This window comes from Watersipora subatra, chromosome 7, assembly GCF_963576615.1.
Source record: "Watersipora subatra chromosome 7, tzWatSuba1.1, whole genome shotgun sequence".
Lineage (NCBI taxonomy): Eukaryota > Metazoa > Bryozoa > Gymnolaemata > Cheilostomatida > Watersiporidae > Watersipora > Watersipora subatra.
In genome coordinates, this window is record NC_088714.1 from 19,781,674 (window position 1) to 19,918,143 (window position 136,470).

The 136,470-nt window shown below is 34.1% G+C and overlaps 4 protein-coding genes and 1 long non-coding RNA gene across 7 annotated transcripts; 4 read left to right on the forward strand and 1 right to left on the reverse strand.

Moving 5' to 3' along the window:
- The first annotated feature begins 989 nt into the window (after window positions 1–989).
- On the forward strand, window positions 990–3,750 carry LOC137399271 (uncharacterized). Its single transcript, XR_010979138.1, has 3 exons — window positions 990–1,090; window positions 3,095–3,193; window positions 3,619–3,750. It is a non-coding gene; the product is annotated as an uncharacterized lncRNA (long non-coding RNA).
- Window positions 3,751–5,350: 1,600 nt separating this feature from the next.
- On the forward strand, window positions 5,351–25,708 carry LOC137400521 (uncharacterized). Its single transcript, XM_068086847.1, has 17 exons — window positions 5,351–5,434; window positions 6,250–6,386; window positions 7,981–8,135; window positions 8,830–9,011; window positions 10,348–10,525; window positions 11,326–11,445; window positions 13,428–13,605; window positions 14,088–14,248; window positions 16,100–16,536; window positions 17,585–17,709; window positions 18,062–18,199; window positions 18,574–18,775; window positions 19,138–19,348; window positions 19,915–20,096; window positions 22,202–22,316; window positions 23,448–23,561; window positions 25,226–25,708. The coding sequence occupies exons 1-17, from the start codon at window positions 5,351–5,353 to the stop codon at window positions 25,411–25,413; spliced, it is 2,907 nt and encodes a 968-aa protein (XP_067942948.1). The 3' UTR covers window positions 25,414–25,708.
- A 20,712-nt stretch (window positions 25,709–46,420) lies between these two features.
- Window positions 46,421–70,920, forward strand: LOC137400522 (uncharacterized). The gene is made up of 25 exons (XM_068086848.1): window positions 46,421–46,526; window positions 47,528–47,608; window positions 48,180–48,300; window positions 48,482–48,696; window positions 49,895–50,020; window positions 51,351–51,464; window positions 54,056–54,211; window positions 54,365–54,528; window positions 54,844–54,977; window positions 55,184–55,344; window positions 56,083–56,282; window positions 56,790–56,796; window positions 58,202–58,375; window positions 59,190–59,306; window positions 59,829–60,003; window positions 60,957–61,168; window positions 61,524–61,951; window positions 62,431–62,555; window positions 62,982–63,116; window positions 64,381–64,582; window positions 65,768–65,987; window positions 66,566–66,747; window positions 69,137–69,251; window positions 70,219–70,344; window positions 70,592–70,920. Exons 1-25 carry the CDS (start codon window positions 46,421–46,423, stop codon window positions 70,822–70,824), a joined length of 4,029 nt encoding a protein of 1,342 aa, XP_067942949.1. The 3' UTR covers window positions 70,825–70,920.
- Window positions 70,921–72,544: 1,624 nt separating this feature from the next.
- Window positions 72,545–95,361, reverse strand: LOC137400047 (DNA repair protein XRCC3-like). 2 transcript variants are annotated; one of them, XM_068086357.1, is made up of 8 exons: window positions 95,186–95,361; window positions 87,821–87,958; window positions 84,390–84,461; window positions 82,666–82,785; window positions 80,340–80,479; window positions 77,617–77,829; window positions 75,637–75,726; window positions 72,545–73,014 (listed from the first exon to the last, which is right to left on the reverse strand). In XM_068086357.1, exons 1-8 carry the CDS (start codon window positions 95,247–95,249, stop codon window positions 72,895–72,897), a joined length of 957 nt encoding a protein of 318 aa, XP_067942458.1. In that variant the 5' UTR covers window positions 95,250–95,361; the 3' UTR covers window positions 72,545–72,894. The 2 variants fall into 2 exon arrangements, with proteins under 2 accessions (XP_067942458.1, XP_067942459.1); XM_068086358.1 differs by lacking the exon at window positions 82,666–82,785.
- A 305-nt stretch (window positions 95,362–95,666) lies between these two features.
- LOC137399350 (sorting nexin-6-like) lies at window positions 95,667–109,888 on the forward strand. 2 transcript variants are annotated; one of them, XM_068085428.1, is made up of 14 exons: window positions 95,667–95,678; window positions 96,306–96,362; window positions 97,225–97,338; window positions 97,568–97,678; window positions 99,691–99,812; window positions 102,606–102,729; window positions 103,317–103,415; window positions 104,055–104,160; window positions 105,674–105,749; window positions 106,016–106,055; window positions 106,398–106,538; window positions 106,626–106,731; window positions 107,750–107,835; window positions 109,529–109,888. In XM_068085428.1, the coding sequence occupies exons 1-14, from the start codon at window positions 95,673–95,675 to the stop codon at window positions 109,583–109,585; spliced, it is 1,245 nt and encodes a 414-aa protein (XP_067941529.1). In that variant the 5' UTR covers window positions 95,667–95,672; the 3' UTR covers window positions 109,586–109,888. The 2 variants fall into 2 exon arrangements, with proteins under 2 accessions (XP_067941529.1, XP_067941530.1); XM_068085429.1 differs by lacking the exon at window positions 95,667–95,678 and adding an exon at window positions 95,757–95,777.
- The last annotated feature ends 26,582 nt before the right edge of the window (window positions 109,889–136,470 follow it).

Genomic DNA, 136,470 nt, shown 5'->3' on the forward strand with positions numbered 1-136,470 from the left:
AGTCTGTATGTAAAGTTAATGACGCGAAGTCGTGTTTGGTGAGATTAGCTAGAATCAGTAAAGTGAGCTATCACTGGTTTCACCTTAGCAGCGTGACCACGGATCACCTTAGCAGCGTGACCACTTGGTATTATGGTCTGTTAGCTCAACACATTTAGGCAAAGTTGAATCACAAGTTCATTTCTTAACATCCTCATTTTACTATAATGCTGTAGTATGATTCATCAAAGTAAATATTACACTTTGCTAGTTAAAATGTAGTCTAACCAAAAATGAATCTAACATTTTCATCTTTCAATTTACAATAAAGCTAGTTAATAAAGCATTAATGAGATGTGCCCCGAATGGTTCATGGTGTTACTAACTTTTCATTTCTAGGCTTTTAAAACCTTTCTTCATATTTTGGTTTATTGATGTGAGAAGAAACTGTTAATGCAAATAGCATTTAGCTACTTTTCTAAAGGAGTGTTTTCTAAAAGTATTGATGACCGCAGCTTAACCTTAACCCTCAGCCAAGTCTGGTAGTAACTAATCTATTAAGTTGTTTATCGGTGTAAATATGCTGGAGTTATCTTATCTTGGTTCTAGGTAACTAATAACATTTTTTAGCAGTGATTCCTTTGAAACATATCCATATTATGTGTTTTATGCTTGCTAGTTACAAAGGTCACAGCCTTCTGTGACCCAGACCCATGTAGAAATGGAGCGACTTGTCACTCTCAGTGGGATGACTACTGGTGTGAGTGTCCTAGGGGATATACAGGCAAGAATTGTGAGACGCCATGTAAGTTATATTACATGATTTCATCTATGCGATGTTATTTCAAAACGTATAATAAAAATTAACTTCACGAAACTGTTTTACATTATAAATAAATTCATTATAATTAGTTTGTGATCCGCTTGTAAGACTTTCTAGTTTGGATGAATAGCATTACTTCTAAGAAAATCTCTGCATTTCTCTACTTGCTTTTAGTTTGCTCCCCAAACCCATGCCTAAACGGCGGAACTTGTACTCTAGACGATGTTAATTACTATTGTACCTGTACTTCATGCTTTGAAGGACCTTGCTGCGCAACACCTATACCAGGTACTTGTAGTGTTGCTCATAGTATATTACTTGCTGTGCAACCCCTATACCATGTACTTGTAGTGTTGCTCATAGTAGATTACTTGCTGCACAACCCCTATACCAGGTACTTGTAGTGTTGCTCATAGTATATTACTTGCTGTGCAACCCCTATACCAGGTACTTGTAGTGTTGCTCATAGTATATTACTTGCTGCGCAACCCCTATACCAGGTACTTGTAGTGTTGCTCATAGTATATTACTTGCTGTCCAACCCCTATACCAGGTACTTGTAGTGTTGCTCATAGTATATTACTTGCTGCACAACCCCTATACCAGGTACTTGTAGTGTTGCTCATAGTATATTACTTGCTGCGCAACCCCTATACCAGGTACTTGTAGTGTTGCTCATAGTATATTACTTGCTGTCCAACCCCTATACCAGGTACTTGTAGTGTTGCTCATAGTATATTACTTGCTGCACAACCCCTATACCAGGTACTTGTAGTGTTGCTCATAGTATATTACTTGCTGTCCAACCCCTATACCAGGTACTTGTAGTGTTGCTCATAGTATATTACTTGCTGCACAACCCCTATACCAGGTACTTGTAGTGTTGCTCATAGTATATTACTTGCTGCACAACCCCTATACCAGGTACTTGTAGTGTTGCTCATAGTATATTACTTGCTGCACAACCCCTATACCAGGTACTTGTAGTGTTGCTCATAGTATATTACTTGCTGTGCAACCTCTTTACCAGGTACTTGTAGTGTTGCTCATAGTATATTACTTGCTGCGCAACCCCTATACCAGGTACTTGTAGTGTTGCTCATAGTATATTACTTGCTGTCCAACCCCTATACCAGGTACTTGTAGTGTTGCTCATAGTATATTACTTGCTGCACAACCCCTATACCAGGTACTTGTAGTGTTGCTCATAGTATATTACTTGCTGTCCAACCCCTATACCAGGTACTTGTAGTGTTGCTCATAGTATATTACTTGCTGCACAACCCCTATACCAGGTACTTGTAGTGTTGCTCATAGTATATTACTTGCTGTCCAACCCCTATACCAGGTACTTGTAGTGTTGCTCATAGTATATTACTTGCTGCACAACCCCTATACCAGGTACTTGTAGTGTTGCTCATAGTATATTACTTGCTGTGCAACCCCTATACCAGGTACTTGTAGTGTTGCTCATAGTATATTACTTGCTGTGCAACCCCTATACCAGGTACTTGTAGTGTTGCTCACAGTATATTACTTGCTGCGCAACCCCTATACCAGGTACTTGTAGTGTTGCTCATAGTATATTACTTGCTGTGCAACCCCTATACCAGGTACTTGTAGTGTTGCTCACAGTATATTACTTGCTGCGCAACCCCTATACCAGGTACTTGTAGTGTTGCTCATAGTATATTACTTGCTGTGCAACCTCTATACCAGGTACTTGTAGTGTTGCTCATAGAATATTACTTGCTGTGTATCCCCTATACCAGGTACTTGTAGTGTTGCTCATAGTATATTACTTGCTGTGCAACCCCTATACCAGGTACTTGTAGTGTTGCTCATAGTATATTACTTGCTGTGCAACTCCTATACCAGGTACTTGTAGTGTTGCTCATAGTAGATTACTTGCTGTGCAACCCCTATACCAGGTACTTGTAGTGTTGCTCATAGTATATTACTTGCTGCACAACCCCTATACCAGGTACTTGTAGGGTTGCTCGTAGTATATACTTGCTGTGCAACCCCTATACCAGGTACTTGTAGTGTTGCTCATAGTATATTACTGCATTCATCAATGCTTTCCGATGAATACCAAAGTTGATAAAAAGATATGTCTGTGCTCACATCTGTTCATACATTCAGCTGATTTGGTAGACACACAGACTTTAAACAATAGCTTTTTAGTCTTCAACTGAATATTTTTGCAATCGACCTTTGGTTTTTGCACTAAATTGGAGTTAAACCTGAAAGTCTCCATTTGTATCACTATTATCGATATGTACTTGCCAGGATGCTCTGGTGTTGTACCTTTAAATACCACAACCTCAACAACCACAACACCCATAACACCCACCTGCTCCCCCTGTCAGTTTGGCAGCAGCTGTCAATGTAAGTATGTTTGTGTGCACTTATATTTTATAATAACATCGTTTAGTAAAATTCGGTATCTTTTCAGCCTGCTTTGAAATATAACATTTCGTGTTAAATATTGCAACATATAATCGATGATCACGCAGGTATTATCATAAAGAAATGTTGGGCTTAAGATACGAGGCTCAGATTAGACTAGTTATAGCATAATCTTATAATGAATGATGTTTAACGGCGCAAAACTTTTGCTGCAAAGGCTTTAAAATAAATTCATTTTAAACTAACAATGTGTGGCTTTTGTCTCATAATGCTGAAAGACAAAAGACGAATGTTGATTTCACATTTTGACATCCATAAACCCTCAAACATTTTTTACAGTTAGCATTCAGTGTGTTGTTATAATAGTTGACACGAGGCACTTTGTGACTACTCATCAATTTTAGTTAACCGAGATGAGCTCTGCTCCTGTAATCCTTGCGATAGCGCTGGACAGCTTTGCTATGACAGAGTTTCTCCAAACAGTCGTGAATGTCTCGGAAAGCCAGGCACTCAAGGCAGTGAATACACATTGACTTTTTCTCAGGACTCCGGTAGTGGTGCTGGCTTCAAGGTAACTGGAATGCATTTTTTTGGTAACTGTTCACTAAATGCTTTATAAATGTGATTGCTACTATAAAAAGTAAACTTACACAAAATTTTAGTAGATTTTATCAGAAAGTACCAGTATTTTTCTATCATTTTTAATTGTTTTTTTATGTTTGTAGTGATCTGACTGCCAATATGTTGCAAAGCTAAAACCTACAAAACTCGGTCATAATTAAATGATGTCAGAAGTTACGCTGCTGCCCGTCTCTCCCTTCGTTATTATTGGCTATTACAGTCAAGTTGCAACATTATGCATCTCTATTTTGTCGGTCCTTTTGCTGAAGTAAAACTGCGGATGTCATAATCACCCATTCACTTGAATCTGAGCATTTTATCATCGATCAAGCTTGGTTGATTTTAGTCTAAAGACACGTTGGCGGTCCGATCACCTCAAACATAAAAAATAATCACAAATAATAAAAAAAATCATACATTCTGATAAAATTTACTAAACTTTTGTGCCAGTTCATCTTTGAAAGGAGTGAGTTTCTTTAATCATTATAACCATTCACTTAAGGTACAGCTTTATGAAACTGCCATCGATGCCAGAAATATTTTAAACATACTCTAATGATAGTAGAAGTAAGATCAGGTTTGTTCATTCAGTGTATCTGTTTCACCTTTATTCTAATATTTATCCAAATATTCCTGTTTTTCAATACAAAAGCTTGTAAAATTTATGTGATTTTCTGATTGGCCAACATTGGTAGTTTTTGCTGAGAAACTAAATAAAGTTGTTTTATATTTAAATAAAGCTAATAATGCACTATAAAATTTGAAGATCTATCAAGGTTCAAAAACTCTATAATGGTTTTGTTTAATCATTATTATATTATGTAGTTTTTTAAGTAAATTTGACTGTCAATTTATTAGGTAATGTTCATATGAGTTTAACTAGCTAGTGTTCATTCGTTAAAAATTCTATCAACTGGCTTTGAGCAACCAGTAATGTAGAAAATTTGATGTAGTAAAAGCAACTTTGAGGTTAATAGTTGTTTTACTAAAATTTTATCCATTTACTCTATCTCTAATAACCAAAAGTGTAAAAAGGTCAGTGCAAAGATATCTTGTCATCAAGCATAAGGCAAACATGGAGATAATTTTGTGAAGCTGGTAATTTTTCAATACCTCTGCAGCAAGGTGGCACTGGTTGTTAGTGAGCTGGCTACATCTGTTTTCTATTTAAAAAAAACAATTGTTTGTTATATTTAGAAGTACTGTTTATATTTGTCAAACACCATAATGTTTGTAGAGTTAGGTGAAAACAAACATTTTAAAGTCACTTTTCACATTACTGTGTACCTTTATTGAAGATTACTATTTGTTTTTTTTGTTTGTTTTTTTCGTATTTGTTTTTTATCGAATTTTGTTCCTATCTTTTTGTCATACACGCTACGTTATTTTATACAACTTTAGTGTGCTAGTTTTCTATCTGCTATGCAACTATATACACATTTATTAATCTATTTATATATATTTATATATATATTTTTTTTATATCTATATATTTCTCAAAGTATGTAGGTGTATATGTCTGTCATTCCGACTATAGCGATAGCTATAGCGCAAGCTGATTATTTTACCAATGCGGCCACGCGTTACAATGCCCCCTTAGTAAGATATTTTTTTCGTAAGGTTCAATTACTATATCTGGGGTCAAGGCCAATTCTTCTTGTGCGGACAATTATATTGTCTCCATAGAAAAGACCTCGACATTTTCTTTCTGTTCGGTCAGACAAAAACAGTACGATATCTCATTTTGTACTTTTGTACCGTTATCGAGAGGTATCAGTATTGTTGTATTCAATGTTTTGATGGATAGCTTCTGCTTCTGTTGGAACAGAAACCTTTTTTATACCCACACACATCTATGCAAGAATTTTGTATTATTAATTCAACATATTCAGGAAATTTATTTGGTTTTCTCAGTTTGTATTAATTGCATTATTACCGAATCATATTTTGTTGTAATCGTAGCTAAACAGATTTAATTTAGCCATTACTTGCTAATTATTTCACATTTACATCTAAACATTTTTATAGCCATTTTATTTTTTTAATTTATTTGACATGCATGAAACATTTTCCTACTGGTATGAAGTTTAAAAGTTATTTGACAAAGTTTGAGAACCTTTACAGTTGCTTTTATTTTCTCTCTCAATTTATTTCAATTACACAAAACACTTTTTTCGTGATATGTAGTTTAAAAGTTAGAATGGCAAATGTTGTTATATATTAAATACAAATCAATTTTCTGACCAGAGACTTTTTTATTACGCGGGCAAGTTTGGGTAGCACAGCTAGTGTTTAATAAAGCAACATACAAACACAATCTCAAAATTTCAAACGTTCCAGGATTTTCTAAGCTCACTATTTAAGATAGTTGAACATTTCTTGTAAATCTTTATTTGCTATAATTTTTCATTCAGAGAGTCTATGTGCATGGTGCGGGTTCTGATCCTGATGGTGGCACAAGATTGGTACGCATATACACCCCGACGATACAGCCAGGAGATCCATGCTATGTAGATGTAACCGTAACTATCACCCTCAACGAGCCAGCATAGTAAGTTGCATCCCAAATCTTCTCTTACACACCCTAGACCATCTTCATAGCCTCCTTCTGGTGAAAAATCTCAGTGGTTACTGGAGCCAATGAAACTTTAGACAACAGGTCTGGCATTTACCAAGTTATTATGTTACTTTATTATTATATATTTATATAATACTTATTATATAATATATAATATGATAATAACATTATCATATAATATATAATAATTATTATAATCTATATAATAAATAATTATTATATATTATTATTATTTTGACGGCCGTTATTGACGAAGTCATTAGCCAATCATATCTCGCAATGTTAATAGCGTCAAAGATGGAATAGAAATCAAGATCATATTTTATTGGCTATAAAGGTGACCCACTTTGCATAATCAGAGTATGAATTGTTCTGGTGTAGTCTTCACAAAAACACATTTCAAATCTTAAACAGTGTAGAAGACCTTTTAATATCAACTTTTTCAAGAGAATACAACTCCGACAAATCATCCTGCTGTAAGCGCATCATTAATAAGTAAAACCCTAGGCTAAAATGCAATACGAGTTTTCGTTATGGTCATTTTGGGTGAGCCATTATTTCAGTTAATAAAATTCATAAAATGAATCACTGCCTTTGATAGTGTGATTTTTAGTGTTATTCATGCAATGATTAATTATTCATATTATTTGTTTTATATATTTTTTTAATATTAATAATGAATTCTAACTCATTTTAATATAATAATTTATTTAAACTTTCAGCAGTGTTTTAATAATTTTAGCGAGGTGTATTTAATATTATCAGATTGCAAGAGCTAGTTAATAACTAATCCCATCACTCAGCTCACTCAGTCGTCAGTTACCATGACAATTTGGCTTAGCAGAAAGCAACATGGTTGCCCTGCACCAATTATCTAAAATATCATTTTGATTCTCATTTAGTGATTTAGGAGTGCCTTTAAACAATTACTCACACCCGTAAAAAGGGTTAAAAATAGCAAAATAAGGTGCTCGAATAATGAGTTTTGCAAAGCAAACAGATCAATTATATTCAGTAGTTTCTAGTCAGCCTGTCAAACTAGTACACAGACACTCAAAAGATGCTAGCGATTTGCAAAGTTTTTCAAACGATGGTAAACGTAATACAATAGCAACTATACCATGTTAAAGATATATTTTGCTAAATTAAAAAAGCATAAACTAATGCTAGATCAAAACACTAAAATAGATTCTTTTCCTCTAAACAAAACTTTTAACTCATTAGTGTAATGACTATAAAAAAATTGATCAGACAACTCTAGTAGTAAAAGTCATCAAATAGTCGGCATTATGGATAAAACATTGTACCCGATTTTGAAAGTCCAAAAAAGCCTTTTAAAATATAAATCCTCAAAACAACATTTCCTTATTTACTACAGAATAAATAAACAAGCCACCTTAAGATACGTTTGTTTTAGCTAAGGACTTTTTAAAAAATTCTAATAGTTACTGATTCGAGCTAAAGAACACTAGTTTCAGTTTCTAATTTTAGTGTGTGCCAAATTACTTTTTATGTTACTATTGTCTGCTCTCTACAGCAACTTTTATAACAGAATTTGGTATTGCAGCTACGATGTTCCAGCAGAATGCCTTAACACAGAAAGCGGGGAAGTGGAAAATGGCAAAGTCCTTCGAGTTGTAGACTTGAATGGACTCGAGATAATTGTCACAGTATCAAATATGGATGGAGACGGTTATTTGGCTATCCCAGATTCTAATGCTGGTAACACTTCAGAATTCATATCTGAATAATCACCTCCTCATCATGACTTTACTTTGACCTTGTCTTGGCAGTTGATACATTGACTATATTTGTCCATGCTGTTTAGATATTGGCATCAAGTGTGAGATTAAAAGCCTTTGTAAAAACTTTTGCATAAATCTAATCCAAGGTGTAAAAACATCGTAAATGTAGAATGTGCTAAAATATGTTTCTAAGAAAGACAATTCTATTTCAATAAAATTAGTTTTAAATTTATAATCATTATTCTTGAGTTTGTATTATAAAGTCATAGTCTAGTCTCTTGGCTAAACTGTTTTAATGTCATTTTAAATAGAAACTTTCAAAATGGATTTTTTGTTTTAAATTTATATTACCTTATTTAACCCATGCACCAATGTTTCTTAATCTGTCGGTATATAGTTTACTTCAACACTAAAATGGGATTGCAAGCAAAACAAAATGTTGATTGGTAAATTTTTTTAAATAAATTATTAAACACGCTACTAAGTTTTCACATCAAAGTTACAATTCTATCAAATTTACCAAAATTTCACTTTTGTGATTAGCATAACAGAAATAACACTTTTGTCTTACCTGAAAAGTTTGAGATGTTACATTCCAAGTAAGAAATTATTATGCTAGGTGTGTTTTTACTTTTGTCTGGTATTAAGTATTGTGGCTTCCGGTATTTTAGGCCAATATTTTGTGACTCACTCATATACTCAGTCAGGAGATGAGCAGTATATAACAGTAGTTGCTCTCGCTGACAACACCGAGCTGACTATTCAGAGACCAGATGAAGAGGCATTGGGAGGAAGAATCCCGCCTCCAACAATTGTGACATTTCAGTTGAATGAACTAGAATCAGTTCGATACGTAAGTTTTTTAATCTAATTGATGATGTTTTCACATTTGAACAAATAAAGTTTATACTTAGAAAATTTGACATTTTGTAAAAGAAAGTATAAACAAACGGCAAGAAATAGTTTTTAATTTTCTGAGATGCTCAGTTTTGGGCATTTGTTAGCAAAGATTTTTTTGAAAAGGATATAACAATAAGTATAGTACAAGCATTCTGGCAAGTTTGGTAGAATGTTACAAGTTAGTACATCTGGTAGAAAATTTGAATTGCAATAAATGCAAAAGTGTAAGTGAATGCATAAATTCTATGCATAAAATTCTAAGCAATAGAGAGAAGGAGAGTAACAGGATGAGTAATTTGAAAAATCTCCTAGCAGACTTATGAAGTACAGATCTTTTGACTAACATGTTCTAATGTCATTTTTAAATAAAAACTTTTAAAATTAAATTTTTGTTTCAAACGTATAATGCTTCATTTAAACCCATGCACCAATGTTTTTTTTAATTTGACAGTATATAATTTACTTCAACACTAAATTGAAGCAAATTACAATCTGCTGATCAGCAAATTGATTTACTGATCAGCCCAAAAGTTACTCAAACATTTTTTAAGCTGAGATCTAATATAATTTAGAGTTACAAACTGAGATTCATCCTCGTTTAGTATAAAAACATGATTACTAATTGTTTGTTTTTGCGTTGCATGTTAGTTCTTGGCATTCTACAGTATCATATAGTAATATAAAAATTACTTTGATGTTGAGCAGTTACTATGCAGTACTTTATAAGTAATATTTATACTAAGTTTGTGTAACAGTTAAAATGAAGTCGGTGAACTCTTACAGTAGTTTAAATTTTGCATCAGTTTTTACTTTCTACAAATAATGTAAAAGCGAAAGAATTTAAGCCCAAAAGTTGACTGCTATTCTTTATCAGCTGTCATCAATTGGCTGTCTAATCTTAAGCTATTTAAATAGCACTAAAAACTCAAATTTGCCTTTTAACAATATTGCTTGGTTGTTAGACAAACATATTTAAGTTTGCAGTTGACCTTTTTTAATGGTAACTAGCTGCATAAACCTAAAATGAACTAATATGCCTTACTATGTTTTGTTGTAAGTTTTATGCAAACAGTGTTCTGCAATTTGCTTTTCAAATTATCAAAAATGTAGATTTCAGTTATCAAAATTAAAACAATCAAAATTAAAAATTAAATTGTTGCCGCAACAATAACTGTCCTCTCCTAAAAATTAGTTTTAGTAGCATATATTCACTTTTTTGAACTGTTTTGGTTTTTACTTCTATCAACAAAGTAATCAAACTATATGTAATCCTCAAAGCTCTTTTGCAGATGTACGCTGACCTCGATGGTTCTGTTATCATATCAAACCAAGACATTCATGTCTGGTCAGGAAATATGGATGATGCATCTCAGAAAACCATAGAGCAATTGCAAACTGTGAACACTTGGGGAGCTCCTTCCAGCAGCTATACCTACATCGTTGTTGGTGTCTCTAATGATCTAACAGGTAGGAGAGAGCTTAAGGTGATATTTTGTTAAGCTTTCCTACTTTGTCAGATGCATTTAGAATTTGAACCTGTATTCACTGTAACAGATGTTTTTATATTGATAAAGCTACCATTTACAAGTTCGAGCAGCAAAATATAACCTAAGACATTTCAGCAGCTTTCTACCTTATCTGAAGTAGAAAGTTTTCCGACAGCTAAAAGTTTAACAGTGTTAACAGTTTTCTTGACTTAACCTCAATAGTGTCCGAATGACTATTATTTTTACTCCATTTCTGTCTTTCCTTCATCTTCTCTTTCTTTGTTGCGTTATTTATGCTTTTTAGTTGACTTTGTGTATATATGTTCATTCAACGCTCAATCATTTTTTGTTCATTTACTTTTACATCAAAACATAGTTGCTGTGAGGGTTTTTTAAACGATACTAACCTTGCTTTAGTATTAGCTAGCGGTAAGCTCAGCAATGCCCAGAATTTATTTCATGTTCAATTAGATAGCCTGTAGGTGGGTGTTTAAGATGCTGGTTCTCAGGAACCTGATGGAGTTTTAGGACCAAATATTTTTTGAAAATTTCGCAAAATTCGCAGAGCATATGCATGTAAAGTTTGGACAAGGTTGGCTGAAAATGTCAAAATACAGTGTTTATGCAGACTAACAGACAGACAAAATGACAAAGTTGGATTTATTAATAAATATTTTTTGACTGTAAACATATAGAGGCTTTTTTAAAGTTGTAGTGAATGAAGATTCTGTTGGAAGTTCTGGCTCCCTTTTTTTAACCTAATGCATACTTCACTTGCAGATACAGCTGATGTCGTGCATATTCAGACAGCTTTGGAAACGAGCTACTCGTTGTATAGGGTATTGCCTACTGGAGAACAGGAGACGGTGACGACAACTGGCAGAGTAGAAGAAACTCAAGGTAACTTCAATATTTGCTTAATATACGTCTGGCTATTTGTGGAAGTCAGCTGCAACAAATAAGGCATAACATGATTAAAGCTCATGCCACAAGAGCCTGTAGCAACATGCCACAAGAGCTTGTAGCAACATGCCACAAGAGACTGTAGCGACATGCTACAAGAGCCTGTAGCGACATGCCACAAGAGCCTGTAGCAACATGCCACAAGAGCTTGTAGCAACATGCCACAAGAGACTGTAGCGACATGCCACAAGAGCCTGTAGCGACATGCCACAAGAGCCTGTAGCGACATGCCACAAGAGCCTGTAGCAACATGCCATAAGAGCTTGTAGCAACATGCCACAAGAGACTGTAGCAACATGCCACAAGAGCTTGTAGCAACATGCCACAAGAGACTGTAGCAACATGCCACAAGAGCCTGTAGCGACATGCCACAAGAGCCTGTAGCAACATACCATAACATTGTAGTTCAGCATTCGAGCTCTTCATATCTTCATGTTTCTGAAAAGCGAGTAAATTTTAACAACGGATATACGTAATGTTCTGGTTGATAAATATGAACAAGAAAGATTAACAGAATATATTAATACAAATATAGTGCTTAGCGTAAACCATGTGTAACATATAAGCAAAAAATAAGCATTTAGCAAAATCTTTTCGGTTTATGAAATTACTTTGAATGTTTGACAGCTAATTAATATGGTTTCATTTCAGCTAGAGATTTGAAGTAAGAGCAAAAATATCAAAATGGAGAGGGGTTTCCTTTGCCAGTATACAAGTAAAGGCTAGGCTTCACATAATTTAAAAATAAAATTAAGTTTTTTTCTTAAATTTTTTATGCCGGCAAATAGGTCTAGTATTTTTTGTAGGAATGCCAAAATCAATTTAAGTTATATGGGTAGCAATGGTTCACTTTAATATCAGAATACATTTATGCAAAGCTCCCTCTCCCCTTATCTTACGGGACATACATAGCTAGCTCTAGTAAAGGGGATTTGAAGCTAATCTTCCAGTCTATGATACTCAAGTGACACAAGCATAGCTAACATTGTGATATGTGAGGGAGTTACTTGTAGGCATCTCATCAGACTATTATTTTAATAAAGGCAGTCATTAGTAATATTTTATCTTCAATGGATAATTCAACTTTGCAATAGTAAACAAATTACATTGGCCTATATACATGTATATATATATATACCTATATTTTTTTTCAAATTTTATTTTATTTTTTCAAACTTTATATATACATATAAAATTTGAAAATTGTTTTTTTTTTCTAGCTAACCCAAGTGTGGTACTGTCCACTTAAACTCAAGTCTTTTACTAAAGACCTGAAGGTTTGAGCGCTCGTCTCTAAACCACAGCCATTTCCTATAATACTATTTTCTGTAGTTCACTTGTGTTGATTGTTGACAGTATTTGGGCAAACAATTAATTTATTGGCAATAATTTCATTTCAAATAAATTTTTTTAGGTTATGCCAAATAAGAACTATAAAATAAAAAGGGCAACAGTTAGTCAACCAAATAAAATAAATGATCTGACATGTGGGGTTCAAAACTTTCCCTTCAAAAAGAATGTGTCTTGGGTGGAACACTGTTAAAGGAGGTAGCAATAATATTTTCGAAATAATTGTTGGTTGAGTGCTATTTTCTCATAACACATAAGCTGAAATGAGTTAAAAACCTGTAATGGTCATGTGAAAGAATAAAAAATGAGGATGAAAAACCAGGAAAGATTTTTAAACCTACATGTATTATCGGTATAAAACAAACATTTAACATTTAACATCAGCAGAGTAAAAGTTTGAAATTATGTAGAAAGATCGTTCATAAGAACAAGATATGATAAAGTATGATGCAGGTTTGCAATAAGTCGAAAAGCTCATTTTGTCGTCAAAAATGAGCATTAGTCTTAGTCAAAAATTATGACTAGTTTTAGCAGTTTATATCTTAATTGATGTTGATTATTTGTTATAGAATACTACCTGGGCTCATTGGGTTCTGGAGAGTCATTTGTGCTGATCACGGACCAGCCCGTGCAGGTGACTCATAGTATTAGAGCTGAGGCTTCTAATGGTGAGAACTACTACTCTGCTTATACCATTATCCCTCAGGTAGATCTTTATGCCGGCAGCTACAGCTTCCAAACTCACGGGTAAGTTTGATCTCTTGCTTGTTTCTTTAATTTCTACTCAGTCCACTCTTAATGCTCCATAAGAACTGCTAAAATTACTATTAAAGACCATAATTAAATTGAACGAGGCATGATTTGAAATTTGCTAGTTTTGCTGTTCAAAAGTCTGATTTTGCTCTAATCCAGGTCAACTTTAAGAAGAATCAGTTCACTTTTAATATCTAATAGCAATTGCTAAAATTATTAATAAAGACTATAATTAAATTGAACGAGGCAATATTTGAAATTTGCATGTTTTGTTGCACAAAAGTTTAATTTTGCTCATCTCGTTGACCACGAAGAACATCTTTGAATAAATTTCCATGACTGTTGATTTTTTAATAAGATTAAATACTATGCCATCAAATAAACTATGAGCTTAGGTTTTTACTTGGTCTATGGTACAGTGTTCTATACCACTTTTCTTTGTAATCTAGTTTTGTTTTTCAATTTTATAATTTTAGGGAGCGCAGTGATGTCGGCAGCGACTACGTGCGTCATTACTTGACGTTGGTGGCTCCTAGAAATACAATTGCCGATGCACCTGATTACTTCAACGATATTCTTATTTATTCCTACAACTTTGCAACAGGAGCAAATAGTACCTTCAGTACTGAGGATCTCGGTATGTATTGTTATCATTAATGTTATTGTTGTTCTCTGATAGAGTCTATGAAGTTACCATTATCTACAATCCTTTGTAATCAAAAGAATCATAAAGTTTGTTTAGAATATATTTATTCATCTATATATATAAACCTCAAAGTTTCTCCAGCTATAGCTGATTAGTATTTAGAAATGAAAAACCCGTATCGCAGAAGATTTGATTTCCAAACCTCTTGTTCACCTGGCGATAAATTAAGCCATTGAGCCACGCGAGATACTACGGATTCATCGGATGATATGAGTCATTATCTAGGTTAAAATCCGCATAGCACTCTGCGTTATGGCGCAACATCACTAAAGCTTGCTCTCATGGCTCGTGTTACTAAGTTTAGCAATAGTGATACTAGCTTACTCAAATTAGTCATTGGCAATGTGCTAGGCAAATGGCAAGTGGCAGGCAACTACATTAACTGCCACTGTTTATAAGCTGCTTTCTAATATCCGTGCAAAGCAGGGCATTTGGCTAGTCTTCCTTTATAAACATGAATTTAATACATGTTATAGAGTATAGAGTTATAGAATATAAAGTTATAGAGTATAGAGTTATAGAATATAGAGTTATAGAGTATAGAGTTATAGAATATGGAGTTATAGAGTATAGAGTTATAGAGTATAGAGTTATAGAATATAGAGTTATAGAGTATAGAGTTATAGAATATAGAGTTATAGAGTATAGAGTTATAGAATATAGAGTTATAGAGTATAGAGTTATAGAATATAGAGTTATAGAATATAGAGTTATAGAATATAGAGTTCTAGTCTTATCTTTTTCTTGTAGGTTTATTTTAAAGTAACATATTATTCTAGATCCCTCTCAAATTGAGCTGCTGCAGTTATTAAAAATTTAAAATGGTTAAGTGAAGTTTTTTTTTATTCAGTAGAAGTTATAGTAAAAATTACATCACTAGCTGATTATAAATTTAGCTAGTGTTATTTTTTACTCAGCTAACAAGGGCTTGTTGCAGTTTTTTGGCAGACTCGGATTAAATATTAATTATTAAATACTCAATATTAAATATTGATCATAAAATATTGATTATTCTAAACTTGCTAGAGCTCTTTAAGCAGTTTTATTAGTTGTTTACATTGTTCCTAGTTAGAGGATGCTGCTATATATTAAAAAAACTTATTAACTTATTTGTATGCATAACTGCATAGCTGTACAGCTGTATGACTGTACAACAGTACTACTGTACAACTGTATGACTGCGCAACTGTATGACCAGACTGTGCAATTGTATAACTGTATGAGTGTATGATTGTACGACTGTACTACTGCACAACTGTATGACTGCACAACTGTATGACCGGACTGTGCAATTGTATAACTGTATGACTGTACAATTGTACAATTGTACAACTGTACAATTTGCTTTTGCTACTGTACTTTCTTAATTCGTTAAAACCTATACGTGTAACACTGTTATTGCATGTATTTTATAATTAAAGCTTAAATGGCACAATAATATCGTGATCAATGTGTTGCCATACCAAAATTGTAAAAGGTAAGAGAAAATTCAAGATATAAGCTAAGCAGAGCTGTCTCCTCACAAGTTACCTGGCTTATATTTTGTTAGAGAAACACACTGTTTCATCTAAAATGTTGTTTATGTGATACTCATTATAGTTTCATTTATCAGTTTCTCAGTTTTAGTGCTTATTGTATTGTTTTAACTACATGTATGTAGTAACTGTTCTGTTAGGCGGTAATGCATTGTATATCAAATCGAAGCTGCTAAAATCATGGAACTCTGCTAACAATGTTTTAATCAGTTCATAAAAAAGTTTTGCACATATTTCTGTGTTGCAGGAGTTAACTGGGTTCCTCTAACTGATGCATTCTGGGGTGCAGTAATAGAACTACCCTACGCTGGCGTCTACTATTTGAGCAACCCATCTGTGTCTGAGTGGAATTTCGGCGCAATATATTACGCAGTTTCATCAAGTTCAGGCTCTTCCGTGTCTCGCTTGCCCAACGCTGCATTCCCTCTGGGCTACGACATGACAAAAACTAACAACATTGCTAAACCTATTCTATGCAGCAGATGCATGAAAGGTCCAAACTGTGACATACCCATCATCAACTCATGCGTCTGTAATCCTTGTGAAAACTTTGATGATGAGTGTGAAGATGGGCCTGATCCAGATACAGAAAGGATTTGTGAAGATATCCCAGATATTACTGGTGTTCCTTTCACTCTCATGTTCATGCAAAACCGACCAGATAACACAGACAAAAGAGAGCTGGTTTGTATTAGACCTTGTTCAAATTTTTGAGCACCAGCTTTTAAAAATGGTGAATGGTTTGAATAGTTTGTTTGTGCAAAAAATCATCAAAAAATTTAGCATCCAGCAAAACTGAACTCAGGTTGAAAAATAAGTTTCAGCTCAGAATTCTGTTCCCTATAAAATTTGAGTTTTGGAAAGTACGTATTTTGAATTTAACTTTTAAGTTTTAGCGTTGAGACTAAAAGGTGAACATGCATTAGAAATTGCAGTAAACAGCTGTGGAATCAAAAAATTCATTTACACCTAAAGTCTTGCAGGATAAACAACCTACTTGCCAGCTCAGAGCAGAAATGCTTTACCTGGCTCAACTATAGAAATCAGAGATACTTTGTATCCTTCGTTTTTTTGTGACATCATTTTATCCGTTGTTGGCCATCTCTATAGACAATTTTATCGTTAAAAACATGAAGCTTTTGCAATGAATTTTTGAAAACGATGCTTTTGTTTGCTTTTTTTATTATAGTATCAAAACAACACCTAAAAGTACTAGTAAATAAAAGAAAGACGATCGTTTTCTACAAATATGGCAGCTTTTTCGTGAACGAGCGCATGTGCAAACGACTCGATGGCGTCAAAAGAAATGATGGATGCATAGGTTTTAGGGTATGAAGAAAAAGAAATTATTTTAAATTTAGCGATGAACTCATCAGGATGAAGCCGAACAAATCAAAAAGTTTGGTTTGGCTTAGGTAATTAGAGCCACAAGAATATCTATGCAACTTTTAAACCTCTTTATCTCAATACTGAATTTTGCTGAAATAAACAATTTGTGCGTTGTGTAACCAAAATGACTAAGTTCAAGATTACTCATGCCTAAAATTATTTTGTTTAAAGAATCGTCTTGATATAAAAATTAGGTTAGCTGTACTCTCATTCATAAATAGAAAGCAATTCTTAACCAAATTGGTTTATCATGTATTGCTACCAAAAACAAATGCTCATTGCATTGAACTGTGTTTTTGCTTTTTGTCACATATATTACTTTCTATTTTTTGTTATGTTCTAGGAAATATATGTAACGGCTGCAGGCTCACTCACCAGAGATGTAACTATTTATACTCCAACTCTCAATCCATCTGATCCTTGTTATTTCAGTTTATCCGGAAGTGTTCCTGGATTCACCGTTTCACGGTTAGTCTTGCCACTATTTTTTCATCAATTTCTTTATATTTATTTTTATTCACTAACTATGCTATTTCAAATTTAAAGATAATTTCTCCCAATGACTAAACTGAAATGAACTCATAATTTGAAATAACTATTTTTATGTATAAATTCTTTTCTTTATATATAGAGAAACATTTTTTATTTTAAACAGTCACTAGTGTGGAGTGAATGTTATCTACTGCTATCCGCTATTATAAAGCTTATAGGTAAATATTACTTTTAGATGCAACTTAATTTTAATAATTTTGAGATTCTAGTTTCTGCTATTATTTTAGCCAAAAATCAATTGACTTTGTAAGTATTTTGTTAATTCAAGGTTCACCATACCAGACGCAGAGTGCATGGAGACAGTGGGTTCTGGAATATTTCCTGCTAAATCTATTAGGGTGGACGCAGCCAGTGGTTTAGACCTGTTGGTGTATGCTGTAAACAGGGATCAATTTTCTGCTGATGGGTAAGAAGACCTCTTCACATGCAATCATTCTTTCTCTTATTTACGGGTGTATTGTTCAACAATCTATTTTATGTATGTATGGAAATCGTTTAAATACAATATATAATTAGTCTTTATATCTGCAGCTTAGAAAAATTATGTTGACTATTACCAAAAGCTTTCAATGTTTTTATTTAGTTAACACTATTGTCATCTTTCAGCATTTCAAACCTCATCATTATAACAAGCTAAGCATTTAATATAATATTTACGTTTTCATACATAATGATTTGTTGTAAGTCTTAATATACCATGTTTTAGTAGCAATTTAGTTTCTTTGATGAAGGTTTATGTCATTTAGCAGTTTTTTCATGTTTTTCAACATGTGACTACAGGTGGACTGCTTACCCAGATCAATACGGTGGCAGAGATCACTATGTTGTTGCCCATGGCCCTCCAGTCTATGGCACCCAGTTTGCGGTTATAAACACTCAGTCAACAAGCACGAATATAGACATTACTTATACCGGTCTAGCTGAACCCGATCTCGCTGGCACTAGTTTCCGACTTAGTCCTGGCCATGTTTTACAGATTCAAGTGAGTCAATTTAGTATCAGACTATCATCTTTTGTAACTGCCTTTTTAACTTATACTAAAGAAAATATATTTAAAATTTTTATATTACACAAAACAACACTACTAAAATTGTATGTTTCAGTTAATGAAATTTCTGTTACTACATCCTGTAGTTCACTATCTTGACTCCTCCAGAATATTATTATATTGCTGACTTGTAAAACACATTTGTTCAACTAATTCAATAATTTCTGATTTCTGTCTTTTCATTTTTTTATTTCAATGTGTAACGAAGAACATGATTTGGTTGATGGTTACCAGTGCCAATTAAAAGTTACACATAAATGCATTTACTATCATAGAAGCTTTCTTATGTTTATTAGAGTGCAGGTGACTTGACTGGTACCCGAATTCAGTCAGATCGGCCTATCAATGTCTACAGTGGAAACATACGAGGTCTTGTGGACGAAGTCGAAGATCCAGCTATTGGAGATATCGACACTGGCTCTCGTGATCATATGGTTGAACAGCTAATGTCTGTTGACAAATGGGGCAAAACCTTCCATATTGAACCTATTCCAGACCGAGTGTTCGGTAAAATATTTTTTATTTGTGTATCGCTTAAAAAATTGAGCATTTTGTGAAAATGCTGTTTCAACTTTTGAAAAATTAGGTGTGTAATCATAAATCTATTGCAAGAGTGCATTTAACCACACCACTGAGTAATTACTATTTATTTCACAGACAGGTAGTTTAAAAATTTAGTAACTATTAAGATGCATTATTTATAATTGCAATGTGCTGATGTGAGATGTCTTCAGTATAATGGTTTTGATTCACACACACACAATGTATGTGAATTGAACCAATAACTGATAAGAAAGAATATAATTGATTGAACCATTGGTAAATGCCTATTTCTTTAGTATTAAAGGTAGCTCTCACGGTCTATTAAGACAAACAAAGATAACACAAAAGTATTGCAAACTAGGAGAGCTAGATTATAAATTGTAAACAAGCTAGATTATTGTAGTGTAATAACAAAGCTGTTCATAAAAAAAATACACCGAAGCATAATTTTATGATGGATTGGTATATATATTGCACAGTTTTTATTCAAGGTATAGAAGTTAATTTCTATTTTAATGTTTTATTAATAGGAGACCAGCTCAAAGTAGTAGCAAGAGCATCTGGAACAGACTGCACACTTTACAGAAGGTTACCAGATGGCGTGATCACTACAGAATCATTTGAAATTGGCCAAGGCGAATTCTTCACCCGAGATGTGATCAGTAATAGTACCTACAAGCTGACTTGCACAGATAGAGTTTTTGCAACACAGGTATGAGTTTTGCAACACAGGTATGAGTTTTGTAACACAGATATGAGTTTTGCAACACAGGTATGAGTTTTTGTAACACAGGTATGAGTTTTGTAACACAGGTATGAGTTTTGTAACACAGGTATGAGTTTTGTAACACGGGTATGAGTTTTGTAACACAGGTATGAGTTTTGTAACACAGGTATGAGTTTTGTAACACAGGTATGAGTTTTCTAACACAGGTATGAGTTTTGTAACACAGGTATGAGTTTTGTAACACAGGTATGAGTTTTGCAACATAGGTATGAGTTTTGTAACACAGGTATGAGTTTTGTTACACAGGTATGAGTTTGGTAGCACAGGTATGAGTTTTGTAATACAGGAATGAGTTTTGTAACACAGGTATGAGTTTTGTAATACAGGTATGAGTTTTGTAACATAGGTATGAGTTTTACAACATAGGTATGAGTTTTGTAACACAGGTATAAGTTTTGTAACACAAGTATGAGTTTTGCAACACAGGTATGAGTTTTGTAACATAGGTATGAGTTTTTGTAACACAGACATGAGTTTTGTAACACAGGTATGAGTAGCAGGCATTGGCTCTTTCAAATTATTAATGCATATTAATTTTAGTCAGCTTTATAAAAATTTATTCAATTTGTTTTTTCAACTTTTATTGCCTTTCTAGTTACAGATGATCAACCGTATGATAAAAAGTTGCAAGCACATATTTAACCGTTGTTCCCCATTTTTACATAGCAGCTCTACACCGTTCATTAGAAATAAAATAATATAAGAATAAAAGAACAAAAATTAAATGTAAAGTGCCTTCAACTTGATTAAACTGGCTAGATATACATGTATATAGATAGATGTATAGAAAGATGAAATATTTAGATAGAAATAGATAAATAGTTAGATACAGTAGATAATTAGATAAGTAGATAGATAGATGGTTAGACGGATAGATGGATAGATGGATAGATGGATAGATGGATAGATGGATAGATGGATAGATGGATAGATGGATAGATGGATAGATGGATAGATGGATGGATAGATATATAGATAGATAGTTAAATAGAGAGATAGATAGATAGTTAGACATAGGCTAGATAGACACATAGATAAATATTTAGATAGATGAGATATTTAGATAGATGAGATATTTAGATAGAGATAGATAGTTAGGCAGATAAATAGATAGTTAGACATATAGATATTTAAATAGATAGATAGTTAGATAGATAGATAGTTAAATAGATAAATATTTAAATAGATAGATAGATAATTAGACAGGTAGATAGTTAATTAGATAGGTAGTTAGATAAATAGTTAGATAGATCAATATAATCCTTTTTTACTCCACTCAATGTTGTTTAGAGCAAGTGTTTCCTCGTTAATAAATGAGACGGTTTGCAGTGCCAATGTATATATATATATTACTTTATTGGCTATAGATAATGATTTTAATATATTGTGTGATGACTCATGTATTAAGTAAGGATGCTTTGCTGCTGTGGCTGATGCATATACATAGATCTGAAATTTCTTTTACTTTCGGAATGTTTACTTGAAGCTGGCTTTTTAGAAGACTATTATAAAAAAGAATCAGGATGAAGTATATTGAGTAGTTCTTCTGTCAACGCTCTTTTACGGTGCAAAGACTTTGTCGATATTTGAAAGCCAAGTAAAGAAATGGTGACCAAAAGCTGTCTTGTGGTTTTAAAATGGATACAAACAGCAATCTTAGAGCTTAGGGATTAGAATGCATTTCAAGAAACTGTATTCTTTAACTAAATAGTTAATCAAGGCTTGGGTAATTTCAATATTCTGTAAGTTTTTTTCTAGCAACGTTTGTGTTGTTACTTACTGCGGTGGTTACTTACTACTTAAGGGGCGATTTATGCTTGTCTACAAAAATTCCTTCCTTCAAGTTTCTTATTTGATTAAATTTACATTTTATTCTACAGCTTCTAGAGTAAAATATGAATTTATTTTATGTTTTAATAGAAGGCTTTGCTATGACGCTGTTTGGCAAATATGTTGCACCAGGGCATGTGTACTCTTACAAACTTGCACCCTTTTTAGATAGTTGTCTATCCTGTAAATTTCTTTTGTAGATTACTAAGAGTCAAGAAAGGGGCTCTCACCTCCATGACCCGTCCCTAATTACAATTCCTCCCTTGGAACAGTATGCTAATAGGTTCATTTTCAGTGTTCCTTTGTTTAGTGGAGGTAAGATTATAGTTACATGTATCTTTTCTCAAGCTCGCAAATTTTTTGCTACAGAATATTTACTACCATACAAAAATTATAAAAGCTATAGTTCTGTTATGTTAATAGGTCATAGATACATGAAACCGTAAATTTTACCTTTTTATTCATTTTGAAAGTTGTATGTTAGTGAAGTAAAAATAGATTTGATAAGCTTATTCTGTTGCAACAGTTAACCAGGTGTATGCTTAGCGGCCTTCCAAGGTGGTTTTAAATGGTAAAAACTGGTTTCAATTTGTTAATTTTGCTTGGCTTTAGAATGTACACTTTAGCCTTGTGTTTCTAAAAACAAAAGGTTTTTTTTGACATTAATAGCTTGTCTTTTATGTACTGCGGTACTGAAATTACATGCGTATTTGGTGAAAATTGTTATGTAACGCTTTTATTAGATCTCAGTTTGTTAACTGATATTTAATACATATCTAATATCTGATAACTGATATCTAATAAATATCAGATTAGATTAGATAGCTGATATCTAATAAATATCTGATTTCTCTGGTATAAGTTTGTTAACTGATATCTAATAGGTATCAGTTAACAAACTTATATCAGAAAAAATATCAGAGTGAACAGAGAAAATCTTGTCAATACTCTCAATCGAAGTAGACAGCTCAATATACTGTATTGACTGCTGGATTGTGATTTTCTTCATGTTAATTTTAAGACCACTCGAACTGTCACTTATTCACATGTACATTGGAGGTACTTTATCAGGTCTTCTTGTGGGTCATTTATTTTTAACTCAATATTAAAATAGGTTGTTTTTTTTCACTTCTCCTTTGGCAGATTTTTGCTTCTTCAATTATGCTCATTTTTACAAGTTCAGAATTAATCACAGCATGTAGTTGATGGTAAAAGTTTAAAATTTGTAACTTTTCAATTTTTCTCACTCCATCTATTTTATAAAGCGTATATAATGCATATATAGTTAATGCATCCATGCAGTTTTGAACAGTAGTAGTTTTGAATTAGTCTCCTATTATAAGGATCGGTATACGGCAATTTAAAGCATTTACAAAGTAAGCTATAGTATCTGTAAGCAACTTTATTGATAATGATGGCATTACAAATAATGGTGTACAATTGTAGGTGGTGATGATGTTCAACGGCCATATGAATTTAGAATTATCTTAGTATCTGCCAGAGATGAAGACAGAGCTGGTATACTTGTAGCTCGTGACGGTGTACCAACCCCAGTGTCTAGTAAGCTAAAAACTCATATAATTATAATTTTATGAAATTTATCGTACTTTCCAACAGAAGTTTAAAAGTACAAGAAAATGATTGAGAGTTGACTCGCATATGCTTGGACTCAAAATATTACTTTTAGCAAAAAGATAATAGTCCATTGTAAAAACATCAATACGCAATGACTAGTAAGTCCTCCATACTGTATGTATTCATCAAGTGTGATGGTCATCCCAATGAGTAGTAGAATACAACTCAACTTTAGAAAATTATATTTACTCTCCTGTGGATGTGAATTTCACCAATTGAGTAATATTTACGTCTGTGATTAAACATATCATATTTAGCTGTATGTACATCCACTGATACACACAGATAGTTTGTAGGCCACAGATCCAGTAGCCACTAATGAATCTCTATGTCGAAGCATGTCGTGTTTAGCTACTTCTAGCTATCAAGCCCAATGATTATTCTGTAATTAGCAGCTTTTCTTGTTGATACATAACAAGAACTCACAATATTTAATGGATTTTCTGAGTAAATATTTATTTAAACATACATTGTTGTTCTCTAATATTCTTATTGGTATGATTTAGCGAGTAGCCATATTTTTTTAATTCATACTCTGTAAACATGTTTGTTTTTTTAGCTTAACCGTTGACATCTATATATCTATATATAGATATATATTTCTCAAAGTTTGTCGTCTGTACTTCTATATATTCAGCTGTAGCTATTAAAATCTTGGAATTAAAATAATCACATTTTGATGGATTTGAACTCATGGAGATTGCAACTGCAAGTTTCAATTCCTCACACTCTACCACTGAGCCATATAAGAAACTGAACAGAAATGTTATCATATACTGTATAGCGTTTGCACATGCTAAATGATGTGTTATTTAAAACTAGGAATTTTATTAACTATGAAACGCGCTGCTTTGTTGTGTTTTCTTAAACTTCTATTTTCAGTTTTTTGTAAGGTTTAATTGCTATATTGCGGTCAAGGCCAATTCTTTTCAATCGGACAATTGTATCATCTCGGAAGAGCCTCTACAGTCTCTCTCCATTTGGTCAGACAAAGACGTTACGATATTTCAATTTTACATTTGTACTAGTATCGAGAGGTACCAGTATCCGTCATATTCAAAGTTTTGATGGATAGCTTTTGGTGGAACGGTAGCCTTTTTTTATACCCACACTCACTTCTATGCAAAAATGGTTATTATTAATTCAGCATATTCAAGATTTTTATTTTGTTTTCTTAGTTCATAGTAATCGTATTATTACTGAATCATTTTTTATTGTAATCGTAGCAAGAGAGACTTAATTTAGCTAATTACTTGCTAATTATTTCACATTTAAGTAGTTTTATAGTTGCTTTATTTTTTTTTTACCTGCATAAAATATCTTCCTCATGACATAAAGTTTGAAAGCTAAAATCATTTAACAAAGTTTGAAAACCTTTACACCTGTTTTTATTTTTACTCTCAACTTATTCTAACTACACAAAACACTTTCCTTATGATATGTAGTTTGAAAGATAGTAGGGCAAATTTTGTTATATGTTCAATACAAATAAATTTTATGTTCAAAGACTTTTTTATTACCTGGGAAATGCTGGGTCATACAACTAGCATAAATACATGTTTGTATGTAACTCATTGTATTTTTTGCAGCACTGGGTACGTGGAAGCCTGTGCCAGAATCAAACTACTTCAACATCGCCTTTTCGGTTGAGTCAGGAACTAATGTGATCGTTCATCCAACACACACAGTTCAATTCATGTGCATCTTTTATGGATCTGATGACAGAGAGTCTCTTGGATTCCCTATTGGACTGCGACTTACTCAAATTTCTGACTAATATTCTTTTCTCGTAGACTTTTTCAATCATATTTAAACCAGACAACTTACTAATCATATGTATGGCTAATAAACGGATGATTTGAAACTGCTATAATTCTGATTCAATAATATATTGATTTTATTAGATGCTTGTGGCTAAGCAAGGCAAGTGTATATAATCTAGTTTTGTTTTTTATTCCAAATTTATGAAGAGGTTTTGAGTTTTCCAAGTAATCATTTTTTACAGAACATATCAAGCTTGTACTAAATTTCATCAAAACATATGGTTCAATATAAACCAAGCAATTCTCAAAGTCTTATCTCTGAGCAACAATCTCAAGGCGCTTTTTGAACTCGTTTAAAAACATGTAAATGTAATTCAACTTGTAAAATTTTCAGGAGATTACAAACTCATTGTATGATCAATGCCTTGATTTAATATTGAACTAGACACCATGACTAATCGGAAATATATGGCAAATCTGTTTTGATAGTTGTTTCTAATGTTACTAAAATTCTAAAAACAATTTCTATGAAAGACTTGCTATGAAATACATAGCTTAAAGCTGTGTTTTCTATTCACTCTTATACAGCAAGGCGAGTGGAAATAGATTATTATAAAAAATAATGATTTAGCTTGCTGCATATATGAAACTGCCAATTTATCATTGCCAAAAATCTAAATTGCAATTTGAAGCTGTTAAGGCAGTCCTGATCTTTTGCTTGAAGTAAGCCAATGAAATAATATCTAGTGTTATACCTAATAAGTTTGCAATATGTAAATACATAGCTCTTGGATGATAAAGAAATGATAAAGACATATACAGTATAGACGCTCCTATAACAAAAACCTCATTTCAGGTAAATCTGCTAAACGCTACAAATTTATGTACAGTTTTTTGCATGTTATTATGTAAAAAATTTCGTATAACGCAAAGAGCCAAACTGGTGCATGTTGTCAAATTCAATTGCCATACTTGTGAGATAAAACAAAGTGTAGGTGTATCTGGGGTAGAAAGATTTTTTTGATTTTAGTTTAGTGTATCATATTTTTTCTTTGGTTCTCAGACCTTGCTGTGGACAAAATAAAAAAATTAATTAAAGTTGACATTGAAATTGTGCACTTCTCTTAACATAACATAAACTTGCAATAATCATGGAACCTAAATGTAAGGGATAAACAAGCAAATTTAAGGGATAAATTAAAGGGAAAAATTGTTGATACAAACTAATAATACCCCAGTTACTGTACTGTCATTAAATTGAAAAGTTAAGTTTAAGCTTTTTCATTTTTAATGTCAAAAAGGGTGAATTTAAGAAAATCTTAGAACAGATTAGGCTATTTACATACATTTTACGCTCCCTTTAATGTAAAATCCATACAAAGTAAACATTCTCAGAGTAGATTATTTACACTTTAGAGGCTTCAACTGTACATTACTTTAGGGGCATCTACAGTACATTACTTTAGGGGCATCTACTGTACATTATTGTTATTTGTTGGTTCAGCACAACAACGGAATAAAATTTCCATTTTGGTGCTTTTCCTTTTTTATGTATATTGCATAGAGTATAGAGAAGTATCAGTTTTTTTAAATACTTTGCAGGTTGTTAATATACACAAGTACAATTGTGTAACTGACCAAGAAGCTGCATCAAGCCAGACTGAATAAAATGCTAATCGTGTAAATGCAACAGAAAGTTTATTAAGAGCTAATGTCATTTTTTGAGTTAGTGAGATATATAACTTCTGGGTTGGTAAGATATATAACCAACAGTAGAAAAAGAACTAAAAAATATTAAGTTTTGAAATATTCTCATGGCCTTGCAATAAATTTGAAAGATGCATGTATTAGTTTTATATGACTTAGCTTAGGAGGAAAAAGCGGTTTGAGTAGAAAAAATATTTAAGAATTGTAAATAAATGGGTTCTCATTACCCGAGAATAAAAAATTACTGTCAGATGTTCTGGTCATTTTTATATTGCTATCTTAGCTTTTGAAACTAAGGAATTGACTCTCATGAAGCGTTTGAAGGTCTAAAACACATAAGGTAAATACTCAGTGTTTTTGAGAGATCATACTAGAAAGATGAATTTGCAAAACATGTTTTTTGTACATAAATATTTTCTACAATTTATATAAAAAACTATTTTTTATATTTCTCAACATCTCAACATACCAAACTATTCTACAGACAAAACAGAGTTAAAAGAAAAAGATTATTTGCTGACAATATACTTTGTTTTGCCTTCTCGTTGGGGTCAAAGCAAATCAGCTTTTGCTTCAGTCAACTCAAAAAAGTCAACATAAAAGTTTTTATACAAAGTGCACAATTCCTATGAGCAGAGAGCTCTGTTACTTGTAATGGTTGTCCTTGCAACTTATTAAATTGAGGTGAATATGGGAATTGCTATCTCTTGAATTAAAAAAATGTTACTGTAGGGCATATGGTGAAACATACGCTTTAGGTAAAGAAAAAATATTTTTGTGTATTATACCTAACAACTTTAGTTGCTTCTGCAGTATGTGCAAGACCTTATTGGTTACTGATTTTTGTCTTATTACAAAGCTTTTGTGCATTTATGCTTCAAAACATTAAGAATAGGAGCTTTTGCTGTTCATGCTAGTAAGTAGGGAAGCACTATTAGTAACTTGGAAAAGTCTACAAATGTTTTTAGGTTATTGAGCTACGTACATTGCACCATACACAATGGCTTTACAGATAACTAAATCAATAAGTTCCTCATGTTCTTATAAACAGAAGTTGCTCCCTCTTGCAATAAAGCACTGCCTGATCATATTAGATTTATATTGTGACTCTGGAATAAACCAATAGTTTGGCAAAAATAAAAAGATAACCACTGTTAAGGAGCACATTCGCAATTCTTTTTTCTGTTGTACAGGCATTACCGTTGCAGTAAGGCATTCAAACAATTGTAGACAATCACTTGGTTTTAGATATCTACATACATGTACTACTGAATGTCCGGAGTTACCCAGGCAATAAAAAGGTTTTGCACAAAAGATCCATTGTTATTTAACGTATAACAACAGTTACCATTCTAACTTTCAAACTTCATATCATGAAAAAAGTGTTTTGTGCAGTTCAAATAAATTTGGAGAGAAAATAAAAAACACTGGACAAGTTATCAAAGTTTTTCAAACAACTGTAACTTTTAAATTTTATATTATGAAAGAAGTGTTTTGTTGAAATAAATTAAGAAAAAAACCAGCTGTAAAGATGTTTAAATGTAAATGGGAATTAATTAGAAATGGCTAAATAAAGTCGGTTTTGCTACGAATGCAATGGAAAATTATTTGGTAAACAACTATATGATTTTAATTCATTTCAGGGTTGGCATCTTAAAGCAAAAATATTGAATAGAGTGGTATAGAAACCTATAGTAATTATCTAACGCAAACACCCACCCTGATAAAAATTATCATAATTTTATATATGTACTGTACATATTAAAAATTACTAACAAAACAATATTTCAACCTTAGTAACTATAGTTACTTTCAGTAACTTTATGGTATTTAGTGGTTATGATGTGCAACCAAAATGTAACATTATAATGTAAAGTACTACAGGCAGTACATGCTGTGGGTATTACTTACCTTCAAGACAGACTTATAACACAAACATTGAATTTAACTTAAATGAATTTAGCTTACTAAACACATACTTAAAGCTAAGTTTTAGTATGTATTTTACTAAAGTAATTTTCAATTTTGGCATAGGCTAAAATTTTATCGCTTAAATGTTTCCAAATTCATTTCTGCTATAACTTATAACAAATAATGCTGAACTGAGATAGTGATCATCGTATATCTCATTCAAGCGCTGTGGGAGGGATTTCAGCGCATAAGACATATCGTTATTTTTGTTATTTCGTTGTAATCAGTACATCGACTGTCAAATTCTAATTTATGAGAACCTTGTGTTGATATCGTATAGCAGAAAAAGTCAAAAAAAATGATTCATTTTTATATAGGAAGGCAGAAACGTATCGTGTTCCATACAGTAAGGCAAAAAATAGAAGGTGCACTGTACCAATTAATAATTCAGCAAGTAGAATCGGGCAATAATAAAAGCAATGGGAAAGAACAATATAAGAATGACTATTAACCTTGTGGTTAGGTGCACACGTTTACAAACGTTCCTTTGCAATCTCTGCGAGTTCAAATGTACTACGAAGGCATTTTGCGTTTCTAGGTTTTAGTGGCTGTAGCTGGACAGACGAAAGGCAAACTTTGATATATATATATATGTATATGTATATGTATATATATATATATATATATATATATATATATATATATATATATATATATATATATATATATATATATATATATATATATATATATATATATATATTGAGATATATATAGATATATATATATCATATATTGAGATATATTATATATATAGGTGGCATTTAAAACATCCAGTAAAAACAAATGTACAAGTATTGATACAAGTATTGTTACTCTTGAGCCAATTGAGTTTTTAGTTTTACTAAAACATTTTCTGGTGGATCAATAGTTTACATGCCCATTTTACCTAATACTTTCAGTTAGTTTAAAATTCAATACAACATAAACAGGTAGCCTACACCCACTCAGACATACATAGTTACCTTTTTATATGTATTGATTTAGCGCGTGAGCAAGTATTAAGGTTTAACTGCTATTGCTTGCGTGTCTACTTTATGGTTTGGTTCTTTGTCTATAATCTCTCTCTCAGTCAATCGAGGCAACTAAAACTGCTTATGGTTGTGGCTTGTGTGTGACATCTGCCATCTTCTTCACAAGCTATCTTCTGTCATAAGTTTGTATTAATCTACATGTACCTTCATTTTTAATTCCTCTTAGCTACACATTCATGGATTAGTCTAGGCCTTCCTTGATTTTGTTTACCATAGTTGCGAATATAGTAGTTGACGCGGGAGCTGGTTTTGCTCCATTCTGCATGCATGACCCAAACATCTCAGACTTTTTCAAAAATCTGTCATCTGTTGATGGCGGGTCTGCCCTTTTTGAGCTTGTTCTGCCACTTAAGGTTTATGATGTCCCTCAGGTGTCTCATCACACTAGCACATAGTTTCTTTATTTGGCTTTAAAATATTGTCAGTTTCTGCACCATAAAAGAGCGTTGAAAAAAGAACTACTCAATATACTTCACCCTGGTTCTTTTTTATAATAGTCTTCTAAAAAGCCAGCTTCAAGTAAACATTTCAAAAGCAAAAAATAATGATAGATCTATGTGTATGCATCAACCACAGCTGAAAGCATGCTTACTTAATACAAGAGTCATCACGCCATATATCAAAATCATTATCTATTGTTAGTAAAATAATATATATATATAAATATATATATCTATATATAAATGCTCTATTTTAATATTGAGCACTCTCTTCTAGTGAACTACAGCCTTCTTCTTCATCGTTATATATATATATACAATGTGTATATATATATACAATGTGTATATATATATATACAATGTGTATATATATATATATATACAATGTGTATATATATATATATATATATATATATATATATATGCGCTGCAAATTGTTTTTATTTAATTATGAGCAAACTCAATGTTACGCAGTAAAATCAAACAGTGAGCAAAGATTTTGCACTTAGCCACAAGGGTACAAAAGTTGTGCTTATATATTGCGAACTATCAAAATGTGCTTCATCCACATCTTTTTCTGATCGCAAAATGGCAAATACTCATGATAGATTTAAACTATGTATCATAGTGATTTTATAGCTGCTGATTAGAAAAAAATATAGCATTAAACATTCTAGAAATATATCGTAAAACCTGTATTTGAACTCCACCCTTATTTGAACGCCACTTCTATTTGAACGTCACTATGGTAGAAAGGGGAAAAAGTTCAGCGTCACTCCTTAATTGAATGCCACTTCTATTTTACCAATACTATTTGATATTCGTAATCTCCACGAACCCATAATAGCAAGTGATCAGAAGAAAAGTGTCTATTAAACCGTACTGATAATGACTCGATTACATCAATAGCAATTAATTCGTTCATTGTTTCTGTTCGTATCAAAGTCCATTTTCCAACTACAAGTTTTTAAGTTTTTTGATAGAAACTTTGATTGCAACACAATAGAAATAATTAATAACTGTATCAGGCTGATAGTAGTTCATTTTTAACATGGTCTTGGTACCTCGATGTATATAAGACAAAGCTTTCGCATTTATGGTGGAAAATTCGCTACTGCACGTTTAGTGTTGAAAATGGCAATGTAACCTTTTTATGACCACAGATCATTTTTGCCCCATACTTGAATGAAGAGCCCCATACTTGGTGAGCTAGTTATTGTATAGTTATAGTTATTGTGTATCTAGCCACCACACCTGTATTTCTAATTTACCTTGTATGCCTTTCTGTTTTGCACTCATTATGCACTCATTGCCCGCCTCGTCTGCGGGGGACCATGGCAGTCAGATGCTGTGAGGGTTTTGACAAGTCAAGGTGGGCTTCTTAATAAAAGATATCTATGGGTATTAATTTTGTAAACCATAGTTTAAAAGTTTTGGTTAACATTTTGAGGCTATTTTGATAACACACAGTTTTTCTTTATTTGCGCTAGAGGTTTCTACTCAAAACGGCATCACGTAAAAGGCATCACATTATAGCTATAGCATACTATTTGATAGCATTATTGCGATTATATAAACTCGGCTTACAATGAATGGGCGCTGGTAACTTCTGTTCTATCGCATATAAAAAGCCTGTTTTGGCTGAGAACTGTAGCAAACATAACGATGAGTGCAATGAGCTTTTATGCAATCTTTTTAAATATACAGTAGTTATAAAATAGAAATATATTTTCAAATTTGAATGAAAAAAAAATCTTGAAAGCTCAAGCAAATTACAACGCAGGCTATAAGATCATTAGTCAATTACAAGCGATAGTATCAACTATTGATACAGGTATCAGCTTCCTCGTGTATATTTATTTACAAAATCTACAATTTGGAGGTAAGTTAGCAAATTTCTTTCCTTCAAAAGGGTTAATGTCGCACCACCAGAAGAAGAGTGCAAAATATAGGCGACACTCGATTTGCCTGTGAAAGGGTTAAATTTATTTTCTCAACATCCTGATAGGGTGTTTGAAAAATACAACTCCACCCTATATTTGAACGTCATCTCAAATAAAGCACTACTCTAAGGGAAGGGTTGAACAAGATAGTGTCATGGCATTCAAATAAAGGCTGTATTTTAAGTAAGACTTATCACTTTCAGAATTTTTACTGGCAACACTATGTTAAAGGTTTATAAAAAAAGTCAATTCCTAGCAGTAACAAATATTTAAATAAAGGGTCGAAGTCTCGCTTCACAAATCAGCCCCATTTGTGCATATGGGAGGATCCAACTGATTTGGACAGCTTTTAGCAAAGATTAACAATAATCCGTGAATGAGTAGCTTACTTGAAGTGTTACGTACAGTCTAGTATAAAGGTCACCTTTGTGTCAGTTATTTATGGCAGTTCAGCCTTACAAATATGTTTTTAGATTTATCATTTATATAATAGTTCAAAAAATATTAGCTGTATAGCGCTTAGCAACAAATCATCTTATAATACTACGCCTTGCAGTTATCAAGGTGAGGGAAAAAATGTGAACAGAATCTGCTTTGTTCAAGATTTCTGCACTGTTTTACATTCAACACACATCGTTTTACTCATAGTCCTATTAACTATACTTAATAGTTTAGTAATAGTGACTTAATAGTATATTTAATAGGTTTATGGTTGTACTAGTTCAAAAGCAAATGGTGCACTTTGCAGTTCTTGGAAGTAGACAACATTTAAAAAGCAACTTCCTATTGTTAGTTCAGCCAAAAAGCCTTCAGATCACTAAACATGGATCATTTTCATATAAAATTGCTGATATTTTTATCTCAGCAATAGACACCCTTGATAGCACTAAATACACTTTTCACTAATTTATGTATATGTTTACATAAAACATGGAATTAATGTACGTCAAGTCATAAGGGTGAAATTTATGATGTTTTACTTAATGCTGCAGCTAATCGTAAGATCACAGTAGTTGTACTTGATATACTTAGTGTTCCAGCTAATTTATTGTTATATAGTAGTTATGAAATAAAAATATGAACGCTAAAAAACAATATAATATGATAAAATTTATGTAATTTTTGCAAAAATGACAAACACACAGTTACAGTCGAAATGGCAAATATTCAACTTATAGATTGAAAATATAGAGCAATCCTATTAATAAGTGTATTTTTAATTTTTCCTAGCTTCTAAGACCACTAGTAGTTGCAATATTCTGTCATTAATATTAAGTGCAAATACATGTATATTGTTGTTTATCAAAAAATCAGCATAGTGCCACAGTGATGACAAGAAAATACAACACAGACTAAACAGTGAAAACAGCATACAAGACAAGTAAAAGCGTGGAACAATGTTTTTCTTAGCATGAGTTCCTTCTAATATTTTGCATGTATATAAGGTATCGAACAAATTCTATAATGGCTGATGATAGGCTAAACCAACAGGGAACAGAAAAACCATCAATGGGTGTTTTTCTTATAAAAACTCACTTATGTGAATCAAAGCCTTCCAGTGGTTTTAAATAGACTTGTACAATTGTGTGTGACATAGTGAGTTGTCAGCACATTTTTGCTGTAGTTATAGTCTTTGTAACGCTATGGAAACATTTTAATTGTTAAAGTTTGCTCAAGTTCACTTTAATAGTTGCAAACTGTAGTTTTTGCTTAGCCATTTTAAGTGCTTCATTTTGTTTCTCTTTTGGTTTTTTCTTTTTCACGCAGTCATTCTATTTCTGTTATTTCATATTGTTTTCAGATTTTAGGTTTAGTTTTTTTATAACTCATAGTAAACTATACATTGCATGATTTGTTGGCAATAAAGTTATAATGTTTGACAAACATAGGAAAGTTTTAAAGTTTTTATCAAATGCCAAGACCAAAGTCAAACAAACTGACATCCACACTGAGTTTGGGCTGTTTTAGAACTCTCTACCTTGTGAAGCACAATTGGATATCTTTTGGTGATTTATCATTAATGGGATGTTTTGACTCTATTCATGACAAAAGGAATAATCAAGATAGCTAAGAATTAACATGGTTGTCAATAAAAGGAAAATTTTAGCCAATAAAAATGAGTATTGTTTTGATGATTTTAATTTACATGCCTGAAGTGAACGCTGTATTTCTGCAAGAATCTTGCTCAAACCAGCAAATTGCACCTAACTTTTTGACCCGTCATGTGCAGCTAAATTCCATTGTGTTAATGAGCCATTCTCTTATATTTTTCAAAGAAATTTAAGATTTAAGCAACCAATAGTTTTTTTAAAGGGTTAGCCAAGTTTTAAGCAGAATTTAATGTCAATATATGCTTGTTTAATTTATAAAAAAGTAAAATTCATTAACGCTTCGCACTTGGGTATATTTTAGACAGCCAAATTTTTAATAAAAAATGTGCAATAAAAAAGATATTTATCTAAATGGTCATTTTAACTCAATCATACGTCCTAAAAATAGATCATTACTTAGCATTATGTCATGTTTTGGCTAGCTTAACACAAAATTACTCTTATCGCATATTTTGGTTGTTCTTAGAAACTAGATGACCAGAGAAGCCTATAGGTCTATCATTTGCAGATGATACTAATCTTGTGAAATGATATCATAGCGGTGTAATAGCAGACCCTGCTTTAGCACTTCTTGTATGGTTTTTGATCCATTTGTTGGTTCAAAAGGCTATGTTTGTAGAACATGGTTTATGAAGCAAAGTTTATTTGCCAAATTGGCTATTCTAATGGTAAACATGTATATAAAAGGTTCACTATCAGAAGTTACATGTAGCTATGCAAAGGTTTTATCGGTATTTGGATAAGACATGCCTGTGCGCAATTCCATCTTAATCCTACATCATGATGATCAATATGGAGCAAATACAAAAGATCGTTCAAACAGCCATTATCATCATATCTTCAAGTCATTAATTGGATGATTAGGCGGAACTAACTCACAGAAAATTTCTAGTTTATCTTCTGGCAGCATCTTATTCTCATTACTTGTACCTCAGCTCAATTGTGAGAGTTGTTCTGCAGGAGCTGTTAAAGTTTTAAGCATCAATAACAGCAAGAGTAACGGCCATATTTAAAATAGATACTGACATTTTTCAACTAATAGTTCATCCTGCACTGAAGGCCAGCCGTAAGACCGATGTTCAAGCGATTGTGACAGCGATCATTTATTTTATTCGTCAGTTTTAGGTTCACTTACACTCTTCTGACTTTTGTGAAAGTTCATGTGAAAACAAATATTTAAACATCTCAAGGATGAGCTTGTACAAAATTTAGTAGATTTTACCAAAAAACATCGGTGTTTTTTTATTATTTGCAGTTGGTTTGGATGTTTGAGGTGAGAACGTTTTAAGATTAAATTTAGTTGAAAACATGAATTTAACTTGCTGGTAAAATGCTCAGATTAATCAAAAGTGTGATCATTATGTCTATAGTTGCAAAGACAATAATAAAATAGAGACACGTCGGGCTTCAATTTGAATGGAAAACACGAGTTAAGAGTTGCCTGTTCTCAATCATGCGTTTGCTACTCTGTTGCTAGTAAAATTAAGCAGATTTTATCAGAAAGTATCGGTATTTTTCTATCATTTTGGGATTGTTTTTATTCTTGAAGCGATCTGACTGCCAGGATGTTTCAAGACTAAAATTGACAAAACTTGATCCCGGTTAAAGCACACAGAAGAAAAATAAGTGTGAAATGATGTCACTAGTTGCTATTGCTGCTATAGTTGATATCAGCTATCGAGCTCAAGTTGTAGCGTTGCACGCCTCTATTTTGTTGGTTCTTGATCTGAGCATTTTAACTACGATCAAGTCTTTCATCAGATTTTATCAGAAAGTATCAGTATTTTTCTATCATTTAAGAAAGTATTTGATGCTTGAGCTGATGTGACTGCCAGGATGTTTCAAGATTAAAATTAACAAGCAAAATGATGTCACTAGTTCTTATCGTTGCTATAGTTGATATCGGCTATTCCGTTCAAGTTGATGCCCTGTGTCTCTATTTTAGTGTTGTCTTTGACACTGTAGATGTCATAATCATACTTTTACTTAATCTGAGCATTTTAACAGAAAGTTAAATTTGTGTTTTACCACTTTTAAACTTGAAACGTTCTCACCTTAAATATCACAAACCAACTGCAAATGATAGAAAAATACGGATAATTTTTGATAAAGTTCTGTGCAAGCTCATCGTTAAGGTAGTTGATTTGAAGCACGAGTTTCATGGGCACTGTTGCAACCAGTAGCTTGTGAACCTCTCCCTTACATGTACCACACTTTGAATTGCTTATCAGTGGTTCAAAGGGAACCACAGAGCTTTTGAACAGAGTTTTTACATTCATTTTTCATGAGTTTTTTTGTTCCATTTTTTTACCATTTAAATAAATACTTTGCATAAAAACTGAGGTTAATCAACTTACTGCGTGGTTTTGTGCAAGTTTCCTAGAGGATAAAAGTTGCAATGCTAGTTTATTGCAAAATATTGCGCATAGTTTTTAATTTGTACTCAGAAAGCCAATAAGCCAATTGTTTTCTCACTAGTTTAAAATACCTGGGATGTTAAGCGTGACTCACTAGTCATTGTGTATTGATGGTTTTTACAATAGACTTTCTTTTTTTTCAAACGGTAATTGTATTGTTTTTGCTATATGCCCAGTCATAGTTAATCCAGAAGGCTTTTTTTTAACTTTTAACTAATAAAGAAATTCAATGATGTAAGATTCATAGCAAAAAGTTTATTTCAATCATCAAGTTCTTAAAATAGTAAATTAGGTATATTTCTAGAACTACATGTATTTATAATAAGCATATTGCAGTTATAATTTTACAACTCTTTTTAGTTGGTTTCTTTCCTTTAGTTTTTGTACTCCGCGTATAATTTTTTGTTTTACATTCACTTCTGACAACCACTTTTCATAAAATACTTGATTAGGGAGCCGCTTTCTTCTGTATACCTGATTGGGGCAACCACTTTCCATTAAATACTTGATTAGGGAGCCGCTTTCTTCTGTATACCTGATTGGGACAACCACTTTTCATTAAATACTTGATTGGGGACCTGCTTTCTGTTGTATACCTGATTGGGACAACCACTTTCTGTTAAATACTTGATTGGGGACCTGCTTTCTGTTGTATACCTGATTGGGACAACCACTTTCTGTTATATACTTGATTGGGGACCTGCTTTCTTCTGTATACCTGATTGGGACAACCACTTTCTGTTAAATACTTGATTGGGGACCTGCTTTCTTCTGTATACCTGATTGGGACAACCACTTTCTGTTAAATACTTGATTGGGGACCTGCTTTCTGTTGTATACCTGATTGGGACAACCACTTTCTATTAAATACTTGATTGGGGACCTGCTTTCTGTTGTATACCTGATTGGGACAACCACTTTCTGTTATATACTTGATTGGGGACCTGCTTTCTTCTGTATACCTGATTGGAACAACCATTTTCTATTAAATACTTGATTAGGGAGCCGCTTTCTGTTGTATACCAGACTACAAACAAAAAATTTAAAAAAAATTGAGTTCTGCTTGACTGGGTATTGTTGAGCATAACGACACTTTTCTTTATGAATTGAAAATAATAGTTGTCAGTTACCGCACTAGCTCAATCAATTACAAACAAAACATTTTGTATATTCACTTTACTAATACTATCGCTGCATGTTTGCAATTTGTGTACTTGTACAAAAAAAATTAATGATCAAATCTATTGCAAACTTATTATCATCAAATAATATGTTTTGATGGTATTGAGCTGATGAGCTTTAACCTAAGTAGAAGTTTGCTACTGCAGACAAAAATTCAATCTATTAGCAGGTTCTATGCTTTGTACAAGTAGAAAACTTATGTATGTACAAAATAGTTTAAAGGTTTTATTGTAGTAAAAAGTGTGAAACAAGATAACTCGGTTAAATGTTGAGACTTTAAACTTGTTGGATGTAATAAATGCTCAGTATTATAGCCACAATTTGTGTTCACTTTTGGGATGATTATTAACTGAATGGGCTAAAAAAAATATTCGCCAAGTTATAACTATTTAATGACTCACATCAATCAAACTAGGCCCTTTATTTAAGCTTTTGATTTTATGAGAGTGTTCATCCTACATTCAGGCATTAAACAGGCGACGGCTCCCTTAATCGGTCTTTATCTGTAGATCTGAGTTGGCTGGTTCTGACCTTCTGCTCACATGTTCATATCATTTTTCATACTGTATATTTCTATGAAATTTTTTACTGTATGGATGACTGGTTATAAAAATTGGGTGTCAACTAATATACAGATTGTACAATTTATTTCATGCCAAATGGCAAGCGAGGCTGTTCTTGGTGATCATATCACATTATCATAAATTCCGTGGTAGATAAATGGAGTGGGAATGATGCCCACAAATGTGTTGATTAGCAGAACTTTTGCAGTGTAAAAAACAGGGTTTTTTAGTTCAGTATTTAAAATTACAGAAACTCCAGATCTTTAATAACATTAACCCAAATAAAAAATAAAATTGTTGTTTTTTTTTAAGTTTTGAGCAACTACACTTTACTACTAAAAAGAATTTGGTCTGCTTACTTTACCTTTATAAGTACAATTTATTTTACCTGTAAGTACGACTTACGTTACCTTTAAGTACAACTTTACCTTCAAGTACAGCTTGATTAAGCTTTAAGTTCAACTTATTTTACCTTTAAGTACAAGCTACTTTATTTTTAAGTACAACTTACTTATCTTTTGCCTTTTACTTTTAGCTTATTTCATAAGACTTGCTATATACAGGCAAAGGGAGTTTTAACAGAAATAAATGTTGAAGTCATTAAAGTTTACTTTGACTAACCTGTATTAAAAATTAGCTTTTATTGCAGCATCAATACTATGATATTCTCACCAAAGTAACTGTTTCATGAACTAGCTGAAAGATTATATAAAAAGAACTAAGCAATAAAGTAGACATACAAGCAATAGCAGTTAAACCTTGTTACTTACTCGCCCCTGTAAATCAGTGTATATAAAATGGGATTTGTGTGTGTGTCTTAGTGAGTGTATGCTAGCCGTTTATAATGTATAGACTTTTAAATTACCTGAAAGTATTGCTTAAAAATAAGCGTGTAAACTACTGATCCACCTAGAAATGTTTTGGTTAAACAAAGAAACTCAATTGGCTCAAGAGTAACAATACCTGAATCTATTTATCCACATTTGTTTTACTGGCTGTTTTAAATGCTAACTATAAGCTAAAACCAGAAGTGCTTTCAAAACTTTAAGTAGGTTGTTCGATGACAAGGACTAAAAGGCACAAAGTAATAAAACACTTAGCTTCACGGAAAAAGATTAGCTTCCCAATATTGGCTTCTTAGAACGGCTAATCATGAATGAATGGGCTTTATGATCTGCAACTTACTGGTTCATGGAAACTGAATGGTTGCCAGCATTAAAGCATGAGCAATGGCGCAGTCTTGTTAATTGTTCATCTACGAGCTATTTCCCAAGGGGGGCAACTAGGACAATTCTCAGAAAGTAATGTTGCAGTTCAGGTGACGTTCAGCAAATGTACTTTTGCAATTAAAACTTCAAATGATCTGTGTTTAAAGAACTAATACAAAAGTTTAATAGATTTTATTAGAAAGTCTGGAAGTTTTTATAATTTGTGATGTTTGAGCTGATCTTACCGTTGGGATGTTTTATGATTAAACTTGACAAAACTTGATAGCGATTTAACACTGTAGAAAAATACGTGCAATATACATAGTTACGTACTCCATATATGTTTACATATATGGAGTACGTATATATAAATACTATGTAAATATATGTAAACGTATATTTACATAGTATATATATGTTTACATATATATACTATGTAAATATGTTTCCATATTTACATAGTACATATACGTATTTATGTAGTACGTACTAGTTGCTATCGTTGCTATAGTTGTGTTGAAGTTGCATTATTACGCTTCTCTATTCTGTCAATATTTTTGCAACTCTAGACGCCATGATCCCACTTTTGCTTGATCTGAGCATTTTAATCATGATGAATGTTTGTCGAGTTTAATCTTGAAACATCCTGGCAATCAAATCACCTCAAACACTAACAACAATTGTAAAAGATAGAAAATACTGACACTTTCTGTTAAAGTCTACTAAAATTTTGCACAAGTTCATCTTTAATTGGTTTTGTTAGTATAAATAGAAAATTTAGTTATAAAATATAATGTGGAGACAAAAGAACAATTATAACTTTATGTTATATTACATTTCCACCTTGAAAGAAGCTAAAATGGATTCTCCACTTATACTAAATACACTTTCATTGAAGCTTTGAAAAAAACACTAAATAAAAAGAATCGGTTTGAGATGTGTGATTGTTAAGTCCCTTCATGTAAGAGATAATAAAATATAGACAGTCTTGGTTGAGATTAGGCTCAGCACTACTTGTCTCTTCTCTCTGTTTAAAGTTATTGCTTGGGATTTTTTAAGTTGTTTGAAACGTGATTTGAGTTTCAGCTCCCAACTACAAAGATCGTTCCGTGGTAGGCTCACTCGCCTCTCCCAAAGTTTAAGGGCCAAATTTTCTTATATCAGGATTTGCTGCCTAGGTAGAATAGCTTTGCCAATACATTGCGAACTATCTTGCGAGACTGAAATAAAAGCTGACAATCTCCAAGCTGTGAAAGTTTTATGATTTAGAGGAAGTTTTACAGCGAATTTGGTACAAGATGTATATCTTGTATTTTTTATAATGAGAGCCATGTTCATTCATTCATATGTTTTAAACCCCTGTGTATGCTGAGAAAAGAGATTGAATCACGCGGGGTTCAAACCGGCAACAATGGGCTTCTCTGCTCAGCACGCTACCACTTGCACCATTAATTCACCAACATGCGTAAATGATGGGACATCACAAAATGTCTCATCATTTACACAAGTTGCACTTCCTAGCTCCGGAACTACTATTTTGAAAGCAGTAAATTTTATATTATCTGAAAGCCAAGAGAATACTGCATCAATTAATTTAAAGTATTTTATAATGGGAGCAAATATGCATGTTGAGTTGCATCAAATAACTCTAAATGTCAAATTATTATTTATGGACACGCCCATATATAAAGCTCAAAGTTTGTTCTCTGTTTGGAGGTCCGCCTGTCCAGCTATAGTTATTAAAATATTAGAATGAAAAATCCGTATCGCAGTAGATTTGTTTCGGAACCTCCCATTCCTCAGACGATATGCTAAACTGTTGAGCTACACGATATATGTCGCTATGTGGGTGAAAATACGCATACCGCATTGCGTTACGGCGCAAAGTCATTTTATGCTTGCTCTTACGGCTTTTATTCATAGGTTTAGCTACACTGGCCTACTCAAATTAGCTATTGGCAATGTGCCAAGCTAATGGCAAGTGGCAAGCAACTACATTACCTGCAACTGTTTATAAGCTGTTTTTAATATCGATGCAACGCCGGATATTCAGCTCGTCTCTACTATAATAGTTGTGCATATACTTATGCTCTGAGCTTTGTTGGCACACTTGACAATCTCTCACAGCACACTAGACTGGCAAATTACTACTATTACTAAAAATAGTACCTCAGCAACTACATTTGATCATGTCAGCAGTTTGTATCTTTCAACCTACCACAATGTTTGCAGACTATACGCTAGCTATTATATAATGTAACATGAAGTTAGCCTAAAAACTCAAAAGGTTGACCTCAATAGTGTGTCTTTCCAATTCTCTGATTTGGCCTTATCTTCGACTGATATTACTCAATAATTCTTGGCTCATTAGCTATAAAACTCATAAAAGAAGATTAGAGACTAGCTTCATGTGAATCAATCTATTGCCACATCAAAGCTGGCATTCAAACAGATCTGATCAGCTCTCTCCTTCTATTGTACAACCATGTAACGTCTGAGAGCTTAATGTTGGCTAATACGCAACATACACTGGGTTACCAAGTACTCAAAGCGAATTCTCTCATACATATACAGGCGTAAATATTACTCATAGCAATATTGATAATAAAAAGAATAATTCCAACATAGTGAACAAATTTGGAATTATCTAACTGCTAAATTTGGCAAGGTTTTTATATAAAGTGTTATCCGCCTCGACTTAGTTGAACTTGATCTATAGTATGAACGCATACCAGCTGATGTCTTTAATTATATAAAGAATAACTCGGTTTTATATCTATCAGCTGTTGTTTTTTTGCTGAACCGGGTAAGCGTTGTGCTATCACTATTAAGGCTCTTCTACTCCACTGTTGCATGGAGGATGGTACTTGCATTATAATTTTAGTAATGCTATAAGTATTATTATGGTGGTTGTCTTATTGTTGCTATTTTTTTCATTACTGTTTTTATTCGTAAGATTCTACTTATTGTTGTGTCAAATATTCTACTTTTAGCTCTGTTTTAGTTAGTTGATAACTGACTAACTACTTACTATTAAGTTAGATACCAATATAAGCAGTAGAAAGAATAATAAAATGTAAAACTTGGCTTTACCAATACAATTTGTTTTGTACGACTGAGGTTTTTAGACGGTAGCATAAATACACACATACTCTTTTACACAAAGGGGTTGAGCATTCTCATGAATTTTACCCATGTTCTGTTGCCTCTTACTCTGTCTCTTTCCCCTTTCTCTTTCCTCTCTCTCTCTCTCTCTCTCTCTCTCTCTCTCTCGCCTCTCTCTCTCGCCTCTCTCTCTTTTCTCTCTTTTCTCTCTCTCTCTCTCTCTCTCTCTCTCTCTCTCTCTCTCTCTCTCTCTCTCTTTTCTCTCCCTCTCTCTCTTTCTCTCGCCTCTCTCTCTCAACCCTTTCTCTTCCGTTATTTTTCCCTTTTTTCTTTCACTCAGCTGTGTGTATATATATGAAACTTTAAACATATATATCTACATGTTTTTGTATTTTCTTAAATAAATTTAACTATTAATATACACACATTCCATTAAATTAAAATGTTAATGAGATGGTACTATTTAGCTATATGGTATGCTTTTTATCTGTAAAACAAGCTATCTAACTTCATAGCAGTATTTTGTCATAGGGCTACTTGAAGCTCTGCGGTTGATAGTGGATAAAGACCATCAAATGACTAGCCAAAGGTGAAATCTCAAGCTATCTATTTATCTTAGTTGGATACTTTTATGGCTTGCATCATTTTTAGCACTTGGGTGAGGGCACCGTTTGTCAGCTTGTGTTCTCTGAATTGTTGATAGCCTCCTCTCCTTTAAACCTTGGAGCACAAGTTATTTAGTATTTACTGGGTTTCCATGCTTAAATAGATTTGTTATTGAACTTTTCCGACGAACTCGGGCCCTCACGTTTCAACGATTCGGAGTTGCAGTTCATCATTTTTTCCAAAACAAGCTATGTACTCCTCAAAACAGAAAAGTAGACTGGCTTTCAGGTCACAGTCATTTCACAATTCGCTTTTCGTGCATTTGTTGCACTAACTCAGACAGGATACCTGATCAGAATTTTGCTATTATTGATAATATTAGTATCTCTCTAATTACATTGTATAGCAACATAATTTACTATTTGCTATCCTGGTATTACTTCAAAGGTCGCATGAATGACAATCGCTTTTATTAAAAAAACCTTTTCTACGCTACATGTTGAAGAGTCAAGTCTAAGAAGAGGTCGGCACCAGTGAAGAGGGAATCTGTGCAATTCATAGGTTCAGTTATTTTATGAATAAAGTAATAAAATAAATAAAAAGGTAATTATTTCAAGATTGTTGTATGAGCAACCTATCCTTGGCAATAGTAGGTAGAATATACCCACATGGTAGTGTGATGAATTGTGCTGACTTTCTTTACCTCCACAGGGAAGAGCTTAGCCAGTTATTATCAATTCGAATTCATCGGCAGTGAGTGTGTCTATGATGTTGAATTGTAGTCTCACTGTGAATGCCTTCACACAAATTTTGCGAAGTGAAATGCCGTTGAACCCGTTCGGATTTTACTGTTTCATTGATTCAGAGTGGAAGAAACTTCAATCTATTCGAAGCATGGAAACACAGTCACTGTGGCAATTTTCATGTCCACAGCAAAGTGACTTTTTTATATAGGCTGTCTGAAGATTAACTGCATTATGTATAAGCAAAACTCAAAGTGTGCTAGAATAACCACAAAATCCATGGCGTTGTTTGCAAATTCAAATAACTTTTTCCGTCTCTTGTATGTAATTTGATCCAAGGCTATTCTATAGCTGTTCTGTCTAATGGGTTTAATTTTTCAATTTTAGCTATATCGACTGAATTTCGCAAAAATCTGCAACTTTGATAAATCCAATTAATTAGTTTTAAAGTTAATGATGTTAATAAAAACTTTTCACAACTATGAGAAACTAGTACTCACGTTGAATATGTCAATTGCGCAGCTGCGTTTCTGCGCTTCAGCACTTCTGCGTGTTCCATAAAAGTTCAAAGGTCATTTTGACAATGCAAAATTAACAGACTGCACAAAGACACACCATCTGTGAGCTAGTTTGTAGTATTAGAACTGTTAATTGTAATGAAAAATAAAGAATAAGCAAGAATGAGTGAAGGCCAACCTAGTTTATTTCTATACAAACCCAAAGCTATCTAAAACACCGAAATTGTTAAATATGCATTGGTTTTTCTGTTTAAATTGAGAAAAAGTTTGTGAGAGCTTCATATGGGCTACTAAAAATATAAACAAATGGTTGGTGTGAACATTTCATCAATATATAGTCTAAATAGTACTTGTTATTATTGACAATATCCTGTTCATACTCTTCATCCTTATTGTTGGTCTTGCTGCTGCCGCCATTCTAGAAACAGGTTGACTACTTTTTCAAAGAGTTAACTAATTCTTTCACCAGTAAGTTTTGAAACTCTAACGTTTTTTTAGGCAGTGTTTTTACAAGAGAAGAGCCAATAATTTTGACTAACATTACCATAAACAGATGTTATAAATAATAAATGTCATTATTATGTATTAATAATGTGATGCAGTATCAAGCAGCTGGGTGTAAAAATAAAGCAAATGTTCACAAGAATAAAGAGCGCCAAACAACATATTTAAAATGTTTTTAAACTGTCATAAATGATAGTTTGTTTAAGGCGCATTAGAAAACTCTAACAAACGTTTTAATTGACATGCAATCCCTGCCAAGAGTTTATTTGCAAAGCTCTCACTTTTTTATTGAAAAGGCTATTGATCTACATTTTTGTTGTCACACCCTATTAGGTATCATTGCCAGCCACTAGTAAACAAAAAATTTATACTAATTTTGCTCAACTCCTGAAATCGTCTCCAATATTTATGCACTATATATATACAGTATATATAGAGACCGGGGAGTTTGAGCACTCGCCTCAAGATCTCTACCATTTCAAATAGCGCACTTTTTTGCAACTGACTTCCATGAATGTTGATTGTTGCAGGTATTTGGACAATCCAAATCTGATGTGCAGGCGTTATTGCACCCATTGCTCCAATGGCTACTGAAGTTACAGTTATTTTGGTATGCCAGTATTTATCAACTTCCTCTCTATGTAGGAGATATTTCTCAACTTTCTTTTGGTCTCACCAAAAGAAAGTTGAGAACTGCTTTATTTTTGTCTGTGGGGTGAACAGGGAGAGCAAGAGGACTACTATAATAGATAGGTATTTCAGTACGCGGCGACTACAACATAGCCAGTAAAAAAAGGAAAGAGTGAAGAAATATCTCCCACTTGAAAAGAAGATTTAAAAGTGCTTATAAGATCAACTGTAATTCAGGTAGTCATTGGAGCATAGGGTACAATAAAACCTACGCATCAAATGTGGCTTGCCGAAGAAACCTGTAACGATCAACACAAGTCAGTTGCAGAAAAATGCGTTATGGAGAATGGTCAAGAGCTTGAGGTGAATTATCAAACTCTCAAGTCTTTGTTAAAAGACATGAGCTTATCTAGACCTTACCACGCACTCTTGTTAGCCAGGGCGAGTAAATAGACTGTATATACATGTATGTTAGGCTAAGAAATCTCTGAATTTTATTGCCTGAACTTGAGTTAGATGAGAGTTTTGATAAATGTCATTAAAAACCTAATAGCTAGAATTAGCTTTCAGCATCTTGGTATATCCTATTTGTGGGTAGACACTCTGTTGCTTTCTAACCAGTACCCAGCTTTCAAATGACGATAACAGATTAGCTTAATTCCTTTATAATGCCAATGATATTGGCTGATAATCTGTTTAAACTGTGCCCCTGTCATAGGATTAAAAGCTTATGCTGTGTTCTACATCACCAGCTGTTTCCATGGTACCCGATCTTCGTATGCATGTTCGTGTATATATACAGCTTACCCCTTGAATCATATCATAGGGAGCGTTTTTCATTGGATTTGCTCCAACATCAGGTCTGTAATAACTGTTTCTCTACTGTCTAAGCTTGTGTTGAAACTTAAATATTTAACAGCCTGTAACTTTTTATCCTGAACAAAATGTTAGCATTTGTTTTGATGTACATTAGCTTGAAAACCTTAGCTTCTAGTAGCAGCCTATTTAATAAATCTATTTTTCAATTTTTAATTTTCATACGCATGTACTAGATTTCACAATACTTTTACAAGTCGTGTTTAAAAATACTTACAAACAATTTAGTTAATTTTTCAATATATTATTGATTTTATACAAAGTTAATTTTTTAAGTCATCGAAAATGTCTTTTTTTAATTAGGTCCTGCATACACCAAAATTTCTGAAACAAAAAGTAAAAACACAAGAATAACTAAAAACTTTATTATCTTGGATGTGCATGTTTCATTTTTTATTGGTTGCATACAAAAGTCTTGGGAGTTTAGCCCTTTTTAATGTTTTTTAGAAAATTGTTTTTTCTATTTTTATATAAATACTAATTAGTTTTTGCTGATCTTTTTAATGTTTGTAAAAAAAATTTGTTTACAAACTGTTAGTTGATAATAGTATTGTATCAATTCTTTTACAGTTCCTGCCATGGATAGAATAGTGTTGAGAGCACTAGTAGCTCTGCTGGCGATTGCCGCAGCCAGCGCTCAGGAAAGAGTCAGTAAGTATCTTTTGATCCATTTTAATGTAAATAAATACTATAATATTATAAAAATCAATCAAAAAAATTGTTTGATTACATCTATGCAGTAGGTGACAATGATACTAAAGTAGCCTACCAACCTCTTCTAACTATTTTTTACACACGGCTATGGTTATGTCACAGCTCTCAGTAGCATTGTTCCATACCTTTTGATATGCCATGTCAAGCACTTGTGTAAGATTGCCTCAATATTTTCAATAATTCTATGCCATATCTAATTCATATCATTGAGTAAAGCTACCACAAACACTTTGACCTCACTATACCATACTTTCCATGAACTCAGTATTGCCATACCCATTTTTTATGTAAGTGGAGTTTATGCTTGTATATTCTAGTGCACAAACCTATCTCTGTCATAAGCTCTCTAATCACCCATATTAACTTTCATAGTTGTGTTTACAAAAATTGAAGATGCTCTATCATATTGACAAATATATTGAGTTGTATTTCTGCAATCCTGCCACTTTAATATGTGTTAATACTTCTATGAATGACTGGTAACATTGGTTTACTCTATCACTTTTAGGATGTACAGGAGGAGTAAGTTTTATCGCAGACCCAGAAGATTTGTGTAGATACCATTGGTGCATAGGCATCGATGATCCAGTAGAAATGAGATGTGCTCCAGGTTCAAGAGTACCAACTTGGTAAGTGGCTGATGAGTCGTATCGTACGTAGAATTCTGTTTTTATTTTTATACTGTAGTGTTGATGTTTAGCTACTGTATGAAAGTTTAGCTGCACAGAACTGCAAATTCATAGAAATTTTTGTAGAAAAATTCCTAACAAGAATTTCTGAGCAAATATTTTGCATGAACGGATGTTACAGGTTTGAATCAACAAGCAATACTAGAGATACACCATGCAGCATGTCCCACATGGATGAGTTATCATGTTTGAGATGTGACTATGGTCCCGACCCTCTTCTAGTTGATGCTGATAATTGCTTACCCAATCCTTGTCCCGCAGGATGTGAATGTCAAAATCAATGGCAATCTCATTTCTGTTTGTGTGCGGGCAATGTCGTGCCAACGTTTGAGACAGGTGAGCTTGTTACAATCAGTCAAACTGGTGATCAATTCTGGCAATAAAACTTTGTCTTTGTATGACCCTGATTTTTGCCGACGCCGTACCACAACAGATTTTTCATAGAATTACCATAATTTGCAGATTATCTTATTAATAACCTTGATGCATGAGTTAAGAGATTTTACATAAATGTATCAATTGTATCAAATTATCTTTTTAGTTGAATGGCGACAAATTAAAACTTTGTTTAAGGTAATTGAGTCCTTAGGACTGACAATCAAAAACGGTTTCAAATATTTGTTGTTTATTTTAAAATGTCTGCTTTTAAAAAGACTCCATACTATGATAAACTAGTTTTTTTTAAATACAAACATAAATTTTGCCACATTGTCAAAAGTTTTAATGCAAATTTCAAAGTCTTAAAGTATTGTATATAAAAAATCGCTAAGCGAATTCTTTTTAAACCGTTTTAGTATATTAACGTGTAATTGTACTGTTCGAAGGGTTTTTTCTACAATGCTGTTCAATTGGAAAAATACTACCGTATAAATTTAATCATCAAAAAGCTAATCATGCAGGCTGCATAGTTAAACTTTCATGAATGTCCAAGATTTGAATCGGTTACCATGTTTGGTAACTTTAAAGTGTCTTGTTTCGTTCTTTTCTTCAAGTAGCACAAATTCATCCTTTTATTGTAGCCCCAGGTGCACTTGAATTGCAGATTTAACTATTGTAAACTTATTAGCTAAAGCTTGGTTTATTACTGTTATAATCCTTTCAAAACCATAAAGTGGCAGGAAGCCGCAAATCCTGCTTATATTCAGTGTCCAAGAAAAATCATAATTTATTACACTATTATTAGTGACCATATGATTTAACCAGTGTTGCCCTTAATTTACAGCCACCGGGAAAGCTTAATCTTTTGGGGTTTAACAAACTTGTCATTTAACTTGAAGGGTCATGCCACCCGGTCAATCACTCAACAGTATCATGGTAAATTCTAGTGAAATAGATGCAATTATATTATCATGTACTAAGGGTTGTTGACAAGTTTTAACATGTTAATAAGTAAGTGTACTACTACGGCTAGTAACAACCACGAGCTCTAAAAACCATCAGGCTTTTAATTATGATAGAATTCAGATGTTCACCGTTTCACAGCTTTTTTTCTAAGCTTTGATTCAGTCAAACATATTTAATTTCTGTTAACCAGTTGTTAAAGTCACGGATTTCTGTCGACCAAATCCATGTAGAAATGGAGCGCCTTGTCACTCTCAGTGGGATGACTACTGGTGTGAGTGTCCTAGGGGATATACTGGCAAGAATTGTGAGACGCCATGTAAGTTATACTACATTATTTCTAGTATGTGTTTTGATGCATTGCAAAGAAGCAAGATAATAACCGAATAAAGAACAGCTAAAAAAATATGATCACGAAGATTAAGCTGAAAAATAATGATAATTTTAGTTCTAGCAAAAGTAAAATGAAATTGCTCCAACCAGCTAGTCAAATAACTGACCAACTCGATTTGCAGGTCTACATACGTATTGCACACTCATAGCTAAAGTTTGATTTACCAATATTGTGACTATTTGAACAGTATTAACGTAAAGCCACAAATTCCATTTATATTTACCATAGTTATATGCAGAAATTCTGTTATAATTATTACAATCCTGAAACCGAGTGCTCAATTTACTAAAGAAGCCTAAACTGTCCTGGAGTATAGGTGAAATTCAAATGGCTATTATTGGTAGATTGTATTACTTAAGGTGAATTAGGACGCATTGTGAACCCTTTACCCCTGATTAATCCAGTTCATCCACTTAACTTAAGGTTTAGATGGTAAGCTTTATTATTCATTAACTTGTATAAGATTGTCAATCATATGCTATTATCCAGTTTTATAGAGTTTTTAGTTGTACTTACAGCGTTAAGCTTATAAACACAATTTATGAGCGATGTTTGTAAGAGAAATCGTTATAAACCAAACGTTATTATATATTTAGCTACAAATGTTAAACCACACAGGGTAGTACATAAATATTGAGACTTATTGTGATACGCATATGACTAGTTTTTTCTAATAAAAGCAGTCTGTGAGTAATCCTTCGTAGATAGAGCATGACGTCTGCATAGCTTGCTGACGCAAGGGCTGTCCATATTTTTAAAAGCCTTGTTGCTCAAACAGTGCTTTTGATCTTGACTGGACAGCTCTGAGTCCAGCAGGAAGGAAATGTCAACGTCTGAGGCGTGCAGAGAAAAAGTTACAGTTCGATGTGATTACTTGCTGCATTACTATACTATACAGTTCGATGTGATTACTTGCTGCAATACCTGACCTGTTATTTGCAGGTCAGGTATTGTAGACCACTAGACCCTAACTGCTCTCTTATTAAGTATTAATATTTACAAGCTATCCAAGCAAAGTGATCTGATTTTAAAAAATACGATGCGCATATCTTTCTGAGAACAATTTCACTTAGATTTGTAGACTTTTATGTTTAGAATTTTTAACACAATCCATGTAAATAACTGCGTTGTGTGGTAAAACAAAATAATTAATTTTTAACGCTCAATTATTTAAACTAATAATAACTAAAATTAACGAAAATTAGCATGGCTGGCCAAGATCTACTATGTCAGTTTCGTACGTTGCTTCTTACAGTTTGTGGTCCGGACACTTGTTTGAACGGGGGAACGTGCACAGTTGATGAGATCAACTACCACTGTGAATGTACTCGCTGCTTCTCTGGACCGTGCTGTGAGAACCAAATTGGAAGTAAGTAAGAAATAATCTTCAGGATTGTGCATGTTTTCACCTGCAACACTGAGTTGAACAAAATCAAGCAAAGCAATACGAAAACCATAAATTTGCTGCTGTGGCAGCACTGGACCGTTCAACCACAAGTGATAACTAGACATTCTACTTTTTGCTGTATTTGCATAGATGGTTCACTAGTTCAGAAGTTACAAAGCGTAGCGCTTTCATTGAAGCACAAGCCATTTTGTTTAAAGCCATTTTCACCACATTTTCAGTGCATCTTTCCTAATTCTTGTACAGCCAATATTCACTTGTTTACTGTACTATATGAAAGCAAAAGTTTTGAAAGTTGGCTTGTTTACTGTTCATTCAAGTAAGCCGCTTGTCGTAATCTGTACCAGCATTAAAATTGAAATAAAAACAATTATTAGCCAATTAACAGCATTTAACTTTCTTTGTCGACAGGATAAAACTTAATGACGAGTGAATTCATTTGCTTTGTTTTGTAACTGAGATAAACAGAATGTAGTGGATGCAAAACATATATATTAGTAAATCCCACTTTGTCATTGTGTGTCTGTCTGTTAGTACACATTGTGTGTGTCTGTTAGTCCACATTGTGTGTCTGTCTGTTAGTCCACATTGTGTGTCTGTCTGTTAGTCCACATTGTGTGTCTGTTTGTTAGTCCACATTGTGTGTTGGTCTGTTAGTACACATTGTGTGTCTATCTGTTAGTCCGCATTGTGTTCTGTCTGTTAGTCCACATTGTGTGTCTGTTCTGTTAGTCCACATTGTGTGTCTGTCTGTTAGTCCAAATTGTGTGTCTGTCTGTTAGTCCACATTGTGTGTCTGTCCTGTTAGTCCACATTGTGTGTCTGTCTGTTAGTCCACATTGTGTGTCTGTCTGTTAGTCCACATGAACGCTATTCGTTTCCATATTTTTGGCCAATTTTATCCCAACTTCACACACATATGATCCATGCTTACTGTGCATATGCTTTATGCATTCCGCTATGTGGCTCAAAATATTTAGTTTCAAAATTTTGTTTGGTTTCTGAAAATTAATTTTTTAAACACCCATCTGCCGACTATCTGACTGAAAATGAAAAAACCTTAGGCGCGGCCAGGCTCACTGCCATTAGTAAATATAAGTGCTATGTCATGTAAATAAATTGTCTATAAGCGTCAAAGCAATTGATTGCTAAACTACATCTTTACTAGCATGTCTGACCTTTCAACTTTAAAGTTACCGTAACTAGCAAAACAACTTTAAACTGTACCACAAAATTAATTACCAAGAAAAAAGTAAAATCAATGCATTTAACAAAAATAAACTTTGCATGTACTGAAGAATTATGCTAGATTAACTTGTAGCCTGAGAAAGAACAGAGTTCTCTACAAGTTATCCTCTCAACTTTGTAGCACTTCTGCTCTGGGGGAGAACAGAATGTTAAGATTAAAACTATTTTACTGCTTGGCCATTGGTGATACTCTAACATATCAGTGAAAGATTTCCCCATTCATTGAGAGGTTATGCAAAGTTGCTGTGTTATGTTGCTGTGCAAAGGTTATGCTGCTTAAAGGAATTTGCATGAAGATTAGCGCATGGTCCACCATTGCTGGTTCCGCCCTAAGCTTGATTTATAGGCTTGTTTTAGATGTCTATGAATTGTCAATGTAACCGATATAAGATGGCAGTGATATCATTTTGATATCATTCCATGAAAATCCGTATTTCAACCTACGTGCGCTTGTCAGTTGCGAAATTGGCTCTTATAGAAGCAAGGATGTGTATTGAATATCCAATTGTTCCAGTTGCAGTGTGCGTAATTGAGAAGCAATGATTTTTCAACATCATTGAGTAGTCAGAATCCTTAACACAAATTAGAGAAAGCGTCAGAACAACATGAACTACTGAGTCATATGTATTCCTTTAATAGATTGATCCTTTGTATTTGCACCTCTTGCTTGCTTGTGTGTTTTATTCAATAACTTGTGAGATTAATCTCCTTTTTACAGCATATTCATGAACGCTGAAATTTTAGCGTTTGCTAAACCCTAATCACGATATTGCTGATTCCATCTATTTGTTTTGTTTGTCCGTCTGTCCATTCGTCTGTCCATCCATCTGTTTGTTTGTTTGTCCGAAGCCACGATTGGATGATGAAAAAAAGATTTCATCACACAGAATTCAAACTCGCGACGATCGCTTGATAAACTGATGCGGGAACCACTGCCCATTCATTCACCTCACATTTTTAGAATTGTTGTACATATTCTGTGTGCTTTGTTGGTACAACTGGCAGTCTCTAACGGTACACTAAACTGCCAGGGTATACATGATTTCTTACCAACAAAGACTTCAAGTATCTGTATTTCTATAAAAGCAATTGTAATCGGCTATCTATTTCTGTTACACCTTTAGGGGGTTGTTTGGAATATTACATGGTTGATTTGTCTTATTTTACCATTATTTATTATTATTCAACCAAATCTTGTAGCCTGATACTTTAAATGCATTATTATCAGCAATTGAAAAATCTAACAGATAGAATCATTGGGCTCTGCTGTCTCGCAATATAAATGATGAGCCAATGTATTGCTGCAGATGGACGAGATTGCACACCGATAGGACCACCTGGAGTTGTCAATCCTTCCCCAACTCCTAGTACCAGGCCACCAACTCCACCAATAGCTCCACCAGCAACCACAACACCGGGACCTATCAGTTGCAATGGATGTCAATTTGGACCAAGATGTGAATGTAGGTTTTTAGTAGCTTTTACCTTTTTTGGCAAAATATTGAAAATTTGGAAATATCTTTCAGGGATTAAGGAACATTTAAGAACAAAAGCCATTCCTTTGATTAATCTACCTGATTTAGCATATTGTACGTTAATGTTTTTGAATGTAACAGATACAAAGCAATGGCTATGCGAGTGTAACCCATGCCGTGGTGGACAAGTTTGTCAAGATCAGTTAGACCCTAGAGAAAGAATTTGCTTAGGAAAGCCTGGACCTTACGGCAGTCAGTATACTCTTACGTTCTCCAACGATGCCGTCACTGGAGGTCGATACAAGGTAATGCCATTGGCAAGGTTTTCACTGCTACAAGGGTTCATCTAATCTTTATTATGATAAGAGTCTTGTCTGTTCAGAGCCAGGCTTAGAGGTTAGAGGTTGAAGGTTAAAATTTTTAGCTTTTTAATATCTGCCAATGCCACCAAAGCACTAGCCTTAAACATTGTTCAGTATGTTTGATAGATAAAACCTGTTTTGTTTAAGAGTTTACCCTTACATACTACACTAACTCAACAGACATAGAAGCTGCTTTCTCCTGGTTCCTATAATCTGATGATACACCTATTAAGATATTCATAATCGTTTGTATTGCAGAGGGTGTATGTCAATGTTGGCGGAGCGACGATTAGTGGCTCACACGAAGTTCGACTTTACACACCAAATATCCGACAGGGAGAGCCATGCTATGTGGATATAACTGTCACCATTTCTCTTAACAACCCAGCATTGTAAGCAGTTATGAAATAACATAAAATGTCATTCTGCACAACTTCTACATCCTTTCTCTAGTAATTCGCGGCCTTGAACTAGTCATTATTCTTAATATTATTATAATTTTTATTTGTTTTCATTATAACTTTGCCTATAACAAATTATTCAAAATGCATATGTACTTATTTGTTAAAAGTTATAAAAACATACAGTAGTAAAATTTTTGCAGCTATGATGTGCCAGCTGAGTGTCTGAACACAGAGAGAGATGATGTAGAAAGTCAAAAAGTTCTTCGCGTGCTCCACCTTCAAGGGCAAGAGATTGTTGTGACAGTCTCTAATATGGATGGAGACGGTTATCTAGCTATTCCAGACTCTATGGCTGGTAAGGCACTACATGCAGATGCTTTTATAACATTCTGCTAAATCAAGCCAAACTGAAATACTGATGCTACAATGTTATTAGAAAGGATAGTATTTGACTAGCTTGCAGGATTGTGTCATACAGTACCGAGTTGACCTTTCAAATTAAATCATCTCTGTAGGAGGAGTGGTGTTCATCCGTCTGTCTGTCTGTCTACTTTCATAGAGTATTTACCTGTATTTATTACATTGAGCCTATAAACACAATTTATGAGCAAATTTTAATAAACCAAGCTGCCGTAAACCCAATGCTATTTTAAGTTTAGCTGCAAATTTTAAACCAGACATAGTAGTACAGAAATATTGAGACTTCCTTTTTGTACATAAACCACGAACCCCAAAGATTGCTTTACACTGGTTTTAAATTCATGACATTTGGCCTAGTGACCTGACACTTTAACACCTGAGTTAATCATCTGCCACCCAGCTTTTTAGAATAGTTTTGCACATATCTATTCTCTGGGCTTTATCCGCACACCTGACCATATCTCACAGCACACTGTACTTTCCGGGTACTATCGCATACATATAATACATGTTTTATCAACTTGGCAGCTATTTCTAACATAAATATATAAGATATATTATAAATATATAACAATGTATATTGCTATAAAATATATTTGTTAGTTGCATTAACGCCTTGTGATACCTTTACTTAGAATTTACTAAAATCATAAAATGCGACTTTTCATTGCAGGTGTGCATTTTGTGAGTCATACTTATGACAAGTCTGGTTATATTCAATACATAACGGTGGTAGCACTAGAGGACAACACACAGGTCCTTATACAACAACCAGACCGGGAAGTCTTCAATTTTGGAGGTGTTGATTCAGCTGCTGAAGAGTCGTCCAGTGTTATTGCATACACTATGAATGCCCTTGACTCCGTCAGATATGTATATGTAAGTTTTTAATGGTGTTGTAAAAATTCTGAAGCAAATAATAAAATTTTAACTAATCTACTTTTGGAATTGAAGTATTGTTATAAAGACTTAATTAAAAGTGCAAAAAATATGCTAAATATTAGGTAGTTTAGGTTACATTTCCTTCTTTAAGTTTTGCATGCATATCGCATTTCCTCATGTACTAACATGGTACAGTACTATTATACAAGCACTTGCTACTTGTTTGGTTAGTAGACTAAGTAATATTTAGTAGACTAAGTAAGCACTACTTCTGTGATTTCAATGTGAAAACTCACAAACCAATTTTTGGAAATGTTAGAATAATCAAATAGTACATGTATGTACTCCAATTCTATTTATAATTTTCCACCGTTGCCTGTAGAGAAAAATTAAAGCTGCAAAGTTCATTTAGTAATGCCCAGCAGGCAGCAAACATGTTACATGACATCTCTGTATAAACAGCCAGAATATACTTGTATATATATATAGTATATAGAGACATATAGTACGTCTGTAGTATATAGTATATACATACTATATACTACAGAATAAGTGTTTACATAATATATACTACAGTATATAATATGTATATATTTTTTGTATAATGTATATAAGCATTGCTATAGTATTTTATGTGAGAAGAAACATCTTAACTCTATGTCCTATGTCAGAGTTTCTTTTCTCAAACTAGACATACAAAACTTGTTCATTGTTATCACGATGATAATGACATTTATTAGAATTTGAATGAGCCAATAGCAAGAGTTTTCTCTGTTCGAAGACATAATAAGTTTCGATTTACTCTTTTACATGTTACTATAACAAATTTATCAAATGACAGTTTCTGTAACTTTATTTTTCTTATTTGAAGCCTGAGGTAAGGATGCTTGTTCACCCATATCCTGCTGATATATGCTAAACATCTACCCGCTAACAATACACCTGTCTGCACTTGTCATGCGCCAGTCACATAACCATTATGTACCCCACTTGTTATTTGCGTCATAACACTTGTCCCATCGCTAATTTAGACCAGCTCTAGTACGGTCAAAATTAAGCGAATCATAAATTGTATAATTTAAAAAACTTAAATTATAACGCAAGCTATCGATAGGCTCATAAGCGTAAAACCAAATTACTGCATTGTTTTGTTATCTATAGGTTGTATTTGTATACGGATTACTTATAACAGCACTATGTTCACTTAACTATAGCACACATACTGCTACCTCTTTTGGTGGGATAAAATACAGTTTGGTAAATACACAGATTTCAGAAATAGCACTTTGAACTCTAAGACCTCATAGATCTGTTTTTGCATCCACTCACACTGGGGCCATTAATTGCTCTTTTAACTAGTCTATGTTGGCTGCTCACAGAATTCGAAAGATTATCCATCAGATTTACATAATCCTGAAAACTGTTCCCTTGACATTACGGTTTATTCCATGAGCGGTCTTTGGCCTCATAGTATTATCATAATCCTTTGTAGCAGGCGTCACTTTCTGATTCATCTTTTTTCATTGGTGCATATCCTGTTACCACATGTTCTTATTGGTTCATATTTCATTAGTAGGCACTTTCAAGGAAGCGTTTGACTTACATGCCCTTGTTTACGTCAGTGTTTGGAGTTAAATCCAATTTATGTAATACCCTTACAGTTCATGTTTCCTATATGCTACTCTACGTTCAATACAGTTTAGAGATCTGCAGTAAAATATATTTTGTAGGCTAAAAGCTTTTACATCAAGTGTTCTGCTAAAGTCAAAAGCTTTTTTGTTAATATTTCAATCTTAGATTTGGTTAGCACAGCTTCGCTATTCTTAGCTAAACTGCTTGAGCCATGAAATTTATAACAATCTAAATAAGTTGGCTATTGAAAGGAATAACTGGTTTGTTGCAGAGTGAAGGTGACCTCTACGGAATTCTGATTGTATCCAGCAAAAATATTCACGTATGGACAGGCAACTATGGTAGAGTCACTCAAAAGAGTCAAGAACAGCTGGCTACAGTCAACAGATGGGGACCACGTGGTTCTAATGAATATGTCTACATTATTGTTGGCATCGCAGACAGCATCAGAAGTATGTAATGTACACTTACTTATACATTTCTTTTTATACAGTGTTTTGGAAATCTCTAACAAAGCTCATTAATGTGAGATATTGAAAAAACATTTTTGGTACTGCATATTAGTATTTAAATTTTAGTAGGCGAAAGGAAACTGTTTCTGCCTGGAAGTCCTCATGTTTTTACTTCAGTAAAAAATGACAAGAGATCAAATCCTCCTGTTCATTGTTTCTTATAGACTTTTGAGCTAAAATGTTTACATATTAATAGTCTGCGTTTATTTATATTACAATGTTCTACATACACTAATACAGAAAACTAGCTAGAGCTGACAACATTTAGCACTGTCAAACAAATGTGTTGCCTGCCTAGAAGCATCATCTCATTTTCTGCCAAAAATAATTATAACTACAAAGAAATCTGATCATTTTCAATATGTTTTTCATTACGACAAAAAGTGCCTATAACATTTATTAAAGTAAATTTTTTGTAGTAGTTCAAAACTTGTGTACACTGAAAATGACAGTTTTATACTTGAGAGTTGCTTTCTCTTAGTTTAATGGGTTAACAACTTCAAAAGAAAAACCTGCAATAAGAAACTAGTGCATTAAATAATTTCATCTAACTTTAAATTGCCTTAATAACTCCAGCTGTTTGCAAAGTCTAGATTTGAACTGTTATATCATGTTATACTGTGGTACAGAAATAAAAATTATTAATTATTAATTAAAAAGTAATAAAAAGAGGTGTTAATTCAGAATTATTGGTTTATTGACAGTCGTTGGTAACATTCTGGTAAGTCTAATTCAGTACCTATTATATGTTTAGATACGGGAGATGAAGTACACATGGAAACAGCAGTTTTTACTGACTACACTTTGAAGAGAGTGAATACCAATGGAGAAAAAGAAGATGTGTCCCGAGGCTCAGTGCCAGCACAGTCGGGTGAGTATAGCAGATTACAGTTGGCACCTTTCTAACATAAAGCTGACAAGTTATAAAAATGATTAGAAAAAACCTAGAAGTTAAGTAATTTGCAGTTTTGTTGCAGTTGTAAGGCTGTCAGTAGATACATGGTACAGGTAGGAGCATGTCAGTAGGTACATAACACTTACTAAAGTTATAAATGATAATCAATATTGAGTGTAGCCGAAGAAATTTTCAAAACTAGCGAATCAGTCAAATTGGAAAAATTCGTATTAAGTCACTTGAACACCTTGAAGTACACGTAAACCTTTTGTAAACTAATGCTGCAGTTTTTTTTCTAGTTGCAGCTTTTTGTATTTGTCAATGTTTTAGAGCCAATGATAAGTTTACAGAATCTCAATTTATAGCTTATCGATTCAAACAGCTTTGCGTTTGTTCTTCTTGTCTATAATGGGGTTGGAGACACTGTTGATTATTTTCCTGACATTCAAAAGATAGTAGTTCACTTTTGTAAAATCTGTTTAATGTATTTGATTTCAGCAACAGTTCTGGGTCAACTCCGAGAGGGAGAGATATTTGAGTTAGTCACAAGCAAACCAGTGCAAGTGACTCACAACATAGTGGGTGAAGTAGATGGCTCATCCTTCTACTCCTCCTACGCTTTAATACCTAGCATTCAGCAATATGCTCAGAGCTACAGCTTTCAGACTCACGGGTATGTCAGGGATTTCATTGCAACTTTTTGGTTGAATAGAAATGTGATGTAGGTGAAAGTTGTCAATAAACAGCTGCCTTTTAGTAGTTCACTATTAAGAATTTTTATTGTCTGTCATACAGAGTTGTTACTGTAGCAAGTTTACCAAGCTTCAGCATCTGCGGTGGCAACTTGAAACATTCAGACCTATAATTTTTGCGTCTAATTTGTTTCAACCAAAATCACTTTCTTAATATTGGTAAAAACCCACAATATTTACTCTTAGTAACAGGATGAGGAGTATTACTTGGTGCCATCAAAATCAAAGACTATTTTATCGATAAAAGGACAAAAGCGTATGTATTCATATATTTGCAGCAAATTAAACAATCATCATGGAGCAACAACTCCAAGAGTTCAAAAGAAAAACTTTAATGTTTAGCTAAATAGCAAACGGGTGATACAATTGACCCAAGTTACTCATATTATAATTAGTTTGTAATTCTCAAGACTTTGTTACCTCTTTTTTGTTTCACTTCCACAGTTGCGCCATAAATACAGACATTTCCAACTCTCATATTTTGATTTGTATGCTGCATGTTCAAGCTACATATTTTTGCGTGCTAAAAATCAAAATAACTGTTTGATAAGGTATCATCTAATGTGCCTTATTTTCTTTTTTATAAAACGAAAAGTTTAGTGCAAAAAATATGGAAATTTTTTGTCATTAGCGGTTACATAGCTATTTTTATATCATTGAAAATAGCTTAGCCTAGATAGCCGCGAACAAGCTAGAATATCATGCAAAATTATGTCATGGAAAAAGGGCAGAATTCTTCTAGATTTGTTTTTATAAATCATAGCTTTTACATAACAGGCTTAGTCTGTTTTCATTACTATTTTGTTTTTGCACATGTATCTAATTAGTTATCTCAAGTTTCTTCCTGAAGAACAAACACTTGGCATCTTTGCAGGTGGAATAAATTTGTTGCTGACAACACTCCAAAGACCCTCTCTATGATCACTAATGATGCTCTCAACAGGGATGACACCATGACACACTATCTCACCTTGGTGGCCCCAAGAGGCATTATTGCGGATGCCCCAAGATACCTTGAGGAGATTGTCATATACAAATACAATGTGTTTGATGGAGTATCTGAAACATTCTCACCTTCAGATTTAGGTTAGCACTTACTTCCACTCTTCACATTGTACATCTGCATTATAACTTAAATGATATAAGTAAATTTTAAAATTTTAGCAAAATTTTTTTATTTTTACTCACTGTATAATAAATAGTTGCATTCAACATAATATTTATCAAGAAATTTTGTTACAAAGCAAAATTCTGTGACACCTGCTTCAGATAGTAAATATGTTTTATTGATTAAGTTTTGATAGGTGGTGAAGATCTCAAAAATGCTTTCTGTTAAGTGTTATAAAACCTCTTTGCAAAATTTTGTTGAATTCACCTTTAGAAATGCATACTGCTACCTTTACGCACTTAATTCATTTGCCACTTTTGATATGTTTTGCAGGTGCTCGGTGGGTGCTTGTTAGAGGTTTCTACTATGGAGTCAGAGTCATTCTACCTGGACCTGGTGTCTATTATGTCAGTAACCCATCAACAGAGGACTACGCCTTTTGTGCAATCTACTACGGTGTGTCTGGAAGACAAGTCTCTGAACAGCCAAACACAGCATTCCCTGTTGGCTTCAGAATGGATGAAGAAAATGACATAAGACCACCAGTGATCTGTAATAGATGCATGACTGGGCCCAACTGTCAGACACCTGTAGTGAAAACTTGCGCTTGCAATCCTTGTGAATATTTCGACGACATTTGTGAAGATGCTGTCGTTGCTGGAGGAGTCAGAGTCTGTAAATCAGTGGTTGATACAACTGGCAACCCTTTCACTCTCATGTTTATGCAGAATCGGCCAGATAACACGGACAAGAGAGAGCTTGTGAGTAGATTTAGGCTATCTTATGTAACCAATACAATTACTCTATAGTGTGAACTTGAGTTGATTAATTTTTAAGGGAATTGTTGAGATGAACCTTACTAAATAAAAAAAGTTATTAACATAAAACTTGCACAAACTGTGTGTTCTTTAGAACATACCTTAAATTTTAAAACCTAAACTTGTACAATTCAATAAACAATTTAAAAGTTTTAAGAAAATTCTTTACTTATCAAGTTAAAAAAACTTTATATTAAAAGACATTTTACAAGCTAAGCACTAAGAGTAAGTCTGTAAATAAACACAAAAACATTTTGCATTTTGGCAAAATGAGCAACACATTTTCGTTAAAAGTTGTGCAATCACTTGCCATCACTTGCCATCACTTGACTGGTCATAAGAATCAATAGAATGAAGTATTGGTAAAGCTTGTCATCGCGCGCATGAACAATTCTTTGTCAAGCATTAATGTTTGCTTTTAGGAAGTGTACGTGACTACTGCCGGAAGTACGAGCGAGGTAGTGAGAGTTTTTACTCCTTACTTAAATCGTGGTGACAACTGCTACTTAGACATGGAGAGGAGAATTCCTGGAATGGATGTTGCTCTGTGAGTACGCAGTTTGTCAATTGAGCTACCAATATTCTTATGTTATCAAAGGTTTTTAAACAAACTTTGGCTCTACAAGAGGATGTCACTTATGAAATCTGATTTGGAGGATCCATTGATTTGTTTTTCTAAAACATATTTTCTGACACCTTTGTGTGCTACATAGTTGTCCTTCATTATATTTGTGTGTACGGTAAGCATTGTTATTTTCATGCCAAAAAGTTATAGTCATTGAAATTCTCCTAGCTGATTTTCCTTTTCATGACTAAATTGGATTAATTTTCTTTCTTTTGCAATATGTAACAGAACTTACTCAAGTGCAAAGTAAGGACTACTGTCAGTTAAATAACATTTTATCATTTAGATAACTTGATTGTAATAAAACCTATTTCCAAATGTTTAAAGACTGCCTAATAACTATTGTAGGTTTACTATCCCAAACCCTGAATGCTATGAGACAATAGGTTCTGGAAGGTTCCAGGACAAGGCGATACGAGTTCAATCAAATGAAGGAGATATTCTTGTTTATGCTATCAACAGAGACGAATTCTCTGCTGATGGGTAAGATAGTAGTTTTGAGAAATCATAGATTACGGCTACACAGCATTGGCCTTGAGCATTTAGCATTGCTCATATGTAGCATCAAGTTTTTAGCATTTGGCATTCAGCATGGAGTATTTAGCATTTGGCATTCAGCATGGAGCATTTAGCATTGGGCATTAAGCATCGGGCATTAAGCATTGGACATTAAGCATTGGGTATTAAGCAGCGGGCATAAAGCATTGGGCATTAAGCATTGGGTATTTAGCATTTGGCATTGAGCATTGGGTATTAAGCATTGGGTATTAAGCATTGGGCATTAAGCATTGGGCATTAAGCAGTGGGGATTAAGCAGTGGGCCTTAAGCATTGGGTATTTAGCATAGGGCATTAAGCATTGAGTATTAAGCATTGGGTATTAAGCATTGGATATTAAGCATTGGGTATTAAGCATTGGGTATTTAGCATTTGGCATTAAGCATTGGGAATTAAGCATTGGGCATTAAGCATTGGGCATTAAGCAGGGGGCATTAAGCAGTGGGCATTAAGCATTGGGTATTTAGCATTGGGCATTAAGCACTGGGTATTTAGCATTTGGCATTAATCATTGGGCATTAAGCATTGGGTATTTAGCATTTGGCATTAAGCATTGGGTATTAAGCATTGGACATTGAGCATTGGGCATTAAGCATTGGGTATTTAGCATTGGGCATTAAGCACTGGGTATTTAGCATTTGGCATTAAGCACTGGGTATTTAGCATTTGGCATTAATCATTGGGCATTAAGCATTGGGTATTTAGCATTTGGCATTAAGCATTGGGTATTAAGCATTGGACATTGAGCATTGGGCATTAAGCATTGGGTATTTAGCATTGGGCATTAAGCATTGGGTATTTAGCATTTGGCATTAAGCACTGGGCATTAAGCAGTGGGTATTTAGCATTTGGCATTAAGCATTGGGTATTAAGCATTGGATATTGAGCAGTGGGCATTAAGCAGTGGGCATTAAGCATTGGCATTAAGCATTGAGAATAGAGAATTCAAAACAAAACACCAAGCAGTTGGCATTTAACATAAACAGGAATACAAACTGTTGGAGTTTCTACAATTCATGTCCTGTTCCACTGAGCTCAGTTTTTTTGTTTTTACATGACTATGCAGATTTTTGCATTTCCTTGGAGACTCGATTCTTTATTAGGTGTGTGGGCTATCAGCAATTTCTTTTCCAAAAAATGAAACCACATCTAAAGACTTTTTAAGCACAAGTTGCAATGACCATTTTTAGGTGGGTGGCATTCCCTGATGGGGCTGCAGGAACAGAATTCTTCACCGTCTGTCACAGTCCTGCTGTTTATGGCACTGAGTTTGCGGTGCTGAATATCCAAGACACACCAGTCACGGTGACTTTGACTTACACAGCAACTGGCAAACCAGATTTGTCTGGCACTCGGTTTACCTTGCAGCCAGGAGAAGTTCTGCAAATTCAAGTGAGCATAAGTTTGGTAATAAATTACTAAATGCATTAGGTAAATTTTGTCGATTAAAAGGGCGAAGATTTTAAAGCTTGAAGCAACATACCTTAGGCTCGGTTGGAGCTTCACCAATAATCTAGTTATTTCCTCTTCAAATATTTATTTATTTAGCAAGTTTAGTTGCTAAACGTGCCTTTATTCAGCACTAGCCTAGCATTAACCCACTGTTTCTTGAAAAAAATTTTCAATCAGAAAGTCCGCAGCAAGCATGTGGATTTTCAATGGAAGTTGCTACACTACTTTCATGACAATCATTCATGAATGTGTCCTCTCAGGGCAATTATCCCTAACGCATGCGTTTCTGGGTTTCTGACCAGATGAATGTTTAAAAGGCTGGTTCTCAGAACCAGTCAAAGTTTTGAAACCAAATATTTTTAACAACTTGCCAGAAGACACACAGCCTATATGTGTCAAGTTTGGTCAAAATTGGCCAAAAAACTCTCACTCTTATGTAGACTAACATACGGACATTCGCAGTAACAAAGTAAAATTGTTTCATGAAGATTCTTGCTAAAAAAGATTTTATCTTGTTATTGTTTTTGTATAATACATTTAAAAAATAATGAGAATTTATCAAGCTGCGGTGATTTTATAAATAATGGAACTATTTCTAAACTCACCTGATCTCTCTCTGGGCTAAATAACCAATTTATTAAGAATAAGTTCACCAAGGGAGGAAAACTCAAGCAAATGATTGAGGTTAGATCAGGTGAATTAATCAGCTTTATTCTTGTCAAGATGGAAGCTGAAAACAATTTCAAAATAAAAGGATAAAAAATTTCATACCAAAACAAATCTAAATTGAATAGTGTCTCCATTAAAACAAACTAGCTAGAGTTCATCATTAACCTAACATAAAATATAAAGACCATTAAACCAAGGGTAGCAAATCTAGACTTATTTTATTCTAAGTATTCGATTTAAAAACCTTATAGTTGTAAAACCAGTGACCTTTGTGTATGGAGCTCATATCAGAATCAATCTTTTTGAGAAAAATAAAAAAGCCAAAACGGAATAAATTGTTTTTCATTCATTTGAAAATGACTTAACAACTTTTAAATTATAATACAAATACTCTTTATTAGTAACAATATAAAAGAATTTCACAAACTATTAACAGAGAAGTCTTTGAAATTTCAGTCACAGAATGACAAATCAGACCTATCTGGTACTCGCATCCAATCAGATCGACCGGTGAATGTCTACAGTGGTAACATCAGGGCTAAGGTCGACCTCGTCGAAGATCCTGCTGTTGGAAATATCAACACCGGATCTAGAGACCACTTGGTGGAACAACTAATGCCAGTCTCAAGATGGGGAAGTACCTTCAACATTGTGCCGATACCTGATCGACGATTTGGTAGGTCAAACAGCATTAAATGGTTGTTGCTGAATATTAATCAAGTTACGTTACGTTATGGTGGTTAAAATAGTTTACTGAGAGAGTAGCAAAACACTTATATTTCTAGTCACAAAACTAATAGTAAAAATCACTACTCTGTATTGTCTATCAGTGCTCTGCAGCTTTCCTTCACTGTGTCTTGGTTCTATGAATAAAAATTCCATTGCTCGCATATTAGTGGGCATTCTTTTGGTTTAAATGAGAGATTGATGTTTGAAAAAACATATTATATATGGGACTGTAATTCATTTTATATGCATTCTGTCAATAGCAAAAGCATTAAATTTTTCACTGCAAGCTTCTGCTATGTGACTAGGCTGAAGTCAAAACAACTGTTTGGAGCAGCTCGTGTTATTTTAACAACTTTTACATATTTATTTTCTATTAAAACCTTAGACCAGGCAAACAATAATTATAACAAATAAATGAAAAAGAACTTTTTGTCACTCACAGCCAAACAAGATTGGAGCCTTTTAAAAAAATATTTGTGTGTCGGAAACAGTTTAATATATGAACTTTGACCTCATCAATTCCAGGCGACCAGCTTAAGATGATCGGTTCAGAAGACGGCACTGCCTGTTCTATGCTAAGACGCCAACCTTCTGGCAGAGTTACAGAGGAACAGTTTAGAATAGACAGAGGTGGTATTTTCACAAGAGACGTTCTCAGTGACAACAGCTACAGGGTGGTCTGTGATAGACGTGTCTTCGTTTCTCAGGTAAGTTATCATCTAGTACAGCCTGATTATTGTAAAAAAAATACAAGTGCTTGAAGTTAAATAAGGTTGCTCTGAGCTACTAAAGGTTTTATTGCTGCAATATATTAGAAAGATATCTCAAGCCCAATAACTGTTTATACATAGTTTACAACAGAGTTAGGTACGGTAAATGGCATTACAAATAATTGGTCCCAAAATAGTATAGTCCACCGGAGAGAGATCTTCTGCTGAATTATAAACTAAGTAGCAGGACCACCCATCACTTTTCTTTCCTCCTGTGAATCGAATCACTCAGCTCAAGAGTGATCCACTGATTGGAGCACTCCAAAAAAATTTCTCCCACTTGGCATGCTCCATAGAGCGCTCCAATCTAGATCGCCATCGACTGGCTTTCAGTTCAGTTCACACTAAATTATAAGGTGTGCTCAATCGAGTTGCTACTAGATGTAGTTACAAGGAGGATGTTTATATGCCCAGCTGATAACTGAGGCCAGAGGTATACAAAGCTAATGATCATATGCAAATCGCGTACAACTGTGCATTAGCTTGCTTTAATATCGTTTTTGAAAGGCCTCTCACAATTTATCCAGGAATAATACTGGTTATTGGCAGAAGTTACTATGACATTTCTAATTAAATTAAAAAACTAATGTTTTTCTTCAAAAGAGCTCAAACCAATGTTTCTGCTAATTATCCAAATCTCTTACAAACTATTGTAACGTTAGTTTCTAAAAAAGCTTTATTATTTGTATCTTTATTCAACTGGTTTGGTAATTAGTTACTTACGAAATATCCATTGTTTTAATACTCTGTGAGGTTGTGGATAGAGAGAGATAGTACCTATCTCAAGATTTAACAACTGGAAATCTAAAATTGATACTATGTAGGACATAATTTGACAGGTTGGAACGCAAGGGTAGGGTATGACAAAATTTTGGTACATCATATCTAATGATACGCGTTAAAAACTATTTTGTGATAAATTAAACTTACATTTATGCCAAACTAGTCGAATGCTTAGCGTTGCGCGGGTATTAAAAACAGCTAATAAACAGTGGCAGGCGATGTAGTTGCCAATGACTAATTTGAGTAGGTTAGTATAGTATTGCTAAACTTACTAATAAGAGCTGTGAGAGCAAGCTTTAGTGACGTTGCGTGTAACGCAGAGTCGCTATGCATATTTTAAACCAGATATTGACTCATATCACTTAATAAATCCATTGCATCTCTTGAAACCTAATGGGTTAGCTTGTCACCATGTGAATGGAAAGTTTTGAGATCCAAACTTGTGCGATATATATATAGTACTTTATTGGCAATAATTTCATTTCACAAATAGAAATGTTTTTCAAATTAGGCCGTACAACAATAGTAAAGCAAAAAAAAGGGAAAAAAGCAACAGTTAGCCATTGAAATTGAATAAATAGTCTGACAAATAGTGTTTAAAATGCCTTCCTCTGCTAAGAGAACGGATATTTGGTGGAAGATTGTTAAAGCAGCTGCGATACAAATTTTCATTGCTAGTTTTTAATCGCTATAGCTGGACAGACGAGCGACAAGCAATGAGAGTTATACTTATGGATGAGTAACATATTCATCGTTTTTTTTACGTCATCACCCCGTTTGCACATGCCCTCATTCACGAAAAAGCCGCCATCTTTGTAGAAAACGATCATCATTCTCTTGATTAATAGTATTTTCCGGTGTTGTTTTGATACCAAAATAAAAAATTTGCAAACAAAACCATTGTTTGCAATAAATAATTGCAGAAGCTTCGTGTTTTTAACGATAAAATGTGTTCATAAAGATGGCGGACAACGATAGAATGGCGTCACGAAAAAACAAAAGAACAACAATACAAGAAATCAGAAAACTTTAAGCTAATTGCAGATTGGGCGTTCAGACTAATACAGAGTAGCATCAAAGCGCTCTTGTTCTCATATACAATCAGCAGTAAAAATTCTTGGTGATGTACCAAAGTAATTCAGGTATCTTGTTGCTCTCAAAGACACAGCACATAAGACACTATTAAGGTATACCTTGCTTGTAATAAAGAACGATTGCACAATACTTGTGCACTTGTTTGCGGAAGCACTGTTTTTTTATATCAACGGTAACATTAAACCATAAATTGACAAAATTGGCATATTTGCGGCTGGCTGTCTCCATTGACGACAGATCATTCAAAGGTACCTGTACCGGGTTGTTACAAGTCATTCAACTTGTAGGGAGTATCCCATACTTAAGATTAGCGATAACCAGATGTTAAGTATTAAACTCATTTTAGTCCATAATAGTCACAGGCTAGTCCAAATGCTCTGATCTTAGCAAAGTTACAATCACTTCTCACAGCTGCTTGAATCAGTAAACAAGGCAAAATGTTTTTTAGATCACGAAGAGTCAAGAAATAGGCTTCAACATTCATGACCCATCCCTCATTACCATCCCTCCAGTTGAGCAGTATGCTAACAGATATACCTTCAACACACCGTCTTTCAGCGGAGGTAGGCAACTCCCATTAGTTCACCTGTTACTAATGTTACTGTTTAATACTGAATTAGTGAATGCGCGAGAGAGTTTTCTGCTCAATAATAGAGCGTAATGCTTGATAAAAATAGATCTATGGTTAGGATTAAGTAAATTTGTTGAGTACTCAGAGGCCATCATTTTGTCCAAAACTACTGACCTGATGCAATGCGACTGCTAGTACTAGGCTAATTAAAGCACCAATAACTGCAATAAACACCAGAATATTCAGGAACATAAATGATATAAAAGGGTTGAATATCTGTCCAAAATAAGAGTGACCTACATAGGAATGAAACAGGGTCAACATGCAATAGTTTTAAAATTCTTTTTTCTCAGCTAGTCAGTGTATGTATTAATTAGTATTCTTTGAGCTGAAAAGTGCCTGGGAATGTATTAACCATTATGAAAAAAGGTCAAGCATTCTTTAAATCTAAGAAAATTAAAATATATATGATATATATATTACAATAGATTTAATATTTACAGTATTTTGCATAAAAGAGCTCAACATTAAAACAGAGCAAGTTAAATTAAACAAATTGAAAGTTTACGCCAATTTTAAAACAATTTTGTTACTAGTAATTTCGTATTGCAAATCCATAATCATCACTAATTTTATTAGTAATAAAATTGTTTTAAACTTAATGTTATGATATATATTAGATAGGTCTTAAGTAAATACTATTCTGATAAGATAACTGAACAATCGATAAATATTATTATATTGGGTTCTCAGCAAACGACCACAACAAGGCTCACTATCGACCTTTGTAACAACAGCAAGCAGTCCTGCCCCGTTCCTGTAACTGTCTCAATCATTCTCTCAAACAAATGTATTAAAAACAATGGCATCAGCCACTGTATAAAAGGCAATAAATGAACCTAAAACTCAAATTATGGAGTCATCAATATTAAATTAACATTGTTTGTTGCAACTTTCAGGTAATGGCAGCAAGCGACCCTATAGATTCCGTCTGCTACTCATCTCCGCACGGGAGGAAGATAGAGATGGCATACTTATTATTCACCGCACATCAAATGGACCTCTGACAACTCGCAGAGTCTCAGGTAAAAATAGTTTTGCGCTCACATTTGATGGCGCTTCTATAGCAGTTTTACAAGTTAGCAGTGGTCGGCTAGTAATCGGTATTGATGACTACGCAACCAACTTGATAAGGTTCAAACTTAGGTTATAAAAAAGCACCCTGGGATATAAAAAGACGTCATAGTGTAAAAATAATTTCTTCACTGTTGACTGAAGTTTTATCGCACTGCTGTTCTAGGTAATGACCCAATTTTTAAAATTTTATTACAGATATGGGAACATGGGTGCCGGTGCCTGGCAGCGATTACTACAACATTGTGGCAGAACTTGAAGTCGGCTCAAGTCGAATTGTACACAGAAGAGATGAGGTGAACTTCATGTGCATCTTCTATGGGTATGATGATCGCGAATCTTTAGGATTTCCCATTAGAATGCGACTGCAGAGAAAAGATGCTAGCGAGCTGCTCTCTTTCGACTCTCCACCCCCAAGAGTTGAGGGCTAAACCTATCACCAATAACATGGCGTCTTTCATAGATTCACATCTAAAAATCTATCACAGTAGGGTAAACTAGCTTCTAACGATAGGTAATTTAAAATAGACTCGTGTGAACAACTCCGGTCTGTTAGAATGTAAGTATTTGGGTGGAATTAATGCACAATTTTGTAATTATTTATCGGAAATATATGCTATTTTTTTACATACAATGTTATTAATTCTTTGTTTTATCAGGATTAGCAGGTAGTTGAAATATACCGCGAAGTATAAAATTTGGTATAGCATAAGTAAAACTTGATTCAATTCGCGCTCGCGGCTTAACTGAAGTTACTCAGCTAAAACTACCTGTGTTCATGTTGTACCCTATTAGTGTATATTGTACTTAACTCAAATGGCCGCATTATAACACAAAACTTAATAGTGTAGTCAGCAACCCAGTTTAACACTCATTAATAATCTATTTCCTGCAATTATTTTAAATTTCGAAATGGCTAGGCAAAAAGTCAAAGATCAAACATGCAGGAAGCAAATAAATTACCAATTTACAGTGACTCAGATGATTTGGAGACAAGTCAAACTTGAAATAAACTAAACAATAATTGTTTCCATCGAGCTTATATTCCTCTTAGGCATAATTCGAAAGCTTGAGAGAACTCCCAGAGAAGCCTGACTATTAGGATTTCTGCTAGGTACTGGAGTTGTCTACTACCCATGCTGATATCAGTTATCTTGGGGTATATGAGAAATTTGGACTAGAGGCTCTTCTAAACATCCGACATCGAGTGTTGACCTTTTGACCTGCTGCTTGGCAGCCCAGAGCACAACCTCTACACCACAACTGTTCCCTATTTCAATATTACATCTGATACTGCATACAAAATATCCATGACAAGAATTTGTTTTCATCAAGGTGATACTCCACATACCTCTCAAACCTGATCGGAAGGCCTGAGAGAATTACCCTTAATAACATGACTAGCAAAACTTTTGGTGGGTCTTGGATTTCACCAGCGACCATCTTGGCAACCTATGTCTCTCAAGGGGACAGGGGATCCAAGAATGAATGCTCTCCTTGACAAGCATTGAAGCCCTGACCTGTCATTTGGCAGTCACATCAGCTAACCAATACAGAGCACTTTTTAAGCAAGGTAACACATGCTTGGCCACAATTACGGTAAATCAAAAATTGCAAGTAGAAGCAGATTTACCCTTGACTAAAACTTAAATAAATAGTGAATTTATCCCTGACAAAAACAATGCAAACTGTGAGGTATAATTTGTTAAGCGAACTGGCATTCCGACAGTTCAATAAAAGCTCTATAAAAAGAGAACGACGACAAATAACTAATCGTTAACCGATTTGTTTCAAATGTTCGAGTTTTTCGAGAAGAATATTATTTCTATTAACTGACAACTCCTGAGAATAAACATCAAGTTAGTATTATTACCTATAGAGAACTTTCTCCAACCAGAGCTGATGCTAGGATCAAGATTTCCTGCAGACTATTCAAAGCATTTTTGGCGAATAGTGTAATTTAAAGCACTTGGAATCTCTAAATATTTTTAAGAATTAAAAATATTTTATTCTTTTGTAATAAACATCTTTGAAATTGTTTGCAATACGATGTATTGTTTTGAAATACAATATATTCTTTGCTAAACAAAAAACTGTTTGCATTTGTACTCACAAGTATAGCTAAAGTACAGCTTGTATGCATTGCATGAGTATTTGAAGATATCAATGTAATTGAATGTGGCTTTGGAGTTGCTTTATCAGAAACGGAGCCATTAAATTCTATAGCTGTTACGTTAAACAGAAATATATATAACTAAAACATTTTTCTGTTATTACTGCTACCTAAAATATAATAAATGTAAAAAATAAATACTTTTCGAGTGATATAGTTCTGTAATTATAAAATGCTATAAATTCATCACTAAACAGCTACATCTAAGAGCCTTGCAATATTAACTAGTATGTTAGCCGAAAATCTAAAATGTAAAACACAGTAACAGAACTTATATAAAACAAATAAAATGAAAATAAAATTAAAACTTTGACTAAACGTGGAGACATCATAAAACAGAAGCAACTCCTTCATGAGTGATCGTGTACCCACATGAGCTGGCAGGCAGGTGAGGAGCAAAGCAGACAGACATAGTCCTCAACAAGGATTCCTGATTTTGACGTTTTACCTGCGGACAATAGATGCTCATCAAAATTGGAGATAATTTCAAGAGCGGATAATAGACAGGATACAATTACCACTGCATTGTCATACATCTATAACTATAGTTTAACTATTAAATATTACTAGAAATTCCCCTGTCATACAGCCCACGACCAAAGTGATATTGGAAAAAAGAAAGGGTACTGATGGTTGAGAAATGCAATATTAGCGGTCAGATGGCACTGCAGCGCAATAGGATAACTGCAATGATAGCTGTAATGTACTGGGTGTGGGTGTTATTATATACAACAAACAGCAATAATGAAAGGAAAAGATTATATGTTTATATTTTTCCCCCTGCAATAGGAGAAATACAATATTGGCCAATATTAGAAGTAAAATGCACTGATATTATTAAAATAACCAATATTATTAACATAGTAATAAACTAATAATATAAAACTAATGCACAATTTTGTTTACATTTCAAAACGTCATAGCTAACAATATCAAGAAATTGTGATATTTATATAGATTTTTAGAAAATCTATTTAACAAAACTATTTAAAAAAATAATAACAGTAACATATTACCCATCATCGATGTTGTTAGTGTGACTATTACACTTCAATAGTCATCCAAACTTATAATTAAATATTGTAATAATCTCATAAGAATCGTTAGAAAAAAATATCATCGTCATTTTCTTCACTTTCACTGCTTTGGACATCAGTTAGAATACCAAAGTACTCAAAAGTTTCCAAAATGTCAGTTACTTTGAAATCGGCAAAAAAGAAACGATTTCTGTACTTCTACGTTAATTACAAAAACCTTCGGCAATTCGACAATGCTATAGACTGGTGAAATGTGCATGTTATTTTTTTGTGAAATGCGCGCGACTTAATGGTTCTATTCTCTGTCGCTCGGCGTTTCATTTGCCAGTCTTAACTTTTATTAAACCAAGCTTTTCAAGCGTTTTGTGATGATTTTCGGCCAAATTAATCTGTCTATTTGTGTATAATCCGATCAGATGGTAAGTTTTAAGAGACTGTCGACAATTTACAAAGACTTGGTAACATATTTAAATAGGCTTAAATGTGTTTTGTATTGTTATTATACTTTAACGGCTCTACAAAATGATGGTTAAATTTGTTGATGAGATTTCGAAACAAGGGTTTGCGACGTTGTTGATGAATAATTTTCATTAGTTGTGTGCACATGCATTGATCATAAAAACTCTCAAACTTCGCTCCGCTCATTTGGTCGTAGGACAATGACCTAAAAAGGATGCAAGTGCCATCACAATATAAGTATTAGACTGAAAAGATAACTCCTTGTGCTTATGAAAACCCACACAGGTAGCTAATGCACTGCAGAGTTGGCTTATTTCTTTGCTAAAGCAAACAACAAATCGTGTGTAAAAGTAGGTATGTGTAGTCATACACCATACAGATGTGAGATGAAGAATGTGAAAAGATCAATGCATATCATATAGTACTGCCCGTGAGAAATATGAGTACAAGAGCAAGCTAGTGTCAGCAATTGTCACGACTTAACTACTCCTTAATATCATACTAGTCAATGATATAACAAAGCAGGTTGCTATAGCGAGAAACGCTGCTGTAGCAAAACAAGCAGCTATAGCAAGACAGGTTGCTATAGCAAGACAGGTTGCTATAGCCAGACAGGTTGCTATAGCCAGACAGGTTGCTATAGCAAGATAGGTTGCTATAGTAAAACAAGATTATGTCTTACTACTGATAATCAAAAAATATCTAAATTTATGATGAACAAAATATCGAGATCACATAAGCATCAGGGATTCTTTCAGTCAAACACATTCTCTACTCCTGGTTAAAAAGAATAAAATTATGGCTTTTCAAACTAAATTGGAACTTCTTTGACATGAAATAATTAATTTTTTGTAGCCATCAGTTTTCCCAGTGATCTCTTACACCGTATGTACCCAATATGAACCCTAGCCGATATTCAGGCAGATTAGTTAAAAACGAAATGGGTTGACCATTCAGGGCAATTTTTGATTAACGACAGATCAGAAACTGGTAGAATAATCTGTCAAAATTCAAATAACCCATTTTTCATACACAAATGACTGCCAACAAAACTTTTCCAAACAAAAATAACTTTTGGACAACTTGGATATGAACAAATTTGACGTCCATACCCGATTCGGCTTAAAATTTAAAGAGATATTCTTTAGAAAGCTGAAAACTGGCTAAAATTTTACAATTGCAACTACAATTTTACTTATTGGATTACTGCAGCACGATTAGGATGCATAACATTTAAGTAAAGTTGTACACTCTTGATCTCTGAATCGGATATAATAATATTAATCAAGAAATATTATTGCTTCAAGCCAGATGCTATTATAAACAATAAAAATGGAGAAAACAACACATAAAGAATATTGCTCGAGTTAGTGGCTAATATGGTGGTTTACAAGGCAAAGTGATTGGAATGGAAACTGGTAGAAACATATGAGTGTACAGTCAGCTGTACGAGTAAGTGTACAGTCAGCTGTACGAGTAAGTGTACACTCAGCTGTACGAGTAAGTGTACACTCAGCTGTACGAGTAGACCAAGGAATAAACACGGAGTCAAGTATAATATCGTGAATAATTACCTGCAGACGAGTGTTGATAAGGTTGGACCAGGTGAGCCCAAGAGCTGGCTGCCATGTCTCTAGACTGCCCAGTCTCATATCAGCTGTCACCTACAATTGTTTCAAAGTTCAGCAGTCTACAAACTTCATATTCATGAAGATGTTGCTCAGACGACCATAAAAAGAGAATGTGCAATGACAATTTGGATCTGAAACAATTATATGAGAAGTCATAAACAAAACCTTATTATTATAAGGTTTTGTTTATGTAGCGTATCTACAAACATTATTAGATGTACCATATGATAAAAGTTTTTTACACCGCAAATGGCACTATTTATTGAATGCCAAAACAGCGGAGCAGAATATCATAACAGATAACAAGGAAAGTCATTCTCCATTCGATTAAAAAACAAATTTTTGCCTGCATGTACACATAAGTTTTTATTTTCTTATTACACTCATTACCAAATAAGCCCTTTTCAACTATTGGTTAATAAATGTTAGGAGTTTTGTATGCTATATTTCTGTACCTATTTTAGGTGACGGGTCATCAAAACCTTTTCCTGGACTCACTTGAAAAGTTTCACTGTGTTCAGAATTGTTATTCTGATAAGTTAGCGCAATCTAACCAGAATATTTCTTTTGTTTTGCTGCGCTGTTAGCACATCAATCTTCTTTACATTCAGCGCCACAAAATGTTCTTTGCTAAACCTGCGTCTTTTTCTTTGGTATCATGCGACAAGAAAGGGGAATTTTTGTCTAATAAAACACACCATTCATTAATTTTTTGCACTTCAATTTACTAAATGCTTCATGTGTGAATATCTTTCAAAAAGTCTAGTTTCCTAACACACAGTAATATCCCTCAGTTTCACTGACAATTTTGTCATCAAGATCCTCGATAATAATAATAATAATGGCATGTTTCTGTCATGTAGTGACAATGCTTGGTAGTGTTCTCTAGTAGAGAACCACACCGCCAGGACTAGGTTTTTTATAAGCTACCTTGGGTAGTCCTAACACTTATCAAGGGCTTCTTCTGGAACTGTCAGATTAGCCTGAAGGGATACATTTTGCAACACATCCAGTCTGACAGAGCCAGGTAGCCATTTCACTTGTCCAATGTGCGAAGGACAGAGGTGGATCTTTAACGTGCCCACGTTGTCAGTGTGGTACACGGGGCCTCCAAGTTAAGGTCTAGATCCGAAAAACCCAGCAATTTAGGGTTGAAAGCTTGCTGAGAGCTTTTTGTCAGATTGGCATTTAGCAGAGCTCGAACCACCAACCCCTTGGTTGACAGTCAAAGATGATATCACTAAATACAAGATCCTCGAAGATCATTTATAAATCATTGTATTTATTAATTATCAATAATGAAAATCGAGCCAATAAACATTTTTCAAAGCTTCATTCCGTTACAATGATGACACAATGCAATACTCACTATACACCCAGATGAGTTCATATGTTCCCATGCATCAGCACCAAAAGGTTATCAAATAACAGCATTCATTGAAATGTGCATACAAAGATTCTTGGTGGCTGTCCTAAATATACATGTAAGTGCTGCAACGTTTGTATAATGGTCGCTGGTCACTATCAATTCTATGAACTCTGGAATTGTCTTCTATAAATATTAGCAAATAGTTGCATTAATTAGCAATTGCAATTAATATTGCAATTTATTAGCAATATTAGTTGCTATTGTATGCAAACAGGGAGTTGTCATTTCTGTATATTTTCATTTACTATTTAGTATCATTGGCTATTAGTTTTTAGGCTTCTTTAGGACTAAACAGAAACACTGATGCTGCCAGCTAGCATTAGGTCTTCTTTTTGGGCTCTAAAACCGCCCATGTTCTCCTAATAATCTTTAATAATCTACAAATTTCTATCAACTGAATGCATGCAGCCGTTAAAATGACATTCTCATTTCACTACACTACGGCAGGTGTACATCTATTGAAATATGTACATCTATTGAAATATATAAGTTACCTGGTTTATGCACACAACGCATATCCGATAGCGCACTGCAAGGCGATGAAGACATAGCCCTATAGAAGCGATCTCCTTAGACCGAGATATCATGTTCAGGCACTCATCTTGCCCTCTAAATACTGCAGTAACCGAATCTAAAATAATGAGATTCGTTTGTCCTCCATCCAGAAGTCTAGGCACTCGATTCTCCAGCGTTGCCAGCAGCTGATCCTAGATGCACAGAGGTTATACCAAGCAATGCAATTACTTACATTAGTAAATAAGTGACAACAGTACTAGGCTTAAAAGAACAATTCCAAACATTCTGAACTAATATAAAAAAAGGAGTAATGGCAGAGTCTCTTATGAAGAGAACTTATGAAGGGCGAGGCAACTTTAGTTTAGTACTGAGCAGGGGCGGATCTACTGTGGTGCATATGGTGCAAATGCACCACCACAAATATGGCAAAAATTAAAAAAAAAGATTTAAAATCCATTAAGAATTGAGTAAATTACAATTCATTTCACTGAGAACTTGCTTTGGGAGGAAAGGAACAAAAACGGCTTAGTAGAGCTCGTTATAACGAACCAGTTTTAATAACATTGACCTGAATTTGTTTAGCTTATAAACAAATGAGAGTGGTCCCAATAAACATCACCAATTGAGCCACAACTTTTTCGAAAGAAGTACTACAAGCAATTTTAAAAGTAAAATGTCTCAAAAGAAAGGCCAAGAACGAACTTTGGATCATTTTTTTCGACTACAAAACAACAATTCAAAAAAGTATGCTCCAATATGTCTGTTTTATAATAGCATCGTTATGTAGCAAATACTACGAAACATTTTTTATGGTAGTTGGCAGAAATGATGGCTAATTTCTGCACAGCCAAACCAAATGGCTGTTGAGGTTTTGTGATTGATTTTGTCTTGATTTTATTTTATTGCACAATTGTTTATTAACTTTCTTTTTACATGTAATCTTGATATACATAGTATAAGCAAAATTATAAAACACCAATTTAATTAATCATGTCTAATGTCAATTTTTACCTCTAAACTTGTTGTTTGCTGCAAATAAATGATTACACTTTATTGGGCTCAAACACACCGCTCCTTCATTCTAAGATGCGTAAATTTCAAAAAGTTCCACTAGCGCGGGGCCAGGTAAGGGGGTCGCCCCGTGCACCCCCTCCCACTCTAGATATATTACACAAATTTTGCACCACACACTTTTTTTCCTAGATCCGCCCCTGATCAGTAATCTATTTATAGAACAAGCTATAATGGTTTGTTATGCCAGCACATAAACATAGCACAGGTTAATGACAAACTCCACCTATTGTCCTTATATCTAGCTATGAAACTATCTACTACACTAAAAAAACAATGCTATTGAGCATTATTAACGAGTCTTCCCTTTCTGTTGTCTAACGATTTTGCAAAACTCTCAAACTGCTCAATATTCAGCACACAAACGAGTCTGACTAAACAACTAGTTATGGGTGCATTGTTATTGCATTGTCATTACATTAGTGCATTGTTATTGCATTATCATTACATTAGTACATTGCTATTGCACCTATTTTGGCAAATAGCCATTGCATGCTGCTGTTTATCAATACAAGTAATAATATATTGCTACAGAAACAGCTTGAAACTCAGGAAAGCTTAATATTACTAAAACAATTGTTTTGGTCTTTTCAGACTTGCTTGAATATTAAAAATGATAGAACAAGTGAAAACCACCGATAGCTGCACTAGTAAGAAGGCCATCAATATTTGCCTATATCAAGTGCTGCATGGGCAACAGGAAAAGTGCATAGTTGGCAGGATTTTAATGCACAACCCCACAAAGGGTGGACTGAAGGAAGAAAACCTAAAATTAATTTTAACGAATTTTTTTTAATGAAAATACAAAGAATTATTACAATGACGAATTAGTACAACTCTCAAAGAATGAATCACTACAAGCTGTAGCAAGCTTACTTCTTATAAGTTAGCCAGGGAATTGCTACACTCTCATAGACATCCTCATGGAATAGACACATTGCACGGTTACCTTCAGAATCCTTATGAAATTTTAAGTTTGGAGACTTTCATATAGCAGTAAAAGAGTTAATGTCTGAAAACAAGAAAGCTATGAGCAACTGTTTCTTCAGTTTTAGATTAAAAATGATAATTTCTGGGAGTAAAAGAGCTGAAACACTTATACATGTGTAGCAAAAACAATTAACAATACACCCTATTCTAAAACTAAAATTGAATTTGATAAGCACAGTCCGACATCTTCAAGTCTAATAAATATTGTAAGGATTTAGGACCATATTCGTACTTTACATCAGACCAATACATAAAAATTCTATATTTTTAGGCATAATAAGAGTTTCAGTAAAAAGCAAAAAAAAAACAGAAGAGCTTCTAAAAACACTGTTGCAATAGAAAGAAAGCAAATATCAAATAATGTTAGAGAGAGTCTACTATTCAATGAATAACAGAAAACTTGTTACCTTACAAATATTTTTAAATTCAGCAAGTTTTATGCAGACATTTAATATGAAAACAGAGAAATTTTTGTTGTGACAAATCAAACTGAAACACTACAATGCTAGGAAAGTGCTTTCAAATTATGAAGGAGTTATCTGCTCACAACCATTTATAACAATACATCATTTGACGCTGTTCTACGTCCCTCAGATGGATTTAGAAAACAAATGTGATGGAATAATGAGGAAAAGCCAACCTTATCAGAGAGGTGCTCTATAAAAATGTGATCCATGAACCTATGGCGAGACATATGTGGATGCCTTTTCCTAGTGGCATGCTCCATCTGGAGCAACCGCTGTGTGGGGAACACATCTTCTGTACAAATGTACAAGCTATCTACAACACATAACCTAATAATATAGTATTGCATAGAGTGATGAACACCCATCGAATTGTAATCAAGTAGGATGTGAGAATTAGGATGCCTTCTTTGATTGGCTGGTGTGTCAATTATTGACCATGAGATTTAGAACCAAGAAAGTGAAAGGTCCTTCACTAGAATAATTCCACTGATACATGACCAGCTCATTTGAAGGCGAGTATGTTGGGCCCAAGTTATTGGTCAAAATCCCATGAAAAGAAATATTTTGGAAGTGTTTATTTAGCAAACCACCATTTGGCTTGACCCCCCCCCCCCCTCCTCCCCCAGGGTTGGCATACTATCAATATTGACCAGCCATGCCCAACATCTAGCTATATGTTCATCAAACCATGTAAGATTTTTCTAGTCAGCCAGCAAGGGATCTGCTAGCTGCCGAGAGTACTTTGTAAAAGATGGTATACCTCTGCGAGACTAACGCAAAGATTATTTTCAGTCATAATTGTCAGTAGATGTATGTAGGAAAGCATCCTGAGAGATACATGTGCGAGGTGCACACACCAAAATGCTTCACTAACTGCAATACTTGAGCCAGGTGGAGGTTAATATGACATACCGTAACACCTCTATCGGAATGCCAAGACACTCTATTTTATCCTTCTATAGTGTTGGTCAAATAGAGGTGGCATTGAATTAGAGGTTTTACGGGTAACTTCTGATAAAATTTGCTAGCTCCACAGAACTTTTACAAGCGGGGCCTTTGTGTGTAAAATTGAGCTGATCCTAGACTAGTGATAGCTTCATTAGTCTAGGATCAGAACCAGGTGATAGCTGTATGTCTAAATATGACTCTCAAGGTGAAAAGCAGGCAGCGAATGGTGGCACTTGAGATGTCTTTCTTTCTACCACTATCAACTTGTCATTGAGTGCTGGGCTGTGTCACGGTTGCTTGATATTTCAATGACTTCGGCTTGCCTCACACTACTCTTCTGTTTTACCCCTTCCCTATCCCCTGTCATAGCCAAGCACGTTGCCTATAGATCCTCGTAAAGTCCAGTATTCTATTCTACTCCCTCTGGCAAGTGGCACAGCCAAGCACGCTGTCTATCCTTCGTTTTTTTTTCGCGACATCATTTTATCGTTGTCGGCCATCTTTATTAACAATTTTATCGTTAAAACACGAAGCTTTTGCAATGAATTTTTAAAAACAATGCTTGTGTTTGCAAATTTTTTTATTATAATGTCACAACAACACCTACAAGTACTAATAAATAAAAGAAAAACAACTGTTTTCTACAAATATGGCGGCTTTTTCATGAACGAGCGCATGCACAAACGACTTGATGACGTCAAAAGAAAAAGCGATGGATAGACCCGCGTAAAGTCCAGTGTTCAATTTTAAGTTATTTCATTGATTTGAAAGAGCATTTCCAATCGTAATAGTGAATAAAAATATTTATAACAAAAATGAATTCATGATGTATAATAATATCTTGATATATTCGATCGAAAAACACATGCATGACATCTTTGAACAAGTGCTATGCATAAAGGCTGGTTTACACTTTACCGCTGTGTGTCAGGGTTGTCTTCTCAACAATTACTCGTCGACTATGTGTACAGTAAACCGATGATATCGCCGAGGCACCGCGGATACGTTGAGAAACATGGCAGCTGTCAAACTTTCCCATATTTTGCCATGCATCCACAACAGTCTGTGCAATGTGCACTACTTCAACGGTGGTGATAGGTTAATCTATATTTCCCTTCATGATATTTGCTGCGGGCCTAGTACTTCATTGTTTCAGAAGCCGCATCGCGCAATGGGAACACTACATCATGGTATACTCGCAGATGTAAACATGGATAGGTTTGTGATAGTGCGAACAATGTCATCACAAATGATCACCGATTTATTGCGGGATATAGTGTGAACCAGCCTAATATAACCAAGATAAATGTATGAGATCTACATGTATAGATAGTTATAACGCCTAATATGAGATATATGCATGACATGCATAAACAGGTACCATGCCTAACATAAATAAGATGCCTGCGTGACAACCATAAGCAGGTACCATGTCTGATATAAATATTAGTTAAGGCTTTGGCGGAGCCAAACATTCATTTGTTATAATTTTTACGATCTACAAAGTTAAATCATAAAATTTGAATAAAATGAATCTATAAAAAAACCTACTGAGTCGTTTGTTGCCTTCCCTTGGAAGCTGGTTGGTTAGAGCTAGTTGTATGCAAATCTGAGTCTTGCCTGCTCCACTCTCACCTGTTATCTCTGTTACACTCTGGCATAAGAAACCTCCTAAAGAATCACATTGACCTTCACCTACATAACTAATCCTAGCAAACGCGGCCTGACAGAGATGAAAGGCTAATAGGAATCTATTCAAGAGGGTATAACAAGGTCTACATCAATTATTATAGATGAAGACAACCTTATGTTGACCAGGAATAATTTCTTTAGGAAGCAATTTATATTTTTTCCTGAACTTGCATATGAGCAGTAGCATCAATTGATGACAGACACAAAGTTCTCATGTTATAACCATGTAGCTGACTGTCTAGTCCGCGTATTATACCAGTTTTCACTATGGGTCACGCATTACTACCCCACCCCCCCCCCCGTCTTTTGCGAGAAGCTTTTGTAAAACATTGTTTAAGATAGCCTAATATTCATTGCATCTACAAATCTTATTACGAACAGCTTGACTAGCTGAATGTTTGGCGTTGCATTGACAATAAAAAAAGGCTTTGAACAGAAAGCTTATTTTTAATCAACATATATAACATTTCCATTCTAATTTTTAAATAAAGGTGTTTACTTATTTCTGTGTGTGCTATAAGTTTAATTAAATTTTTGCTATATTTACATATATTTATATAAATATATGTTTGTACTATATATACATGCACTCATATTTTTAGCATTTTGGGAGTCTGGGCACATATTTTTCTTCTAGTCATTCAGCATGCTAGCTGAAGCGTGCATATTTTAACTAATCACCATTAAGGATTGGCAAGTGTAATAAGTATGTCCACAATTATTTCATAGTATGGCAATGTGGCCATAGGGTTTAGCGGTTAGTGCATTTTTCTGCAAATCTGGCGTTTCCCGAGTTCAATGACAGTGCGAAGTGGTCTTTTTCATGTGTATTTCATCGCTATAACTAGACATACAACAAGCAAACCAACATTTAGATTTATATACATAGCTTGTGTTGCTGTTTCCCTCAAATTTTTGTCTAAGAATTTGAGTCGACTGTGTTGCTATTCATTACTATGGCTGATATTATATTACTGTTGCAGTAACATACAGGCAAGCAAAGTGTAATGTTAATTAAATCTTGTCTTCTTTACCACACTTGTTTTAATATAAAACTAAACACATGCAAAATTTTCTATTCAAGCTGGACCAACAATACAAAACCAGCACAAATTCTCGTAATATATATACACTCATACAAAGTATGCCATGGGCATACATAAAGATGTTCCGCCAGCAGTATTTTTAGGTGCTATTCGATGGAGGGCAGTCCAAAGGAGGTAAATTTAAAAAATTTAACCAGACCAACATAAAAAGTTTAGTACTTTATCATGTTTGTACGATTTTAATGTAACGACTCTAAATAAGCTAACAGGAAAAGATCGATGACATAAAAACGAGTCTCTGTGAATACAGGAGTGTTCTAGATTCTCTAATTGATACCATACCATAGCTGCCATAGCTGACATGCAACTGCAGCAGCTAGATGACAAACATTTAATGAAATTACAGCTTGTATGACTCAACATAGGCTAAAGGTTGAATCAATCACAGAATACAAGCACGATGTTATCTACTGACTGCAAGACAACCTCTCATCATGTCCGCGCATAGTCTATTGAGATAAATATACATGTACACACCTCCTAACAGCTTATCAATGCTGTCACATCCAGTTGGTATCTTATCTGTAGCCAAGTTCAGTCGGTCAAGGGCTAAAATTAAAGCTGCATATTGCAATAAATTAGGTCATGCAAAAAAAACTACTACTCAAGACAGATCGAAACGTCAAAAATGTAACGGCTTTGCTTCCAAGTTCAAGATGTAGTTGCTATCTAAATGGATACATGGATCTGTTTAACCTCTGTGATGTAATCTAAGATATTTTCTTTCATTTCCTAATATTTTAGATCATAACTTTTACTAAACTACTGTATATCATAAATGCTTAAAAAGTGGACAATTCTGTCAAACATCATCAAAAGACTAATGACACGAATACAAAAGTGAAGTTACAATACTTGTCATTTACCCTATTTTTGTACCCTTATTTCAGGTAACATGTCACTCATTTTGCATGCTAGATCAACTGTAATGCTGAAAGCTTTTGACTGATAATAACTTAGGACCTTCTTTGGAATATGATAGTTGAACAGCAGGCCGGTTAAATATCAGGCTAAAGACGTAGCGACCTTCAATCTTCCATAATACTTCTATTAACTACTGATGAGTAAAATGTGTACAGTTGTATTGGCACAATTGTGTGAAAAACCAACATTTGCAAAACAGAAGCAAGCTGTCATTACCCACACACGACCGACAATATGACATTAAAGTTTGATGATTTGCAGTACAAATGGTTGTGCTATCATAAGTAATCTCAGTTTTTTAATACCAAACCCAAAACTATTTGAACAAAATTCGTCAAAAATATTTTATTTGGTAGAGTAGCTTATATAGATATATTTAGCTCAAGCAAATTTTCCAATTTGGTAAATAATTTTTCATAAAAAATTTGAAATAAATTAATTTGGCTAATAGTAACTAATTTGACCATTGGTTGAATTTAAGTCGACATAAAAAGCATCACTTAATTGCTGTTACAGCCTAAACAACCAAGTTTAATGAGTTAACCTAAATATGAACTGCTAACCATCAGGGTGGCTCAGTTTAAACCCAGCCAACCCTGATGGTTAGCTGGGTTTAACCAGCCGAAAAAACCGGTTTTCATAATTTTTTATTATTTTTTGTGAAAAATGTAATATTTTAAGCTCCTAGTGGTTCCTCTGTGGTAAAAATGCAATTTTATGTAATTATCAGCTGTGGAAGTTCATTTAGCACATAGTAGTAAGGTGGTGGTAGAGCTCAAGTTGAAACTACATAAAATCCTCGCACAATGAATTAGTGAATTTCATTTTCAATTGCTTTTACCAAGTGATATGATGATCCCTATACTGGTGAAATATGAAAACCATGTGAAATATACCAATCCAATCATCGTCTCTAACAATGCATGAAAACTTTCTCAAGTCTGGCCAGTGAGAGAGGATTGCTTATAATTAAAAATTAAAAAAATAAAATTCTTTTGGGCAAACGTTTTAGGTTTGTAAACTAATACTTCATTTAGTGGGCACAAGCCAAAGTAGTTGGATTGTTAAAATTCAGTTTATCAAGTTTTTTGTGGCTTGAAAAATCAACTGTGGTGCTAGCATTGAGCGAATATTCTCAACATTTGGGTTTATCCATTCAAAAGTCAGAAATAGACTGGGTACAGAGAAAACTGGGAAAATTGTATTTATTTATCGTATGACCAATACCTATGTACATATTCGGTCACATATTGTATTTACTACTACCCTTACGGATTTACAAATTTTTTGCTTCAATCTTAGCAATTGTAGATCATTATGCTCTGCTCTTGACTATCACACAACTAATCACTGGGATTGAAATTCCTACTTAAACATAGAACTGTATGTAATACATTCACTTTATGTCATGAGATTTCTGCTCTGTATTTCTTCATTAATGTTTGATTAAAGGTTCATTCTGAAATTTCCATGTTTTTTCTCCATGTTCTTATAACAACTCCCACAGTACCATCTTTAGCAGATGATTTCACATATGTATGTTCAATACTCAATCATGCAGCTATAGTAAATAATGTTAATTAGATTTGAAATTGCAAAATATCTTGGTCACATTATATAAACCATAAAACCAGTTTAAACAAAAAAACCTGGTTTATTCGGTTTTCTCATAAAAACCATGGTTTGTTCAACCCTACTAACCATATTCTAACATTGCGAGGAAAAACAGTCGGGTTGCTCAAAAGTTGGATTTGCAAAGCGTGAAAGTAAAGTCAATGCTTTAAAACGTATGTGCTTAATCATCTACTTATTCTAATGCAATGATTGGACGAATAAGCACTAGAAAAACATTAAGAGAACTGTAAGCTTTCAGATCTAAATTCTATCAAGTGTTAAATATACAGCAGTATTTAGTTTGTAGAACACCCGTGTACAGCCCCTTGAACTGACACTGGATTGTTATGTTGTCACTGCAACAATGTTTAGAAGTAGATAAAACTGTTCATGACAAGTTAGGAAACAGGTTTCCTTTAGATGAAATAAAAATCTTTGTTATTTTGTGAGAGTAAAATCAGCTTCGATAATATGAGCCGTCCATCCGTAGAAACCACAGGTGTCCTTTAGCGGGATATTGCCGAAGCCAAGGCCGGGCTGTAGTCTACACACACAAAGAAATGGTCGCCGCTAGCTTAGTCTAATGTCCTAATTCAACATCTCAGTAACTATCGGGGCATTTATGAGTGCTCCCGAACTTTTTCATTACCTCTTTTAGCAATATCCCGGTAGTTAGTGAGATGTTGAATCAGGACGTTAGGTTAGGCTAGTGGCGACTATTTCTAAAACAGCAATCGGACAGTCTCAAATTAATAGGGACTTTAGAACAAGTTTTGAGAAACCATAAGGTGAGTTATGCAAGGCATGACTTGAAATTTGGAATATTTTGACATGATGGGTGGCTCTGTCGATTGGTTTAGTCTTTGTGTGTGCTGCTCATCGGATTGGTGAGATACTTGGGTGGATGCTTTTGCTTTTGCTCATAACTACGTGGACCTTTGTTGCTTTTTTGTGTGTGTAGACTACGACCTGGCCTCGGCAATATCCCGCTAAAGGACACCTGTGGTAGAAACAGTTAACGGTTGGGAAAAATTACATTGCACGGTAGTACTATCAATTGCCAGCATTTATTCTGGTCACAAATGTAGCAGTCTCTGTAGATGTCATTATTCGCCAATTCAGATTGAATTGTTAACAAGCAAGATAGGTTAGATATCGATTCACAATGAACTCACGATATTAGAACGATGTTACAACTTACGATAATTCCCTAAACAGTAATAAACATTACCATCTGTGCCAATTGTTTGCATTCCATTAGTTCAGAATAACTGCGCACATACTTATTATCTGTGCTTTATCAGCACACTTGATGATCTCTCGCTGTACACCAGACTACCAGGTTACTATTATAATTTCAGCCAGCTCACCTGTACTAGGAATGATTGGGTAAAGAATTTTACAAGCTTGTCCTTGTATATTCTCTATTTGAGATGCTGCTAATCTTGTCTTTTTTTGCAACTCTGCGGATGAATGGGCAGCTACATCTTTAAGTTTCTTCAAACCAGCTAAAATATAATTGAAAATCAAATCAACAAAGTCAATAGCTACAGACTGATGTGTGAATTTTAAATTCTTTTACTGGGTACCAGCAATTAGTTTGATCGCAAACAATGTAGCAGACTCTGGACATGTCATTATTTCGCAAGTCAGTCTAAACTGTTAACAACTAAGCTAAATTAGGTTGTGATATATATATAAATCTCAAAGTCTGTCGTTCTGTGTGTCCAGCTCTAGCTATTAAAATTTAGGAAAGAAATATCCGCTTCGTGCTGGATTTGATCTGGGGACCTCCCGCTAGCCAGGCGATAATTTTACCAATCAAACTACGCGAGATGCAATTAATTCATTAGGCAATATCAGTCGTTATGTCAGTTAAAATACGCATAGCACTCTGTGTTACGCAGCGTCACTAAAGCTTGTTCTCACAGCTCTTATTAATAAAATCATCAATACGGTTAGTGGCTTACTCAAATTAGTCATTGGCAATGTGCCAGGCTAATGGCAAGTGGCAGGCAACTACATTATCTGCCACTGTTTATAAGCTGCTTTTTAATACCCGGGCATTCGGCTGGCCTATGATGAAAAAGGGGCGAGAAATGTAAGCAAATATGAACCTTTGGGTTATTATAATTCCTCTTCGGGCCATATACAATAATGCAAATGTTGTTTGTTTAGCGTTCATAAGTTACATGTAGAATTTAGATGAAATATAAAACAGACAAAAACAGTGTAGAACGAACTGTCTGTAATTTCCTCACTGATATCCCATAAAAGTAGAATCAAAGCCAAAGGCTTTTGACTACAAAGTTCAGTCGCACGCAAGCAATAGTTCTATTACAATAAACTAGAGAATATTGTAGTTTTGTCAGGACTAGGAAGTAAATTAGGATGATTGCAGTCGCTTCTTGGAGTAGTTAAAAAATAATACAATTTTTCAAAGCATATGCTTTTTAAACAATTGTTGACATGTATGAGACTGCTTTATCTGCTGCAGAGATCCTGAAGCGGATGAGATAAAATATTTTAAACAAAGTACTTATAAATATTTTGTCATTCTATAAAACTATCAATATGTAGATAGTTACTATTTTTGCAGCCCTGTTTTTGAACTTCACAATATTCCATGTCCATTAACACTAATTCTAAAAAACTAATAAAAGGTAAAAAATTTCAAAATCAAATATGCACAATGTCCAATAAAATCTAACATGAGTAAAAATTGCTTAAAAATTTTGGTTAACCAATATCATTGTATATCTACAAACAAAAGATAGCATAGAACTGTTAGAAATGATGAGACTACCCAATTATTCTTGTTTGTGTTTATTCTGTACTCCTGCTAGAGACAAGGTAATTCATTCAAGTACTGCATATTGCACTTCGTTAGATATAGAAACTGTTACTTGTTCTGGCAAATTAAAGCAAAAGTTTATTATTCTCTTTTTTATAGCAGAAGTGATCAGATACTAAATAGTTGATTTGATGGATTGATGTCAAAAAGTTACTTCTTCAGTGACTAATCACAAATCTTGTTAGTGACAAAACATGATGTCATCACTTTGTGTTAAACATTCTGTAATCCCACAGCATCGTTAAACCATAACTGCCACGTACAACTTTTATCATTATTTCTAGGAATATCAGACCCGCTGATTCCAATTTTGTACTCAAAATAAAGATTGATCCACTAACTTTCAAAGTAATAAAGGCTTTTTTACAGAGTTTTAATATCCGTCTCAAAAACAACACAATCGGCACAACAAGCTCCGCCCATAAATATGAGACGTACACTAGCTTTTTAGGGACGAAAATTAGGGATGTTTAGTATGATTTAGAATGATAGAGAAAGGTGTCTTAAAACCCATTATTATCTAAATTCAGCCTTCAAAATCTTCTGTCTTTTATGAAAGGTAAATAAACTATTTAAAACTTCTCATACATGTAGCTTGTTACAGAATGTTTAATAGGCTGAACACCGAGACAAATGAGCTCAAAAAAGCGCGATTTTATCACAAGCTCGCGTTGTTACCGCGCTTTTTTGAGCTCATTTTTAAATATGCAATGTTAAACAGCTTATCTACCTTTCAGAAAAGACATTATTTTGAAGGCTGAATTTAAATAATAATGAGTTTTGAGACACCCATCTCTATCATTCTAAATCTGACTAAACATCGGTAACTTTCGTTCCTAAAAAGCTAGCGTAGGTCACAAATTTATGGGCAGAGCTTGTTGTGCCGATTGTGTTGTTTTCGAGGGGGATAATGAAACGCTTTAGAAAAGCATTCATGACTTTGAAAGTTAGTGGATCAATCTTTATTCTGAGTACAAAATCGGAATCAGCGCGTCTGATTTACCTAAAAACTACGGTAAAAGTTGTACGTGGCAGTTATGGTTTAAGATTACCCTAGGACACTTATGTATTCGCGGCATCTAACTTTCGCGTTTTCGCGGTGTAATCCTTTCGCGAAAATTTAATGAGCGAAACTAAACTATCATAACGAACGAGCAAAAACGCGAAGTTAAATAGCTTTGTTCATTGATATCCACAATAAAATCGTAATATTAGAAATGCAGGCAACTTTCGTCTGTGGTTAGGATAAAGGGGAAATTTCTGGTAAACTCATTATAGCTAATACGCCAACTGAGCAGCATGGCAAAGCAATATCAGTTTAGTCACCGAATTTGTAACTGGTGAGAATGAAAGTCTGGTAGGTGAAGTCGTAAAATTGAAGAATAATTATTGCAGTGATGAATTTAATTACCATCCAAAAACAATATCAACCCTCATCAGGTCTAACCACATTATATCTTTCACTGCCAATCATGTACAAATTCGTTACCGGCCTAGTGCCAGCCATTTTACCGAAATTGCCGATATTGCTTCATGATATGTATACAGAATTTTTCAAGTTCTACTTTAATTATCTATATAATCACGAAAATCTAAACTGGCTATTATGTCATCAACAACTAATTACATGTTTTATGACTCGCGCGGGGTAGTTAATGAACTCACAGAAAAATGTTCGTTTTTAGATTAGAAATTCTCAAACAAAAGTTTAAAATTGCTTCGATGTTTTAGGCTGATTTTATAGAGAAATCTTCGGACAACACAGTCAATTTCATAAAACACTTAAAGACCGTGGGTTATGTGGTCAACAAATAATAAAATCAGGTTACCAGACAATTGCTGAGAAAGTCAGAAAATGCGTTTATGTCAGTGACCCCTAGAAAACGCATAAATGCGTTTATGGCAACGTAAGGGTTATACAGTTTTGGTTGTGAAGTTGGTTATTACCTATCTATTTTCTTCTTCTTAGGATTAGAGTGTGAAAGTCACGGGAGGAGGGACCTAGACGTCATTGATAGTCTAAGAAACAAATAGCAGCAAGTGATCAAATTGAATTGTCGATCTCACCCACACATTTCAACCTGTGGTTTACAAATACGAACTATTCCCAAATTGAATTTTTTTCTTATTAGTGAACTGGACCTGAGGAATGTAATGTTTTTTCCACTGCATTTATTTTCACACCACTATATTTTCGCACTCATCAGAGCCACGAAATTAAGTTGCAGCGAAATTTTACTCTGTGTGCTACTCACGAAACTAAATACTAGCGAAATATAAGTGTCCTAGGGTATTAAAAGGGGTTAATTCTGCTTTTTTGTTACGTAAATTTGTGTAACACGTAACACCATCAACCATCTGACTAGAGTAATGATTTCAGTATGCATTGCAGCAGGTGGAAATGCTTGCCTCCACATCTATAAAGAAATGATGAGCCATACTAAATATAAAGAACTACAACACCTGGTCAGCATCGTGTCACTGTCAAACCATCAAGAGCAAAGGCTGGCCTATAGAGTATACTTAAACAACACCCAATGGTTCTTTTTAGGACCATCATCTCTTTCCAGAAGTAGCCCACATTCTGTTGCTAAGGTATCACATCAAGCAGCTGAAAGCCTTCTAGACACATTAATCTGAGAAGTTTTGTTCTGCAACTATGTCAGTTGCGTTAGTCTGATGATTGAAACAATTAAGATGGGTTGCTTCAAATTGGAAACTTGCTTCATATTAACCGTTTGATTTGACCATTAACCATTTGACCATAACTTGCTTCATATTAACCATTTGACATTAACCATTGATAACTATTTTGCTTTAAAATGCTGAGGTGGTCTCATAATTTCTGGCAGTATTGTACAGTGAAACTCAGATAAACCGCCCTCGGATATATCGAACACATGGTTAACTCAAATGGATTTGCTTGGTCTGTTCCCACGCAATGATAAATGGCTTTAAATAACTCGACCGAAACTCTGTTAACTCGAACAGTTTTTTGCCAAACGGCTACCGAGACGGTTGTTACTATCGCTTTAGAATATCACTTTATTCCAAGCCATAGAGATAAACATCGACTTTTAGTAGTTCTTAGGCCTCGTTATTACCAACATCGGCAAATATTTTCATTAACAACTTTTCTAAAGGTTTGCAAAAATCAAATTTTACCAAACATCCGCTTAGCGATAAGCCTCCGAAAGCAAGAAAAACGAGGTAAAATTTGGATAACTTTAAAGTAATATCGGCAAAATTGATAATGGGTTTTTAATTGTAAAGCAGTTTTGTAATAACTGACTTACTGCAAAATTGATCTTGGTTAAAATGCTCGGTAGAAAAATGCGTATGTATTTTTTCTGAGCGTTTTAACCGCGATCAAGTTTTGCCAATATTAATCTGAGAACGTCCTGGCAGTCACATCACCTAAAGCAACAAACAAATCTCAAGTGATAGTAAAATATCTATACTTTCTGATTAAAAATATTTAAAACTTCACACGAGAGACCCTTTAACTCGCAACAAGCAATCTATGCTTTTGATTGATATATAGTTTATATATGTACATGTATCTACTGATAAATACGTGCACTTATGACTGTCCTGATAACTTGAACGCTCTAATAACTCGAACACTTTTGCTCGGTCGCTTGAAGTTTGAGTTATCTGTGTTTCACTGTATATTTAAAGCACATTCTTTAGAGTGCATAGCATAATGATAATAATGACACCACAGATGGAGTACTACTTCAGCACTCTTCTGAGCAAGGCAATTATAATTTGTCATAAAATACCAATCAAGGGGAAAAAATTCTTTTTAGTCAGCTTAATAATCATGATAAGATTGCCTTACAGACCAATACCATACGCAACCAGCAACTCTGTCACATATACATCACAAGAACAAAGTTGTTCTGTCTTCAACGCCACCGGTTCAAAATGCTTTTCAACTCATCCTCTTGACTTGGTTAAAATTTATAGATTACAGCTAATGCAGAACTTTTGGTGTGTATAAGCTATAATGGTTTACGGCTTTGTGGAGCAGTTGACTTAAGGCCATCTGAACTACATCTTGCATCTTCGTTAGTACAAACAAGAGCAAAATAAAGGAGGTGCACCTCACAAAATTTCCAGCTCTAAACCAGCATTTATCTATCATATCGCTTAGAATTGTGACTAAAGTTTTAAACCTGTAAGCAGGTTAACAGTGTTAGCTGCGTGTGTTCAAGACATTGTTACAGTTTAGATTTCAGTTAGCTGATGGCTCCTGACGGAAAGCTGTTATAATATATGTATTTATTGTAATAATTGATCGATGGTCTACCATTTGATGCTTGTTCTGGTGAGACAATCTCAGCAGGTTGAACTTGCACCCGTTCACTATAGAAGGTGGATAAATTGTTATGATTTTGCCCTTTGGAGAGAATAAGTTGAAGGAGTGTATGTCTTGTTTGTTTCGTCTTTCAGCAAGTGTGTCAAGTTAGAGCATTTCACTGGCAGTAATGATTTTCTCCAGACTTTCAATATCTAATACGATTCATATGGCTTTGTTTTGCACCATATCAATGTCTGGAACTAGTTGGTTAGCAGGCGTGTTCCACCCTGAAGCTGCATATTCAACATGTGGTCTGCGCAATATTGTGTATGCTAATAGGCGGGCTTTCTCGGAAGTATGGGGCAGAGTGTTTAGTTTTAAATACTTTTTGTTGGATGTGCGAGTTGAACTTTAGATCAAATTGTCATATAACTTTAAGATATTTTTTCCCTTGGACTAAATCAAGACGGCTGCCAATTAGTTGATAGTCTGGTAGTAGAGATAATGCAGCTGAGTTCAGCGTCATTATCAATCTGATATTGAATGATATTGTAATGAGTAGAACAAAAGGATTTCCCTCGCCCGGCATTGCCATCAGAAATTTTTGTGTTTTTGGAAAGATTATGTTATCCACAAGTATGCCCAGTCTACAGTGTTGAATTTGTTTTATCATATTGTTTTATTTTTGGCAATTCAGTCAATGTGCGCTGTTTTAGGTTGTGTATGCTATTTTTATTGAAATTGTTTTAAACACTAGTCAAGGTGCTAAGCTATTAACAATAAAAATATTTACTGGCAAATGATAGGCCTACATTTTTAGTTCTACACATCCAACACAAAACCACAACTTTAAATACAAAAGTAACAAAATTCTAAAGCAATAATGGTAGTGACAAAAGATCAAAAATAGCGAATGAAAATTACACCTTTGAGCGAACAATTGCCAACACTCTTTCGCTCAGTCTTATATGTCTATGAGTTTTGACAGTAAAAAGGGCCATGACAGTTCAACAAGAAAAAAACAGAGTCATTGGAGCTGTTCTCTTTTATAGTCATCTCTGTTAGCATGTGAGATGTTTTAGGTACTCAGGTTCTGTTCCTTATGTTGTAGAGGTTCAGTATTTGAGAAAAATTCTCTTGAATACATTGTGAAATTTCATTGGCTAAAAACGATGACTAACTCATATTATTTTGGTCATGTCTGGTAGAGATTTGCTGAGTTGTATATATGCGGCATTGCCTCAAAATTTATTTTGGTAGTTTTCTGACCTGCCGGTTGATGCCTCTTTTATAATTGGTTTTTCTCTTGATCCCTTGATATATCAGATGTTTTGCTAATTGAGCGAATTGTGTACATTTCTTGTGACCTAGTCATTCCTTTTGGTCTGAGGTTTCGCTTATATTTTTATATAATAATATACACCACAAAGCTTGAGTACTATGCAAATGTGAGCATAAAAAATTATTAATTTTATCAAATAAATCCATCTACGTCAGCCAAACGCAATCATACAACCAACGTATCCTTCGTAACATGTAAAAAGAATTAACTGATGATCCCGTTGCGATTCTTACCATTCTTTAACTTTTTCACAGCGTCAGGATGTACATCTAAGGAATCCAACTGATGCAAATTCATAGAATTTTATTGAGTGCTTACAAAAGTGACTATTAAAAGTATTAAAAAGTCTATCTCATTAAACGCCTTCTCGTCATCACTCGAACCAGATATCATTACGTAAATGACCTTCCCCCATGGAAATAGGATTACATCAAGTTCTGGCTGCCGTTTTATATTTCCCGCCTGACGGTTTGCGGATCAGCAATAGATTTTCGTTGAAATTACTATGAATATTTTTACGTGCAAGCGCCTTAATGAGACTAGCAAATCAAAACCCCCCATAATCGTCATTCGATGTTTCAAATAAGCTCTCCGCACACTAATTACAGACGAGACTTGTAGCCTTCAATCTTAAAATATACCTAATTAAAAAGTTCTCCCAACGGAGACATCGATGTAAGACTGTGCTAAGTCTAAGCTTACTAAACAGGAAATGCAATCATGATGGTGGGTGTTGCTTATAATAAATTTTTAAAGATTGTTTTAACTTGCCTTCTGTGTTAAAAGTAGATTCGTTATCGCAGTATCGTAACAGTGAAAATGAAAGTATGTTTTTGCCTTTGAATTTTTTTAACTTTAGTTTTCTTTCATCAAATTTTCTAAGCCAATAATAGGTTCGGCTTACTAAAGCTAGGGTGCGGTGAATATGTTCTACTCGGAAATGTCATTATATTAGCATTTCTTCCGTGCAACATATGTTTTCCGTTGTTACTATATTATCGCTATTATTCTTGTTGGCGCTTTACTGTACTTGAGTATTCATCGCAAATCGAAAATATCCGACTAATACATGCAAGCGATTTTGTCAATCATTTCCTAGTTAGACCTATCTTTTGACGATCATGAAATAAGATAATATATTTTAATGTACATTCGAATTTTCTCATGTAAAATGTCTAAAATAGTATGATTGAAGTTTATTTTCAAGACTTCATTGTCCTATTCATGACGGCAATAACTTCTACTGATTATATAATATGTATATCAAAGAGTATTTGAAGCATTTCTGTTTTAAGACATGGATTGACATGTCAAATACTATTTAGTGACGGTGCTTGATTTGTGTGACTGTAGGAAGACGGCATGGAAGATGTTCTTGATGAGGTTAATGGCAGCGATGAACCAGAGAAGGTAGTCAGCGGGTTATAATTTATATATTCACAATGGATCATAATTTGCACATAGTTGAAAAACTATCACGGGCTTGTACTAGTAGTGATGCAACCACGCTTTGCAAAACAATTAAAAACTTAAAAACCCACATGTTGTTATAGGTAGCAAATGAGTTGTCCAAATACTCGAAGGTTTTCTTGACTTTTCACCACATTTGTTGCTGGGAGGTAGACTAACAGGAACTTAGAGTTTTGTGTCATAGAATTTGGTTTGTTCAGGTCTAATGTTCTTAATCATTCAGTTAAGTTATATGGACCATTTGGCTCATACAGCTGTAGTTTATATACATCGTTTAGGTTCTCATAGTCATGGTCATTAGTTTTTACTCATTACCTTTTCTCAGCTCTTTTCTAGATATCATTACAGTGATTATCAATACAAGTTTTCATCTTTATTGAATTTAGATTTGTGATTGAGGTGGAAGAACAATAGAGTATTACTTTAAATTGTTATGAATAGTGGCTAGGGCTGAGAGTCTGACCTCTTGACCTCCACATTGGCATAAGGGATCCTACCAAACCTGCATAAATTTCTGATATTTTGGTATGGTTAATAACTACATAGCTATACCAAATAATATTTTTCGTTAATTTTATCACTTGGAATCATAGCTAGCAACCACTGAAGGGCATGTAATAACACATATGTAAAAACTTGTTCAAATAATTTTTTACTTGCACATCATCCAAGTTATATTTTATAAATGGTATGTACACTAAAATATATAAGCTATATTGCGGTCTTTCATTTTTTCCTCCTTAAACATGTGAGATATTGCATTTGAATTAAAGCATGTCATAGGCATTCTTGGTTGTCACAGGGTCGTAGTCAAACAGCCACGTCAGTTGATCTGAATACCGACAGCTCTTTGGAGATAGACATTAGTGATGCTTTGAGTGAGAAGGACCGAGTCAAGTTCACAGTTCACACAAAGGTCAGCTTATCACATTTTAGTTTTAGCCATCGAATGCTTACGCATTGCTACTTCACTAAACAAGCGTGTAAAGCTAAACCAGTTGCGTATTGGTCAGTTACAATTAGCGAATGTTTGAATCTCTGATATGAAGGCTCTGTACAATAGAATTACGATTTTGATTAGAATTGAGTATAAAGTAGAAAGTATATTGATTAGAAAAATATGACTGTATTAATTTATGTTTTAGACAACCCTGAGCCAATTTCAAAAGCCTGAGTTCTCAGTCGCTCGTCTTCATGAAGAGTTCGTCTGGCTACATGACCGATTTGTAGAAACGGAAGGTTATGCAGGAGTTATTGTAAGTCGATCTGAGAGGTTTCATATTTATAATTTTTATCTTATACACTTTTAAAAAGGTTTTAAAAGCTTTTAAGGTGTCATTAGGAATCAAAATTGCCTATGCGCTTGAGTTTCATGCATCAGAAGTCAGCATTACTTGTTACTAGACTAATCGTGAATCAGCAAAAAATCATTGAAAGCTTTTATCATAATGTGATCACTGTGGTCGTATCATGATTTTATCTTGATCGCATTTTGCATTGTCGATCGAATAGAATTCAAACTAACAGTTTTGAACTTGAGTTAGGTTAGGTTCTTACTTAATCGAAAATTCTATTTTCTTGTATTTATTGCTAGCTATTATAGGAATAATGGGATGATCATATCAGGCTGTATATCATTAAAATCTTCAGGTAAGGAGCCATTTGGATTAGAAGCAGAATTTCTTTAAAATTTTACCATCATTTATGAATTTGAATATTTCTTAAATCTTCATGTTATTTGCGCAGCCATCGTAGTTTCACAATCAATATAAATGAAAATTTCATACGTTTTGATGGACCAAAACTGCTTGTTTTTCTCAAATATTTTTTCAGTTGTTTATATCTGATCAAAGCGGGTGGAAATTAAAGTTTCTACGTATTTTCGGTCTCATATTAATGTTGTAATTGCTTTTCATTCCTCCAGAAAATATCATAGACATGGGAGATTTTTCTCTTAATTCTGTTTCTATTTGCGGGTCTATAAATATGTTAGTAAGACATTTTACTGTTTTTTTAATCATACACTGAAGAATTAATTATTGAAGACATTGCTGGGACACATTTTCCTTGAATGTATTAGTAGATAATTAAGGGTACAAATTGCCAATTTCCAAATTCATGGTACAAACAGCTTTGTTTTAATTTACATGTTACTGCAGTTCATATAGGCAATGCTGAAAATTACGGCTCACCAAATCTTTGTTTACCTTGTCAGAGGGTTTTTATTGTTATATATGGGTAGATAACTCTTCAGTTGAATGGCAAGTTTCAAAGGAGGTTATCTAAACATAACCTTTGGCATAGCTTTGCCTGTGTTGACAGCTGAAGTACACACGCTAGTTTAACATGGAATAGGTGATGTGAAGTGCCAGAAGGTATCCTACCATTTAATAAAAACTATTTAGTAAGAACGGCGATATCAGAAAGTTCTTTCCTTTTCGATCAGAGAACCTGCAGGTGTGTCTTTAAGAGGCTGGTTTTTGTAACCACATGGAGTTTTAAATCAAATATTTTTAACGGATTCTTGGCAAAGACAAAGAGCATAATTGTGACAGGTCATATCCGTTTCATTACAAATGAGGCCAGATCACAAAATTGTTTTTAGCCCTGTGTAATAGAGAAATTTCTCAGTTTTTTAAAACTGTTTTCGGAATTGAAATCGAAGCAATCTGACCAGAGATACAGCTTTTTATTTAGGGTGGTGCTGGTCAATATGGTCAACACAACAAACTGAGAAATTTGTCTTAAAAGATGATGGATTGAGTTTTAAACAGTATTATTTGTTAACGTTTAGGGAGGTCATAGCGACTGCACACTACAACCATTATATTTTCATGAATGTTGGGAATGACTCGGCTTCACAAAAGTCTAAGCCGTATTGACAAGTTTAGCTTTGGGAGTCCATTGTGGACTCTATGAAATGCCTCATTTGCATTGAAAATGATACGACCTGTCACATACGCGTATGAAGTTGGGATGGAATCAGCCAAAGAATGTGTGAACGCATAGTATTTATGTGGCCTAGCATACAGACACAATGACAAAGTGGGATTTATTGATATAGATTGAGTGTTTTTTGTACGTTGAAGTTAGCCATAATTTCACTATTTACCCATGCTTTATAGGGTCATTTCCTGTTTGTCACTATGCGAGAAATAAATTCTTAGTGACAGCTATTATAAGTTAGTTCCATTTAGGCATTATCAGTCAAGTACATTTTACCTGCTGACCGTGGACATAAATGCAGGCAGATATCTGTCTCATCTAGATTCCACCGGCTCCACCGAAGCCTGATTTCGATGCATCAAGGGAGAAGCTGCAGAAACTGAGTGATGGCGAGGGCAGCATTACAAAGGAGGAGTTTGACAAGATGAAGGCCGAGCTAGAGGCGTAAGTTTTTTCATGCTTGCACAGTGCACCACCTTCATACGACATTCAGTCCAGGGTTGGCATCGTGAGGCGAAAATGGTGTATAGAGTGGTATAGAAACCCATAGTAATTATTTAATGCAAGCACTCCTTGGTGAAAACTATCAAAATTTTATATCCTTCATTTTTTCGTGATGTCATTTTATCGTTGGCGGCCATCTTTATAGACAATTTTATCACTAAAAACACGAAGCTTTTGCAATGATCTTTTGAAAATGATGCTTTTGTTTGCAATTTTTTTTACTATAGTATCAAAACAACACCAAAAAGTAGGCTTCTAGTAAATAAAAGAAAACCGATCGTTTTTTACAAATATGGCAGCTTTTCGTGAACAAGCGCATGTGCAAATGACTTGATGATGTCAAAAAAAACGATGGATATGTACTATTCATATTAAAAATTAGTAACAAAATAATATGTTAACCTTTGTAACTATAGTTAACGTGTAGTTAACCTAGTAATTCTAGCTTTGTTGCTACGGTAATCATTTTTTAGTTTGTCCTTTAACGCCGTTATCAAACATAGGACCCATGGCTATCAAATTAATATTATATATGTAGTTATATAGTTATAGTATAGTTATATTATATACATAGTTATAGTTATATGCATATCAGGAATTAAAGTCTATAGGGAATAATATATGAAAAGCTAAAATGCACAATAAACTATCACTTTCGATTGATTTTCACTAATTTTCGTTTCACTAGTGCACTAATGTCAAATATTTACGAAGCACGAAGAATGCTGAACTGAAAGGGACAGTGAGCATCCTGTCTCTTTCATGCATTGTGGGAGGAATTTCGTTTAGTAACAAATCAGCATCTTTGTTTTTCCGACGTATTCAGCACACCGGACTGCCAAATTGGAATTTCGAGAGAAGTTTTTGTTGATATCATATCATGCAAAAAATGGCATATGGAGAGGTCGGAAAAAAACATCATGTTCCGCATCGTGAGGCAAAGAAACTGTGTAATGGACATCTTAACCCGGGGTGCACTGTATTGATTTGTGTTTATGATAGTGCTGGGCACGGGTAGTAATACTCGTTGAACTCGCGGGTTTATCTTCTCTCGAGTATCAGGTAATAGAGATTTCGGGTATTCCGGTCCTTCGGGTTCGGGTTTTGACTTTTGAGTTTGGGTTTTGGTACACGGTTCCGTCGGGTAGTGTTAACAAAAACTCGGTCTATTGCACCCTGCGCTCTTAGTCTGGGGCCACAGGGCATTACTGTGTCATTTTTGCTAAGGAGGCACGACAATGGGGTTTAACGAGTCATTAATTTAATAGATAGAATAAAGCATCTCATACCTTATTTACCATACCTACCGGAGATATTGTAGTCAAGCAGTGATTACTTGTCATTAAAAGGTGAGAAGAAATACTTACATCAAATTTTATTTGCGCAATTAGCCAAATTGGCTTCGTAAACAAATCTATGCCTTTTTTAATATGGCGCGTGTTCGCTATCACCGATAACACATCGGTCCTTAGTCTGTTTCCGCTATCGCCTTGTTAGAAACTGCCATCAGCGTTGATAGTAGCAGTGAAAATTTAATAACTCTGTTTAAATTGATTACCACAGCTAGCTATTATGGATTACATAATTCATTATAACCAAGTTTTACTAAGCCAACAAGCCTTACTAGCGGAAAAAGCCGATAATGTAGTTTTTTATGAGATTTGGAGCACCATCTACAACAGGTCAGAGAGGTCCATAGAACATGCTTGAGTATTAAGATACCATAGACCCTATTTTCTGCCACCTGTTGACACGAAAATGCCCTGTGGCCCCAGACTATCTTGACTGTTTAACAATCCGCATGTTAACACTGCGAGTACGAATGTCAGTCGATAAAAACTGTGAAAAATGATAAATAAATTGAAAAGAAATATAATTGCTTTGTAAATTTGAAGATATATCTGTTTAAAAAATTTAAACATAAAATCCATATCAACAAACCCGATACCCGAAAAACCCGTAGGCAAAGAAATACCCGAGCCTAGCACTACTAGCTACCCGATACTCGAAAAACCCGAACAGAAGGAGGGCGGGTCTAAACCCGTTGACCAAGAAGTACTCGTGCCCAGCACTAGTTTACGGGATCTAATTTATATTTTGTCATTGAATATATGGATTTGTCTTTGATTTCATTTCTTCCATAAAATGAACATTAGCCGTTGAAGGTGTTTGTAAATTTAATTTCTCTGGTTGGAGTTGTCATAACATACATTCAAAGGAATTCTATAACTTTCTAAAGATATTCAGCAAGTGCAACATTGTTTAGCTGTTTTTCGAGCAGTATAAGTGCAATAACAACACTCTATGGGAAGATCACTATGCTACTCTAACCTGTAATCACTTTGTTGTCTCGAATCTGTGTGGATGATCGCAGGAAGTTGAGTAGTTGTCTTTAAGCAGCAGCTATATTCATAACAGTTTTGCAAATCATCATTTGAGATATTTTTGGCAATCATTTTAGCTGGAGTATAAATCTTTTTGATGCATCATTTTTGTAAAGTTTAGTCTTCTTCGATAAGAAGATTAGTTCTGTTTTGTATCGACTTTCCACTTGAGAAACAATTGTGCATGTTGAACATCTGTCAGTCATTAGATAGCTTAACCAATGACACTTCACTGCTATGTTTCTCTTGTGTTATAGGTATGGGCTTCAACAAGGTGTAGTTGGCTTTGGTGTAATAAACCATACGTTAGCTTCTTTGAAATGAACGGATGTGGGAAATTATTTTGTAGAGAATATCTGGCGACGTTTAAGAAGACAGTTGCTATGCATGAGGTTTTCCTTCAACGAATCGCTGTTCATAGTAAGCTAAGGGATGATGTGAACTTCAAAGTATTTTTAGAATATGAAGAGGATGTAAGTAATATTCATAGTAATTCTGACACGTAACTAGCTTTTGTATCCTTTAAAGGTATTCCTTTTATATGTGCTTTTATCAGTTTTATCTCTTGTATCTATTTGTATTAATTAATTTAATTAATAATTAATTGTATTAATTATTAATTGGTCACTAAAGCTATGCTGTAGTGACCAATTATTTATTGTATTCTGCTTGGGTAAAGATTTTTGAGTTGAGCTCTCCATAATCCTTTATGTTGCCAGGTAGATTTTTGGGCTTTCCCAGTCCTGTTTCAGTACTTTGTTCATATATGTAGATAATCTGTTGTAGTTGTGCTCTCTCTATTATTTTTATTGTCAAAAGTGCTGTTACAGTAGTTGTTCTACAAATAGTTTAGTTTTATAGCTAAAAACGGCAATAACACAGCTAAGGCATGCAATGGCAGTTCTTGATATTTGTCTATGCCTTTGTACAAATCAACTGTGTTTATTTCATCGGAATAAAATTCGTATGTATTGTTTTACCGCATTTGTTCATATGCTGACTATGTCTATATATTTAGTCGTTGTGTCCCATGCTTGTATAGTACATTCATGTTTTGTAGCTGTGCGCTCGTAGCAAAAACAAGAAGGAAAAGATCGGCGGTTTTATCTCCGCTCTAACCAAGAAAGCCGATGAAACATTGATTCTCTCTGGTCAAAAAGTAAGAAAATGCTTCATACGCTTGTTTTTCTGAATTTGTCGCGCCTTCACCGTCAATGATCTCTCGGGAGTAACCAATGTTTTCATTTCTCATTCCCTAATTGCTCTTATTTGTAATTCTTGTTTTAGCTCTATATTCCGCAATACTGTGATACAACCTTGAGGAAATTGACTGGCAGCTACTCACTTGTTCTGCATTCACATATGCTACCAGAGCACATAATAGTCAATATACCTGCTTATAAGCTCTCTTGTATCACCATTTCTTGGTTGACTTCAATTTCATGCATTACCTTCATCATCGGTGCTCTCACTGAACATTTCCGACAAGCTTGTTCAAAGAGTGCACACACTATAATAACTAGCTGCTCTTGCATTCTCAATCAATCAATATCTTGTTAACTTTACCAGCCGTCATCCGTTGCTGTGGTAACAGTAATATAGCCAGAGTTGTGCCGGTATTGGTTAATGGTTTATATGTAGAGTTAAAGATGTACATGAGCTAGTCATGCAACTTGGAAAGTGCGTATAGGTGAACACATTAAACTTTACTTCACATGCCTGGTCATCGTTCACCCTACAAAGCTGTCTTTTTGACTAGCAAGCTTTACCCACTTTCACAAATCTTTATCTACTTCAGGAACCTGATGAATATTTTGAAAAAGAGAAAGCATTCCTCACCGAGTACCATGGCAAACTGGCTACCGCCACCCAGAAGGCTGATAAAACTACAAGAAGTCGGAAAGGTTAGAGATATATGTACGGTTCAGATGTCTTTTTAGGGCAACCTTAGCCACAGATATGGAAGGTTATCCATCATTACCATCATGGTCATGTTCTCCCACAACGAGATATACATTTATATGTCTGCTGCTTACGGTGTTAAATTATCAGAGACTGTTACTACTGCCTTCTGTAATTGTCCATAGAATACTTTTGAATGCAAGACTAGTGAACACAAATTTCCTTTAGTTGTTGAACAAAAAAATGTAGTCTGTGTAGATGTGTGTTCATTGAATATGTCAAGGTCATAATTTTAACTGCTATCTTATATTTGCATGATTGACAGACAGTAAAGTTATTGTCACTTTAATATAATCTTTCTAAGTTAGTAGAACAAGGAAACGTCGGGTAGTTTTCAAATTCAAAGCGCTCTTATAATTTTTTCATAGAATATTAAAAAATCATAGGATACAGTATGATTTTGCTGACATTGCAGGCAGCAAGTAAACAGTTTGATATTCCATTCATTGAACTACAGCTGCTAGTTGAACACGCAATCAGTAAAGCTTAAATAACAGCATTTTAAAATTACATCTCATTCTACCAATATGATCATATTTAACTTTTTACCAATGATTTTGATGATAGAAGAATAAAAAACTGATTTTGTAGGCAAAAAGACTCGCGATGCAAAGTTCAGTCTGCGACATAAGATGGTTTGATTTTTAGCAAAACACAGATTTATGAATTACAATGTCATCGCTGATGATTAGCCAATGTGTGAACACGAATCAAAAGCACTTCTGATGGCTGCCATTTTTTCTACATTTTCTCCCCATTTAGTTGTTGTGTTGTTGTGGTGGTTTTCCGACATGGCAGATAAGTATAACGCAAAGTTGATGCCGATTCAACAAATATGGATACGACACGGGATGTATTTATACGTTCCACTTTAACTTTTGAGCACTGGTTATAGAATTACACCAATCGGCTTGTGTGTACATTTTTGTGGATTGTGCTAGCGTGAAATTCTTCCTTCACACAAATGAAAAATTGTCCATAAAAATTAGCTGTTTGGAATTTGTCTGTTTAAAACCTATTAATGCATGATATTATTATATCATCAATATGGATTTTTGAATGGGTAACTTTTAGACACTAGTTCAAAATGTGAACAATTTTGATATAATTGTATAGCCTCGTAGCAGTTGCAAAGATGGCAAATCTTTCTGTTCGTTTCCACAAATTGAAAATGTTAATAAAGCTTGGTATGTAGTCAAAATTACACAAAAATGTTGTTGAACTCTCAATCTGTGATGTTATCTGTTGTTTAGGCACTAAAAACTTTTTTGCTGTCAGTTAACCTTTCAATTATCTTCTAATCGGTTCTCAGTTGGTTTGTTTAGGTGTCATTAGAAGCAGCAGTTTGTAATGATCCTCAACTCGAGAAGCTGAAAATTGCAGTTTTAGAAGAAAGCCCATAGATGTAGCTATATTTGTTCGTTCATAAAATTAGGGCTACTTATTCTGTTGCAGATGTAGCCGATTGTTATATCAAACTTTCTACTGGTCTCGTCACCCTCTCCACTATCGAAAACACTGAACTAGACAAGTGAGTTATCTTTTCATTTCTGGCGTTGTTCTCCTGCTGTTTGTAGTACTAGTTTGCCTTCGCCTCATCAGACACCTTTTTTCAAATCCGGTGGTTAAGAGATCAGAGGTAGACAGTGGGACTTATAACTCACTACTGAAATCAGCGCTGCAGAAACACTCTTTCTATTACTATGAGGGTATCCACACCTTCAGCTCAGGGGTATTTTCAAATTTGTTTATAGTAACTAATAATTGTAGTTTTGACAAGTTATTAATTGTTTGCAGGTTACTATGCAAGGTGGCAGAATGCTTTGAAAAAACAAGAGTAAGTGTCCACAGCAGTTGGTTTCTCTGTGCTGTCTCTAACTCCAGCTATGTCTACAGATGTCTCTGTTTGGTTCCCACTAACTCCTCTCTAATATCACTCACTGACAATCACTTCTGTGCTTCAAATGTCAGAGTTTTTATCAATAATATTCATTCTGAAAAGCTTTTTGTCTAATTTTTCCTAGTTTTGCTAGCTTTTAATGTTTTTGATATTTAACTGGTCTCCTTTTATGTTATAGATGAATTTTCTTTAAGTCAGTCCTTTTGTTAAAATTCACCTTACAACCTTGCAAACTCCGCATACGAACAATTATTCATTGTCATACTTTTTTTTATTTAGAAGTTAGAAGGGCGAATGGCATCTGACCTTGACCTGAAACTGTCAGATTTGTTGCGATACTATACGAATGATACTCGGGCTGCTCTTGACTTGCTCTATAGGAGGTCTCGCTCTCTCGCTAACTTTGAACATTCCAACAAGGTGAGATACGAAGCTATGCAAATGCAGCTGGTTTGTTGTATTTCAAATTTTCAGTTTGTATGTTATATTATCCACCATATTTTTCAGGCCCTCGACAAAGCTCGTCAGAAAAACAAGGATGTAGCCTCAGCAGAGGCTACCCAGCAAAGCAATTCTGATAAATTTGAGAAAATCACAGAGGTGGCGAAGGAAGGTCAGTTACATTTTGTAGTTTTGGTCAATGATATCTTGGAGCTATGCTCTCTTTAGATACATTAACCCTTTGAATTCTGCCCGTCTGTGTCAATGTGTGTCAGTATCCCATGGCAATTTGTCAAACTGTAGGACGTTTTGAAACTATGATTAAATATGTCTTAATATGCCCATAATCAAATAATATTTGCTGAAACACTGGAAAACAAGTCTGACAACACACAGTGAATGTCACCAAATATAGAATAAATTGTTTCACAGTTCTTCGGACAAAATCCGTAAAAATTCGTTCAACTTTAACAAATTTTAAAAAATTTTGAAATATCATCATATCCATCGAGCATAAGTTATGTTCATCATCATCTTCTCACTCGAAATGATAAGCAAAATTATAGTTAGTATCACATAGCTCTTCATCTGCATCACAATCATCTATCGCATACCAACAAGTGAGTTTTATCAAATCGTTTTGTGCTATCAACCCAGTAAAGTTATTATGATACTGAAAGAAGTTGATAAAGTTATTGGAAAACAATAAAAAATGGAAATATCATTTCTGATCCAAGTAACTTGCAAAAACTAATTTGATTGATTTGGGCTGTTACCTAGAAACAGCACAAACCAATCAATCAATTACTTGTAAACAGAGCCGTGTGGATGCCAGTATACTGGCTGTCAGGGTTTTTGACACGTAATATCGGTCGTCAGGGTTCAAAGTGTTAAAGTTGATCTTTGTTTTGGAAAAAGGCAATTGTATCCTTGATTATTTTATTCTCTTGCAGTTCAGCTTACTGAAATTGTGTATCACTCAGTTGATTTATTCTCTCAGTCAAGCTATTTTTGATACCCATTCCAAAAGGCTTTTGCCTAAGAAATATGATTTCAGGTTCTAGTTTCTGTATACGCGGCTAAAGGTTTGGTCAAACTTGAATTTGCGAAATGATGTGTAACTTGGGGAGAATTAGGCAGGACGTTTGGTGGAAAAGCCCTTGCTATGCTTACTTATTCACATTTTGTAGAGTTGTCGACATTTAAGGAGAGACGAGTCGTTCATTTTAGAAAGAATTTAACCGAAATGGCTGAGCTACAAATCAAGCACGCAAAGGTGGGTGATTTTTCTCTTTCATGCATTTTTGTTAGGCTGGTGTTGCTAGGCATCACTCAAAAAATGATGATGTACATGTTATGGTCGACAGCTAGCTGTACTTTTATATTTGGATTAGGGTGGTCATATTTGTTTCTGGTAATAATTGGTCTGCATTAAAAAATGTCCTGTCTTTATCTCATATTTCCAAGCTGATTCAGTATCTCAGCATAATAATATATTAGACCAAGATGCTTAATATATCGTATATTATTGTTAGATATATTATATAAACATATATCATATAATATGATCCTTTAATATATACAGATGTGCTTGCCCAATGGCAAAGTTGGTGGGGGCGCCACCATGGCCAATCGTTAAATAAAGTCACTTAATTATCTCTTTTGCTATCAAAGTAATTTCTTTAGTCGGACATAATTGTGTATTCAGTAAAACCTATTTTTTCACAAGAGCACGTATAAATTGTTATAGCTTTTGAACCACACGGTCTACTAAGAATATTTTTGTACCAAGTAAATCATCGTAAAATTTTACACCAGCTGATGCCACGAGAAATACCACAAATGGGTTGCAGAATAAGAACATTTTTTCAACCTTTTTAAAGAAGATTGAGAATGTCCGGGCTGGACGATTTATCATTGTTATTACAGTTTGCGACATTACTATTACTGATAAAATATAAATAATTACTCTCAGTAACATTATTGTTCAATGAAAAATACACAAATTCCATAGATCTAGCCATAGATCTAACCATAGATCTAGGCGCACTACAGCTAAGAATTAATAAAAGTTCTTAGCTGTTGTGCAACTAGCATGACTGGTCATTCCTGAGAAGAAATTTTGTTAAAAAAATATGTTTTTGTAAGCGAAACTATGCTCAGGATGGGTTATAAACTTTTCTCTTGCTTCAATTCATGCAGATAATTTGTTCCTTTTGTTTATGTACAAATACTATAATGTAATTTGTTGCCTGTTCACTAATCATAGGCAATTTGTACGAAGCCTGCCCAGGCTATACAGATATGCTTTGCCGAGCCGCACTAGGTGGCTCATGGTAGTGAAAGAGTTAAAATAGCCAAGAGTTTTAAGGAACTAAAATTCAACTCTGCACACTTTCATGTATTGACCTAGTAATCCTGTTGCGCATCGATCTACATAGCAGGCTCCCAAGATTTTTGCCATTTAGATGTATTGAATGTGATAGCCAGACAAGGCTTCATGAATCTCTTAATTCAGTTGCTCATGCAATCAGTTCCAAGTTTTGTATTTGAGCAATAATATTTTACTATAAATGGTCATTTTTCTGGCCTTTTTGATGAGAGTAATCTATCGTATTGACTTCGTACGCCGCCCTACAAAGGTGTTTGTTCAAGCTCATTTAAGTTGATAGTATGATTGAATAATGTGCGATTGGTCTGTAGCAATAGTATAATTACTGAAAGTGTAAAAAGTTCATCCAGCTTCAACAGCGAATATACAATAGTAATATTAGCCATAACATTCTTTTAAATTTAAAAAAAGCGGTTTTAAATTCTAATATTAAGAGGTTTTGGGTACTTACTTCTTCACATGTTTCAGTCAGATATTTAGCTTGAATGCGCTTAGTAAACATTTGGTCAAGAGTAAGCTTTGCTTTCTAACATCTAGGGCCAAAGGCTAGGACTCAGTGTATGTTCATTTGTTGTAGGCCAAGGCCCAGATCTACAGAATGTGCTTAAATTCAATCAAAGAAGATCTAGATTGAAATGAGTGATTGTCTGCGCGTCTCCTTCCCAAGAGTATCCTGTCGTGCACTCACTGCATTGCTCAACTCCGAATGATGGTCAAGATTCCTAGCTTCAGTTCTTCAAACATTCTGGCTTCACAGATGGGGACATCCTAAGAGCCTTCTTCTTTTCTATGTCATAAATAGTTCTTATATTCCCTAGGGTTCAATAATCATCATATGACCAGCATAGAATACTGGTTACATTATTGGCTAATACTTCCCTTTGTATAATTATTATTAATATTATATTATGATGCAATAAATTGTTATTGTCGCTGCCTTGCGATGTTTACGACAATGTTCATCAAGTTGTATCAGTGATGGCGGCTCAGCTTGTAACGGTCATTCACCTATCTACGTAACGGTTTTTATTCACTGCTCGACAGAGATTATTCAGGTATAGCTTGTTACAGCCCCTTTGTAATCACTGCAAAATGCTAGTGCGCTTTTGATGATATGCAGCTCGCAAATCTCAGTATTTTTAACTTTTTGGAAATATGTGATTCAGCCACTACCGGATGTACATTGTAGTATGCTCGAGGAGAAAAAAATTTTGTCTGGACTGCGGGGTTATGAAAGCTTAAAAAATTTGGAATTAATACCGTGTGCTATGAGAGATCGTCCGGTTGGCCGATAAAACACAAAGAATAGCTCTGTGCAATTATTCTGAAGCACCAGAATCGGGCAATTAGTAGATTGTTGGTCTACCCATAGAGTTATCTCCCCCTAGAGAGATAACTCTATGGGTCTATCAGGCTGAATTGTCCAAGTTTTAATCCTGTTTATAGCAATATTGTATTTCAACATTCAATCAAGAGTTCAGACAGATAGAAGGATTTACATACCTCTTATTATTGTAAAGATTTGCAGATTTCATTTCAACTGAATCAAAAAGATTCAGTTGGAACTAAAAGCTAAATTTTGAGGTTGATCCTCACATAATGTGCCACTAAGTGCCAAAGACCTGCAACAGCGTGATCATTTTCACTACTGTACTAAACCTGTAAAGCAGGGGTTAGGAACCTTTTTGACTGAGACAGCCACAAAACCCACATAATTAAAATTTAATTCAAGGAGAGCCATATGTATATTTTAAATCTCAAAAACATAAAATGGAAAAGGAAAACCAACAAATTTAGTACGTTTGAACAATTTTAGGGTATAAGAAAACTGGACTTATTTTGAACAACAATATTATAACAAAGGTATTATGAAAAGTACTTCTTACTATTAATACGACTTCTGATGCAGCAAGCTTTGGTTGATAGCTTTGAAATCATGTTGGTACTTGGTGAGGTTCAGCTTTATGCAGGCATTTAGGCTTCCATCTTTTAAACGTGATCGCAGGTCAGTCTTAATATTCTTTGTGTGTGAGGATGACTGCTCGCATGCACATGTAGAGCAAGGACATGGTCAAAACATACAGCGGAGTACAAACACTAAAAAGGCACTAAAAACTCTTTGCTGCGCACGTCAGATCAAAAACTTGCAAATAAAAATATATTTTTATTAAGTGAACATTATTTTTTATTTATTCATTGTTACTGTAATTTCAGCATTATTTTTATTATTATGTTAATTAAATTAACAGCAAAATTATGGATTATTATTTTCACTGATTTATCAAAGAGTCAGATGAAATCATCAAAAAGCCACATAGGGCTCAAAAGCCATAGGCTCCCTACCCCTGCTGTAAAGGGTACCATTTCAGCAGGTAGAGATTTGATAGCATTTTCAAGCATTAATTAAAAAGTTGATAATAGACATATGCATAAACACTATTTTATATTTTCATTCTTAGCTGAATGACAGATTTATTACACTAATTCACATCAATGAGTGAAGACGATAAGAAGGGGGGCGACTCACAAAAAAGTTCATCTTTTCATTTCATCATCTTATCAAAATAGTACTTGTATTTCAGTTTCCAGCTTACACTATCATTACCCTGATATCATCTTATTATTGCAGGGTATGAGCTTTATGAATGCCTCATGTACCATCAGCCTTAAAACAATCCTAAATTCAGCAGTGGCTGTTGAAAATCACCACAAGGTTTCTTCTGATGGCATCGATTTTAAATAACAAGACCAAACGATGTACATTTATGGTCTATTAGCAGTAAAAGAAAACTAAAACTCAAGTCTCCTGCATCTATTTTCCATGAATCAAACTTTTCCTCAGATATTTATGTAACCTCCATGACTTTCGCATAGGTAGCTGCTAGTGAGAGTTTAGAAGTCGTGTCATTTATTCATTTCCATTCCTTCACACATTAGGATTGTATCGGATCTCTGGGGAGCCACCTTGTACGAGCCTTTCATTATCAGACTACAATCAAATAAAATATGGCTAGCTATTCTTTCAGATGTTTGTCATTATCGCCAGTGAACAACGACGCATGCGAGTCGTTCTATGGCTATTAACAACTAAAATCAATAAATTGGCTAGCCGCATTCTTTCGTCATCTGTGTACATCTAAATAAACTCATCAAAGACTGCCGAGTGATGCGAGATGATTTTTTGTTACTCTTTAATAGGATTAGCAAAAGCGATTGACTGAGGATTCTGATTAACAATAATATTAATAAAAATAATAATGGACAATCCTACGCACACGGTGATAGGAGGAACATCAGCCATACGGGTCAATGGATATTCAGTGAGTTACCAAGCATTGATTCGAAGGCGCCAACTTGTTCAACAAACATTTTGTCAACTTTTATACACAATTTACCATTATACAGTTAACTGTTACTGGAACATCATTTGTACAAGTTATCAAATATTCGGTGAGTTACCAAACATTGATTTGAAACTGAAATTTGTTCATGAAACTGTTTTTGTTTATTTTAACGGCGAGCTTCAGCTACTCACGCGCTAACAAATACACCAATTAATATTAACTTACACAGTTTATCAGGAATCGTTGCACACTTTGTAGAATTTCAGTGAGAAACTCTCACACTGTATGAATAGGAAATCATAAAACATTTGTAAAGTTGGCTGGTATAAGATTTGAGTGAAGTTTTAGTTATAGAAATGCATTCATATACAATTAACTACTAGTTAACTATAGTTATAACTATAGTTAACATAACTAGTAGTTAACTATAGTTAACTACTAGTTATGTTGGTTTTTAAACCTTTTCAAAAGTTTTGTTCACTAGCAATATACTTCAGCATTGATACTTGTAGAGGATAATTTTAAAGATTCCAAGAGAATGCGCTTCATCTGAAGGTTCGATGGAAAAAGTTTGCAGTCGTCCCGTCTCACTGCCAGCACTGAGGCAGCAGATAGAACCTGATGTGGACCGATCTTTCAGACCGGTAACTGATTCAATATGTTTGTATGCCACTCACTCGTTTGATGCTTTTTGTATGTACATGTATGTATAACTTTTCAATCGCTATGGTAATTATCAAAAAATGATGTTTTCCATTACAAGCAGAAAAAAGAGAAAGGAATGAAAATACAGAAACCAGGAATTATCGAGTGTGTTTAACAGACGTGTTTTAAAAGTTGGTAGTAGTACTACGAGCAGTTGAGACAGTGAATTGATAGTTTTAGTAATAGAAAGTTTATGAACTAAAACATACGAGAACGGATGCAGTATGTTGGTGCTATGAAACAGAATACGATGTTGGTCATATGTGTTTAAGGATAAATGTAAATATTCTGGGCAAATATGTGCAATCCAGCTACATCTCATCCTCAATGCAATGACTGCTTATCAAGCTGGTTGTACTTGTATAGCTCCCTGTCTTTGGTACAAGCTAAGTCCTAAGATGTGTCTTGCTTCAAAAAAGCTGTGTTTGTAGTATGCTTACTGCAGTGTTAGGGTGTCAGGGTGGACGAGTGGTAGCGTCTTTGACTATCAACCATGGGGTTGGTGGTTTGAGCCTTGCTTAATGCCGATCCGAAAAAAAGCTCTCAGCAAGCTTTCAACCCTAAATTGATGGAACCATAACTTGGAGGCCTTGTATACCACACTGTCAACATGGGCACGTTAAACATCCACCTCTGTCCTTCGCACATTGGACAAGTGAAATAGTTACCTGGCCCTGTCAGACTGGACGTGTTGCAGAATGCATCCCTTTGGATTAATCTGACAGTTTCAGAAGAAGCCCTTGATAAGTGTTAGGACCACCCAAGGTAGCTTATAAAAATGCTAGTTCTGACAGTGTCTGCTTCTCTACTAGAACATGAGAACCACTACCAGGCATTGTCACTACATGACAGAAGCATGTCATTACTTTTTTTATTGCAGTAATTAATCTACTGTTCCTTAGTATATCTCACTGGTTCTTGTTTTTAGTAAACAAGCTATTGTACCCAACTTTCCCTACGATCCAATAATTTTTCTTCACACTTGCAGTTGCATTGAATAACAAGTCACTGTATATGTTCAATTAAGAGTTAGTTTCTTATATAAAGCATTAAAATCTCACAAAAACTCTACAGACAATAAGATTTGAGAAAATGTTCCAAACGTCATTGTTGTTCACGCGAAACCAATTTTAGCGTAGGGCCTAGCATGTTTCTAAATTATTTGTTTAAAATGGCAAAGCTTCTTTCTCAGAAGGTCACGTTAGATAGGCTGAATAATAAACATATATAAGAAACAATGGTTACTCCTTCAAAAACCTTGTTTATGGCTTACATCACCCATAAAATTAAAAACTAAAGTTTTATTTTGCAATGTTTAAAGAGGTAAGTGCGGCACTTAGTCAATCAGACACATAAATGCTAACTTGCAGAATTATAGAGACGTTCAAAGTAAAAATACAGTTTTCTCTCATCTGCTAAATTTTATAGTTTAGTTCTCATATGTTAAACACCTGATGAAGGGTAACTCCCATATGTTAAACACATGCCAAAGGTTGAGACTCACAAACTGTTGAATACCTTTATTTCTTCTGTTCTATGCAAATGTAAAAACCTACTTGAATTGTTATCGATACTATTTGAGTGTTGTCAGTCTAAACTAAACCTATTTTGATGGCTGATCTTCAGGGAAACTATTAGAAGACACAAAACCGATATTTGTAATTTATTGATTTTGTAGCTTGCTTTTCTCCTTATTAACTATTCCATTGTGTGAGGTTATAGGTTAACAACAGTCTAGTAAAATAGCTGAACAAATTATATTAGTACTTGTGTGTTAGGCTGAAATCTTACAAATAACAGCATAAGCTTATTTCATCTATATGGTATCAACACTGAACAATTGAAAGTTATTGTTTTTCATGATAAACTGTTGAAACATAGTTTAGGTCACATGACGTGATCATTCATAAGAAGTTGTACCAAATAAAGATGATGATATGAGTTGTGTTTTAAATTCACATGCGCCCAGTGGTATTCTAAAGGTTTAATTGTTATATCAATATCAATGAGAGGTCAGCAAGTTCTGAACTGTCGTGGCTTACATCAGCTGTCCTATATATAGAGCATTTTAAGAACATCACTGTTAAGCCTCCCAAGCTATCTCGAGTGTCTCACGCAAACTATCTATTTGTAGTTCCATTAATTGGTTTTATCAAGTTTGTAAGCGAGATAAGCTAAAATAAACACATCCATCATGAAAGCTGTTTGTGTTTATTTGTGTTTCAGCTACCCTAGTTGAAACACAAGGGTAGTTGAAACAGTAGAGTATTTAAAACACTAATTGTGGTTCAACTACCTCTCACAGATAAGTATCATTTCGGTATACCATGTGCTTCAAGAATGAAGTTGAGATTTTAAATTCTTTTTATATTTAAATTTTTCTTACATCTAGTATTGCCTGTAATCCTTGGTTGCACTGTCTATATTATTGAGTCTCACTTTGTCATCGCGTGTGTCTGTCTGTTAGTCAGCGTAAACACTATGCATTTTCCAATGTTTAGGCCAATTTCACATACATATACATATGTTCGCTGCCTTCTGCCAGGTCACTAAAAATATTTATTTTCAAAATTCTAGCTGGTTTTGAAAACCAGCGTCTTTCACACCCACCTGCGGCCAATCTGAGTGAAAATTAAAAAAACTCAAGAGAACACCAGGCTTTTTTCTACTTAGGTAATAAAAACATTGATACATTCTTGAAGAAAAACCACACTTTGTTGGTTGTTATGTGGATATACAACAAAGCCATCAATTGGCATCAATAGAAAAATAGTTACTAATGACTTACTAACCTGTCTTGAGAGTAATTTACTCATAAACTAGTTTAAGTTGTTCAAAGGTGAAGCAATTTGTGTCTCCGCTTGTCAGAGAAAACATTCAAAAGCTTCATGCTGTGTCTATTAATCTCCTGCCATGCTCGTGAATGTCTGCGTGTAACAAAGCAACTTTTCTGCATTTGTAGAAAAGCTGCCGGTATGAGAATGTACAGAACAGGTTAAGCAAAGTAGCCATACAATTTGGCAAAATTCATCTAAGAGATCTTCCAATCAAAAACAGCTCTCCAGAGCTAAAACCACGGTCTATTTCTATAGAGGCTATGGCTTCCTCTACCCCCAAATACCTGCCAACTCCTGGTGCAAGGTTCTCGTATGATGGCTTCGACCTTACGGGTGTGATTAGAAACAGGTAAGAGTTGAACCTTTGACCTTACGGGTGTGATTAGAAACAGGTAAGAGTTGAACCTTTGACCTTACGGGTATGATTAGAAACAGGTAAGAGTTGAACCTTTGACCTTACGAGTGTGATCAGAAACAGGTAAGAGTTGACCTTTGAATCTTATGAATATGATTAGAAACAGGTAAGAGTTGAACCTTTGACCTTATGGATGTGATTAGAAACAGGTAAGAGTTGAACCTTTGACCTTATGGATGTGATTAGAAACAGGTAAGAGTTGAACCTTTGACCTTACAAATGTGGTTAGAAACAGGTAAGAATTGAACCTTTGACCTTACGATTGCGGTTAGAAACAGGTAAGAGTTGAACCTTTGACCTTACGGGTGTGATCAGAAACAGGTAAGAGTTGAACCTTTGACCTTACGTGTGTGGTTAGAAGCAAGTGAGTTAAGTTTGGTTTGCCAGAAAAAGAGACTTTATAAAGTGTAGCTCCGCCAAGAGGACCCCAAAGTATTAATTGATGTTAAGTTTGCATTTGTGATGTGCAATGCACCTAGCAACTAGGTCAAACTACTGTTTTAGTTACTAACTAGATTCACCTTCTGCTGTCAGGTCAACTCTTGTGTCACCTTGACAATGTTTGACATATGACACTCTATTAATGCGTACAAACAACTAATACTATAGCATATAAAGTTACAATACTTGAGAATATATAAATGATTGTTTTGTCTGCAGCAGATGTTTATAGCACAAGCGATACAATCTTTTTCATACATAGGCTATGATTCAAGCTAACATGGAGCACTATATTTCTAACTAAAAGCTTTACAAAAAAGTTAAATTGTCGTTACCTTAGGTATGATGTGCTAAAGATTGTTTTGCACACAACTAGCCATCTGCATAAACTAGTTGTGATGCCAAACAATTGATAGGGTTGATAAGCACCTCAGTGACTACTATTAGCCGAATGATTAGTTTGTTAGCTGAATGATACTGTAAAGTGTGTTAAGATCCTTAAAAAAAGACTTAATCTTATAATCAGATAACCTTATCTTCTCTTAATCTTCTCTTAATTTTCTCAAGTTTCTCTTTGGGATCACATAGGCATACCCTATAGAAGTAGGCATAACAAAATGATGTAAAAATAACTACGGTAGTAATGGTCATTATAGGGCCACTTAAAATAAACCCATTAGTTGTTATTAATTCCCGATTTGTTAACTATTTATTGGTGGAATTTTATAATATTATATATATTGTATATTTATTGATAATGGCAATATGCATATCAGTAAATAGGATATTTTACACACGAACATTATTATATATCAACTAATAATTGTCTGTCTTAGTCTGTTTTCTTATTCTGGTTTTAGAGTAATATATTGGCTGATGCACATTGTGACGAAAATCCAAAAAAGCCAGCTTATGTTCATTGCCAAAATTTGCCAAATGTGACACGGCTTATGAACATTCCCATACATGTAACTACAGTCAAACATGGATAACTCGAACTTCACCGGACCGAGCGAAAGTGTTCGAATTATCAGAGCGTTCAAGTTATCAGAGCACTGTCACAAGTCCATGTATTTACTTATTTATTAGTAGATACACGATACAAACTATAATATAAATCAAAAGCACAAATGGCTTGTTTCAAATTAAATGCTTCTAATGTAAAGTTTAAAACATTTTTATCAAAAAGTATAGAGATTTTTCTATCACTTGAGATTGGTTTGTTGTTTGAGGTGATGTTATTGCCAGGACGCTTTTTAGATTGACATTGGCAAAACTTGATCGTTGTTGAAATGCTCAAAAGAAAAGACATATTTTTCTTTTGAGCGTTTTACCCACGATCAACTTTGCCGATTTTTCTTGAAGTTTATGCAAAGATTACCTCACTTTACCTTGCTTCCGAAGGGCGATCGCTAAGCGGATGTTTAGTATAAATCAAATTTCACCAAACCTTTAGAAAAGTCGTTGACAAAAATATTTTGCCGATGGTGGTAATAACGACGCTTATGAATTACGAAAAGTTGAGGTTTACCTCTATGGCTTGGAATAAAGTGATTTTCTAAAGCGACAACAACCGTTTCGGTAGCCGTTGGGCAAAAAACAATTCGAGTTAACAGTGTTGAGTTCGAGTTATCTATAGCAATTTATCATTACGTGGGAACGGACCAAAGAAACCGTTCAAATTAACCATGTGTTCAAACTATCCGTGGGCGAATTATCTATGTTTCACTGTATAAAAAATTAAATCAGTGGCCTTTGGAGTACTAGAAGCATCTTAATATTTATTTGGCCATCCCTTACTACCAATAACAGGATAGGATAAAGTTGGTGTCCATTAGATAGATTATATTTCTTGAGAATACTTTTGTTGGCATACAGATTGCCTAAAAAACCTGCTTACCGATTATGTATAGTAAGTATGTAAGGCCTGATATAATAAAGAAATTGAGTTTATTCTATAGTTTATTCTATTTATTTATTTTATTTATTCTATATTGAGTTTATTCTATACTCTAAAATTACTAGGTGGTCCCATTATAATGACGATCATCACTCTATTGTGAAATGGCTTCTGTGATAAGTGCTTATCTAGTTCTACACATAGCTATAAATTTTGAGTCATTTTTAAATGTCAATTGCGGCCATGTATGACCAACAACCCAATTACGCTATGGATGGGTACCAAAGGGTCCATCCAATAAAACAATAAACTTAATATAATATTTTAACATACACCAAAAGTGCTCGGTGATGGTAGCCTAAAAGTATTAATATATTTAAAAAGATGTGCCACAGTTTTAGCTGATGTATCGCCATTCAAGTGTTTGTCTGCTGTCAACAAACCCTCCCCAAATTCATTATTCTGTACCATAATGAACAACTATCAAAACAAAATCTTATTTTTAATTGAATACCTTAATTCGATAGGTCATATGATATAATCCAAAACGTATTTAGTGATCAGAAAAACTTTACCATACAATTCTTAAAGAGTTGTATGGTAATAGTCCAAAGTCGGCTATCAGAGACACTCTGCCCTTTCAGAACAGAAATAACTGTTCTATTCTTTATTCCAAGGAAGCTGCTGTGGTTCATTAGTTAGGGCGCTTGCTTATGGTCAGTAGGTCGGAGGTGCGACTCGCCTTTGGACTATTGGTGGTGTTAAGAAGGGCATCCAACCACAATTGCCCATGCGTCAAATCTGGTCAGATTAAACGGCTTCCTCATCTGCACTCCAGCATGGATGAGGTAGGTGGCTAGCAACCCTGCAGGACTAAAGACAAAACCTGACGAACGGCGGAGGAGCTCCTCTGCATGCCAACGACCAGCTTGACTAGAAATGGTGGCTCAATTAAAACGCTCAACAGAAGCAATGACAAACCGCTGTTGAAATCTGCAAAGAACAGTCAAGGTTATAGGAAGTAGAGGAGAACCATGATTGCTTACTTCCTCACAGGACATGGTACTCAGAGACAGAGAGTCATATTAGGGCATACTCTAACTCAACGCTCACTTCATCCCACCAACTAATATATAATTTTCCATTATATATTATGGAAAATTATATATTAGTTGGCGATCGTGGGGAGAACCACGATTGCCAACTTTTCCACAGGAAATGGCACGGATAGAGAAGTTCTTTATTTCTACCCAGTTGCATAAAATTATGTTTTTATAACCATGAGTATTGTTACTCAATCGACTATTAAAATTTTGATATATTTAGTAACTTCAAAACTGTTTAAGGCAAAATTTGATATATTTAGTAACTTTAAAACTGTTTAAGGCAAAAATTGATATATTTAGTAACTTCAAAACTGTTTAAGACAAAAATTGATATATTTAGTAACTTCAAAACTGTTTAAGACAAAATTTGATATATTTAGTAACTTCAAAACAGTTTAAGGCAAAATTTGATATATTTAGTAACTTCAAAACTGTTTAAGGCCAAATTTGATATATTTAGTAACTTTAAAACTGTTTTAGGCTAAATTTGATATATTAAGTAACTTTAAAACTGTTTTAGGCAAAATTTGATATATTTAGTAACTTTAAAACTGCTTAAGGCAAAAGTTGGTAAATATCTTTTTGTATGGAAGCAAATGCTACCTTTTTGCTTTGAAGGTTGCATCACTATTACGGTTTGGTAAATGTCAAAAATAAGTAACAGCTAATAGTCGGTGTAAAATAATTCCAAAACTGTGGCGATCATTACCAATTTTATATGTGTTCTATATGTATAAAAGCTTTGAATCACTAACAAAAAGTGTTTCCTTGATATCTGCTGGGATATTTAGTCATGCGAATACGAATGACACTCAAGTAATAACTATAATTGTAAAGGAGTTACTGTGACTCTTTACTTCCCTGCACTCGTGAGAACCAGTCACGCCGAGTTGAGAATAAAAGTATATTTAAGCAATAAATATAAAAAGTTGACAACTGAGAATATGTTACAACAAAGCGCAATTTTGACCGAGAGCTCTAGATGAATTGCAATGAGTGGGACACCACTTCAGCCTTTGATACTTAAGAGCCCATCTTCTAGCTTGGGACTGGCTGGTCCTTCTTCTATGATTTATTTTGTTTTGTTCAGTAATGGAATCTGGATATAAATGAGGACATACTTGCATTTAAACCATATACATTTCTAGCAGCGTCTCTTGGCCAAGTTTATCCTGTAGTCTAACAAACTTATATATTACACAGCGAGGTTATGAATGCAAGAAGTAAATATCTGGTCTAGAGTAGGTATAGTGTTTCTTATATTGCCCGCACGTAATACCTTGTGGTATGCAAAAAGCTGGCCAATTAGACATCTGTTATTTGAGAAAAGGTTCTATTTGCTATGTAAAGTCATAATTTAGGAAAAATATTTTGGATATGCATATCATTAAGACGTCAAAGGAGTACATAAGAATGTATGGTTTGTTTATCTTGTTTTTCTTAACAACAAAGGTCCAGCCACTAGTTGATCTTACCACTTGAGCAGGCATCTCGGTATTTGATGTTTGTCATGTTATATTTGATTTGTATTTGCTCAGTTTACACAGAGACAAATATCTAATCCAGCCTAGACTGAAACAAAACATTAGTTCCATCTGACCATCTTCACAAAAATGTCTCTGGCCATTTTGTGTGCTCGCTGACTTTGTCAACCATAATAATGCAAGATTGCGCCCGAGCCCAGACATCACTACTTTTTAGCGATAAGGTTGACATATTAGCATACATCGAGTTTTATCTAATAGAGATGTGACAGAATTTATCACCCCCCAGGTATATAGATTATTTCTCCTAACGATTCCAAAAAAAAACATAACATTGCCTAATCACCATGAAACCTTAATAGATCTATCGTTTCGGCTTAAACAAAATTGCTACAAAGTCTTTGCTTTAAGTTTAATTGAAGACTCATTCTCGTGTAAACTAGGGCAGCATTACCTTACCTCTATAAAAATGGCCGCCGTTTTGTTTTGATAAGTGAAAAGTACGATTTTTGGTGAGTTGATTGATAGGCACCACTAAGCTTGAAGTGTGATATGAAATAAACTAAACCTCAGCTAGTAAAATAATAAATTCTCAGCTTGAAAAAAGTCATGAATACGTGTCATGACAGATTTTTTCTTGTAAATAGATGTTCGTAATCAAAACAATGCAAGCATAAAACATTTTGTCAAACTTTGTTAATGTTTAAAAATCTATGTAAGACATTCTTGGCTATTGTTTTAAAGCTGTCATTAATTGACATCAATATTACCCGGGTTGCTTTAAGTGATTGTTATAAATTCTGGTAAAAATACTTATTATTAAAATTTAAACTGTTACAACAAAACTAATAACAGAAAAGGAAAAGCAAAAAGTACGACTAGCCACAGAATCAGGTTAGTATTTTTATAGCTGATGCCATAACAACAGAAGGACTCTCTTTCAGTTAGAAGACCTATTCTGCTCTGTCAGGCTTGTGACAGTTTAATTCTATTGAATAACATTAAAAGCTTTAAACTTTACTCTAATAAAAAACTTCTAAATTTCTCAGATTAAAATCCCATAATTCTCAAGTTTCTAAAAAAGTTAATAGCATTTGTGTAAAAGTGGTGTTGCTTGATTTGAAGTAAGATGACCTGCTAATTTGTTACTAGTAGAACTGGTAATATTAGTATCACTAACTAGTTTAGAGCTACTTGGAGAACAAATTGGTTTGAATTTCTGAATAACCCTATAGACTCATCATAAATAAAATATTTTACTCCAAAAATCATTACACTCATCTTGATTTGAAAGAAACATTAATTTTGAAATTTCCAACCAACAATAAAAGGAAGTAGTGTCTGTCTTTTTAGCTGTCTAATAAATGAAAACAATTGATTGATGACAAACATTATATGTGCTAGTTAAACTTTAGGATCCGTTAAAAGAAATTAAATTTCTTAAAGAGTTGTCTTCTCGACATATACTGAAAATTAAAACTTGACATTGCCATAGTTCATTAGAGTACTATTACTACTAAAGTTATTGGAATGTGGTTGAAGTCAGTTTTTTAACTAGCATCAATACTGTATAGAATAATATATAATAATGAACGATTGTGATGTTTTAGATTGCTACATCATGGTTCAGAATCTCCAACAGAGAAAAAACAACACAGTTCTACATTGGCGCTCAAAAGGTAAGCCTACACAGAACATCTAAATGAAAGTTTTATTCAGTAAATCTATATACAAGAAGTCTTTCTTATGTGTTTTACATGTATCTAGTTGTCATGGTACATTTTATCATTTCTGTTCTTGTCTGACCAATACAATACAGACATTGATAGGGTAATAAATGTTTTGCATTCTCGGTCATGGCCCTCAAAATTACACAACCTTTTTACATTTTTAAAGCTTTTCTACCATGCTTTCTTAACCAAATGGGTGTTTTTAGTTTTTTGATTGTCAAAAGTTTCATTTCATCGTGTTGTAGCATAAAATGTATGGTTGACACTGAAATTGAGAGCTTTAATTGTATGCAGTTTACAATAGCAACAGGATGAAAGGTTTGTAAATATATAAAGAAAGTTGTAAGAAAATATTTAAATTTGTAAAGAAAGGAGAGATATGATAAAAACACTTCAATAAGCATAATTTTTTACTTGTTTTAATAGAAGCCCCCAAGTTCATTTTAGATGTTTTTTTATAACTCTCCACAAAAAATATTATGAAGAGATGTTTAACTAGCATTTAATATGTTTTGTAACATGCCTTTTTTATTTTAGCAACTGTTAATAGAGTTTTTTTTCTGTGAATTACATAAGATTTACCTAAAACAAATATCTTTTACCTAAATAGCTTGTTGCTATTTCACATAATCTTGAACTTTTCCACTTACATTTGTGTAAAAAGATTTTTTAAATCTATTTTTGTAATTCAGCACTTCTTCTTGACTTATTTCTCTCCTTTGGTCTACTGATTCAGTAGTTATTTTTAAGCTCGTTTGCAAGTTTTTGTCTATTTTTCCAATATATCTGGAATTTTTATGACTGACGCTGTCAGCAGACTGTCAGCGAGTCAACAGAATTTTACCAATGGTGCTACGCTCAACCTTCAATTTCGTACCGGGTAATGTCAGCTGTCAGATTCTCCGGGCAAATTAGTTACACCAAATCACAGAAAACGCTCGTCTATCCAAAACGAGCTTCAAAGAAATCTTATGAAGATAATTTGTAAAAGAATCAAGTGAAGAACTAGAGTTCAGGTAAGAAAGATGCAATCTGTAAATTCTTATGAAACAATTTAAAGAGTTCAGTGTCATCACAGAATCCGCTAATAAAAGCAGCATTATTTGCTTTTATTCTGATGCAAATATTAATTCTTGTCGATGATCTGTTTGTATTCGGAATCAATATATCCGCTTTGAATGAACTCATTATACGCTAAGTGTCACTTTTACAGCTACTAACAAAAGATGTTTCGTAATTGTTGAATACTTACCCTTATTATCATCATCAACAACTAAGGCTGTACATTCAGTTGAAAAGACGTTATTGAGCGATTGTCTGTGATGTCTAGTGTATTGATGTTCTCAAGTTAGTCGATTATTACACTGCTGAAAGGGTGGTTGTTAGCCCACCCTTAGTGTCTTCTCGCTATTTTAATTTCTCGCTTTGCTAGGCAATGCCATCTTGACGACATCGATGTTATCAAAATATGGTAGTTTTAGTGGCTCGTGAAGAGTAACTGAATGCTTTTGCTTCTCAACGAAAGGAAAAGAACGACAGCTAGAATGGGTAAGTAGATATTTGTTAGTTTCACTCTCAGCATGGATAGTAAGTATACACGAAAACAAAAATTGTTTTGTGTAGAAGATACATTTTGTATGGCTGCATTTTTTGCTCATGTAGAGGTAATATTAAGGATATAATATTTACTTACAGTTAAAGTTGTCTTATCATAAAATTTTCATTGATCACTTGGAGGATTTAAGGACTAGCAATATTAACCAGATTCTCTCATTATGCAGTTTTATAAGAGCTGGTCGTCACTCTGAGTTCATGTAATTGCGCAATACAACCAAATCACAAACGAAGTCACAAGCTATCAGGCAGTAATACCATAATAAGTGATGTCAATGACTATTACACGCGGTGTGAAAACTAACTTAAGAATTTGTGACAACAATAATTATTGTGAATTCGAACAATAAATTGTTAGAATTCCCTAATTTAATGACCTTTAGGCAGTCCTTCACCCTGGTTTCACTTTATTTATCTCTAATAGCTGCCATATTTGCTCACAACATGGTATAATTGAATACATTTCAATGTGTATTATATACTCACAAAGGATACTATGATATCTAATCAATGCTCTAATTTATAGTAACAATAATCTCAACTGGTAATTGCGCTGACATACTATTTGTGTCTTTAACATCTAATGTTAGCTATTAAAGAGCTCTCACTCAACTTGTTTTTGGCTGGTTTGTAGCTCTTTGCTAAGTGACATGATTCAGCTTCCTGAAGCTAAAAAGAAACCAAGTCTTCAGTATTACAAAGGTTCAATGATATCAGCTCAAACAGCAGGAATTGTCACTGATATCCTAAACACACAGTTTCCTCCAGTGATGAAGGTGAGTTGCGCTGCCACTAATGTGTAGGTTTCACTTGAAGTTGAAAGTTACCACAGTTTAAAAATCTACCACAGCCCCACTTTTCAGTCTGTAACCACTTGCTACTTTCAATTTCACCAGCTATGTAGAAACCTATTTATATTTTGGTAAAACTGAAGATGTATAACATTTATGTTTCAAAGGTACAATTTTGGTAATTGTCTGAGGAAAGCTCTATGCTAGTGTCATATGATTCAATGATTTACACAAGCAGTTTTCATGTATGGGCTGTATATTTTGTGCATTAACCAACTTAATTCATTGTAGAACAGCTTATAACATATTGTTTGACAGAGCCGCTATACTTTAAGACATAATTACATGTATAAGTGAAACAATATCCAAAATGGTTGCGCAATAGTACTAGGAAATTACAATGAGTGGTCGCTACAAGACAAGCATTATGTACAATTTGCCGGCTGATTGCAATAAAGCGATAAAACCCTGGTTTGCTGGTAACTATTTCAAATGCGGTTAATCTATATACATGTATATAAGTAAATTTTAAAGTTTGTATGTGTGTGATTCGGTTTGTCCAGCTATAGCTATTAAAATTGAGAATGAAATATCCATTTTATGCTGAATTTGATCTCAAAACTTTTCATCCGCCAGGCAAATATCTGACCAATTAAGCGATGCGAGATTGATGGAATCATTGGGACAAATGAGTGATTATCTAGGTTAAAATACGCATAGCATTACGATATGGCACAATGTCACTAAAGCTTGCTCTCACTGCTCTTATTAGTAAGTCTAAATTACTAGCTTGCTCAAATTAACCATTGGCAATGCGCCAGGCTAATGGCAAGTGGCAGGCAACTACATTACGTCACTGTTTATAAGCTGATTTTTAATACCTGTGCAGCACTGGGCATTCCGGTGGTGCATTGTATAACTACGATTTGCGGTTTACTGACGCACTTTTAATCAGCAATGATTTACAACTACGGAATCGCTTAGTGTAAACAAATCCTAACACAATGTTACCGGAAACTATTGTTTTATAAAGGTCCAAAATTTATGTACCTTTTTACACTTTGTATTTATGGGTGTCTCAGTTGAAGAAAAAGTAAAACTAGAGATTATGTAATTAATAACCTTTGATGTGACCAGTTTCTTCAATAAAATTACTCAGCATTGTTTACTTTTAAAATGACAAGACTGGGAAAACAGTTTCACTTATCTTTTATTATCAGCTGTTAGTCGCTAAAACAACGGTTCAGCGCATGAGTATTAACTAGTGTTACTGCCTTCAGCATGAAGTTGTCTACCCTTCCTATGCCATTCACTTGCTGTGTACTTCTGCGCACTTTTTGTATACTATAGCATACATACAAACAAAATTATTTGTGTAGAAGACACATATTGTATGGCTGCTTCTTTGCACATGTAAAGGACATATAAACAATGTAATATTTACTTACAGTTAAAGTTGTTATCATTAAATTTTCATTGATCATTTGGAGGATTTAAGGGTTAGCAATATTAACCAGATTCTCTCATTATGCAGTTTTATAAGAGCTGGTCGTCACTTTAAGTTCATGTAAACTTCATGTCCCGCTGTAGCTTTATTATAATTATTACTGTTCATGTAGCTTCATACTATGACATCATATACCACCGAGGCCGTTTAAACAATCTTGAAGTATCTAGTTGCAAACCATTTCAATCAGTCTCACAAAGCTCTCACAGCCTACAAGTTTTTTCGACTTTGGTTTCATTATATACATGCAGATAGATGTTTATACTTTGTTGAACGTAAGTTGTGCAATCGTATACCAAACCTCTATGTTTGTGAGCGGTCGTAGAACATTATAGCTAAAACAAGTTAGATATGTAGCAAAAATCAATTAGCTGAAGGGCTGCGCTGCTTTCACACCAAAGTATAGGTGTGTGTAGCACACAGGAAATTGTAAGAAAAGTAATTTCCATACTAATGTCAGGTATTCTGTGAGTCGACAAAGAAATCAATTTCTACAGTTTCTAGCTAAGTTAAGATTTCTTAGGAGTGGATAACTGTTTGTTATGTTAGACATGCCGTTCTAGTTTATCTTCATGCAGAATTGTAACTTTAAAATTGGAACAGAAAATGCTACTTGAAAGCTAAATGCATTTTATTCTGTAAAAACATTTTTTCTCTTTTTGACAAACAAATTTTTTTTATAAAATAAGTGTATTTTTAAAAAAACATTTATTTTTTAATAAATATTTTTATAAAAACTTTTCATGCAACATGACTATGTTAAAAAATTTTATTCTCAAATTGAAACAAAGCGTTACTTAAGAGATCAACGCATATTATTTAATAAAGACAGTTTTTTCTTTTTGATGAACAAATTTTGTTTATAAAATATATGGTTAAACAATCTCGATATGTAAAAATTCAATGTCAAAAAAATTAATTTTCAGATACAAACAAAAATGTTACCAAAGAGATCGACACATTTAATTTTATAAAGACACTTTTTCTCTTTTTGATGGACCGATTTCTTTTCTTGATAAACTAAATGGTTTTAAAGACGCAACATATCAAGGTTCTGCAAATAGAAACACTAGCAATCATTTAAATTACTAGTAGCTTAATTGACTTTTAGTGAATACTCTATGTAACAGTTCTATACTTTGCCTATTGGAGTATCTTTAGAGACACATCAAGTTTTAGCAAACTTCTCTCTAGTTGCCGCTATGCAACTAAATAAACAAATAATCTTCATCCACCCCTTTCCATGCACAATGCCATAATTCTAAGGCAATCAATGCCTTATTCCTTCATCTCATTTTCTATTTTCTGAAGACATTGTCGCCGAGAAGGATAAACGGGTTCGACTCAACTGACGAGTTTGTCCTACCAAGACTGGCCCATAGAAAAGATGACACTTGCGAGCAGTATACATTAACCCAAGAACTCAAGGATACATTATCGGAGGTGACAACAGCTGACACGGCAGCGTCTAAAACAAACGAGGTTGGTTTACTGAGCTTACTCGACAGTTTTGGTGAGCCAATGGTAAATGTTTCAGCTAAAAAAGATTTAGTTGCAACAAATGTTAATGTTAGTGTCGTTGCAAACAACTCGGGTCTGACAGGTTGACCGTTGACAGTCAACACTTGACCGTTTCTTTGCTTTAAAACGTGTCAGTAGTGGAAGTATGACATGAGAGACAAATGGAAGTGGTTGGCAGTTGTTGTAAGTGAGTATTGTGAAGTAGCTAATGTGCTTATAGGTTCATTCAAGATATTCTAATGAGCTAGTGGTCATTTTTCATCAGATTTATCCTGCTTAATCAAGTATGTAACGTGACTTTCATGGTTTGTTTGTAAAACGTAAGGTAAACTTTCTCCTATTGCTCATTGTTCAATTCAAATTTATATCGTTGTTGCCTTTGTGATCAATTCAGCCAATTAGACCTTTGTCAATCAGTAGAATGACCAGCTCTCAGCTTTGGGATTTGAGGCTTTGTCAAATATGAACATTTTATCAATTAGTTTAGGGTGGTCTCCAGGGCTAGGAGGTGAGTTTTAGAGCTCCTTACTCACATTAAATTGCTATATTTTTAATATTTATGGTTGATTTTAAAAAGATTTAATCTATAGAAATTATAACTCTGAGAGTTCACCAATAAAATGGTATAATTTTATATAAGGAATGAGATTACCGATTTTAAAATATGTTGGGAAGCAGTTAAGTGCAACCATAACTTACTATACGGTAAAAACGTACTATTATTAAAACTAGTGAACTTTCAAGTTTGCGCTCACTCAGAATAATGCTATAGAAGTACATGTATTTGCTATAACTGCTCTGATTGCATTAAGTATTTGATTTTCTTACAGAGACTTGTAGCTACTGTATTTATAGGGATTTAATTATATTTAAATGAAGCCAATGTATGTGGAGCATTTACTCGCTAAGATATATGATTAAGTGAAAGCTTTCATTAGTCGAATTACAGAAATTAACACAACTGATTTTCTGCTACAGCAGCAGATAATCAATGTTAACTTGAAGTTGTCCGTATTCATTAAAGCAAGTCTTCATCTAGTTACCATCTCTTTTGCTAGCTGAAGTCTCAGAAGTACATTTGCTTCATCAATCGCAGTAGCCCAGAAATTGCTGAGAAATCTATTGGAACGCTGCCAAAATGGAGGCAGCGTAAGAGACGAGCTCCTCCGTCACGAGTAAAAAGCATGGATGAACTTCTTCTCGAGGAGTCGGTGAGACGAAACTCGCGGACACAGATGCGAGTACCTGATTTGAGAGTAAAGGGGAGCTATGCTCCTGGTTATCAGGTAGTCTATAAACTCATATGAAGTTTGCATAAATTCGCAAGTATCAGCTATGTTTCTTGGACTAGTTTTTAAGGTCTGATATGGAACACTTTTATAATTTGAAACTTATCAAATGTGGCTACATTTGAGCTAATAGTATAAAAACTGTTTCATATAAAGGTATAAGTTGTGACATTTTCAGACGTTGAACGTAAAAAATATTTATAGCTTATGACATACCTATGAATAAATAAAGTATAAAAAATAGTTGATCTCAATACGTATGTAATGGTATTTAATTGGCATCGTAGAGTTGGCATGTAGAATCAGCTATTTAAATGGCATCATAGAGCTAACGTGTAGAATCAACATTGAAATAAGCGTAATAGGTTATAGCAAGAGCAGTTTGACAATTTTATTGATTTTAGGCTTGTGGATTTATACAATAAAAATGTGAGGACTCCGTGACATTGTTCTACTTGAACAACTTATGTGGGCAGCTTGCTGGTTTTATCAGTTATTAGTTCTGGTTATATAACCGTATGTTGCAAAGGTACAACATTTTATCTATTTAGTTTATTATTATTATTAATTATCAATTATTGGTGCACAAAGTGGTATAGGAAACCAAAATGGTTCAAGTTTGTGAGTCTATATAAATAAGTCTGTCTCTAAGTAACGGTGTTTAAAATCCTAGACAGCTTATGTTCACTATTTTTGTTCTAGTGCAAATGGGAGAGATTTAAACATTTACCAGATATAAAGCCAGTATTGCAAGGATATGAAAGACAACCGGACTCCGTAGACCCTATAGCATTGTATCAAGATGCTGATGCAAACTTCTCTCTTAATCGTGTCGATGAAATTCTAAAATCAGAAGGATTTTACACACCAGACAGTGGAATAGGTCAGACAACACCGAGTGATGAAACTCCGTCTGGTGTCAGCAATATAGTACTAGATGATGACTTTTTTAAAGGACGAATGCTGCCGAGGCAGTACTTTAATCAACACCTAAAAGGTAGTCAGCAAGGAATGTTTAACATCACCAGCAGCAGAATTGAGTCTCAAGGCAAATCGACCAAAGTTATCAGGTCTCCCAGACATGCTAAAGAATCTTTAGCCATTCTCCAAACAAGAAAAAGACTACCAACACTAGGTAGCCAGAATTCATCAAAAGATCGACCTGATTGATTATCTGTGTCAGCTTTAGATGTTTGCTTTCTTAACTAAATGCTAATACTACTGAAATACTTAATTCAACTTATTTTATTGCTAAAAGCAATTAGCTAATTTACGAGTAAATTTTAGCATATTATTTTTAACAGATATACTGGTGTCCAACACTAATAAATGCTTTAACCACATCAAAACATTATTTATTGTTTTTTATAAAAAACCAATTGCTCATTTAGATAGATTGTGAAGTAAGCTGAGATGTTTCAATCTCCATAGTCTTAGATGCAACAGTCGAACAGCTGGTTCAACAGGTCTAATTTGGTATACAACAAAGTAAAATATAATACATAAAATGAAATACAAAAAATAAAATACGATAAAATCAAAAACACGTATTTTACTTTTGGAGCTGTCTCAAAATGATGTCTAATAACAGATTTTCACAATTCTGTGTTCAATATTACAGGTAAGAGCACTTTTCTATTAGACTTGTTTTAAAAATGAATAAAAATTGTTAAATGATCTTTTCAACCGCATTGCTATACACTTTAACATTATACATGTTAAAGTGTATATATTAACTTTATACATTTGCTTTACATGAAATATATACATGTAGGTTTATTTACTGGGCATAAATACGCTATAATGCTGCAGCAGGCTTTAAAGCTTTTATTGTCACAAATCTGTATTTTGCACGTTTTAACAGAATAATTCTTCTTTGAAGTAGCTGTCCCTGAGTTGGTCTCAGTAGCAGAACAAAACATATGAGGTCTTTTGTTTGGCTGTAAAAGGACAGTAGTGGCCAATGAATGGTGTTATAACAAGGGGTTAATCAATATTAGAAAATATTTTCTTAAAAATAAGAGAAGATGGAAAGCACAGTGATTTTTTAAAAACAGCCATAGTAGAAGTTTAGCCTTTGATTATCCAGAGAGGTTTTCAATGCATTCTGCTATGTAAAACTATTTGCATTGAGGCTTATTTTGTATTTGTACTGTTGTTATGAACTCGCCTACCCATTTTTCTAGTCAAATCTTTCATGACATCACTTCCTTTGATAGACACTTTCGCAAAATAGAAGAGAGAAAATCAGCGCGAAGCAAGCCACCAAGTCGAAGTACAAGTGCCAGCCGTCTTCAGCACTCCGCTCCAACATCTCTTTATGACAGAAAGTTCTCGAGAGAAGGCAGAACTAAACCTTGGAAAGAGGACATTCCAAAGTATCAAAAACCTAGTATCTGCCTACCAGGTAATAGATAAAACTAGTACAAGAAAAGCAGAAGTGAGGTTAACACAAATTAAGTTTGGGAATTCTGTTATACCGTAGGAATACTTTTACTTTAGAAGTTCTTGGTTTGTTCTTGTATACTTTGCATGAAATCAAACAAATTGTAAGTTTTAACAAGATTTTTTAATTTTGCGATCTTTTAAAATGCCAACTAATAAAAATTGATATTTTTTATTAAAACATTTTATGTAACAATTACGCAACCCATAGCTAATTTTATTAATTTATTTTTACTTTGTGTTACACAGGATGCATTTTGTAAAATGGACTCATAACTCTGTAAAAACATAAATACTAACAAAGTTCAATAGATGAAGCAAGGTTATTGATGTTAGTATCTATGATCTGATTCATCTGTTGCTATTATCTTAAGAGAGATAATCAGCTAACCTTATGGTTAAGGGTTGTTATAGAGTCATTACAGTAAACTCCTTACAACAGTTTAGCCAATTTTAAAAAAAATTTCATATACATGTAAGTCAGTAATGCTTTTCCTTTTGTGAAAAGAGAACAATATTTCTAAGCATGAAAACTTGCATACTTTGTTGTATTCAGTCTATAACCTATTGTAATTGCAGCTCATAAAAAGAAAACCATAGCCGCTGCTCAATCCAAATTAGTGGAAGATGCTTGGTTAGAGGAACGAGACAAGGAAATGTGGGCGATCAATAAGAGAGAAAACTTTAAGCCTGTTACTATCGTGGTAAGATTAGAATAGGTATATATACTGAGAACAGATCGCCATTCTCAAAAACAATATTGATTCATTTTATAGGTAATCAATAAAGAGCAAACCTGTGTAGAGATTTACCTTAAAGATTTAGCTTTGCTCAAACTGTTAGTCTGTGTGAAAGAAGTTCACTCATGTACTGGATTCTCACAACAACTCCATTCAACTTTCACATTTAGATTTTGCTAAATTGTAGCTACTCAGTGTGATGTTTAGCACATTAGATAAAGCTTTAAGAATAGTTGTTTGTGATATTGCATAAAACAATAACAAGCATAAAATAGATCATACAATTTATTTTTCATCAGCTTGAATATTGACCTATAAAGCCATTGTTTAGCCTTTCAAGATGCGATGGGTTTGTGACTTGTTTAATCAATGAAATTTATGTTATAAGAGACTTACTTGCCCATACAAGACATTTTTGCATTTAGTTTTACAACATAGTTGATCGAACCCAAAGCTGAGTAAGCAGGTTGCCCAGATAATTGTGGTCTTGAGCTTCTAAGCTGCTGTTTATAGCGCTTAAAGTTAAATAAGTTGATATATAAAAAGGTTTGAGAGATTCAACTCTATCAAAATGAGTTCACTGAAGTGAATCTACAGAAACCATTCATAACACAGATTAACGGAGCTAAAGATTTTCCAATACGAGTTTGAATACAAACCTTGAAAGTGTCTATCTGTGAAGTAGACCAGCATTTTTCTGTTTGTAGTTGATAAGCTCTCAGCTGCAGCAGAACACAAATGCAGACGTTGTGAGAGCTATCGCTGAAGCTGATACAATTCTACCAGTTGTTTATGATTATCTGATGGACACTCCTAGTGACGTTATTAGTGAGTAGTACAAGTAGAAGGCTGTGAAGTCTTGTCAGCGTGTAAATATGAATCTGTTTACTTTTTACTCATATCTTATCTTGCTGTCTGTTCCATTTATTTACATATTGGTTTGTCTGTTTTTCCATTTAACTGTCTCTTAATCTTGGTTCCTACTCAAGTATCTTCACTCGAACTGTAAGTCTCAACTTAAATTTCCTTAATATCTGTTTTTCTTTGATAACACTGAGTACTTTCACTAAAAACTTTTTCTTTAGAGCGTCAGTTTAGAGATTTGAGCAGCGAAAATGCTGTTTCAAATCACCAGCAATTTTACCAATCTGAAATCTTCAAAGCATGCTAAATTGTAAACTACCAAATAGTATATGATATCTTTTGTTCTATATGATATCTATAAGATATCATAAGATATCATATAGATATCTTATGATATCTTATATCATAAGATATAAGATCTCATGATATCTTATGATTCTATAAGATATCATATATATTTATATGATATATCTTTTGTTCAAACCTTTTGTTCAAACCTTCACTACCTTTATGAATATTATTTGGTTTATTGATAGCTGAACATTTTATCAACAGGTTGTTTCAATGTTATGATTGTCACTAGTCTGAAATTTTTGAAGCTCACTTTAGTTTAAAACATGTAAACTCTATAAAGGTTATCTACCGACTAAAAACATTCATCTGCGTACTCCTGCTATTTGTTCGGAAGTGATTTAGAGAAGTAAAGGCCTTGCGTACTAATTAGTTGCACGTTGGTTGACCCACTAACATACTGCATGCATATTTTAGAGGCAGTGAGAGACACTTTAGAGGAGTACGGAGCTGGTATTAAGGCAGAGAGACTTGTCCTTCTTTGTCATGGAGGTCCTGGTCACCTCTACTTGCTCCATAAACAAATCCTCACCTCAGCTAAAATACGTAAAAATGCTGATATTAAGTGGTGAGTAGGCGTTCTAAGGCCATTTTTACGTTAACATTAGGCATCCTCACCACCACAAAAATTATAAATTTTTTTATCGATATGTGGTATTTTATAGCCAATTTTAGCTTAAAATTAGTGGGGCAAATGTACAGAAAATGCTTGTTCTTGTCTGCTCAAATACTCAATGGTGAATGAATACTTTCACACCAGCTCAGCTTCTTGTATGCAATGCATGATTTTAGTTATTATAATAAGAATTTGCGTCAGAAATACATAAAAAATAGCTCAATAATTTTAACCTTTGACTTTAGTTACCGATTTGTTCTTTAATTAATCCTAGAAATCTATGATCGATAACAGCCTATTTATGTGTACTAATACAACTGTGTTTGTGTATCGTTAATGGATGCTTCAAAAAATCTGCTAAATGTATAGGCCTACAGCTGCCAAATCAGAGTCAATACAAATTTCAACATCTGCCTTTGTCTCTTTACAAATTCAATGATGTTCCTAAGCATCCATCATATTTGTGTTTCAACTTCCGGGTCTATGACAACTATCAGCATATTTCTACTAAGTGCAAACTATTAGATAAGTATTAAGTTTCAGTGTTGGAATTGGTTTATACCCTGTGGTGGGTGTTATGTTACTATCAATGTATGACATGTTTTTGCCGCTATAAACTTGCCTTGTTATCAAGAGTTTGTGCAAATTTGTAAGAAACAAACTTAAAGCTTTATTGCATACCCTATCACTTGTAAAGTCTGCTCTTTTTAACAGTGAAATGACCCATTAAACATGGTCTTCCTCATTTGGCTGGCTAATGCTAAAAGTATGGTACATCATTCATGTAACAGAGACTTGTATACGATTGGCAGTGTTGAAATGATACATTTTCTACCACAGCTTTTAACCAAATTCATATTGTCGCTGCTTTGGTGATCAATTCATCCAATTATTGCTTTGTCAATCAGTAGAATAACCAGCGCTCAGCGTTGCGTTTTTTCAGGATTCTGCATTCATATAATTTGTAATACCGTATGATACCTAGTTATTCTGTACTTGCTACTATAAGGGAGGGAGGGGGGAATTTACAGTAACTCATAATAATTTTCCACAGAATACATAGGGTGTTGTTAACACAGTGCGCATATTTCTAACTAAATATATTTTTTTAGTTACGCAGTTACCATGGAATTGCTGTGGTTGTGTTGGTAGGCTTGTCTCCCAATTAACAACCTGCAGTGGTAAAGCAGGTTATTGGCAACTATTTCATTGATAAAGACTTTAAGGGGAACATAAGTCTACATTCATTATGGTATAAATTCACAGGTTCTGGGAAGAGATGGGGAAGCAAATGAGTAAGAGAGACAGCAAACGAACTCAAGTAATACTGGGAGGCTGTGACTTTGCATCCAATCTTGGTGGTCTCGAGATGATGGCCGACCTAGAAGAAGCAATTAAACCCAACAAGGTGTCTGTTTCAGCGTTGCCAATGAAAATGGCGATGTCATCATTTGAAAAGGACCTTGTGCAATCAATATTTTCCACTAATGGGACATATCTCTGCCTCTTTAAGCTTATAGGGGGTGAAATACGATAGTAATCTTTACTTGCGTATTCATATATATTACCACAGAAATATTTTTCAAGTATGAATATATATCGGCATCTCCACTTTTAGCATTTTAAAATAAAAAGCCATTTTAATAAAGAAAGGATCTCATATGTTAACATTATCAAAGTTGGCATATGAATCTACTAGCACATTTAGTTACTCCCTAGTCGGGTCCACCACATTGGGTCTTATACCTCCAACAATGTCTTTCTCTGTTGACAACACCTTCCATATACTCTCAGATGTACATGTACTCCTCCTCCTATG

Excerpts from the sequence above, each read along its gene's own strand:
- LOC137400522 (XM_068086848.1), top strand. The coding sequence starts at position 46,421 with ATGGAGAATGGTCAAGAGCTTGAGGTGAATTATCAAACTCTCAAGTCT. Across the intron at positions 48,697-49,894 it reads CGTGCCAACGTTTGAGACAG|TTGTTAAAGTCACGGATTTC; the intron begins GTGAGCTTGTTA and ends TCTGTTAACCAG. Across the intron at positions 54,529-54,843 it reads TCACTGGAGGTCGATACAAG|AGGGTGTATGTCAATGTTGG; the intron begins GTAATGCCATTG and ends TTTGTATTGCAG.
- LOC137399350 (XM_068085428.1), top strand. Across the intron at positions 105,750-106,015 it reads GAAAACACTGAACTAGACAA|GTTACTATGCAAGGTGGCAG; the intron begins GTGAGTTATCTT and ends AATTGTTTGCAG. Across the intron at positions 106,732-107,749 it reads CACAGAGGTGGCGAAGGAAG|AGTTGTCGACATTTAAGGAG; the intron begins GTCAGTTACATT and ends CACATTTTGTAG.
- LOC137400521 (XM_068086847.1), top strand. The coding sequence starts at position 5,351 with ATGTCTGTCATTCCGACTATAGCGATAGCTATAGCGCAAGCTGATTAT. Across the intron at positions 10,526-11,325 it reads TGTCTCTAATGATCTAACAG|ATACAGCTGATGTCGTGCAT; the intron begins GTAGGAGAGAGC and ends CTTCACTTGCAG. Across the intron at positions 13,606-14,087 it reads TACAGCTTCCAAACTCACGG|GGAGCGCAGTGATGTCGGCA; the intron begins GTAAGTTTGATC and ends TTATAATTTTAG.
- LOC137400047 (XM_068086357.1), bottom strand. The coding sequence starts at position 95,249 with ATGAATTTGCATCAGTTGGATTCCTTAGATGTACATCCTGACGCTGTG. Across the intron at positions 80,480-82,665 it reads GGAAGGCAACAAACGACTCA|ATAGCTTGTACATTTGTACA; the intron begins GTAGGTTTTTTT and ends TATGTGTTGTAG. Across the intron at positions 75,727-77,616 it reads GCGTTGTGTGCATAAACCAG|GTGACAGCTGATATGAGACT; the intron begins GTAACTTATATA and ends AAACAATTGTAG.